The following is a 141843-nucleotide window of genomic DNA, read 5'->3' as shown; positions in this document are numbered from 1 at the left end:
AAATTGGAAAGAACCTCTCCGAAGAGTTTACTACCAAAAGAGGTTTCAGACAAGGAGACGGCCTGTCGTGTGATCTATTCAACATCCGCACCATCTGTGAATGTTGGTACCTATAATTTTGAGGTAGTAAAGGACTTCGTCTACCTCGGCACCGCCATAAACACAACAAATAACATCAGTTGTGAAATACGAAGAAGAATAGTGTTGGCTAACAGATGCTACTTTGGGCTGAGTAAGCAGTTTAGGAATAAAGCCACCTCTCGGCAAACAAAAATAACACTGTACAAAACACTGATACTACCCGTGCTAATGTATGGTTCCGAAGCATGGGTACTTGCTCAAGCAGATAAGGCAGTGCTTTGTGTGTTTGAGAGAAAAATTCTTCGAAAGATCTACGGGCCAATCTGTGTTGACGGCGAATATCGGCGTCGTATGAACATCGAGCTGTATCAACTATACAATGACATCAATATAGTTGAACGAATCGAGATACAACGATTGCGATGGCTAGGCCATGTTATAAGAATGAGTGATGATGAACCCGCTAAAAAGGCGTATAAATACGGGCCGCATGGAGGTTCTCGCAGATCTGGAAGGCCAAAGCTTCGTTGGAGCCAACAAGTGAAACGAGATATCACAAAGCTACATATCCCAGATTGGGAAAATACAGCAGCAAACAGAGAGGATTGGAGATTTTTTCTTAGTTCGGCTTATGGAACAAATGTTCTGTAAAAGGCCAGCTAAGTAAGTAAAGTAAGTAAGTATTTTCAGTACTCGCCGGTAAATCCATATTTCGACGGTTTCCAATTTTCTTTCATCAGATGATTTGAGGGTCCAAACTTATTTTCCATATAGCAGCACCAACCAAAATATAGCATTTTATAAAACGCATTTTTGTTGTTACTTTTATGTCATGATTTTTCAGGGTTTTACTATATTTACGTAAAACTTCTCGCGCCATCCCTATTCGACTTTTTATCTCTTTCGATGTATCCCATTGGTCGTTTATTAAAATCCCAAGATATTTAAATGTTCGCACTCTTTCTATTTCTGTAACTTATACTTTTAAGTTCACCTCGGCATGGGGATTTTTTCTACTAATGAACATGTACATAGTCTTCTTCATGTTGACATTAAAGGCATATTTCTCACTTGCACGTACAGTTTCTCTACTAGTTTCTGTAGACCGGCTATGCTTCCAGTCAGTAACGTGGCATTGGCAGCATAACTTGTATTACTGACTAGTTTCCTATCAATTTTTATTCCGATCGTTTCTCCTTCAAGCGTTTCTTGGAATATTTTCTCTAACTGCGCAATCTAACTCGATGAATTAGGCAAGAAAACCACTGTGGGATAAATAACGAGCCACTGCATGTTCAAATTGGATGAAAGTAGCGTCTGCTATAGTAGATTCTGTGGAGATGCAGAGGAGATAGAAATCACCGACAAGGTTGGCCCAAGGATCCGTAGACCAATCTGCATTGACCGTGTATATCGACGTAAATGAATCACGAGCCGTTTCAGCTTTACATAGACATCAACATAATGTTACGCATCGTGTTACAAGGATTACATTTGTTAGCTCCGTCATGGGAATGGTGCACTCAGTATGGAAGACCAAGGCTCGGGTGACACGGTGAAGTAAGTAAATACAATTGCACTGTAGGATATGAAATGAACTGCAAGGATTGCAGCTGCATATTTGTGGAGATATGCATATGAATGGATTTGTGGTCGAATCCAAAGGAGGTTCATATACCATAAGATTAAACTAGAACAAGATTAATGAAGACACACGGTAAAACATCTGGGGGATACGTCTATAAGTAATAGGGAATAGTTAGCAATTCACTCACTTTCATTTTCGTAACATCATAGAGAAGCAGGATATACATAGTATTTAAAATTCCTAATTTTATAGACATGTACAATTAATTTAAATAACTGGTAATGCGGTATATAGAAACAAAATTAAAACGTTTGTGCTTCAAAAATTTGGGACTGTTTCCTGGCGCCATCGTAAATAAAATTTTCTTCGTTAATATTATATTTTGCGTTTTCGTTAAAAATTCGTAAATTAGAATAACACAAATGTACGACATCAAGAAACAGACCTTTATAAAAGATATACATCCCCTTTAAATAACAAAGTTTTTTTGAAGAAAAAACAAAGGTATACTCACCAATGGTGCAGGATATCATTAATTAAATATATAAGATGCAATTTTTGCTGAAATGTTGAACCATCTGCCAAAGCCCTAAAAATAAATTAACAAACGATATTTTTGTTGTTTTTTGGTCTTGTTCTGTTCGCTCGTCTGTTCGTTCAGAGTTGTAGGCGTTGATTTTGTTTGCTATTAACTAAAGATATTAATTGTCAATGTCAAGAGAGTAAATTCAATTAAATGTAGGCGTTAGTTTTAGTTCGTAAAGTTTACATTATAACTCTGTCAGTTTAGTTCGCCAGTAGTAACAATGAAAAGCAAAAATCCTTCTCCATCGGCATCGAACGAACAAATGTAAAATACGAGCGATTCTTTTGCAAACAAATAGTAATTATCCGAGCAAACATTTATGCACGAATAGTAAATAGTGTAGTTATATATACAATAAAAAATAGTTTCAAATTAAACTTATAAATAACACGCATACTTCTTTAAAAGATATTGTAAAACGACATTGTTTTTAGCGCTGTCGGATGAATGCTGTAATATCCAGTTTTTGCCTAAAATTGCAACATTTAAAAATATTACTTCATTTGCCAACCAACAGAAAAAATATTTATAATACATATTTATAAAATAATGTTTTTTATGAAGAAAACTTCTACTAGAGAGTTTTAAAATAGAACAATATATAGTTGAAATTTGTGTATATTTACCTTGGGAAATGCTGTCCTTGGTACAGGCATCAATTATGGGCTGCAATATGCCATCAAATTCTTTAAGGGATATATTTTGTTCCTCGGCTTGCTTTTCCAATTGTTTGTTTTGGGCCTCTTCTATGGCTTCTTCAATTTGTTTCTTTTGCTGTGTCACCATTGCCTAAATAGGTCCCATTGTGTTTTTGGTTTCAATATTTTTGGTTTTTTTTTCGAAAATTCAGTTTCATATTTGATAGGGGGAATTGCAAATTATATTGCACAGAGACATATTTATTTTGTTTAATGCAAATGCATTTTTAACAGTTTTGTATGTGTTTTTGTAGCGGATATTATGGATTTTTAGTTTTGGGAGTTTTCGAGTTTGGTTTTTTTAATAAAAAATATACAAGTAAAGTAAAATTTTAAATGTAGAAATTTCATAATATTTGTAATGTTATATATTAAAAAATAAAATTAAAAAGAGCTTAAGATCAAACGCTAAAAAAGTTTCCCCCACCGTAATTTTGTAACCCATAGTTTCAAAATGCTTTTTCAGAAAAAAACATCTAACATGAGATTAATCCAATATAATCTCCATAATTCAAAAAATCCTTGATTCAGACAAAAAACAGTAATACGACAGTAAAACGTGTTACATAATAGATACTGCAATGCGGACATCGAATCTGTCTTTCAAAAATCAATGATATTAAAGAGATCCAATCAAGGTGAAAATTTCTAATTACTCCGAGAATTATGCATAATCAATAACTTAAAAGGAATAATTTTATTGAAGTTAATACCCAGCAAAATGTTTTTCGTTACAAAAAAAGTAGTGGAGTACAACTGTTTCTGGACTACACATTTTTGCTTGAAAGTCATACAAGAGCATGGGGTAGCGGGGATGCATCTTGATTACGTCTTTTACACGACTCTTTGAAAGTTAGTAAAGATTATTTTTAAACAATAAAAGCGAATTCTATAGCCCAAAAGAAGAAAAAATTACTATCCCTTATCATGTTTTTTTACAAAGAACATTAATTTTGTATATATAAAAAATTCGACGATATGGATGCAAATCGGATGTTGGCAAACAAATGACGAAGATCAGACTGTAACTGTCATGACTCTCTGTCGACTGCTTCGAGAAAAAGCTACTAGTACTGCTTCATCATGACGTACATCAAATCCAATTTTTGATTGGTATATATAGGATTGTCTGAGCGAGTTTTCGATGACAGTAAAAAGGGAGCGCTAAGACAAAATTATGGTGATTTCATTTCAAAGGTGAAAAATGTCATCTTTTGGTACTTTTATTGCGGTTCTTAGAGTAAAGAATGAACAGGACATTGATGAAAGCGAGTTAAAAGTTCGAAATGCTAAGTCATTTTATTTGACGGAGGGCATGTTATCTCAACAAGTAAAAAAACTGGTAAACAACTACGTATATAGGGGGGTCAATTTGAAACTGGGTCTTATTTAGCGAGTTTTCGATGACAGTAAAAAGGGAGCGCTAAGACAAAATGATGGTGATTTCATTTCAAAGGTGAAAAATGTCATCTTTTGGTACTTTTATTGCGGTTCTTAGAGTAAAGAATGAACAGGACATTGATGAAAGCGAGTTAAAAGTTAGAAATGCTAAGTCATTTTATTTGACGGAGGGCATGTTATCTCAACAAATAAAAAAACTGGTAAACAACTACCCAATTTGAAATTGGGTCTTATTTAGGGAGTCATTTCTTCCGATACATAATGCGCCCACCCGTCATTTCAGTTGGTTGATATGAACTTGCCGACAAAAATACAGATATGGATTAATGCTCATGCTGAAGGTATGGATCGACATAGTTCATTTTGGAAGTGGATCTTATTTTGAGAGTCATTTCTTTTGATAGCCATTTCCGTTGGTCACCGTATAATTTGGAGCTTTTGGACAACTATACCACGAAGCATGGACTTGCTCACGAAAAAATTCGGTTATAATTTACAATGTATCATCGAACAGATCTTAAACTGCACTTAAACAAAAATCTTGAACCTTTGTGAGGGATTTACACAAAGGAGTGGACCGTTATGGTGGCCCACTTTCAAAGATAAACTAAGTTTCGAGATCCAAAGTTATGACCAAATCGATTGCTCCCTTTAAGAGAATCATGTTAGCGAATATTTTCGAACTTTCATGGGGAAGGTACTGGAAGTAATGAAACGATAGGTGCCCGAGTAGAAGCTGTTGGAAGAAAAATCAAAACGGGGTCTTAAATATTTGTGAAGAATGTAACCGAAGGAGTGGACCTATATGGTCCATCTTCGAACTTATAATGACTGAGGATATAAAGTAAGCTACAACGGCTAACTACTATTTAACGCTAAATCCTAATCATAATTCAAATGTTCGACAGTTGGCGAATCTGTCATTCGAGATTCTTTATACTCACCAAGGGTTTTCACGTCAAAAGACATTTTCTACCCCCAGAGAGTTGTATCAATAAATATAGTTTTTAAACCATCTAAGGCTTGTCAAAATTACATAATTAAATACACGATTTGTAAAGCACAATTGACGTGTGCAAATAAACAACAAATGAAAGTGGTTTGCAAAATACGTATGGAACTGAACTGAACTCCCGTTTACATTTCTGCTTATTATTTATTGTTTTCCACTAAAAAAACTGGAACTCCGCAACGCCGTTTCCAAGCCGAGAAAAGAAAAAGGAGGGACCTTGTTGCGAACCAATAAGATGGACTGAATATTTCGCAGTACACCTTTAGGACGAGCGACATACGTAGTAATATGTTGTGCGCGTGGCAAGATGTTGGAACTACCTCCCTTTAGTTTTGCGTTTATTTTCGCATTCGAATAATGCATTTCGGTTAAAACTTCGTGATCATTTGTATCATTTGTCGGAGAGGAGAGGATTAGTCTAACCATTGCTCTTTTTCCTTACCAGTAACGCTATGCAGTTATTTAAGTTACATATGTATATGTATCATGAATGATTTGTAAGTTTTGTGCATGGAAACGCACAATTCTTATGTTTTAGGCTACTACATATGTATGTTGCTAATGGACAATGTAACTTTCTTTTAATAATTTATCCTATATTTAAAGTAAATAAGGCTGGGGAGCCAATATCATGGAATTATTTGAATTATCAGGAATATTACAAAGCTATGTAATACATTTATTAGGCCAAGAAGGCTTCTGTGTTACAAGTGAAGAAATAAATAAATAATATCCATCCTACCTAAAAAAGATCCCCTAACGCTTGGGTATTAAGCGAACGCGGGCCCATAGGTGTTTCAGGTTTGCAGTCAGTGTACCGACATTAATGGGCACGCCTATTACTCGGCATAGTTGTCAAGCCCAAATCATGTGGGCACACATTCTCTTTATGAAGATTAAATTAAACACGATACAACCCATAACACCCGTCTGTCGGACTATGAGATTGACACTACGGTCATCCATCGCAATCAATAAATCAAACGGTTGCTCTAGGGATCACCAGAGGTGGCTTGTCAGAAATTGGGATGCATGTGACATAATTTTCCGGCATAGAATACATAACGACAAAAACGTCATATAACTATCCAAAACCAATAGATTTTCGAAAAAAAAAAAAAAAAAATAAAGTGAAAGTGTGGTTTCAGACGAAGTCCTGTAGTGCGATTCTCTAACACATTTTTTGAGTTACCGACAAAAATCGGTAAAATTAAAACGCATAATTATGAATGAAAAGTTCAAATAAATGTTGACAACACTCTAGCTATCGGTAGAACTTTTCGACTGCTTTTTATTTGTCGCTAACTTACCGAAAAACATCGGTGATTACCGAAATTATAAGCATTATAATTTTACCGACATTTGTCGGTAACTTAAATGAGTTAGAGAATCGCACTACTGGTGTTTAAACTCTGTTGGAAAGGAGGAATTTATTAGTTAGTCTTATCCGGAATGAACACAAAAGGTCTCTAAGATTATGGAAATATATGAAGACATGGATTCCATGCGCATTACGACCGACACGGGGGACTAGGTTAACTGAATAATTGTAGAATATGGAAAAACAGGTACATTTGAACCCAAGGCAGACGGGAAGCCGGAAATGGTGTCATGTTCGCCAGTGTTGATACATCAGAAACCTGAAAACGACATTCCGGAATATGCTTATACAATCCCCCAAGAAGCTCACACCCAAACAGATCAAGTTCAAACATGCAACAATTTCCTTGTTCATTTCTTTCGCATGTGCAAGTCCGAGCGAGGTCACAATTTAGTCATTCGTTTAAAGCTTTTATGACTACTATGAGATTGTTCCCTTCTTACATTTGCACTGTTCCAGAACTGCAAGAATATACTAGTTTTTACTATTTTTTCGATATCATAAACGAAAAATTGTTATCGTAGTAAAAATTCGTAGATTCTTGACATATTTGCTTTGTTCCAGAACCTGCAAGAAGCTACTAATTTTTACTACGATAACATTTTCTCCTTTATGTTATCGAAAGAAATTGTAAAAATTAGTAGATTCTTGCAGTACTGAAACAGGCCAATTATGTTTGAATATCAACAGCTTATTGCCTTATAACCGCAACACTGCTCATTTCTGATACTGGTAATGTTTATTTTTCTATGGAATCAACACAATTTGATGAGTTAGAATTTAAATAAAAACAGGTGATCAGGGAGGAACCGACAAGGTATGGAACGTCAATAACTTCCAACAGAGCGGTGTGGACAAATTACCAGAAAATAGAAAATAAATACATTAAATTAAAAAAAAAAAAATATCTCACAGGCGAATTTTGGAAGATAAAGTTAAAGTGGAGATCTTCGAGAGAAAGCGTTCGTTACCTATCAAATGGACTCCGCTCCCTGGCCCGGGGGTAATCACCGTCCCAAAAACTGCAATGTCTACGCTGAGCCAGTCAAAGCCAAGACAAAAAAGAAAAACGGTGATCTCGGGCTGTCCAGATTCCTTGAGGAAACCAATGATGTTTGCGGCAGCCATCTTGATTCAATCGGTTGGATTCTCAATGTGACTGGTTAGAGGCAAAATAAACTACAAATACGCGTCAATCCCGCGGCAGCGGGTTCTTACGTACCGGATTGACCCGAAACCAAAAGTGTTTCGGCCAGCGGCTGCCAACCCAGCATTATATGCTGCTACAACAACAACAACAAATACGCGTCATTGAGTTCCACATCCAAACCCACCAAGTTTTGCTTGTCCAAAGACTGCCTCAGTACTTTCCGTAACACTCAGATAACAACAAAACCCAGACAGAAAGTCAAAATTAACTTATCAGCCAACCAGATGCTAGCAAACATGCTGCTAAATTCAACTCGGCCAAATAATATGAGAAAAGATCTTCATTCAAAAACACTTTTTGTTTAAAGAGGAGTGTAAGTTTTGCTAGCTTTTGGAGTAAGGGAATGGTTTTCTAGCACAAAATTTGAAAAATAATGCAAGGACTGTAGGTTCAGGAAAAAACTTTAATTACAAATACAATTTTAAATTTCTATAGTTTTATGTCTTAAAGGATTTACCAGTACTTGCAAATTTCAAAAAATTCCCGAAGGGACAGGGGAGATTTCTCTCCTATCAATGAGTGCACGGCGATTCATGTTGGTGTTCACTCAAGTTCGAATACGAATGAACTGATCTTGTTATATTTTTGTGGACGACTTGATAAACCAAATTCAATATAACCATATATATCTCAAGAAGTAACAAGAAAAAACGTCACTTATTTTAAAAAAGTGGGACCTCCATCTCACTCGACATTAGTTATTTCGTTATTGAAAGTCTACCATAATTGCCAACAACTTTTACCAACGCAGATTGATGTCGATATGGCTTCATTCCATCAATATCTTAAAATACTTAACATATTCAAGACGTGTATACTTTTACTTCGTATCAACGACAGTTATTAATTGGCAAACGTCTCATCCCAATATAGCATAGAATTCACAAGAAACAGACGAGATGGAAAAGAAAATATTCAAGCCCAAAAGTTAGAAAATGTGTCTACCCAAAATACATATAAGAAAGCATCATCCCCACCCAATACATTTACTTAAATAAGATTGTACCTATCTCTTCTCAAAGCAAAATATGCAAGATCTTTGTAAATGGATTATATAGGCATATATAAAGAGGATATGTGTAAAACATTTACCGTATGTTGTGCAGTTAAATTTGCTTCCGATTGTCGTATTTGCTCCCGCAGAGTATTCTGTTGCATATTAATCGCTTCTATTTGTGCAGTTATAGTCATGGCCAAGGACTGTTGATTGCCTCCAACATTTCCACCAGTAGATGGTTGTGATTGTTGTCGTTGGTGTTGCTGTGCGGTTTGTTGTTGTTGCTGCTGTTGTTGTGTCGGCATCCCAACGTTCATTTGTCCCGATGATGGCGGTGCACTATTCCAAAGCTGATGACTAGGTGGTGGTTGATTCATTGCGAAATTGTTTCCATCCATCATCTGACCACCATGTAACATATTTGGCGGTGGTGGTGGTCCTTGTGTAAAATGTGACGACTGTTGCTGTTGAGATTGATATTGCTGCATCTGTTGCTGGGAGTGCATCATTGAACCAGGATTTGGGCCCTGACCTTGTTGTTTCAAAACTGAAAATATTACAATAAATGCCGGTTGTGGAAGTAAATAGTTGGTGTGTCTTACAAATTTGCTCGGCCTGAACTCGATACTGATAATAAGCAGCATACTCCCCTCCGTACAAAAACTCGAATTTTGGGTTATTTTGTTGTTTTTGTTTGGTGATCATTTCGAACTCGGGTCCATTTCTAGCAACAAACTCCGCCAATTTGTCTATAATATTGCGAAGACTCGCATCTTAAAAAGAAGAAAGAAAAATTTTGATTTTCAGAGGAAATTGTGCAAATAAGAAGGCTTTTGATTGCTTCAAGTCGCAATATTGTATTCTTATTATAATTACCTCTAGGCGGTGGGGGTTCCATTATTACACTTTTGTAAGTAATTCCCAATTTTTTTCTTATAAAATTTTCCTTTTTTATACAAAATTCTCAGGTTTTACAAAACATGTCACGAATTTTATTGCAGTTGTCAAAAGAAATGTACATTTTCTCTAGAGGACGCCATATTTACGATTTGACGTTTAGGAAAAACGAATAAACACAATGCTGACAGCAGAGTAGTTGCGACGCGAGGCATCAGCCACAAGAACTAAAAAAGTAGTAGTTCGATAAGAGGTCTTTCCAAAGTCTTTTCATTTACTTAAAAAAAGTAAAAGTTTTGAACCAATCCCATTCAATTGTATGTTTTTCGAATTAAAAGAACGCTTTTCGAGTAAAAGATGATAAAATTTAATGATTAATGAAAATAAAGGGTTTTAACATGTTTTTAATTCCTTTTTTGACAGTCGTTGTGCGTTGCTGCTGAAGTTGCCATTACATTTATATCGCAACTGCTGAACCCTACACCGGCGCATTCGCATTGTGAAATGTAAACATGAATATTGTTGACGTTTACACCTATTTCGTCTCGTCTTGACGTACATCTCTCAAGTTGAATTTGATCTGTGATAAAATTTTCGCAAAATATGTTGTGTAGTTTTTAGAAGAACATTAAGAGGAACCACTTATACAATGAGTAACACCAATGTAATACAAATAAGTGAACAGCATTCCAATGGTAGCGGAGGACAACAGCGGAAATCTTCTATAGATGACCCACCGGAAATGCGAATATTATGTTTTGAATTAACCTACTATAATAAAACAACACAATTTCTCCTAAGTTGTGCCGGAGTTTTTGTCCTATATTTGTTGTATGGCTATTTGCAAGAACTCATCTTCACAGAGGAGGAATTCAAGTCTTATGGATGGTTTCTAACACTTATTCAATTTGGCTATTATATATGTTTTGGAGTTGTAGAACGTAATGTCGAAGCAAGGCGGAGTGGAGCTACACAAAGAAAAATACCTATGAGAACTTACGTCATTCTTGCCACTTTAACTCTTGGAACTATGGGTCTCTCAAACTCTAGCCTGGGTTATCTGAATTATCCAACCCAGGTGATATTTAAGTGCTGTAAATTAATACCCGTTATGATTGGTAGCATTTTAATACAAGGAAAACGCTATGGACCACTAGATTTCGCAGCAGCACTGGCTATGTGTGTTGGTTTGGCATGGTTTACTTTGGCCGATTCACAAGTATCACCAAATTTCAATCTTTTTGGTGTAGCAATGATATCGGGAGCATTGCTATGTGATGCAGCTATTGGTAATGTACAGGAGAAGGCAATGAGAGAGTACAAGGCAGCAAGCAGTGAAATTGTATTGTACTCATATGGATTGGGATTTATATATTTGTTTGTTATTATGATGGTAACCGGCAATTTTTTTAGTGACTTTGCTTTCTGCCTGCAAGTGAGTAGAACAAATAACGAATTAGTAATATTCCTTTAATGAGTAATTCACTTTCCACAGCACTCCAAAGAAGCATTCTTCTATGGCTTTTTGTTCAGTCTTTCCGGTTATCTTGGAATACATTTTGTTTTGGCTTTAGTTAAAAGTAGTGGAGCGCCAGTGGCTGCTACGGTGACAACAGCTCGTAAGGCTGTTACGATTGCAATTTCGTTTATATTCTTTAGTAAACCCTTCACAATACAGTGAGTGATTATGCTTTCCTTTATAAATATAAAAATCAAGTTTCGTATTTTTTCTCCTTTTCTTTACAGATATGTTTGGTCTGGCCTAATTGTTGTTCTAGGAATCTATTTAAATGTTTATAGTAAGAAAAACAAGCTAACACTTAACGATATCAAACATAAAATTAAGCACATAACTTTCAACGGACGAACGTCAATATCGCGTAAATATTTAGTAGAAGTTTAATGCAAATTATAATTACAGTATAACTCAATTTTATACCAAATTATATTTTTAGTTTAGAAAAATATTTTTAAGTGTATAAAAAAACTATATAATAAAATAACTGCAGCTTATTTATACAATTATTTTTAACTAATGTCGAATTCCATAACACGTTTGATCATCTCTTGTCTTTCTTTGGCAGAAACGATCTGTCCCACCATGCGATCCAAATAGGTTTGCTGATGCTTTATAATAAATTTATTACATTGCATTATAGTAGCCCCTGTGTAAATAGTATTGAACTTGGCCTGGACGTCACCAACCTAAAATGTTTATGGATTAATTAAAAAGTTTGTTATTATTAAATCAATTGGGAAATTTGCATTGAAGGGTTATTCGAAGTTTCAATCAACCAATTAGAAAATGTTTTTGGCTTTATTTAGTACATGCTAAGCTCTGAACGGGTAGATGTCGTCACCATGAAAAAAATATTTAACATTTATGGAGGATATCCATTTTTCCGGAGATATGGCCCTCTGAAGTTCGGAAGCTTGACTTGTTTATAAGGTCGGGTACTTAGAGAAACTTCTACTAAAGACGATTTTGTTCCCGTACCATAGACTAATGAATTTATAGACGATGGAATGCTCTCACCGAGTATGTTCGAATTGAGCGTGGTAACTAAGAAAATGCCAAAAAATACAAGTTAATAAATACTTTGTTCTGGCAAAAGACTACATAGGGTTAGTTTTTGAACGATAAAAATCGTCTTCGAACTTTTTTGAGTTTTCGGCTTTATGTGACTTGACCGCGGAAAAATTGAGTAATACGTCGTCTATAAATTCATGTATCTATACCCATACCCTACTTTTACACCTATCCGTAAGGGAAAGTCTTAAATTCCCGAAAAATTTACAATTAAAAATATTTTTTCTTAGCGTTTTTCTCCATCTTGTCTATGAGGAGGTCCAGAAATACCAAAATACTGTCTTAAATTTCTCGTATTATTGAAAATCTAAACCATAACTTACAAATCAAATTTCCAAGTAAATCTAGAGGGTTTTAATCTGAACTTTACATGGAAAATTATTGTCATAATGTCGGTAGATACTTACACTAGTGATTAACGGTAATATACTGGTAACAAATCTATAGGAATGATGTGAACACCGCAATATTGCTATTTTCGTCCTCTCATTGCAGTATTTAACACGAAACCCGTGTTCCAGCAGACCCACTCCATATGTACCGTAATACTTTTCAACGTGAGCCAACACACATTTAGCCAATATCTGTTCCTTAATGTAGAGAAGGTTAAGATTAGTGTTCTTGGGAATAATTCGCACGACAATGTATCTGGAATAAGATTTTTCGCATTATTTATAACATTCTAATTAATATACATAGAAATTTATTTACCTGTTTTTTACGCGTACCATTTCTATTATTTCTTTTGGCTGATTTGTTTTTACTATGTGGAAGTGCAAACACACAAAAAAGCGTTCCTCTAGTGTCGAACAGCTGATCAGCTGTTTCAACTTGTTTTACCCTCATTCTAAACAAACTAGTTTTTTTAATTCTGCTTTAATCTGTTATTGACCATTTCGTTTCCTTTCCCTGTACGCAATAACGTAATCCATATTACTCCTACTCCAAAGTATCTTTTTGTAATTTGTTTTGTTTGTTATGTGACAACTGTCAAGATGCAGTCTTCATCACTGGATAAGAAATTACAGGGATTTCAACTTATAGCACAAGAGAAATTACAGGCCATTCTGTGCTCTATACCTGGCAAAAAAGACTTAATAATCGAACCAAATCTTATAAAACCTTTGGAACATATTTGTGCGGCATCATGGTTAAAGTATGACTTCATTTAATTGTCTGCATAAATGTCCATTAAAGCGATCATTTACATCATTTTAGATTGAAAGGTATACAGCGGATTTTTAAACTAGACTCACAAAATGCAATTACACGTTCCTCAGATCAAGTTCAGTTGTATATGATACGCAGTGACCTGGAAACATTCAATCGTATTATTGATCAAATCAAGTTAATCAGAAGCACTGAAGCACACTCATCATTGTCGGATGATACAAGTTTCAAATATTATCATATTATTTGTGTACCATCCTGTTTTGGATATTTTGTTCAGCTTTTGGAACATGAAGGTCTGTATGGAGTGGTGGGTCTTCATAGATTTAGCTGGGATTTTATTCATTTGGATGAAGGACTGCTAAGTATGGAAGTGCCTAATGTGAGTATTGGATATATCTTGCAAAGCTTACTTATTTAGGTGACCTGTGGTAGATCGTTTATTCCATAAGCCGAACTTTAAATTAGCATTCGACTAACCAGCGCATACGTAAACATTATACGTATCTATTCTATTCTATTTTAAATGGTTCTTACTTTATCCGCCGAACTCTGATTTAAATTAGCCGATTCTTTGGAGATGCCATCTTTACCAAAAATTTGCAACAACAAAGTTATTCTTATTGAAATTGTATTTAGCATCTATGTGTGTTTTACGAATTGTATTTAAATGCTGAAGAAAATATAGGATCTTTCACGACTTGATTGCCGATCTTATAAACGTGGACAAGAAAGGTGAATAGAAGAAGATAACTTTTTCTACCGTATGTACCTAGGGGATGGATTCTGATCCACGATATGTTGGATGCGATAGATGATAGTAGAAATTGGAACAGGTTATTTTGATGCACTGCAAGCATCCTTGTCTCCTAATGTAGATACGACATCTGCACATAGCCGCTTGTTGTTGATTACAAAGCCTTCAATAGAGTAAAGCCGAAATAAGGGAGATAACAAGGAGGTTGTTATGGTTCTAACAAATTTGCTGGTGTATCCGTTTATGTTTTCTTAAAAAATTAATATAAAAGCGTTAAGCTTATAGGTTTTGCGTAGTTTAATAGGTTTGTGTGTAATTGTGAGGATGATGTTGATTTGGGAGTAGATTGTATAGATTTGAGATCAAGTCTGTTAAATAATTGAAAATATACCAGTAGTGAAATTCTGTAACTTTTTGTTTGGTTACCGACAAAAATGGTAGAAAAGCCGGACCTAAGTTAAACCAATATGACTCTGTTGCGTCTAGGAAGAATGTAATTTAAACTCTATTTAGATTATATTTATTGATCACTTGTTGGACAGCGTTGGGGTGCAGCCTTTTAAATGTTGCGGCGATTTACGCTCGGACGATGTTCGATGGTTTGACATCTTGGATGTCCGGTCCTAAGCATTTGTAGTACCTCCGGATGAGTCTAGCCGTTACACAATGTAATGAGTGAGATGACCAAGCCAATAGAATGTCCGAAGGAACTGTCTCGTGAGCTGCATGTTATGTTGCCTCGCTGAGACGATCCTCGTTTCCTATTGTATGTAGATTGTACCGCATTGTTTTGTATAGTTTGCAACCGTCGCCATTGCTTGTCACCACCAAACAACGGATCTGCCCAATAGGTGAAATAAGGTCTTCTTGTCAATACCCATAAGGACTTTCACCCCCAGTTTTTGTAAATTTTTTTATTCTTCTCACACGAATTGTCAAATTTTGTAGATCGATTTACTCGCTTTAGCGCAAATGTAGAGCGCTTATTTTTAAATGAGGAATCCTTAATGATATATGGAACGGGTATACGAAAAATTAGATGTGTATGTCATCTGGGGGCTGAGCTATGAATGCCTAAATTATTACGAATATAGACGAACGAACAAAAATAAGTTACAAAAACTGGGGGTCAGTATCTTATTCCTTTTTTAACCTTTGTTTAATTTCGTAATTAATAAATATCATTCTATTCTCTTTTTAGGTATTTTCCTCAGCTTTTATGCGTTCGGACTGTTCTCTAATTCCCACAATAAGTCACAGCTTACGTGTTCTAGAAATTCTTTGTGGACGTCCTGAATTCATTTTGACCTATGGCGTACATTCGGAAAACATATTAAATATGTTGAATAATTTAGGACCAGTACCAAAAAAATCGAACGATACCAACGATTCTGATTTCTCTGCTATGTTAATAATAGATCGTGACAAAGATTTTGCTTCACCTTTATTAACACCTGCCATTTATTCCGGACTTTTACTTGAAGTGTTCAACAATAATGCTGGTATGCTTGAATTGGATCTAAACAAAAATAAAATTTTGCAACAAAAATTATCAATATTTTCGATACAAACCAAAAGGGATAACGAAAAGCCATCCAACAAAGCGGAACAAAAGAATGCTGCTAAACCATCTTCGATACGTTTGAGTGGAATGCATGATGAGATTTATTTGGAAAATCGGTACAAACATTTTGCAGCAGCCAGTAGTCAAATCCGTCAACAGGCCAAATCAATTAGCATGGAATTGCAAAAATTGAACAATATGAAACTGGATGAAATGCACGATTATGTCAATCGTAAATTGCCAAAAATTACTGAAATGAAAACAAAATTAATGCGGCACCTAAATGCCAGCGAAAAGGTGATCGAAATGCTTGGTTGCAATTATCGAAGAGTTCAAACACTAGAAGAGGACATATTAAATAATGTATCACGCAAGAAAATTCTTGGGGACATTGATGAACTTTTGACCACAGATGGTCATAAATATAATACGTTGCGGTTGCTATGTTTGCTTCATATTTGTGCTGGCATTACATCTGATGAACTATCGCAATTCATTCGAAATTTTTGCAATTACTTTGGATTGCAATATTTAGTGGTGTTTCAAAACCTAGCTCAAGTAGGACTGATACCCATGCCCGGAGAAGATCATACGAATGTATTGTCAACACCACTAAATAAAAAAGCGACAAAACTTCTCTCTAATATTCCCCTCAATATTCCTAAATTCCAACAGACACCATTTCAGGCCAATGCCAATCGTTTGAAACTTATGGTATCAACAGCCGGTGCAGAAGAAATGGACAATGTATCAATGGGTTCATCATCTTCAATTTCAACCACGGCATCGTCCACAGGGAACGTGTCTGCTTGTCCAAGTTATGTCTTTAATCGTCTGTATATACCGTTAGTCGCCCAGTTATGTTCATTTCTTTTGAAATCAGCCAATATGGATGATTTCGTTACAAAAATATCGATGATCGAACAAATTCAAATCAATGGCCAATCATTAAAATCTTATGGTCAGGCTGTAAAACAAGGCAATGCAAAAGACTTACAATTGAAAAATCGAAATATTTTTGTATATATGGTGGGTGGCGTTACATACTCTGAGATTGCTGCCTGTAATTTGATATCGAAGTTAACTGAATCTCAGGTGATTATTGCATCAGATTGTATACTATCTGGTAGTGAACTGATAGCTGCAGCATTTAGCTGAGGAGTGTGAAGAATTACAATATAACCAAGGACACAAACAAATGCACATGTTTACATTTCACAAATATTGTACAAAAACGTAAATTTGTATATTTTTGGGAGAAATTTTATTATTTCTAACTGTTGATCATATGTATTTACATTTTGCATACTATAAAAACGCTCGACATTGTGGAAAAATATTTATTAACTTTATAAAATAAAATATTTTTATATTAAAATACAAATACACATGTTTATATATAAAATCGCTCTTATACTCAAAGAGAATCCAAACTCAAAAACTATTTAATATTTTTTTTTATCCATATACTTCTCCAAATGCAATATTAAGTCTGTCTGGTTACTTTCCCAGCAAGAATTGTCCAGCAAGAACTTTCTCAGAGAGTAAGGGGTTTTTATTCTCTTTTGCTAGAAAATTTTAAAAAGTAAACAGACACCTTCCCAGCAAAAACCAGCAAGCAATCAGCTGACTTGCCAAAACAGAACAATTTGTCCGCCAACAAAGGAAGCAAACACGTTGTATTTTATTAAAAATAAAAAAGAAAATGAAACAAAAAAGTATTTTTCCACTTTACAAATTTGTTCTCCATAAAACAATACAATTAGACTATGTTATTTCCACAATAAAATTGTTTTTAATGTTCACAAACATAAATCAACAAAAAACTAAAAACAACTGATTGATTGTTTTCAGGAAGAAGAAGAGCTTGCAAGTGCTTGCTAGAAGAAATTTGTCCAGCAAGAATTTGCAAGCTCTCAGTGAAAGAACTGTCAAAATGTCTCTCTCGAATCGCTCTCTTTTGCTGGTTTTTTGTGTTAACAGACGGCTTCCAGCAACAATTGGTACAAATTGTTACAAATTTTAGGGTAACCAGACACAGCTATTGATAAATTAAAACTCGCCCAGTTATGGCTTGGTTACTGGAATAGTAACTCAATACGACGATTTTATATTTGACTTAAGTGGTGACCCTCACTTGTAAATTTTAGGAAATGGAAAAAAATTGTATTGGCCTATTTTAAAGCATGGGTGACCAAGAAGAGAACAGACAAAAATGTGAATGCACGCACGCTACAAAACAAAAACAAATCAAAACATTATCTCTCTTTCGTACGCTCTTTCTATGCATTCGGGTCGTATGTGTGTAAATTGCCGAAAAACTTCGGCACCGCCGTGCCAAAGAAGAACACATTTGTTTAAAAGTATAAAGGTAAGGTCACATTAGGCAAATATTTGGTACAAATTCGTTTTCCCATATTTGCCCAAACAAATGTGAATTTCATACAAAATTTTATTTGTGTTCACATTACAGGCAAATATTTGACACATTTTGTTTGTTCAAACAGTGACAAATAACGAAATGGGCAAACATGTTTGCCGTGTGTTCACATTTGAAGAGATATTTTCACCCAGAAATTGTTTGAGCAAACTGCCAACAAATATAAAATTATTTGGCCGAGAAAAATAGAGAGAGAAAAAGAGAGAAATAATAAAAATGGCGTTGTGTTTATTGTTTGTTGTGGAGAAGGCAAATCAAAGACCAAAAGGTTGGGAATGAGTGCCTTGTCGGAATGAGTTCATTTGTGTATTGTTGCGAATGTATGTATGTGAATTATGGCACATTGTGCCTTGGAAAATTATTTTTATAAACAGCTTTCAATTTTGTTTATTATGAATTCATATTTGTATTTAAATGTTGTCAACGTAGTATTTCAACCAAAAGGGTGAAGACAGTTTACCATGAAAACGTTTTCTATTAATGAAAATAATATACAGGTTATCAAGATAATGTGTTTAAAAACATTATCTTGATAACCTGTATAGAAAACGAAGTTTTTTTGTATTGACTTATGAAAATTAATTTTTTTTATAAAAAAATCGCACTTTTTGTAAAATTAGTTGGTGAAGTTTGTGAAGATAATATTGGGCGTATAAATAAAAATCCATGTATAACAATAATAGCCAAATGAAAAACAGTGTCAAATTCAATATGCGGCACTTTGTTTGATTCTTCAAAAATTTTCGAAAAAATTGACATTTTACCGCAGCTATTTACAGCTTGCCACGGTAATATTTTTAAAAGAAAGAAGATTTTTTGTACTGATTTATTAAAGTTGACAAATAATCGGGATTAAAACGTCGGTTGTTGTTTTCAAGACAGTATTGGATGTAAAAATAACAAAACTAAATCTGCGTAGCAGTACAATTATAACCACCACCAATAATTACGTCACAATTACTATTGTAATGTATGCCAATACGTCTAATAATTTCTGAGGTTTTGCGTTTTTCTAAAACCCACCATTTTTGATGCGCATCCGGTTTCAGTAGCACCCATCAAAAATATGTCTATATACACCTATTTCAAACAGATTCTTCAGGAACCGCAGATGTGCCTCCACATTCTCTTTTTGGTAAAATCGCGTATAAAGGATTCCATTTATGTAAGAAATGTTAAAGAAAATCGCGGTTTAATACGCCGATTCGTCAAAATACATTTTCGCCGATTTTCGTATTTTCAAGGTATCTATATCCGCGGTTTTAGTCGATGGATTCGATCGCGGAAGGTCTCATTAGATCCGTCGCGTAAAAAAACTAAATTCACGCGGGGTACAAAGGAAATTGAATAACACTTGTAAATTTTAAACTCAAAAAATAGGTTTTTTTGAAAAACCCCGAAATTCCGGCTTCAAAATGTCAGCATCAATTTTAGGTGGATGCAGTGGATATATCGAAAAATGATACACTAGTATCACATTGCCCATGAAGTATTCTTTGAGTCTTTCTTTGAGCATATGTCTATAAAATGTAAGGTTAAGCCAGAAATCAGAAGGGAGCATAAAAAAACTTGTTGGCTTCAACCCATTTTTAGCTATCTTTCTACATTGATGCCAACACAGCTTCCACGTAAATTAATTTTTATGGTCGACCTTATGGATATAGATTTTCAATCATACTATATAGAATATGTTAGCAGTTCGCGGATTCTGAATGGGTGAAACTCGGATTCATCGATTGTAAAACATTTTTGGTTTTTTAAATCCCTCACCTCCCATTTATTTATTTCTTTATTCACTAATTATTGACTTCGTATTATATATTTACAAGAAATTTCGTCATTTTATGGTCATATGCCCCTTTTTAATATGTGACAACAATGTGTTTCAGCAGATGTTTGCTCTTGTTTGCTCTTACAAACAAATTGTAAGACCAAATAAATGTTTGTCAAAAAAGGAGGAAAATATTTGCTGAACGGTGTTCACATTAAGAGCAATTTGGTTAAATTTTTGTTTGCTTCCAAATAGTTTTGTTTTCCCAAAATCAGCTGTTTTCTTGTTTGCCTTTGAAAAATATTTGCTGGTCAAATTGTGGCAAACAAATATTTGTCACTTTTGAGCAAATATTTGCCTAATGTGACCTTACCTTAAGTAGCATAGGATATGTGCCATAACTTTCAAGTCGAACGGAACAAAATTAACTGAGATATGAGTGTTGGAAGGGAAAAATTCATTGTGATTTGTATGTAGCATAGAAACTTAAAACGAGTTTTTCTCGAAATGACATTTTGAAAACGGTGCCAACTCTAGGTCAAAAACTAATGAACCGATTGTCATATAATTTTATGAGTTTATCGATTATTCATCGATCGATTTTATTTAAAAAAAATGTCTGTTTAATGACCAGAAAATGTCAGTTTTTTAAAACAAAAATTGAAATTTTGACTTTTTGGGTCCACCATTTCCGTAAAACCTAATGTTTTTAATAAATCGATCGATGAAGGACTAGATCTTTATGTTCTAAATAAGCATACAAAAATAATGACTATCGGTTCATTTGTTTTCGAGCTAGAGTTGGCACCGCAAAACACTTATAAAAACAGGGGTTGGTAGACGGGCAATTCCCACAAAACTACGTATTATTTTTCAACAAGAAAAATTCAAAAATGGCTTTAATTGGGCTTTACAATTGGGGGTCTCCCCTTAGTCCCAATTTACATTGGGCGAGTTTACTTGCGGCAATTGTCATTTTGTAGGAGAGAGAGGTGAGGCATATGGTAACCCTTTGCCTCTCAGCACCCTCTCTCACCTACAAACTGACAATTGCCGCAAGTAAACTCGCCTAATGTAAATTGGGACTTACTGAAGCAGTGTTACACTCCTTCACATCAGGCTTTATCATCTGACAGCAGATTTTGCAAATAAAACAGCGGTGGTATTTTTGGATGATTTTAAATGTTTTTTTTTTTCATATTTGCACATGGTATTATAAAATACACAAGTATGTTAAAATATGGCAAAAAAATATTCAAAATCATCCATGATTATCAGAATTTTTCTATTTAAATTAAAAAATATATGCATATGTATGCCAAATCGCTGTCTATTGGAACCTAGTATCTTTTTGTAAGTACTTGGAGCTGTTTGGGAGAATACGAATGAACCGTAATGGATATATATATATATATATATATATATATCCCTGAAATTTCTTCATATTCAAGTCAACAAGCAATAACCATTTAAACTTGTAACCATCATATTCAAATCTATCCAAGATGGACATTGTGGACCAAAGGTCATCGAGCCGCACACCCCCAGCCCAGACCTAACCTAATTTTTATTACCAAATATCTGCGGTAAATTATCAACCAAATTGATACTGTTGCTAAGACTAAGCAACAATCTTGCTAACTTATATCTCGCTCAGCTCAAAATTCACCCAGATTTCCTCATTCCTGGCTATGGTCTATGCCGCATTAGAAGCCACCTGACTTATATATTTTCTTTATTCAAATTATTAAAACACCCTCGAACGTTTACATACGAGATCTGATCTTCTCTTGCCAGAGAACGTATAAATTTTGTTTATTAAATTTGAGATTTTGTTGAAATCTAAATGAGAGTCAAAACAACCAGCTTTCAAACACGCGAATTCCAAACAACAACAACATCTACAACAAAAATCAGATACGCATTCATCCAAAACACAAATAGCATTTAAATACCTAGTACTTGACTTTGAACCAATAACTCAAAGTGGGATAAACGCTCAGTGCACAAATCACAAACAAGGGCACATTTACCCAATTAGTAGGGGCAATTAGAAAAAAAAACAGTTGATGAACCTCTCAGCGGCGTAACATTTTACAACATTGATAAGATAATAATAATTCAAGAAGAGCACTCTGAGTTCTAATTTTCTTTTTGGTTCTCACGAATGTAAATTTTTCCACTTTTAATTGCTTCAACCGCAAGTTTAAATTGCATTTGCAAGTAAAGGTGATAAGATTCCACAACGGAAGATCAGTTTACGGAAAAGTAGATTTTCATTAATTATTTTCAAGTATTGAAAATCTATTTGCACACACACCTAATACCACATACGAGAATATGCCAAAAATCTATTTTGTTGGAGTCGATGTGGGTACGTCATCAGCTCGAGCTGCACTGATAACATCCGACGGTAAAGTTATAAAGCAGGCTGTGCGAAATATACGCATTTGGAATCCAGAACATGAACATTTCGAACAATCGTCTGATGATATTTGGAATGCTGTCTGTTATTGTGTAAAGGTAAGTAGTGGTGGTTGTGTGGACAGGTTTCTGTTGATGGTTGTGGTGGTGGTGTTTGTAATAAGCAGCACGTTTACGATTTTAGCAGAGAGTCAGGGAGATAGGGAATTGTTAGATAATTTGTGATCTCCATTTCTCATTGATAACTTTTTTAACTCAATCGTTAGGGATGACGATTAACGAAATTAAAATTTCTAAATGTTTTTAAAAACTCGTTGAAAATAATGCATTATTTTAAAGATATGATTTATTGGTATTTTATTTTGAGTCCAGGGAAATAATCGGTGCAGGAAAATATTAAAGGCCCGTTTTAAATTAAAAAAATTCTACAAAAAATAAGATAATTTTACATTTAGATTTTCGAAATCCACTCGATTTCAAACGTCATTTCCATAGCGTATACGTCAAATAAAATCCAGTGGATTTATAACTCAGGATTTTTTAACGTATACGCTATGAAATTATCTTTCGGATTTATAAATCGAAACGTACTATACGCGTATTTTAAACTCGGAAACCGAACTTCAATTAAAGGAAAGGTTTTCTCGAAAACGTTTTTATATCTCTATCTACTCATTTTTATCTGTAATTTTTAGAATGTTACAAGCGATGTTGCTAGAGAGGAAATAGTATCGATATCATTTGACGCCACATGTTCCCTTGTGATATTGGGAGAAAATGGTGAATCTCTCTCGGCGAGTAAAACACTCAATCCGGAACAAAATGTAATTTTATGGATGGACCATAGGGCACACAAGGAAACTGATCACATCAATGCCACAAAACACGATCTCTTGAAATATGTTGGTGGTCAAGTCTCGGTCGAAATGGAGTTGCCTAAATTACTGTGGCTCAAAAATAATGCTTATATCTCGACATGGTCGAAAATATGGAGAGCATTTGATTTACCTGATTTTCTAACATGGCGTAGTACTGGATGTGATACCAGATCATTATGTTCGGTCGTCTGTAAATGGAATTATGATGCTGAAAATATGCAATGGAATCGCGATTTTTTTCAACAAATCGGTTTGGAAGATTTGCTTAAAAATAATTCCGAAATTATTGGAAGTATTGTAAAAGAACCTGGTACGCCTGTAGGTAATGGCTTAAGTGAAGAAGCTGCAAAAGACCTTAATTTGCTACCAGGAACTGTTGTTGGTACATCGTTAATTGATGCACACGCCGGTGCATTGGGTATGTTTGGTTGTCGTTCCAACGAATACAATTGTGAACTGCAGGGAAAGTTGGCTTTAATTTGTGGTACATCAACCTGCCACATGAGTTTAACACGTGAACCATGTTTGGCTAAAGGTATTTGGGGTCCCTACCTTAGTGCCATTATTCCAGGCTATTATTTGAATGAAGGCGGTCAAAGTGCAGCAGGTTTACTTTTAGATCATGTCATCAAGACCCATCCACAATATATGCACATAAAAATGAAGCTGAGCGAAAATGAGTAAGTATTGAGTTCAGAAACACGGTGATGTTGCAATGTTGTCAGATATGACTTTTTTACAACCTCATATCCCTGTATATTATTTGGATGAGCTTTTATCTAGATAAAAAACGTCATTATAAGGCAATTCGATAAAAGCTCATACACAAAAAGCTTTTAAAGTTCTTATATAAGCTATTTTGAACACTTTTTGAGGTCACTTTAAGCACATATATAATTCAAAACAAGCTTTAAAGCGACACGACATAACCAAAATGGCATAAGCTTTTGTCTTTCACCAATTTTATCGCCATATCATTACATATACATATATCATTTTATATCATATACCTATAACTTTATGCAATATATCATATCAATTGAAAGTGGTTTGGGCGCGGCCTTTTTCAGTATTTAAAAGGAATTAAAGTCTTTTAGTTATTAATAGACAAAAGGTCATTCATTCGTGCAATAGGAAATCATTTTTTTAGAATTCCTTTTTTCATTTCGTAGTATTTCTTCAAAAAAATTAAAGTGGTTTGTATGTGACATTTTGTTAATAATTAAATAGAATGAATGTTATTTTTTGCATTAATAGGCAAAAGTTCATTCATTTTTGAAAAAAACCATCAAAAAGTCATAACCCTAATATACATACATTTGTTAATTTAAGTTTTCAATCATGGTAGAACATGAAAAGGTAGCAGCAATACCCAGCAGACTAAACTGGGCTGTAATGTTACTGTCAAATTCCATACGACATTTTGTATATTTATTTCTATGTTCGATGTATGTTAGGGATATATATTTTTTAAAGAACAAATTTATTCATCAGAAAAAAAACTATTTCCCATAAAGACTCCATCATATCATCGACATGTAACCTCCTCCAGGTCCGAACGACATGCCGCACACTAAAACACCGCTTATAGAGGCGGTACAATATTTGTTAATATGTGTGGTATTTTGTTAAACTTGAAAAGAATAAAGCCCTAATAAACATGTGCTTTTTTGTTTTCAAAAACAAAAGATTGAAACAGCTTCTCTTTTTTCAATGAATTACGAGCGACCCCAAACATTTTTGCAAGAATTCTACTTCCTGCGTGATATTATGCATTTAGTGGAATGATATGGAAACATTCAAATTGAAAATCTAACGAGTTTTCATTCATGTTTTTTAAAATATTCAATCAAATGTGAAAAATTATTAGATTTTTAAATTCCAATAATTTATAGACATTTCCTTATTTTGTTTATATTTGACACTAATGTCATGTTCACACGAGCGTTTCAATTACGTTGTTCGCCTGTCGAACGACGTACACGAATTAACCCTTTTCCACGACACCATTCGTAATTAACAGAAACATAAACATTTCCTTCATTTTTGTTTCCTTGTTTTCACGAAAATTTGAACCGAAAACTCATAAAATATACATTAAATGAATAGGAAAAGCAATAGACTTTCCTTCAAATGTATCTTCTATATTTAACTACACACATTTCATTCATTTTTTCATAAATTCTGAATAATTTTGTATTTTCAATATATTTTTATAGGTTTCTATTTTCAAAATTAAAGAGAGAGAGAGACATGTCAAAACAATATTTGTGTATACAGACTTTCAGTTATTTCTTTCCTTTTTGTTTCTGATTTTTTACGCGATTTTGAACTAATGGACAAGAAATGTGTGTAGAATTAAGAAGGAAACACAACCATCTTCCTTCTGCATCTATATAAAATGTTTAGTACATTAATTTTCATTCATCTTTTTCCTTTTTTCTAAAAATTTTTGTGTTTTCAACAAATTTTTCAATTTTGAATTTAGACATGTCATAATTAATTTTTTCGATAAATTCTCTCATTTGATAGGGATGGGACATACTTATTCGTCGTTCAGAGAGTATTTCTAATCGAACAACGTAGAAAAATCGTCGTTCGTTCATAGAATTTTGTGTGGGGAAATAAGTAATTTATTCGTAGTTATGGGTCGAACAACGAATAGAGAACGAACGACGTACCGTGGAAACGGGCTATAACGTTCCAAACAAAAACAAATTCCTATGTGGTTGTTGTTGAGTTGTATTTGTTGTAGTACTTACTTTACCTGGTTTGTTCTACCATGGTTTTCAATGTACATTATTCAATATACAGTTGAATCGAGACGTAAAGGGGTAATAGTACGTTTATATATAACCGGATTTAACAAATCCACTGGGTTTTAAATGTCAATTCCATTACATATACGTCAAACAAATCCTCATAAAGAAGGTTAACCCTGCAAAAGGCTATAATATAAGCATGGCCTATGTACATAAGCTGCCTTGCCTGCTTACCTTGCTTGCTTCTGATAAAAGAATAAAAAAGAAAAGGGCAACCCAGTTCGAAATTTGCTCGGCCTTCTTTATTCTTTTATTTTTATTATGTCAGAAATGAAGCAGGAAAGCAAGGCAATCAGGCAAGGCAGCTTATGTACGCATGTCTTAAGTTTCGGAAATATAGTACAAATTTTATGTATTGAACTCAAAAAGCATCTCACGTGATAAGAAAAATATTCTGCAACTAATTGTTTTGTTTCTTCAAAATACTGACTTTGACTCATGATGAAATTATAAGGTGGCGTAAAACGGCCAGCTGATTGGTTTCAATCTGTCAAATATTTTGTTATTGTGAATAAATTGTATGAAAACGTAAACAAACATTTTGACATATTGAAGAATTTTCGGCCAAAATAGAGTTGTTGTTGTGCTACTTACGTGACCTGTTAAATAGATCTTGCTTTGACTGCAATTCATATACTAAAGCGGGATACACACGATCAGTTTTGACTATCGATTTTTCGGAAATATCGATAAATGTCAAACCGTCCAGCAACCACAAAATATTTTGTGGTTGCCTGATGACTGACAAAAATTAATGGCCACACTGGCAAGCAACCGATTATTTGACAAAACTAATGCTTGGTTTACATTTACGAAATCCACTCGATTTCAAATGTCAATTCCATTGCTCAAACGTCAAATGAAATCCAATCGATTTTAGATGAGTTTTCATTTGACGTATACGCAAAGGAATTGACAGTTGAAATCGATTGGATTTCGTAAATGTAAACAAAGTATAACGGTCAAAACTGATGAATGAATAGACAGAGAATTTGTAATGTGCTTGTTTGTTGTAGGGGTCGCCCTTACACTCAATATGCTCTGTGTTCACTCAATTGCATTTTGTTTTAAGGGGAAATTGCAAGATTTTGTTGATTTTTTTATTTGAGGAAGTAGATCCGGCCAATATTACCCACATATTGTCTTTTACCATCATATGCTTGGTTTACATTTACGAAATCCACTCGATTTCAACTGTCACTTCCTTTGCGTATACGTCAAATGAAGGGGTCGATTATGGATAGCAACCCAACTGCAGTTGCGTTGCCCACAGCAAATTTAGTAATATAATTTTCTATTTCTGCATTAAAATTTATACTTTTTTACAATTAAATTAAAAGCTGAAGGTTCAAAACACTGATATCGATCGAATTTGACAACAATTTACGTATTTTTACTTATTTTAATTATATGATTTTCGCTTCTGGCAAACCCAACTACAGTTGAGTTGCTATCCACAATCGACCCCGAAAACTCGTCCGAAATCCATTGGATTTAATTTGACGTTTAAGCAAGGGAATTGATATTTGAAATTGAGTGGATTTCGTAAATGTAAACCAAGCACTAATAGTTTAAAAAAGGCATAGTTATTGCCATTTTAAAAATTGAGTACCTCGTCAACTCACTCAATGAGAGAATTTGACTGAGAGGACTATACCAGCCAAGATCACCCATATACGTTAACGTGACTTCAACAACAACATTTGTTCTCCTTATTCTCATCTGTCGTGGTTTGGCAAAGGAAAGACTCGCTCAGAGAATAATACCCTAGACAGACGGCAGAGTTAATTTGCATTAAAAATTCCTTAATTTGAATTAACTTTTTACCCTGACAGACGATAGTTTCTGCATTTATGAAACAGCTGTTTGTGTTGTTTGTTTGTACCCAGCAGACGATTTCATAAAGTTTTACAAAAGTTCGCCAAAATATGCGTAACAAATATACATTCTACCATTGACTTTTTCACCACGATAATGCAAAAATAAATTTAATTTATTCGCGATATTTTTAAGTCTTTTTAATATTAAAAAATGTCGCAAAACTCTAAAGGAACATTTGAAGAAGATATTATTTTCGATAGAATTGGTATGGTGGGTAATAAAATGCTTGTGAAAATAAAAATTTTAAAAATAGATTTGATAGAAGGCGTGAAAAACGATTAGCTGCTATTCTATTCGAGAAAGACCACTACTTATTTGAAAGAAACGCGAAAATTTCTGATTTGTTTTCCATATTTATTTTCTTAAACATGGAAATTTGACAAAAGACAATTGATTTTCAATGCAAATTGTGTCTCTGAGCTCTCTCTCCTACACATGATACAATAAGAAGGTAGCATTATCAGCCCAGCTGAAGCCCAGCTGATGGTAACATAATGTGTCAATTGCATTGAATTTATGTCAAATTTTGACATCTGATGTTACCAAAAACGACAGTTGCTGCTACCTTCTTATTGTATCATGCTCCTACATGAATATGGGCTCTCTTTTACAGCATTGCCATATTGAAATACCTAAATTCAGTTTAAGGGGTTCTCCTCTGGCAACGCAACTACAGTTGAGTTGCTATCCACAATCGACCTCTAAATTTCCTTCGATTTTGTGCATTAAGAATGTGGATAATGCACGAAATAATTTGAATTAAGGCAGTTAATGCAAATTAACGCTGCCGTCTGTCTAGGGTATAATGCTCAAAATATTTTGAGCACCACCGGTCTATACATTAATTAGTCTATAAAAAGCGTTAATTGCGATGTTTTGAAACAGGTTATTCATATTCAAAAATTTTGACATGTTATTTTTTTGAATGTCTACTAAAAAATTCGTACCCAATGTTTTTCTATTTTTTTGTTCGTTCGTCTATATTCCTAATAATTTGGGCATCCATAGCTTAGCCACTAGATGACATACAGATCTAGTTCTTCGTAGACACGTTCTATATATAGTTAAGAATTCCTCATACAAAAATCAGCGTTCCACATTTGCGCAATTTGACAATGCGCATTTGACAATTCGTTTGAGAACATACATAAATTTTTTTACAAAATTTTCAAAATCAACTTTTTGCATTTTCAGAATCAACTTTTTGCATCAAAAACTTGTCAAATTACCTATAGTGCACCTTTTCCTACATATATTCCGCATTCTTTATTTTCTGCATTGCTCTCCCTACTGTACCATAGATTTCCGGGAGGAGGTGGCTTCTGATGCATGTTGTATTTGCAGCTTTTACAAATCCATATTCCGACCAAAACTATGTCGTGTTTATTACATTAGAATTCCAAACTGTCGTCGTAAAAATAACCCTAGAAAGTAAAAAAGAAGTTCCCATCATCTAATTGTTTTTCACCATTATTTTTTAGACACATCTACACATACCTCAACCGCAGATTGAAACAGATTGCCAAGGAACGAGGATTAGATGATGCATGTTATCTAACAAAAGATTTACATGTTTGGCCAGATTTTCATGGAAATCGTTCTCCAATAGCCGATCCAAATTTAAGCGGAATGGTTAGTTTTATCTATGAAGTTAAGTTTCAGATCTTTTACACAATATTTTTTAACAATTGTATAGATTTCAGGACTTAACATGAATGTGGATGAGGATGCTTTGGCAATTTTATATCTGGCTTTTGTTCAAGCTTTAGCTGTAAGTAAATGCATACATATTAATTTATGAAGAAGTAACATTAAATGGAATTAACAGGCATGTCACAGAAACCAATTCCGATCGAAAGTGGAATTGATTCCGTATTTAGCTTCTTCAAAAACCGAAAAACGAAATTTTTTTTCGGAATGAAACCACTTTTGGTTTCTCAAGTGGAATTGTATTTTTTGGAAACATGTCACTTTAAAACACTGCAAAAACACTTAAAAATAATGAAGATATTGTTTTATTAACAAAATCACATTTAATTTCATATTTTTTCTATCATTTTATTTAAAAAATTCACACATTTCCATTATTTCTCAATCAACGAAATCAATTGTTAACAAAGTATTGCCACATAATTTTTTCGTTGTAAATTTGTAAAAACTAGACAATCTGGCACTACGAATGATAAAATAAAACATAAGAAAAAGACGCAAACAAAGTACTTTTCAATGTTAAGTTGATTTTTTGCGCCTGAATTACAGAAGCAATAGAAAAAAAAAATCTTTTCGCACAAAAAAGCTTTCTTTAAACACAAATTTTTCACAATTCCCACTTCTACACTGTTTTCTAATCATATGTTTTTGTTTCGTTTCTGTTGATTCCTCTAATGTCGCCATATTTATACAAATAATAAGATTTTTGGGATTCACCAAATCGATCGAAATCTGAAGAAGCTAAAACAAAACCAATCGAAATGAAATTACGGAATTGAAACCATTCCGATCGGAATCTGTGACATGCCTGTAAATTATTTTTTAAACTCGCTAGTCAGACGCAGAAACATGAGAAATTTTTGAGTTTATTAGCTCCCATTCAAGCTTCGAAGTTTCTCATGAAATGTTTTTGTTCTGGATTATAGAATGTTTTTTTAATCCGGAAATCGGATTACTTATATATAACAGTGAAATAATTTGTATTACAATTCCTTACTATTCTACTAGTATGGTACCCGACATATTATCGACAACCTACTCAAACACAAACGTGTTCCCTTCCACACTCTATTGTTTTGCGGTGGATTAGCTAAGAATACTTTGTACGTTCAAAATCATGCTGATATTTGTCAACTCCCAGCTCTTATACCCGATGAACAGGAAATGGTATTGGTCGGATCGGCAATGTTGGGTGCTTGTGCTGCAAAAGTCTATGATAGCTTAGAAGATGCATCTGGCGCTATGGGTGGAAATGGTAAAATGTTAATTCCGCAATTCGCCACAAAGGACTATCACGAACGTAAATACCAAGTATTTTTGGAAATGTTAAATGACCAACGTAAATACAAGGATCTAATGATGTGATAATGATTGAGGAGGACAATTCGAATAGAATTTTTTGTTGCATTTATTCGATTTTATTCTAAAAGAAACACACATATTTTATAGTCTATAATGTTTGTTCGTAGATAGATTTTGCTAAATTTTGTGTTGAATTATAATTTTCTATATACAATTAAATATTTTTTAAATAAATTGAGAATAATTATTATAATATTTTTGGGCGTTTTTATTCTTTTTAATAAAACTATTGTTTTTTACGATATGAATGCAGCTGCCCTTGTATTAATTTTTCCACGGCATACAGGACATGTCATTTTGATCTTCTCAGAACAGTCTTCACAAATGCAGACATGTCCGCAGGGAAGAATAATAACCTAAAAAGATATATGAAAAGTAGAATATAAGTATCTAAAATATGAATGTACATTTCCTTTTAAATTTTAGATGGGGAATATGTTAAATTTTTATTTTGTTGCCACTATTTGTACATATGTATACGTATTTATTCGAAATCGTTTCATATATTAAAGGTTAGGATCCACTTAGACTTAATCCTAGTGTCGGATTGGTCTGAAACGGTCATGTTTTATGATTTTAAACTGAACTTTGGTTATGACCGCCGGGAACGTTGTAAATAGGGCAACAGGATCTATGCATGGCAAACAATTCAGATTGGTCCAACATTCATAGTTAAGCTAGGATTGTTCATTTTTTACAAACCTGGGTTTCAGTTTCAGCTTATGAAATCAAAGCTGTATCTGACAAATCAAACCCAAAGAAGATTTTTTTAATTCGCATATGTTCTTTCCTAAAATGCTCAGTAGAAGTAGTTTGCACACGCACGATTGCTTTAAAATGTTGCACTGTGTAATTCAACCTACCGAACACAACAGTATTCCAAGAAAATATCTCAAAATGCGAGTAGACAGTCTTTGAGTATAGCATCAAATAACACGCAAAGGATTTCTCTATGGCTATGTGTTATAAAAAACTTATTAATACTAACCTCTTTTGGATTTATATTGCATACAACACACAACTGATCTTGCGTCAAATGGGCAGGTCTGGATTTTGCCCGACGTTCTTTTCTTTCCTTTTCCAGTGTTTCTCGAATGCGCCTTTCGTCACGTTCTTGTTTCTTTTTCAGGTAAATCTTACGACCAACAACACCCACAAGAACAGCTCCAATAGTACCGCATACTAAAATTTTGAAAAGCATAGAATTTTTGGCTTCTTCAAATTTTTTGATCAATGTCGATTTCGTAGCAGTAGTAAGGAATAGTGGACCTAACGGGGATGGCTGCAAGCGTAATGTTTTACCATCCGCTTCCAGTTCACCAATAGCTGTTATAAAACTACCATCTCGAAGAACTTCTTCAGTTGTTTGCAGTCCCTTCTGACGTACACCCGAAAAGAATCCAAATATATGATCAAAAAATGACAAGGATGATGGCTCATAATTATCATATACAACATCCATGTCTAGGACAGCAGCTGAGAGCGCATCGACAACTTCGACGCCAGCATCATTGTTGCGCAATTCAAAGGGCATTTCATTTGAGGCAACATGTATGAGCTTTCGTTGTTCGGACCAAAAACCGGCAAAACCACGAGCCACACGATGTTCACTGTAAAAGAATGTAAACATCTCAGCTGAATCTTTTAATTGTTTTATTTATGCTACCCACTTTAGCTTTATGACCTGTAAAACTCCTGTTACAGAAGGAGACATTACACTTCGCATGGGAACACCAATCGGAGTGACAATACCCCTAACCACGGCATATGGTACCTTGCTATCTTTCTGCTTGGCAACAAACTCCTTTAAGTCTTTATCAATTGTTAATTGGGGTGCACCCTATAGAGAAATACAATTAAAAAGGCTTCTAGTGGGAAATGTATATCCGGCTACTCACCTTTAATAGCTGAACATTTTTCTTATAACTGATGTACTCCTTAACACACAAACCTAAGATGAGCAGATCAACTCCCAATGCAACTCCTTCGTGGATAAATTCCATTTTTATTATTTATTATTAAATAATTAATATTCTCCTAAGATCTCCCAAATCCAACAACTCCTTATCAGCTGGATTTTGTTTACATTTCATTTGACACTTTGACCGGTGTTGCCATTTTAAACGTGTGTGTTTCCTACATGGTACAATACAGGTACAACCATGCTACAATAATACAGGTACAACGGCAAAAACAGCTGATTATCACATTAGTTGTCAAAATGCATTATTGTGAATAAAATTACATACAAAAGGTAAACAACCAATTCACAATAATGCGTTATTTTGACGTTTGGTGTGGTAAATGACCCGATTATTGTTATCGATGTAACACCTTCTTATTCCACCATGGATACAGCGGCAAAAACAGCTGATTATCACATTAGTTATCAAAATTCATTATTGTGAATAAAATTACATACAAAAGGTAAACAAACAATTCACAATAATGCGTTATTTTGACGTTTGGTGTGGTAAATGGCCCGATTATTGTTATCGATGTAACACCTTCTTATTCCACCATGGGTACAGCGGCAAAAACAGCTGATTATCACATTAGTTATAAAAATGCATTATTGTGAATACAATTACATACAAAAGGTAAACAAGCAATTCACAATAATGCGTTTTTTTGACGTTTGGTGTGATAAATGACCCGATTATTGTTATCGATGTAACACCTTCTTATTCCTAATCAAATTCAAAATATGACAACTATAGTACGTCGATGGTCAGACTAGTGCTTGGTTTACATTTACGAAATCCACTCGATTTTAACTGTCAAATCCATAGGCTAAACATCAAATGAAATGCAGATGAGATTTCATTTGACGTTTGAGCTATGGAATTGACAGTTGAAATCGAGTGGATTTCGTAAATGTAAACTTAGCATAGCAAGGTTTCTTGAAACCAATTTCGTTAGACCGTGTTTAGACATTCAAACTGGAAAGAAAATTTTTCTTCTCAATTTCTTTTAAAATTTCCTTGTTGTTTAGGCACGGAAATCATGTTTGTGTCAATTTTATAATTTTTCTTATTATTCTTCACACTCATTTTCTCTATGCGCCGTTCAAAAACAAAGCCAATACAATTGTAATGAAAAGTAAAAATGGACGTGTGTGATAAACAATTAATTATTAAAGGAACCCTTGAATTGCATTTTAATTTTGATATTTCCACTTATTTCGAATTGTTTTTGCTTAAAAAAATAGTTTTTCATCCAAATGGTTTTTTTCAATTGTCTTCGCTGTTGTTTTTTCTCAACAGAGAAAATAAAATGAAAGAAAATACAAAAACAAATCTGCAGCCAACTTCAGGTTGTATACGAAGAAGAACGAAACAAAACAGAATTTGCCAGTACAGAGGTGTGTGTACCCCCTCTTATTCCTCTCTACTCCCTCGCCCATAAACTCAATTTTCTTTCCCATCAACTTTCCCTGTATAAACAGGGACTTAAAGTTTCTTTTCAAGTTTCGTTAGTGTCCACACACGTTAACGTGAAATTTAAGATTTTTGCGTGTCCAATAAAAACAAAACAAACATAAATAAACTAAAAAACAACACAAAATAATAAAAATTAATAATTAAATTAATATTAGTTGTGTCTTTTTACTTTTTCAGTAATAATTATTCAGTAACTTCTTTTCAGAGAGTAAGAGAGATTTTACTCTTTGATACGAAAATAGAGAAAAAAGTAAAAAGACAGCATTTAGTAAACTTTAGCAAGATAACAGTTGATAACCAAAACAAAAACATTGGCGCCAATGCATCAAAGAAAAACTAACTCCAAAGCAAAAAAGTTCTTCAATTTTAAGCAAAATAAATAAAAGATTATTAATATATTAATAAAATAATCAATAAATATAGCTGAATCGTGATGTTTATAGTATTTTTCCACAAAAATAAGATAAACATTGAGCTGCTGGCCATTAGCAAATGATTAAAAAACAGCTGATCGAACTTGCTAAATGTTGCTGGGAAAAAATTCTTTCAGCAACTTTTAGCAATTTCTCAGCAAGCAACTGTCAAAATTGTTCTCTCACTTTGCTCTCTTTTACTGAACTTTTGTGTAAAAAGACAGCATTTAGTAACATTTCGTAATAATTATTACAAATTATCACGTAAAAAGACACACCTATTAATAGTTAAAGCTTTGTTCCTTTACTTTTTTAATGGTAAGGGTGGTAAAAGAGAAAAGTGTCAAAATTGCTCAAAATTGCTCTCTCATGATTATTTTTACCAGAAAATTAAAGGAACGGAAAAAAATTGCAGATCTTTCGTCTTTTATTTTAAAGTTTTTAATTTAGATTTGTCAGCGTTCGACTTTTTCTTCTGTTTTTTGTCCATTTTCTTTTTCATTGTGAAATAATCGTCAAACAAAAGTCGAAAAATCAGTTCTGCCATTTTTTACCTGGAGAAATTTTGCTGGTAGCCTGTGGTAGAAGAGAAAGCGATTTTAGCTCTCTCTCCACTCTCACTCTATTAAAAATTGCTTCCAGTTTTGCCACTTTTCGGGGTTAAGGAACGCTTTACAGGTTAAAAATGGTAACCTCAGGTAAGTAAAGGAACACAGCTTAAATTGTCACTACTTCATTAATTAAATGTTTTTATTAAATCCTTGTATGCTTGTTTTGTTGTTAACGTTTGCTGGAGAAAATAAGAATGAAAGAAAATGGAAGAAAAAAACTTGCAACGAATAACAAGAAGAGGCAACACAACAAACACAGAAAACCATGTACATGGGTTTCACTACTTCATACCCCTCGCCTATAAACCGCCATGTTGAATTCGTGCTAGTGCATGGTGGAATAATAAGGTGTAACGCTAAAAACAGCTGATCTTCATACCAGTTGTCAAAATGCGTTGTTGTGAATAAAATCACATACAAAATGTAAACAAGCAATTCACAGTAATGCATTATTGTGAGAAAATTTGACATTTGACATGATTTGATGTAACACCTTCTTATTCCACCATGTGCTAGTCTGACCATCGACTACGTTTACCCATCGTTTACACATCCCAGTGACAGTTCGAAAAATTCAATACATATACAATTTTTACTACCCCAATTATATTTTTTGAATTGTCGACTCCATTGGCACTAGATTTTTCATGCCAGTAAAATTTTGAACTGACTGCCAATGATACCTCGAAAATGAAAAAATTGTTGCCGAGACTATTTTTTTAATCCATGTACATTTTTGTTTCTTTTAAGAATGCAAAGATTTAATGCATATTTTCAACAAGGTTATGAAATTCAAAGAATACATCTCGGTAGCTGCAATATATTAGTGGTAAAGAAAGAGATAATTTGGATGTTTTTCATGAAAAAAGTAGGTTGACAAATAATTTCCCCTCTAGGATTATACAATACTGAAAAGACGGCAATACCAGATTCATAATGTTTATAAAATTTTTCAGGAACAAGTTGAGTTGACGCACTATGCTCAATTTTTTTTTTAAATTGTATTTTTTAAGTTGCCGGAATTTTGGAACTTCAAAGGCCCATATCTCGGGAAGTATGGACTTCCACAACAAATGTTATATATATTTGTGATCAGGGTGACGAGATCTACCTGTGATAAAAATTTCACTTCGATCCGAGCATAGTTGGCCAGCTCATTTTATGCCATTTTTCATTTTACATTTTCATAAAAAAGGAATATAACTCTATTTTGGCCACGACGCACGGTGGTCGAAAGCACTGATCTAGCGGCGCGAAATTCATAACTTGCAAACGAATTGAGATACGTCACTGAAATTTTGCACAAACTCAGCTTGTACCTGTGGGTAAAAATGGGCCAAATATGAACAATATCGGCTAATGTTTTGGTATAGCCCCCATATAACGGTACCTTCCGATTTTCGGTATTTTGAGGATTTAAGCCACAATTTCGTAGCAAATTAGCTGTAATTTGGTACTTAGGGTTCCTAGTGGTCACAAAATATTTCCACCAAAAATTATGAACATAGGCCCCCATGTAACCGTACCTCCCAATTTAAGGTATTTTTAATATCATGATCACCTTTTTAATTCAACTTGGCTGCAATTTTGCATTCCGTGTTCTCACTGCGTATAAAATCTTCTTGCAAAACTTTTTCAATACTGATTTATGTTTCGATGCAGCCCCTTTTATGGTACTCCCAATTCGGTGAATTTTTACTTGTTATCCCATATTTAATAACATATTTAGCTATAATTTGGTATTATAGTGTTTCCGGGGGTAGAACTCCTCCTTGCAATCATTTCTCAAGATAGGTCCATATTTTGATTTAGCTCCCATACAAATGCACAGCTAAATTTGTATGAATTTCATGCCAAATCCCTTATTTTAAAAGTGCAGTCATCAAAAGATTTGCAAATATTTGCAGCCCGAATGAGGTTATTCAGTATCCAGAGAGTCCAATTTCATTGCTCAAAAAATAATCGAACCTAAGTTCGGCCAAGCTTACAAGATGCACTCTATGGAACAAGCGCGTACAACCCATAAAAACACTAAAAAATTGAATTTTTTGAAAATTAATTGCTATATAACTAAGTTCCTCCAGACCCCAAACTAATTTTTATAATTTAAATCACACCCTCTGCTATTAATTAAAAATATATCTTGTCCATTTTCATTACGAATTTATTTAACATTTAAACAAATATGAAGTTAATTTTTTTGCAACAATTTTTTAAAATCTGATGCAACAAAAACTCTTGTATTTGATAGTGAATTACTGAGTGAATATTTACAACAACAAAAATGAAAAAAACAAAATCTTTATCGGCAAAGTGTCTGTAATCGATACAACGGAAAATATTTCGCAATTTTATCGTTCGATTTTTTGACTTTCGCGCCGCTATATCAGTGGTTTCGACCAGGGTGCGACGCTGGCGTTTTACGTAGAGCTGGCAAACCATCGATATTCCCAACATTAGATATTTTCGATATAATGTTTTAAAATATCGATTGCTATCGATATTATCGTTAAGTTGTCATCGCCATTAATTTGGAGATGAAAATGGCGGAAATGTCAAGGATTTTCTTGAAATTATTCAAAAGTAGTTCGAAGAAATGTAAAGGAGAATAGACAAATGCTTTTATTTTATAAAAAAATGTAAAAAAATACATTTTATTTTACCGAAAAATGTGTACGTGTGACTACGGACTTACTTTCTTACACACACGTAACCGAAAAGCGGCGAAATTTCTATTTATTTCAATGGATTTCAGGTTAGGGATTTTTATTCCGATAATATCGATAGGCAAAACTATCTATCGATATTGAATTTTTAAATAACAATCGATATTATCGATAGTGCCATCGATTTTTTGCCAGCTCTAGTTTTACGCCACCTAATAATTTCATCATGTTGGAATCCCTTTGTAAGAAAGTATTTTTGTGGTAATTTCCCCAACAACATAAACAAAAATTTTGAACCAACATATTAAGCGGGGTACCAACGTTCAGTTTTGACTGTCGATTTTTCGGAAATATCAATAACTGTCAAACTGTCCAGCAACATCAAAATATTAAGTCTGTCTGGTTACTTTCCCAGCAAGAATTGTCCAGCAAGAACTTTCTCAGAGAGTAAGGGGTTTTCATTCTCTTTTGCTAGAAAATTGTAAAAAGTAAACAGACACCTTCCCAGCAAAAACCATCAAGCAATCAGCTGGCTTGCCAAAACAGAACAATTTGTCCGCCAATAAAGGAAGCTAACACGTTGTATTTTATTAAAAATAAAAAAGAAAATGAAACAAAAAAGTATTTTTCCACTTTACAAATTTGTTCTCCATAAAACAATATAATTAGACTACGTTATTTCCACAAACATAAATCAACAAAAAACTAAAAACAGGTGATTGACTGTTTTCAGGAAGAAGAAGAATTGCTAGTGCTAGCTAGAAGAAATTTGTCCAGCAAGAATTTGCAAACTCTCAGTGAAAGAACTGTCAAAATGTCTCTCTCGAATCGCTCTCTTTTGCTTTTTCGGCTTTTGCCATCGCCGAGACTAGAAAAGTGTTTTTTTGATTCTATTTTTCTTCTTTCAACTACAGATTAGGGATCACCAGTCCGTTTTTTTGTTTGTAGGAATTTAATGAAATTGAAACAACGTGGAATTGAAATTCGATGCGCATTCCATCACATCTAAAAACAATTCACTCGTTTTGGGCAAATCGTTTTCATTACAAATCGATTCGAAATTCATCACATACCTGATAGTTTTTATTATAAAATACCACTTTGCATGGTACAAATACACAGGTAGCCGCATCGGCAATTGTTGGCAACATAAGATGTCAAAATTTGACATCAATTCAATGCAATTGACACATTATGTTACCATCAGCTGGCATGATAATGCTACCTGTATTATTGTACCATGCCACTTTGAAATGAAAAATGGGTTCACTAGTCTGTTTTTTTTTCTTATGGGAATGAAATGAAATTGACACAAAGTGGAATTGAAATTCGATGCGGTTTCCATCACACCTAAATTTAATTCAATCGTTGTGGGCAAATCGTTTTCATCCCAAATCGATTCGAAATTCATCACATACCTGTATGATATAAACATGCTCTTAAGTGGACTTCTTTTATTGGATTTGGAAATATAAAACCGCTTTTACATCTAACATGTTTTATAAAACATGCGTTATTTAAGTTGTCAATTCCATGAAATATCTGTCAAATAAATGACGTAAATTCCCAAAACAACTGTTTTAAATGCAAGTATAAAATGCACTGGATTTACTTCATCAAGTATTATGTAAACGTAGTATAATACCTGTTTCTATTCCCCTTTTTCCTCCTTCTAAACAAAAGAATGTAGAGAATGTCAAATCCAACGTGTGTGTCGATGGGCTGTATGATATCTCCAACATATCAAGTCTTCCAAACCCAAACAAGTTGCAAATAAAAGTGAAATATGGCAGAGGCTGAAAGTAATTCAACAGCTCCAACCAAATACCCAAAACTAGGAGGCTACGAGTTCTATCATAAAATACTTAAGTCGCCAAAGTTTGTGGTTGCTCCCATGGTTGATCAAAGTGAGTTGGCGTGGAGGATGATGTGTCGGAAGTACAAGGCAGATCTTTGTTATTCGCCCATGTTCCACAGTAATTTGTTTGCCAATGACGTAAAGTACCGTAAAGACGCCTTGCAAACATGTCCAGAAGATCGACCACTTATAATACAGTTCTGTGGCAATGATCCATCAACTCTCCTAGAAGCTGCTACTTTGGCCCAGGATTATTGTGATGCTGTCGACATTAATTTGGGTTGTCCACAAGCCATAGCCAAACGTGGTCATTATGGAGCTTTTCTACAAGAAGAATGGGATTTGTTGGAGGAGATTGTAAGAACACTTCATGAAAACCTGAAAGTTCCAGTCACATGTAAAATTCGTATATTCGAAGACAGGCAGAAAACAATACGCTATGCTCAAATGTTGGAGAAAGCTGGTTGCCAGCTACTTACCGTCCATGGCCGAACAAGAGAACAAAAGGGACCTCTAACCGGAATAGCTGATTGGTCTTATATTCGTGAGGTTAGAGAAAACATTAAGATTCCAATGTTTGCTAACGGCAATATCCTGGGTGTTGAGGACATTTACAGGTGTATTGAAGAAACTGGGGTAGATGGTGTTATGACGGCAGAAGGTAATCTTCACAATCCGGCCTTATTTATAGGCACACAAGCCAAATCATGGGAAATGGCTAGCGAGTATTTGGACTATGCAGAGAAATACCCATGCCCCATTTCTTTCATACGTGGACACTGTTTCAAAATATTTCATCATTTAATGAATCTACGACCTAATAGCGAATTGCGTGAGGAGCTTGCCATAGCAAATAGTTTAGACAAATTTCGTGAGGTTGTCAAAAAGATACAAACCAAATACGAACCCTATCATGATGGATTGCAGTTCTATGAAGAGGAGGAAGTGGATCCAAGTGTGGTACAAGAAGAACTAGCCTATAATTTAGCACTGCCGCCTTGGTTATGTCAGCCATACATAAGAGTTGCACCTGAAATGCACAAACAAATATTAGCAGAGAAAGCAAGACGGGCGGAAGATCCCAATCGAGAAAAACGACAGTATTTCGACAACGAAGGTCAAGAGATATCGAGGAAACGAATGAAAAAACTTAGACGTCGGATGCGTCGCCCCAATAAACCAGAAGGCCGCCACGAACGTAATTTGGAAAATTGTAGCGATTGTACCAATCCCATGGGTTCGAAATGTGTATTTCAACTTTGTCGTATTTGTTGTAGAGAAAAATGCTATAGTGAAGATTTGGATTGTCGTGGTCATGGAATTTTAATAAAATCACGTAGAGCCAAAGCGAAACTTTTTGAAGAATCAAGAAATGATTCTGGCGTAGCTGAAGAAGCAGGAGACGACGACGAATCGGATAAAAGTATGAGAGATGACAGTAGTGGTGAAAACAAAGCAGACAAAATAAGCGAGGGCAATAAGTCAAGTCAAACATTGAACAGATGATCTATGCCCAAAGATAATTGGATAACTAAGAGATGAGTACAGCTAGCAAAATACATAGATTTTTAATGTATGCTTAAGGACTGATGCATAACGTGTCTACAAGAAAACAGAAACTGAAATAAAACAAAAATATGACAATCTGGGAATAGTAAGAAATTTTCTGTAAAAGGCACTGGTAAAGTTTGTATTTGGATTATAATAAGTTTAAAGACATTCCTATGGTGTTTTCACAACCTGGGTTCCAATCTCATTCTATGTTATTATTTCCCCCAAAATAAGTGATTTGTAAATAGCATCTGCCTTAAAAGAAATATTTTCGAAATCCTTTATTAAATTTGTTAACGTGCACTTATGTGATGTGATGTGAACTAGAATCAAATTTTCGATTGTATTATTTTGGAGTGTTGCCGATCGTGTTTTTGCAAGAATTCAATGATTAGTTGTGCCACCGGTTTGGGGTTATTGAGATGAAGGTGATGCGTTCCATAGGGATAAATATAACTTTCAAAGTTTTTGTTATTATTCGCCATATAGTCATCCAATTCAAAAGCTACCGAGCCCGGATTCTTTGATTTTCCTCCTTTAATTACCAAATATGGTATATTTGCTGTACAAATACGTTCAGCCATATTCAAAGTCATTTCCAAATTAGGATTTAAATTCAGTAAATACTTAACACGCCCATCACGTGAGAAAAAATATTTGTCTGGATATAAATGGGACTTTGTTACGTTGCGTTCCAATATATATTTGCAATTTTCCAATTCTACAGAATTGTGAGTGCCCTCAAAAAGCATTGTCTCACATTGCTGGAATGTATAGCTTGGTGGTTCGGAGTTGGGTAAAGCGTTCAATAGGCGATCATTGTCCCTTAGAGCTTTTTCAATCGCAGTGGCATAATTTGATGGTACTATTTTCGCAGGCCTATATGAAGTTTTAATGAGATCCAAACTAATTATCATATCAACACGGTCGGGAAAAAACGAAGCGAAATGAAATACTGTTGAACCGCCCATTGAATGACCCAATAAACTGACTTTTTCCCATTTATAAACTTGCATTAAACGCAAAATTACTCGCACAAATTCCAAATTGTGATACAAGATTCCAGCAGGTAGGTGACTAGAGAGACCATGACCAGGTAAGTCGATGCAAAGTAAACTGCGGTAGGGTGATACTAATGGCGCCAACTTTGCAAATGTTCCACAATTATCTAGCCAGCCATGCAATGCCAAGATTGGCCTTTCACTTTGATCACCATACCAACGACCCGATATATGACCCCATGGAACTTGTATACGAACTTCACTGAACTATGAATTAAGGAAAAAATAAAATGTAAAAAAAAATTATTTTTGTATTTAATGGTAAGGAATTATTTGATAAGCTTGATTATTAGCTCTGTTCCTTTAAGTGCAAAAATCTTCACGGAACACTTTACTTGATATAAGCATACAATTGGTACTAATTTTGACTCTTTTACCATTTTTTTGAAGTAAAGGAACAGACCAATTATTGTGAATTCGAATAACAATGCAAGTTTATAGATTTTACCGTAGTCGTAGTTGTGATATCAGGTATCAAATCCATTTTCCGTTTTAACCACTTTGTCTCCTGAATAAAGGTGTTAAAATAAAAACAAATATTTTAAAATATTTGTATGCGTCTCAAATTCTCAAATGATATGCAAATCTTATCTTTTCGATTGCACGGACTGTTGCGATTAAAGAGAAAATTAGTTTAGATTTAATAAGGTTGAACGTTATATGTCCTACATATACAATTTGCTTTTATAGTGCGTTTGCATATAACCGAATTTGTTTTTCAAATGCCAATTTTATTGCGTATACGTCAAAATAAATACTCATAAATAAGGTTAACCCAACAAAAAACTCTAATGCAAACGGCGTAGTAATCTGTTTTAACTTAGGTATCAACCAGTTTGATAGAGTGCCGGTTTGGCCGATTTCGATTATGTCGTTGACTAAAAATTCACGATCTTAGTTGAACCTAATGCAGTTGACAAATGATATTGTGCTGATATTGCTTATGATATCAGGTTAACACGTACTCTCATATCTAAATGCTGTTCTCTATCCACATCTTGCACAATCCCCACCTGCCCTATCAAGAGACAATGTAAGGTATATAATTATCCATATATCAAAATTATATTGCATAGCTGTTTCCAATTCACTGAATATTGCTTAACATGGTTAACTCTTTTGTTATCATAACAATTTTCATAGTCAATTTTTACTATGTAATTTTCTATCTTTTGTATCAGTTTTTTAGAAGCTGCACCTCTGGAGGAGATAAGCAAAGTGGATGGAAAACCAGCACAGACACAGGGAAATTATACATAGAACATTTGCTTTCGATGATAAATGAAACGAAATTTACTCATATATTTGTACAATTTTAGGGAAATATTTACATTTGTCTGTAATCAACTTGTCAATTTATTAAATATATCTATATATATAAAAGAGCAGTGAGGTGAGGTATTCACTGACTGACTGACTGATTCATCAGCGCCCAGACGAAACCGCTGAAGCTAGAAAGCTGAAATTTTGAGTGTAGGTTGCTGTTGGTGTGTAGGGGTGAGATAAGGCTGGGTTTTTGGAAATTCGACCTAGAAGTGTACGAAAAGTACTAAAAGGTACTAAATATGGTACCCTTTGTATTAGGCAAACGGTAAGAGCTAGAATTCTGAAATTTGGAATGAGGGTAACTGATGGAGAGCTAGAAAGATGTACCAACGGGTTTTTGGAAATTCGAACTATAAGTGTACAAAAAGTACTAAAGGGTACTAAATTTAGTACAATTGCGATTTGGGTGAACAGATAGAGCTGGAATCCTGAAATTTAGAATGGGAGTCACTAATAGAGAGTAACAAAGAAAGGTTTTTGGAAATTCGACCTATTAGTGTACGAAAAGTACTAAATGGTACTAAATTTAGTACAATTTGGATTTGGGTGAACGGATAGAGCTGGAATCCTGAAATTTGGAATGAGGGTCACTGATGAAGAGTAAAGATTAAAGGTTTTTGGAAATTCGCACTATAAGGGTACGAAAAGTAGTAGGTGGTACTAAATTTAGTACAATTTGGACTTCGGTAAACGGATAGAGATGGAATCCTGAAATTCAAATGAGAGGCACTGATGAAGAGTAACGATGAAAGGTTTTTGGATATCCGAACTATAGAGGTACGAAAAGTACTAAATGGTACTAAATTTAGTACAATTTGGATTTGGGTGAACGGATAGAGCTGGAATCCTGAAATTTGGAATGGGAGTCACTGATGGAGAGTAACAAAGAAAGGTTTTAGAAAATTCGAACTATAAGCGCACAGAAAGTACCAAATGGTACTAAATTTAGTACAATTTGGATTTGGGTGAACGGATAGAGATGGAATCCTGAAATTTGAAGTGAGAGTCACTGATGAAAAGTAACAATGAAAGGTTTTTGGAAATTCGAACTATAAGGGTACGAAAAGTACTAAATTTAGTAAAATTTGGATTTCGGAGAACAGATAGATCCGTGATCCTAAAATTTGGAATGAGGATCACTGATGAAGAGTAACAAAGAAAGGTTTTAGAAAATTCGAACTATAAGGGTACGAAAAGTACGAAATGGTACTAAATTTAGTACAATTTGGATTTGAATTAACGAATAAAGCTGAAATTTGTAGAATTGAGATATGGAGGTAACTTTGGATAATTATACTAATGTGCACGAAGCAGTACTTAATGGCACTAAATTCGATACAATTTGTATTTGTGTGAACAGATTACTCTTGGAGTGTAGGATTGCGGTTACTTTGGAAATTCGTACTTATGGAAAAGTGCTAAATGAAACTACATTGGCTATAATTTGGATTTAGGTGAATGGAAAGAACTGAGGTATGAAAGTAGTTTTTGGAAAGTCGTGTAGGAAAAGTGGTAAATGGTACAAAATTTGGTACCTTTTAGTATTTGCTATATGGTACAGAATTTTGTACAATTTGTGATTTTGTAAAGGGGTAGAACTGGAATTTTTAAATTTGAAATTCGGTATTGGATTTGAAATTTGGTATTAGATTAGCAATTGTTGTTTAGAGTGGAGGTAGGGAGGAGGTTTTGAAAATTCGTACTTATTTATACAGAAAGTATTAAATAGTACTATGATTGGTTTCAGGGGAACATATAAAGCTGGAAAAGTGAATTGCGGTTGGGATATATGTTAAATATAAGGAAGTAAGTTTTGAAACGTTTAATTATGTGTACGAAGAGTTTGGCAACATGTCGGTACCAAAACCATTTTGGTATTGTGTAAACAGTTAAAGTGTGAAATACCTACTCTAGGGCAACGAAAAGTACTAAATTTTACTAAATTTGGTGTTGGGTGTAAGAACAAAGCTTGGATTATATAATTTGTACAAAAAATAAGAAATGGAAAAATATTTGTTATCAAGATCGCTCTGAAATTTAAGATAAATTTCTGAGTTTGAAAAATTGTACTGAATATTGTTCCATTGATCTTATGTTAACGCGTAGGCGTTTCTAAATAATGTACTAGAATTATGCAGTATCTTTTCAAAAAATATTTTTTGTTTTTTGTATGACAATTTGGAAACGTGGTCCAATGCGACAATTTTGTTGACTACAAGGTTTTCACCTGATAATAAAAAGGCCTAAATTGAAATGCATCAAACAATTTACCGTTATATAAAATTTTTTAAATATTTTTTTTTCTAACCTTTCATGCCACAAGTACTGAATTTCGGTTGGAAAATGTGCATAAAATCTTCAAAATACTCTAAGTCTTCAAAATATCTCTTCTAATAAAAGTGGATTGAAGTAGACATTTTTTAAGCTTTTATATACTCTGAGTATTCAAGGTCCAAATGTAAAGAAATTGGACAGTATAGATTTTATTTTTTAAAACACACTAAGTCGAGGGGTACCATTATATGGGGATATATGTATGCCGAAAATTTGACGAACCTATTCGGGTTATTGGCGAAATTGCTGAAGGGGTGAGATAAAGTTTAGTGTTTGGAACTTCGTATTGGGAAGGAATGCTGTGTTAGTGAAGGAGTAAAACCAGAAGTCAAGTCTGAAATTTGCAATATGAGTCGCTGTTGGTGTATATCTGTGATATGAGGTCGTAGTTTTGGAAATTCGAAATAAAAAATATGGTAGCTGTGTATGGGTGCGATACGGCAGATAAGTTTTTTTTTGGAATTAAATCAATTAAATGATGGTATTAAAAATGTGTTTTAGAACAACGTCAGTCAATCGTCAGTGTTCACCACTTCCATATTAAATATTCGGGTATGTGATGAAAACCGAATCGACTCGATTTGCAGAATCGAAATGGTATATAATCGGAGTGCCGTTGATGATATATATATTTTTGCTTCGCAAACGCCCCTTATTTGTATAATATTTTTAAAATCCATTTTTAATGTCATTAAAATATTCACCAAAATTGGAGATATACGATTTCGATTTATGGCAAAACGAGTCGAATCGTTTTCCATCACATACCTGATTGTTCATATATATTTTATGCCCCTTCCGCATACGAAGTAGCGGGCATTTGCTAGTTTTGTATAAAACGTTGACTTTTTATTATTCTTATAGTACGTTTAAATATAACCGGATTTAACAAACCCACTAGATTTCAAATGTCAATTTCATTGCTTATATTTCAAATAAATCCACATAAAGAAGGTTAACCCTGCAAAAGGTTATAATATAAACATGGCCTTATATTGTTTATATATCGTCAAAGGGTTACGTTGAGGGTTACGTCTTTGGGCATTTCAGGTAACGATATACATATGTATGTATGTACGTACTTATTTACCATATATAAAAACTTACTAAATAAACAACAGCATTTTAGAACAATTTGTAGTTGACTATAATCACCAAAAATATGTAACACCATAAAAAATATAGAAATAATACATAATACAAATATACAGTTATGATTCAATAGAGAAATTCACATTTTCGATTGAATTACTTTGGCTGCTTCAGTGTCATATTTCTGCAAAAATCCAATAATTATTTGAGCCACGGGCTTAGCATTATTCAAATGAAGATGATGTGTACCCTTAGGATACATATAACTTTCAAATTTATTATTATTGGCCAATAAATAATCATCTATCTCTGTAGCTTTGGCACTGGCATTTGTTGACTCTCCTCCTTTGATTACTAAATATGGTATATTTTTCTTGCAAATTCGTTTGGCCATTTCTATAGCCATACCAGTGTTAGGATTGAATTCCATCAAATATTTAACACGACCGTCTCTTGAAAAATAATACTTATCTGGATATAATTCAGATTTTGTTATGTTTCGTTCTAAAATGTATTTGCAATTTTCCAAATCTACAGATTGTTGTGAGCCCTCGTAGAGAAGTGTTTCCAATTGTTTGAATGTATAGCTAGGCGGTTCCTTAGAATTGGCAGAATTTAATAGTCGGCCATTATCTTTTAGCGCCTTATCCATTACATGTTTCAATAATGTTGACATAACTTCTTCCGGCCAATATACATTTTTTATTACATCCAAACTTATGACCATATCGACGCGATCCGGATAAAAAGCAGCGAAATGAAAACACACTGAACCGCCCATAGAATGACCCATTAAGCTGACTTTTTTCCATTTGTATATTTCCATTAATCGCAATATTACTCGAACATATTCAACATTGTGGTACAGAATTCCTGCTGGTAAATGACTGGAATGTCCATGTCCTGGCAAATCAATACATAGCAGGCTACGATATGGCGCTATTAATGGTGCCAATTTAGCAAAAGTTCCGCAGTTATCTTGCCATCCATGCAAGGCTAAAATTGGTCTTTCGTTTTGGTCTCCATACCAACGACCCGACATATGACCCCATGGAACTTGTATACGAACTTCACTATACTATAATTTTAGAAAATAAAAAAAAAACAACAGTAACAAAATTAACGCTTTCAAAGATAAGAAAACAATTGATAAGAATAGATTACGACAGATTGCTTGTTTATAATATGTCGATTAGTTTAAAGCAAGTTAAACAGGAGTTTTCAGAAGATCACTTCATATTTTAGTTAGAAAACGACCAGATGTTCGAATCTCCTGAGGTTATTGTCTTATTGCCAAGGTCTGACAATAAAAACTATTCCATCTTCGACCTTTGTAACTGTTTATGCGTTTTTCCAGCGAAACTTACTGTGATCGACACATCCGGTACTTTGGTCATCTTCCGCTATGAATACTTCGATCGCTGTTCAACTAATAAACATATTTTGTAAACAATATTAAAAGTGCTGCCAAATAGTTGGTCGAAAAATATAAACAATCAAAAACGACATTTACACTGTTTCCATTCAGATGGTTTCACATTTTTTCGATATGGTGAGTGTAAATGCATCAAGGGCCGCAGATATAAGAAATTGTTCCCTTACAAAAAATATAAAACATTTTTAATCAAAAAATTAAGAAAATGTTAAGCCGAAAACACATTAAACGTTTATAAGAAGAATAAAGAATTTATATAGAAGAATAAAAGACAAAGTACTGCCAAGTTTGAATTTTTCTTCCTAGTGCGAGTCTGTAACCAGTATTGGGATTCTGTAACTCATTTTTGCTGTTACCGACAAAAATCGGCAAAATTAAATCGCAAAATTATGACTAAAAACATAAAGAGTTAACGATGAATAAAAAGTAGAGGCTATCGACTACTTTTTATTTAATTTTACCGATTTTTGTCGGTAACAGCAAAAATGAGTTACAGAATCCCACTACAGTAGCCTCAGTCATGACAGGGAAGAACCATTGTGTAGCTCAGCTTTTAAATTTTACATTGAACTTTGTGATCAGATTTTGAAGCAGTTTGATTTTGAAAATAAATTTAAGTGCCTAGCTTCAATAAATCCAAGTTTTATAATAAATTTTTCGACATTATAAAGGAATACGAATGCTTTATAAACATAAACGAAACGCAAGACCTGGACTCAGAATTACGCGAACTTTCACGTTTAAATTTCCAAAATTTGTTTTAAGATAAAAAAATAGAGTTGCTGGAGTTTTGGAAAACAGTGTGTAAATTAAGATGTGCAAATTCTGAACCATTATTTCCTATTTTGTCCAAATTTATTAAACATATTTTAGGTTAGGTAAGGTTAAAGGACGCGTAACCGTCGACGTAATCGACGGTCACTCCACTCAGAGACCTTTTGGTCCATTGTGTTCATCCTGGGGGGGGTGTTGTTAGTAGAGTTTTTAGCAAAGTAAATTTAAATAAAAACAAGTGTCGAAATCGATTAGTTAGGGACTCGATGGAAGGAATTCTCTTTACTAAAGACTACTTAAAATTAAATAATTCTAACTATTATGATGTTGTCATTAAAAATGATTTGTTACAAAACTTTAATTCAAATATTTATTAAAGAAATTGAATTTAATTGTAGACCAACATTTCAAAATTCTAATACAAAAACAATCACGTTATTAATTAACCTCTTAAGACAATATTTGCATAAGTTTTGTTTAGCTTGGCTGAATTGAAAATATATCGAACTCATATTAAATATAGCAATAATTTGAACTGAAATAAACGTTATTTGATTTGCCGATTTTCAATATTATTTTGCCGAGCTGACGATTTTGACACACGAAAATTTCCGATTTTCGAACAAACTTATCTGGCATCACTGCCGAGATGGCACGCTGGATATCTGCCCAGCATGCGGCACCGGTCCGCATACTATGCAGCACCCTTTTAACTGCTCAGCCAGCCAGACTAACCTAACTCCACTCTCACTTTGGACTAATCCTATTCAGGTGGCGTCCTTTCTGAGCTTGGAGGTGGAGACAAAGCCGAATCAATGAAATGAAGGCATACACATACATATATATCGTCACCATAAATGCCCGAAGACGCAACTCATAAAACCAAAACTTTACAGGAGAAGCAAAAAACGTTATAAAATTAAAAACTGTTTTATGGAATATTAATCTTATGAAAGCGAGTATATGGGATATTATCGATCATATACGAAGGGGAATTAGTAGTGAAACCAAAACCGCTTGAGTGCTTATTTTTGAGATCCTCCATTACAACAAAATCTCATTTTCCGAAATGCCATTTCTTGAATAACATCATTGTTTTTGAACGTAGAAGCTTGAAATTTTGCCAGAGCATGTATTTTAGGTTTATGTATCAGATTACGTGAAAAAACGAATTTCCGTTTTTATGTCGGTTACGTCTTCGGGCATTTACGGTGACGATATGTACATGTAGAAGCTGCTTATACAACAACATTACGCAGTAACTGCCAAATTTGTGCAGTGTCACCACCAAAAATACATAAAAGATAATTAGAAATGGCGGATTCGTGGTATGTATTTCATAAATGCAGTAAAACATGTCTATTTTTTTACAATGTCAGTGTTGACACACATATTGACTTTGTCTTCACATTAGATTGTCATCAATCGCAATAATCACAATGCAACTGTTGCATTTATGAAGTCAGCCTGTGTAATTTTTAACCTTTTTACACTGTTTGGAAATATTTTATTTCTTAAATAAAATGTCAATGTATGAAGTATTTTTTATAAAACTTTGTTTATTTGAGTACAAAAATAAATAAATATACAGTTATAATTAAAAAAGAAATTTACATTTTCGATTTAATTGCTTTAGATGCTTCAGTGTCATATTTCTGCAAAAATGCAATAATTATTTGAGCCACGGGCTTAGCATTATTCAAATGAACATGATGTGTACCCTTGGGATACATATAACTTTCAAATTTATTATTATTGGCCAACAAGTATTCATCCACTTCAGTAGCTCTGGCACTAGCATTTGTTGACTCTCCACCTTTGACTACTAAATATGGTATATTTTTCTTGCAAATTCGTTTGGCCATTTCTAGAACCATACCAGTGTTGGGATTGATTGATTCAATCAAATATTTAACACGACCGTCTCTTGTAAAATAATACTTATCTGGATATAATTGTGATTTTGTTATGTTCCGTTCCAGAATGTATTTGCAATTATCCAAATCTACAGATTGTTGTGAGCCCTCGTAGAGAAGTGTTTCCAATTGTTTGAATGTATAGCTAGGTGGTTCCTTAGAATTGTCTGAATTTAATAATCGTTCATTATCCTTTAGTGCAGTTTCCGTTACATGTTGCAATAATGTTGGTACAACTTGTTCCGGCCAATAGACATTTTTAATTATATCCAAACTTATAACCATATCGACGCGATCCGGATAAAAAGCAGCGAAATGAAAACACACTGAACCGCCCATAGAATGACCCATTAAGCTGACTTTTTTCCATTTGTATATTTCCATTAATCGCAATATTACTCGAACATATTCAACATTGTGATACAGAATTCCTGCTGGTAAATGACTGGAATGTCCATGTCCCGGCAAATCAATACATAGCAAGCTACGATATGGTGCTATTAATGGCGCTAATTTAGCAAAAGTTCCGCAGTTATCTTGCCATCCATGCAAGGCTAAAATTGGTCTTTCGTTTTGGTCTCCATACCAACGACCCGACATATGACCCCATGGAACTTGTATACGAACTTCATTGTACTATAAATAAAAGCATCAGTAACTAACTAAATTATTGGTTGCAAAGATAAGAAAACAATTGATAAGTATAGATTGCTTGCGATAAATTGCTTGTTTGTTATTTGTGGATCACATTAAAGCAAGTTAAAAAGGAGATCAATCATATTTTAATTAGAATTAAGTAAATGGTCAGGTTTTAGAATCTCTTGAGTTTATTGCCTTATACACCGTTGACAAGGCCTGAAAATAAAAAACTATTCCAACTTCGACCTTTGTAACTGCTTATGCGTTTTTCCACCGAAACTTACTGTGATCGACACATCCGGTACGTTGGCCATCTTCCGCTATGAATACTTTGATCGCTGTTCAACTAAGAAACATATTTTGTAAACAATATTAGAAGTGCTGCCAAGTAGCTGGCCGAAAAATATGGGCTGACTTCATAAATGCAATATTAGGTCTGTCTGGTTACCCTAAAATTTGTAACAATTTGTACCAATTGTTGCTGGAAGTCGTCCGTTAACACAAAAGTCCAGACAAATTTCTTCTAGCAAGCACTTGCAACTCTTCTTCTTCCTGAAAACAATCAATCATCTGTTTTTAATTAATCGGTGGTTTATGTTTGTGAAAATTAAAAACAATTTCATTGTGGAAATAGCAAGCGTTTTTTGGAGAGCAAAGTTGCAAAATGGAAATATTTCATTTTGGGTCATTTTTTTTTTTTATTTTTAATAAAATACAAAATTTTTGCTTGCTTTGTTTCCTTTAATGGCGGCCTAATTGTTCTGTTTTGGAAAATCAGCTGATTGCTTACAGGTTTTTGCAGGGCAGGTGTCGGTTTACTTTTTACACTTTACTTGCAAAAGAGAATAAAAACTCCTTACTCTCCAAGAAAGTTCTTGCTGGACAATTTTTGGTGGGAAAGTAACCAGACAGACCAATTGACATTGCAAATATTGACAACATTTGCTCTGTTCCTTTATGTTATCGAAAAAAATAGTAAAAATTAGTAGATTCTTGCAGTTCTGGAAGAGACCAATTAAAAAAGACAAAGTAAGCATGTGTCGCAACACTGAAAGTGTCAAAAAGAGACATGTCATCTTACTGCATTTATGAACGAACACATTGTTTTTTTTTTTTAATTCGGTTTTTATTGAAAATAAATTTATTATTTTTTTACATATCACAAATAAGCCATTTCTGAATGTTTTTTTTTTTTTTGGTTTTCTTCCCAAATGTCAGTTTGCATAAGAAAACTAAAGAAATGTCTATTGTAGTGCAGTAAATGGCAAATTTGGCAATTACTGCGCAATGTGACGCGTCTTGTTGCATTTATGAAGTCGCGCGATATCTATAAAAAGACGTACTACATTTATGAAGTCTCGACGATGTCACGAGACGAATCACGTTGCATTTATTTCCATGCAAATGAATTCACATTTGTTGATATGGTGTATGTAAATGCATCCAGGAACGCAGGCTGAGTCTGTTCCCTTACAAAAAATATTAAACATTTTTAAGCAAAAAATTAAGAAAATGTTAAGCAGAGGACACATCCAACGTTTGAGTAATGTTTTGCGTCATTTCTGGTAGAAGAATAAAAGACAAAGTGCTGTCAAGTTTGATTTTTTCTTTATTCTTTTACTTTTGAATAAAGTTTTGGTTCATTTATGGTATAGAATCAAAGGCAAAGTACATCCAAGTTTGTCTTTATTTTTTTAGCAGAAACGACGCAAAACTTTACTCGAACGTTGGATTGAGTAAAGCCGAAAACACATTCAACATTTCAGTAAAGTTGGGCGTCAGTCCTGATAAAAGAATAAAGAAAAATTCGACATATATTGCCCTAGCTTTTTTATTCTTTTATCAAAAATGGCGCACAACTTCAGTGAAACGTTGGATGTGTTTTTGGCTTAAAGTTTTACTTTGGGCGCTGTGGAAAAACCAACAACAAGAAGATGCCGACACTAAAGTCCAGCGTTGATCGACATATGTACATTCCAAATGAATTTTAATTTTTCGGCGTCATACAAAAAAGGTTTAAAAATGAGACAAAATTTGTTGGTATTGTTTTTGGGCTGAGTAACGGTTTGTGTTGTTTTGGTCGTTTTTAAACTGGAAATATATGGGATTATTATTAGACATCGAATTTTTGCATATTTTTGAAAATTATAACGCAAATAATTCGTTTATGAAACAATAGAAGTAGGAGCTTTGTACGCATTATTGATTATTTTTAATATGACATCGAATTTCTATCATTGAAACGATATAATTCTATATAATAAAGTAGTTACAATTGGTTAAAATTTCAAAAATATGCAAAATCCGATGTCTAATTATTATGAATGTAAATTCCCCGTGAGATTTCTCACTCTCTCCCTTAAGTTGTAACGGCGGGAAGCCAATACTCAAGGGCAATTTTTGTTCAAAATAACCCCCATAATATTTCATAAATCAAATGTCAATTTATGAAGTATTTTTTTTAACTTTGTTTATTTGTGTACAAAAATAAATAAATTTACAGTTATAATTTAAAAAAAATAAATTTACATTTTAGATTGAATTACTTTAGATGTCTGAGTGTCATATTTCTGTAAAAATCCAATTATTATTTGAGCCACGGGCTTAGCATTATTTAAATGAAGATGATGTGTACCCTTAGGGTACACATAACTTTCAAATTTATTATTATTGGTTAATAGGTATTCATCTAACTCCGTAGCTTTAGCACTGACATTTGTCGACTCTCCTCCTTTGATGTGTAAATATGGTACATTTTTCTTGCAAATTCGTTTGGCCATTTCTATAGCCATATCAGGGTTGGGATTGAATTCCATCAAATATTTAATTCGGCCGTCTCGTGAAAAATAATACCTATCTGGATATAATTCAGATTTTGTTATGTTTCGTTCTAGAATGTATTTGCAATTTTCTAAATCTACAGACTGTTGTGTGGCCTCGTAGAGAAGTGTTTCCAATTGCTTGAATGTATAGGTAGGTGGTTCCTTAGAATGGGAAGAATTTAATATTCGCTCATTAGCCTTTAGTGCATTTTCCATTACGTGTTGAAATACTGATGGCATAATATCTACCGGCCAATATACATTTCTAATTATATCCAAACTTATGATCATATCGACGCGATCCGGATAAAAAGCAGCAAAATGGAAACATACTGAACCGCCCATAGAATGACCCATTAAGCTGACTTTTTTCCATTTGTAGATTTCCATTAAACGTAATATTACTCGAACGTCTTCAAAATTGTGGTAGAGAACTCCTGCTGGTAAATGACTGGAACGGCCATGTCCTGGCAAATCAATACATAGCAGGCTACGATATGGCGCTATTAATGGTGCCAATTTAGCAAAAGTTCCGCAGTTATCTTGCCATCCATGCAAGGCTAAAATTGGTCTTTCGTTTTGGTCTCCATACCAACGACCCGATATATGACCCCATGGAACTTGTATACGAACTTCACTATACTATAATTTTTGAAATTAAAAATAACAAAACAACAACAATAACAAAATTATTGCTTCCAAAGATAAGAGAACAATTGATAGGAATAGATTACGATAGATTACTTGTTTATTTTTTATGGATTATATTAAGGCAAGATAAATTAGATGTTTTCAGAAATTTTACTCATACATATTTTAATTATAATTAAGTAAACAGTCAGATGCTAAGATCTGTGGAGGTTATTGCCTTATGCACTGTTGTCTAGTCCTGACAATAAAAACTATTCCAACTTCGACCTTTGTAACTGATTAAGATTTTCCATAGAAACTTACTGTGATCGACACATCCGGTACATTCGACATCTTCCGCGCTATGAATACTTCGATCGCTGTTCAACTAATAAACATACAATTTTGTAAACAACATTAAAAGTGCTGCCAAATAGCTGACTGAAAATATAAGCAACCAAACAACACATTAGGTCTGTCTAGTTACCCAAATGTTTGTAACAATTTGTACAAATTGTTGAAAAAAGTTGTCTGTTAACACACTTTTGCTCTGGTTCCAGAACCTGCAAGAAGCCAATACTTTTTACTACGATAATATTTTTTCCTTTATATTATCGAAAAAAATAGTAAAAATTAGTAGATTCTTGCAGTACTGGAACAGACCATTTGTTTACAGTTCTTCACTGAGAACTAGCAAGCTTTTGCTGGATGAATTTCTTCTAGCATGAATTTGTAAGTAACCAGACACATATTTACACTGTTTCCATTGAGGTGAATAATGCCGGGTCACTACTAGAGTTGGGTAATCTAGTTCCTGTATTAGTTCCAAAACTTATGAGTAACGCCATCAAATCTTACGTATTATATTATGTATACAAAATTTGTTCATACAAATGATGTGGGCCATTGGATCATCGTAGTGAACTGATAGTTCCATATAGTTCATTTAGCACTGAGTTGTTTTTGCATTTGCTTCTCTCTCTCACGTCATGGTAGAACAAATATAAGGTAAAGTAAATACTACAACGAATACAACTCAACAACAACCACATTGAAATTTGTTTTTGTTTGTAAACCTTAGTGTCAACGTACATGTAAACAAAACATGGAAATTTCTATAAATTATTGGAATTTAAAAAACTAATAATTTTTCACATTTGATTGAATATTTTGAAAAACATGAATCAAAACTCGTTAGATTTTCAATTTGAATGTTTCCATATTATTCCACTAAATGCATAATTTCTCGGGTTTATTAGGGCTTTATTCTTTTCAAGTTTAACAAAATACCACACATATTAACAAATATTGTACCGCCTCTATAAGCGGCGTTTTAGTGTGCGGCATGTCGTTCGGACCTGGAGGAGGTTACATGTCAATGATATGAAGCCGTCTTTATGGGAAATAGTTTTTTTCTGATGAATAAATTTGTACATCAAAAATATATATCCCTAATATAATATAACGTCGTCGTTTATAACGTCATATCGCTTATAACGTCGAAATCCAAAAGTCCCGAATTTCTGCCCTTTATATTCCACACAAATAAATATCGCTTATAACGTCGTCGCTTATAACGTCATATCGGTTGTAACGTCGTTTTTTTGTGAAATATTTGAATTTTGCTATCGGTTATAACGTCGAACCATACGAAAAAGAAAAATTTCTCTCAATAGTTTGTTGTACTCGTATGTATATTGTGACAGCCACCCCAACTGGCTGTGAACCTTTTGCACACTGAGATTTTTTCTACCTTTGAGCTTTTGGATGACAAAAAGACATGCCAGTATAGCATTTTGTTTCTTTAATTTGGTTTATTTGGTAATTCATGTCCAATAATTTCCATTGTGTTGCTTTTACCGGCACATGAAATGTAAATAAATAAAAGCACGTCATCTGTTCAAATAGCAGTGTTGTCATACGAAACTCTTCTATCCATGTTGGATATATAAATGGCAATGCCTTACACCGCACTTACATCCAATTCGATTATCTGTCTGATGATAGTACATCGTACGACAAAAATTTTAAATAAACAAATATTTTATAAAAATAAATAAATTCTATATATGACAAATCAAAAACTACGTGGCAATCATTAAATGACTACCAAATTCTTGCTGGACAAAATATTACAAAAAAATCTTGGCTATTTAATTACATTTGTGTTTGTATAATAGTGCCACCTAGACTGTATCTTATGAACTACATTCACTAAATTTGGGTTCCACCATAGTTGTAAGAAAAATTCAACCCTGAAACAACTTCAACTCCATGTGGATTTTGCCCAATGTCACCTTGAAGTTTATATAAAGGAATTATCCAATTCATTGATAAAAAGTTTTAAAGTGGTGAGGTGTCACAAAAAAATGTCACCATAAAATTCGAAAAGTTTGTAACGAGAAATTACAACAGTTGAAGTGCGTTATTAAAATTAATATGTATAAATGTGTTTATTTCATTAAATAAATTTATTTGTTTTATCAAATTTATAGTAATTAACTCACACATACATAAATTTTTGCAACAAAATGTTTGCCTAAAATCTTTGCTCGGGTAAGAATACTACTATAAGAATACAATAATATATTTGTTTTATGACGAACAAAACAAATATTTATATCGTTCATGTAGGATATTGTGGAAAAAGAGTCCTTGAAATTCCATCAAAAAGGATTAACCCTCAAGTCAGGTTTCATTTACCTTAGATGTATGAGACTACAAGACATGCGAATATGCGACACATAGAGGGAGACACAATATCTCGAGTTAACTTAACCTCACCATACACAAAGCCACCAAATTACAGCACATGGTATGGCAACTTGATGAAAACAGAAAATATAGCAGTGAGTACATGAACCGAACCCTATAAGCTAGAAATTTATCTGAATTAAGCAGTCACAATATATATGAAACATAGATCAACCTATAAGAAAAGCAGAAGGATAACGTAAAAATGAAATAGTCTTAAGTAGTCTAAACGCCATTTTTATAACGATGTTGCATTTACACATGGTTATAACATTACAATTTAAAAGTCATTGCTTAACCTAAAAATACGTATATAAGTAATTCTAAAGTATAATTTAAGGCGCTTTCTTTTATCTAAGCCTAAAATGGATATAAGAGTGTACCGAAAAAAAAAATTAAAAAATTGATAAAAATTCAATATAAGATATAAAAATGTGCAAATGCTTATATATGTGTAAAAATACACATGTATGACCATTTCATAACCTAAAAAAAATGAAAATGTCATAAACCCAAAAAAATTGATTATCAAACAAATAAAAAAATAGATCTAATTAAATAAAATAAGCATAATAATAGATAAAAATACTATACAAAATATAAATTAAATGTACCTAAAAAAAAACATGCATGTATAAAAATTGTTAAAACCTACTTTTACCTATTAATAATTAAATAATTGTCATTTAATTGTAAACAGACTTTGATTACAAATATAATAAAAATTCAAAATATAAACATATTTTTATAAAAAAATTTTGCATGTTCTAAGATATGCATTGATTATTGATATCGTGGGCTGAATCGTTGCCAGATAGCTTGGTAAGCTTATATGGGGTATTTCCATAAAAATCTCCATGGCAAGGAAATACCAAAGGATGACTGAAATATGTCATAAGGGGAGGGTAGCCACCGAGGTAACAAAATCTGACCTCGTTATGAAATCTATACAATATTATTTTTAATTGAATGGCAAAAAGGCTATTTTCTTAGTGTACATCCGTCTACATGTCTGTTTTGATGATTCTTATAGTTTTCGAATTTTTAAATTTCCGTTAAAATGAGAGTATATGGTACACTATTTTAAATGGACAGTTCAGCGGAAAAAAAAGAACCTCCCCATTCCGGCGAGCTAAGCCGCAGCCTAACCACCTCAGTACCATTTCCGCCCCCACTGACTGTCACAATATTTTTTCAAACTCTAACAACAAAATACCAAACATATGCGTAAAATGTTCGAAAATGGGTTTGGACAACTAAATTACGACTCACAAGGAGGTGCTCTCAAGTCAATTAAGGTTTGAATTTTTGCCACCCAATGTCACATTTGTTTTCAACCCATGGACCAATGTGTATTAAAATCACATTGCCGGAATCGGAAAATATCCACTATCCTGACAAGAATAGAAAAGGATCAAAGTACGAAATTAAACGTGTTGGATGCCATGTTATTGTTAGAAGAAGAGTGGAAAAATGTAATGTCGTCTGCCATTGCTTATTGTTTTCATCTTGCGCGATTGTCAATGGTCCTTTAAACGATTCTGAAGACATTTATCTTCAATCTCATTTCTCCCAGCACGTAGAAGATATTGATGAATAAGTTGCCATTGATGGCAATGTTTTCAATGACGACATAATAATGAAAGATAAAGACAATTCTAACGAAGAAATTGAGGATACTACTGAACCAGAATTTCAATTACCGTCAGTGTCAGAGGCGTGTGTAGCTGTAGAAACACTTCAAAAATGTATTTACTCAGAAGATGTTATACGTAAAGAATGTGTTTTAAAAGACCCTTACAAAACTGAGACCTGAGTTAGATTTAAAGCTTATGTTGGAATTCAGAAGCCCAAACTAAAATAACAGACTATTTTAAAGATAACCATGTCCCATATTTACGTATTATATCTGCTGAAAAATGTATTTAATATAGTAATTTTTTTATTATTTTGTTTTTAAGTCATTCATATGTATGTACAGCTGTGTTCAAAATAATAGGAGTGCTCATTCACACCAAGGGAATGGTCGAATAAACATGGTTAAACCTACCCATTTTGGTTTATTTTGAATTTATTTAACATTGCTGACATCCCAACAGTTAGTTCATAATCAGAAATGTGGTAATCTGATTTAAATTATTTACTGTTTACACCAACATTATAAATCGCCTTCAAATTTGTTGTTCAAAAAAATAGGAGTACGGAAGAAAAAGGACAATAAAAATATTTTTAGTTGAGTTTAAGATCAAAATTGCCTATATTTTAGTTGACAGTAGTAAATCCAATAGATTTTATGAGAGTTGATGGCTGTTTAAAAACAAAAGTTCTTTTGGAGGTAGCCTAAAAACAGGTGATTGCCCTTGCAGCGATTTTTTCCATAAATTGAGCACTTATTAGGTAACTCAATCGATTTTGTAGACAGAACTTTAGTGAATAGAGTTTTTTGATGCTCTGGCTGTTATCTCGAACAATATATAATGATCGGTATCCCGGAAATTCGTGTATTTTGATCCTTGAGCCAAGTTGAAGCCGGTTTCCATTAACTTTTTACGTAAGGATCGATTAAAAATGCGTATCTATAAGGCATTAATTTCTCGATTAAGTGATGTTTTGAGGTCCTTAGCATCTTAATTGCACGTAGAATTGATTATATGGTTCATTTTTGAATAATTGGATGATTAGCACATATGAGACAGTTTTCAAAACGCTTTGTTGAGAAGGAAACTTTAAAGACAAACTTTTGAAGTTGGCCTAAGATTATTTTTATTAGGTTTTGCATCGTATAATAAACAGTTTTCTAATGAAACTAACCTAAATAAAGTATTTTTGAGTGAAAAGCGTAAGTTTATATTGAAAAATATATTACGGCATATACCAACCATAGTGCAATCCCAGCCTGCCTATCACTAAATGGTTCAAAGTAAATTTCAACCGTTCACGTTTTAAACATTTTTTGAATGGAAGCGAAATTGATTGCATACACAAGGTTAGCACCCTAAGGACTTCCAAATATTATTTGGTTGGGGAATAAATTCCTTAAAGATACGCTTTTTTTGGCCGATCCTTACCTTAAGGGCTAATGTAAACTGTCTTAAAATTGGATCAAGGATCAAAATACCCAAATTTATGGGATACCAATCATTATATATTGTTAGAGATAACATCCATAGCATCAAATAAATCTAATCGTTAAAGCTTTTGTCTACAAAATCCATTGAGTTGCCCAATAAGTGCTCAATTTATGAAAAAAATTCTGCAAGGACAATCGCCTGTTTTTTGGCTACCTCCAAAGGACTTTTGTTTTCAAACAACAATCAAATCTCATAAAATCTATTGGATTTACTACTGTTGACTAAAATATTGACAATTTTGATCCTAAACTCAACTAAAACTATTTTTATCGTCCTTTTTCTTCCACACTCCTATTTTTTTGAACAAAAACTTTAAACACGATTTATAATGTTGGTGTAAACAGTAAATGATTTAAAGCAGATTGTCAGATTTCTGCTGATGAATAAACTGTTGGGATGTCAACAATGTTAAACAAATTTAAAATAAACCAAAATGGGTAAGTTTAACCTTATTTTTTGACATATTTATTTTTTTGTATGGGCGCTCCTATTATTTTGAACGCAACTGTATGTATGTACTCGTATATAGATGAAAAAGTAATAAAACAACGTATTTATACCCAAAAGTCACTATAGATAATAAAATTTCACCTCTTTTATAAGTATCGTTTATAACGACTATCGCTTATAGCGTCCGATTTTGGTCGGTCCCTTGACCGACGTTATAAGCGATTTCGACTGTACATAAAATGTCGTATGGAATTTGACACTAACACTACAAACCAGTTCAGTCAGCTGGGTATTGCTGCTACCTTTTCTTGTTCTACCATGCTCTCACGCACAGTGTACGTGTACATAAACAACCCTGTAGGAAGTGTGGGGTCATGTGTTGACATGTCGCCACTTTGTCTACTAATATGGTGACAAAGTCAACACTTTGTCACCAGGTTGTCAACTATTGATACCTTTACCTTAATAAGAAGAAGCATTGTGTATATTGACAGATGATAGCCCAACGAAGCATCCTTTTTTAATTTTCTTAATTGTTTGGCGTAAAATAATTTTTGTGGTTGGTGAAAAAAGTGTTTTTGTAAAAATCAATAAAATATCGTGAAAACTTAAAGCATATAATTTCAATAACAAGTATGAGCAAAAGAAAATATAAAAGACATGTGAAAAATAAACAATTCTATAGCAAAGTACGAATTCTGAGGCGACTAACAACATTTGTGGTGAAATTTCGACAATTAGACATTATGTGGAACCTTTAGAGAAGATTGTGGAGCCTGATGTATATATTGTCCCGTCTCGCTGGAAATGCTGAATGCAACTAAACATAATAATGAATTACAATGTTGGATAATTATTTGGCAAAAATCGATTGTGAGATTTTTCCAATGTTATACAGCTGTAATAGGCAAGCAAATTTAAGGACATATTTTTTATTTATGTTTATTTATACATGTTTATTATTTTCAATTCCTAGGTGTTATATCAACATTCAGCGAATCGCCTGATAAAACGTTAAGTGCAACAGAAAAAGAACTATTTTAAGAAGACAAGTCATTGGTGCGACTTGGCCAAGAAAATAAAACGAAAACGTTTTTTATTATTTATATGTTAAAATGTTTAAGCAGCCTGAAAACATTGTCTTTATTTACTAATTTTTACTTATGTGGAATCTTTGGCTTAGCCATTTAAAAAGATAAAAATACTGTAATACGCAATTTGTACATTTTTACCATTTTCAATATTATTTGTTTTATTCTTTAATGAAATATAGTATTTAAACAAATGTGTAGCTTCATCTTCTTATTACTGTTTTATCTATGAAAAGTTCCAAATAAGCTAAAAAATTTTGTATTGAAAATCTGGTACTATTGACGCACTACCTCCAATGTCTATACTGACTTACTACCTCCAATGTCTATACTGACTTACTACCTCCAATGTCTATACTGACTCACTACCTCCAATGTCAAATGTCTATAGGAAATTACATTAGTTGTCTACAGTTTGTCAGTAGTACTGTTGACAATGTCAGTAGTAAGTCAGTATAGATTCACTATTGACATTTCCTACAGGGAAACGATGGACATCATGTGGTTGTTGTTTTTTTAACCCATGCATACACACATGCTTTAGTATTGATGGAAATATTATATTATGGGCGACGCTGCTCTAGTTACTACAACCACATGAAAAAAATAAGGGGATAAATGCATACGACCCATTGAAAAAAGGACTAAGTGATGCCAAGTTTGTTCTTGAAGTTTTTATGTTGTTGTTATACCGCGGCACACAACGGACCTTAAGCTAATAACACATCCTGGAATCAAATCCAAATTATCCTGTCCCAGAGTCCGTACAAACCTCTAAAAAATAAATTAAACATATCTACAGAATCTTGAGAATCTTGAGAATGCGTAGAAAAATATGAAACCATATTTATAGATATTATAGCAACAACAAAAGAGAAAAACTTATTGTTGCAAATATATATGTAGGTACATATCTTTTGGTTTGATTCGAAAAACTAGAAAAAAATATTTGGGAGTTTTCTAACTATTTCGCTAAAATCCCATACAATAACTAATTTGAACTGCTAAAACTTCTTCAAGAGTAATATTGAAATTTATTTATTTATTAATCAACTTTACAATAATTCAAGCCATCAGGCCAATTAAAATGAATTACATAATATTACATATTTGTATGTTATCACTACTCAGTGTGCATATGAAATAATCCTATTTAGTTATTTAAATTGAATCCTTACACGTAAAACAAAGCCTTATGGCCAATAAATGTAATACATTATACAAAGCGCAGATATGTCACTACTCCGAAATATGGCATTAAAACATGCCTATTAATATTAAATATAGAAAGCAAAATTGAGATCACTAGCTACTAATTAATTATATAAATTCACATAAATTCATTTTTATAAATATTTACTATAAAAAGAAAATTACGTTCCTGCCACAAGGCAATAGCGCACAGAATGTATTGTACTCTACTAGACAAACATAGGTTGTCTCACAAAGTGTCTAACAAGACGTTTTGAGAACGAAGTCGGGGTAATGCTAAAGTCTTTCAAATCATTCGGGAAGGAGTTGTACAGCCGAGCAACACGTACCATAAACGAAATATCCATGAGATGGTGAACTGTGGGAATCTCAAGTTGAAGGCGGCGAATTGAAGAGCAAAAAACGAAATTATTTACCAGAAATAGAGGGCACTGATGCTTAATGGTTTTAAAAAAACTAAGCATAAGACGAGTGTCCACAAATGCATGGAAGGAACAACCAAAGAAGTCCATCACGTAAGGTGTGATATGAACACTACGATTCAATTTATATACAAAACGAATAACCTTGTTTACTGCCAACTGAATCAAGCGAAGATTACCCAAAGTTGACCCAGAATACACTTCAAGGCAGTAAAGAAAAATAGGTAAAACCAAGGCATGAGCCAGGCGTTTCCTAATGAAAAGCGGCAAAGCTAAATCAGTAGCATAGAGACTCCGAAGAGAGGAATTAAGTTGGGACACAACCATATTTATATGACAACAAAAACTAAGTTTGTCATCAAGCAACACTCCCAGACACAACAACTCGGAAACAAAATCAATGTCCGTATTATTGTATCTAACAGATACTCCAATGTTCGTGAAAGTCGCAAAAAATATAGCTTTTGTCTTCGCAATGTCTCCATTGCATTATCAATCTTGGACTGAAGAACAGAAATGAAACGACTATCACCTTTGAAAAGTAGCTGTACGTCATCCGCAAAGGCGAAAGGTTGACACCAAAAACTTAATTCAGGGAAAAGATCATTAAGAAAAATAATAAAGAGAAGTGGCCCTAAAACGGAACCTTGCGGCACACCACTTCTAACAGGAAGAATAGAGCTCAATGCACCCCCAACACATACAAGTTGCTTTCTGTCAGCAAGATAAGAAGACATTAAGCAGCAAGCACTTCGGGAGAATCCATACAATGAATGTAATTTATGTATCAACTTCGCATGATGCACCCTATCAAATGCCTTCTCCAAGTCAAGGGACACCAAGACACTAAGTTTTGTATTGCCAAAACTGACTTTCACCGAATCCGTCAGACCTAACAAAAGCGAGGCAGTGCTTCTGTTCTTCCTGAATCCACACTGGGCATCATCAAGCATATTATTTCTCTCTAGATAAGTTGTAATTTGATATTTTAAGACATGTTCCACAATCTTGGAGCAAATGGGCAAGATAGAAATTGGACGAAACTCTTGAACAGAACCAATAACATTTTTCTTTTTCACAGGGACTATTTTAGCCAACTTCCAGGCAACAGGAAATACCGACGTTGTTAAAATAGTATTCACCAAGGTAAGAAAATGACGAGAAACCAAAGGAAAAACAATTTTTAAATACTTAAGAGTATAGCCATCCAAACCAGCTGCATTTGACTTTATAGAAGAGAAAGCCCTCTCTAGATCCGAAACATCCACACAATGAAAAGAAAAACCATCTTCACCAACTTCCTGAAAATTATCGAAAGAAAAATATGAATCAAGTTGATTACTCGCAAACCTTGCATTCAACTCATCCACGCTACCACTATACGTGTAGGATTTATCAGTGGAAATTCCATTGGATTTAAGCAAACTCCACAATTCCTTGGTACTGCGTTGACCCTCAAACAGTGATGAATGGGCATTTATCTTAGCTTTTTGTACAACAGATTTAGCCTTATTTCTAGCTTTACAAAAACTCCTCCAATCAATACTGCTTTTAGTACTAAGATATTGTCTGAAAGCTAAATCCCTTATAGAATTGTGATACGAAATCTCAGGAGACGAATACCAAGCATTGCGCGTGTTCAAGAACAATCTCCTCTTCCTAACGGGAAACAACTGAAGAACTCGATTGAGACATCCATCAAGGCATTCCCATTGAACATCAACACTATTCGAGGAGTACATAGCAGAAAAATCGAAGGAGGATACAGCGTCAAATAATGTCTCTAGACTCACTGCATCATAGTCAATATATTCAAAATACTGATCAACCAAAGAAACAGAAATGTTCAGGGACATAAAGATAAATGCATGATCAGAAATGCCCGGACAAAAAAAATTGACCAGAAAACACCACAGAGTCCTCATTGCTAAGTGCAAAAAAGTCCAACAAGGACGTAGAGTCATGCGCAACACTGAAGTGGGTGGGAAGCATATTATGCCTAACTGATATACATAACCTTCTGCATGAGTCTCTTACTTTGACTGATGACTCCAAAGAAAAAAGGTCATTGTTAAAATCACCCATTAACAAAACTTCATTATATCTCACTAGCAAATCACCAGCATCCTGCTCAAAAGCCTCAAAATTCCCATTGGGAAGATAAACGACACCCACAAGAACTCCACGAACAGACTCTCTGCATTGCCGTACTGACTACTTTTAAAAACAGTTTTATATTTTATTGATCTGGAGATATAAAACGCCACACCGCCACCTCTCTGTTCAGGCCGATCATTGCGGCAACATGTATATCCCGAAATTGAAACCCTACTAGATGGAACTGAAGGTTTACAATCATTCAAAAAATGTGGAAATTAAAAAGCCTTTTATTCGCGAATTCGTTAAAATTAGTTAATGCACATCCGTTTTTGGATACAGCGAATCACTCTCTTTGAATATTTATGCACATTTCGATTTTTCACTCAGCGGCCAAAGTGTGCCGTCAGGTGCCCGGACATAACACCCCACGGACATAACTCCCAAAATTATTTTGGGCGTTATGTCCGCTGCGCTTTGTGGACATAACTCCCAAAATTCGTTGTCCGTAAAGCAAAGCGGATATAACACCCAAAAAAAATCGCGGTCATAACTCCCAACGAATTTTTTTCTTAATTTATAAATTATTTCTTTGCTTAATTTTGAAATTTATAGTTATAATTTTTTTAAATTTTTGAGTAGAAGTTAGAATGTGAGCCGCCGAATTATACATTTGAGAAGGCCTAAGTGCCAACCAATGCTGAAGTATCCACAAAATCCTCCTGATTTCGTAAAATTATTTAAAAACGAAATTATGCTCGAAATGATGTAAGTAGCAGTTAGGAGAAGTTTTAAATCGTAAAAATATTTGTTAAGAAAATCTCGCGATTTTTTTCAAAAATATTTTCGCCTGCGGAGCATTTCGTTTTTCAGAAAGTATTTCAATATTTTTAAAAACACTTTTTATCTTCTTAAATTGTGAAAATATTTTTGTAAAAAATAGCGCGAAATGTTTTTAAATATTTTCGCCTGCGGCGCTTTCGTTTTTCAGAATTTATTTGAATATTTTTAAAAACTTTTTATTTTCTTAAATTGTGAAAATATTTTTGTAAAAAATCGCGAATATTTTTACAAAATCTTTTTATCTTCTTAAATTGTGAAAATATTTTTGTAAAAAATAGCGCGAAATGTTTTTAAATATTTTCGCCTGCGGCGCTTTTCTTTTTTCAGAAAGTATTTGAATATTTTTACAAAAACTTTTTATTTTCTTAAATTCTGAAAATATTTTTGTAAAAAATCATTTTTCAGAAAGTATTTGAATATTTTCACAACACTTTTTATCTTCCTAAATTGTGAAAATATTTTTGTAAAAAATCGCGCGATTTTTTTCAAAAAATATTTTCGCATGAGCCAAAAAACTTTTTACCTTCTTAAATTGTGAAAACATTTTCGTAAAAAATCGCGCGATATTTTTTAAAAATATCTTGACTGCGCACCTTTTCGTTTTTTAGAAAGTATTTGAATATTTTTACAAAAACTTTTTATTTTCTTAAATTGTGAAAATATTTTGGTAGTTATATCACGGCACCGTTCCGTCAGTTGCATAACACAATGCAAAAAACCTTAAAGTGGGTAAAAGTTTCGCAATGTGTCAGATGGCAAATCTTGAGACCCTAGAATGCTTAAAAGTTGTTCTTGTGCACAAGTATAATTTATGGAATTAGCAGAAAAATGTATACATTTTATAATTTTGGCGAATGACTGGATGTCTAAGATATATTTTAGAGAGAAAAAAAAAGATGTTTGGGGGTCAAATGCCGTTATTTAAGGTCAGACTTCTTGTGTACATCATTAAAGCTGAACCTTGCTTAATTTTTTGCTTTTTTAGGTATTGTACTTTATAAAAAGCTCAAAATTAGGGTCAGATGGCAAATCTTGAGACCCTAGAAAGCTTTGGTGTTGTTCTTGCGCAAAATATTCCTTCTTGGACGTCGATAAATGCACGTTTTTCCTCAGATTTCTCAGGAAGTTAATAGATTTCGGGAATTATTGGCGCAAATTACATACAAAAGGCCTTGAATTGGCTTGTAATATGGTCTGATACAATCCTTGGGCATCAATGGACTCAGAAATGTACAATTATATAGTGACGGTAATGATCATAATACGGAAACGACGTTGTTCACAGTGCAAATTTCATGCTTTTTTGGTAGAGCTTATATTGTGATGTTTTGGGAGCAGGTTTTTAACAGAATATTTCACATGTCTAATTCACTTGGTGTCCAAGGATTATATTAGAACATGTTACAAGGTCTTCTGTATGTTGTCTGCGGCGAGAATTTCGCGGAATCTATTAACTTCCTTAGAAATCTGAGGAAAAACGTGCATTTATCGACGTCCAGGAAGGAATATTTTGCGCAAGAACAACTCCAAAGCTTTCTAGGGTCTCAAGATTTGCCATCTGACACTAATTTTGGGCTTTTTATAAAGTACAATACCTAAAAACGCAAAAAATTAAGCAAGGTTCAGCTTTAATGATGTACACAAGAAGTCTGACCTTAAACAACGGCATTTGACCCCCAAACATCTTTTTTGTTTCTCTAAAATATATCTTAGACATCCAGTCATTCGCCAAAATTATAAAATGTATAAATTTTTCTGCTAATTCCATAAATTATACGGTAATACACATATTTCATTGGGGTGTATGTAAACTTTTGTCCCCATAATTTTTTGGTTTTTGTAAAATTTACCGTTATTTGTATTATGGAATATACTTTTGTTGTTTCAAATATTGTTTATTAGTGAGAAGAAATAAAACTGCAAACTTGGTATTTCATAAAAATCATAACTTAACCTAAAACCCGAGATTTATGAGGTGTATGTAGTAAACTTTTGTCCCTGACTGTATCTAAACCAAGCTTAAACAGTCTAAACCAAGCTTAAACAGATTTCGCCCAAACAAACGAGACTTTTGGATATACTGATATATTGACGAGACCTTGGAGCCTCGAGCTTGGACGAGACTTTTGGATATACTGATATATTAAAGAGACCTTAGAGCCTCGAGCCTTGGACTTTTGGACATACATATATGTAGGTATGTACATAGTTTCTTTTTCAAAAATTCGAAATGCCTATAACATTGATTTTCCACTGTATGTACAGTGGTGTGAAAAATAATAAGGTCAGTGACATTCACAACTTTTAGTCGCTCCTAAAATGTGTAAAATGGAAGAATTTGCGATGGAAATTTTGTTTTCGAAAATGTACATGTATTGCAATAAGAAATCCCGTTACGATTTTGGTTTCTTTCTGTTTAGTTTTTATACAAAACAAATATTTTTCGTAAAATCCGTGATTTCTGCTGTGAAAAATAATAAGGACAGTTTTTCGTTTTAGTAAAAATAAATTGACATTATTTTTTTGTGATTCTTTCCTGTAAGTAAAAGTTTAAAATGAATTAATTTCTATTCATTAAATGTTAAATCTACCGGTATTTTTTAGTTTTTCTTTGCAAATATGGGTAAAAATACGCATTGTTATCACGCTATTCCAGAAATCATTAAATGTTTACATAAAGAAGGAAATTCATACAGAAAAAGCTTAGAATCTTTAAAAACAATGGTGGAGGATGCAGCTAAGTGAACCTCGAAGATAAAAGTCGTAGCAGAAATCCAAAAATTGCACCTGTAATAATAAATGCGTTATTCGATAACACTGTGAACCGAAATTTTGGGGGTGGAAAATTCCTATTGGAGATGAAAGCCCTTGGTGAGTATATACAGAACCCCGAAGGACAGATTCATCGAACTTTCGCGATATGGCGTGATGAATATTTGGCTGGAGACCCTAAAAGCCATCTGGAATCAGCGTTATATCTTTGTTCGCTGTTGTTTAAGCTTATATTTAAGATGACATGTCTTCAGTCAAATCAAATGAGGATTTTTTTCGTAGAACATTTCGACCTTCTAACATGCTTCCTTCAATGTCCTTTTCGTCCTTTATTTCAAGAACCGCAATAAAAGTGGCACAAGATGACATTTTTCAGCTTCGGAATATTCTACAAAAATGTCGCTCGGAAGATTTTAGGTACGGTTCCCAAAGACATAAAATCGATAAAATCATGTTTAAGCGGTCGTTTTTCACTTTTACCCGAATCTTGCTCAGACAGCCCTATATCTATTTATTTCAATACATTATTGTTAACCTATTGATGATCTAGAATTATCGGAGTCATTAAAACAGTTGTATATTGTTTTGCTAAGCACGTTAATTTCATTATTTTTTGGAATAAATATCCGGATATCCGAATTATGGAACCGGTTATTCTGATATTAAAACCGAATTTTTATCCGGTTTTTATGAACCGAATAACCGTATATGTATATCATTAGAAAGCTATTAAAATTGTCCAACAGATATGACTAATATGCATTAGACGTTTTAAGCGGTTATGGTGCTGGAACAAAAAAACCGTATTTTTGAACCGTTTCTTAACGTTTGTGAGGATACATTTCTGTGCGTGAAAAAAATTATGATCATGACCTGGGGGGTGGAAAATTCTTTTTGGAGATTAAAGCCCTTGGTGTGGACATACAGAACCCTGAAGGACAGATCCGCCGTGAGTCGAACCTTTGTGTTATGGCGGGTTGAATTCTGGGATGCTGACCCATTATTGCAAGCGTAAAAAGTTACGTAACTGAATTTCAAGTGGGTTTAGGGTGCTACTGGGACAGTATGTGCTAAGTCAAATCGTTTTAAGACGATTTCTGTAGAACATTTATTGTCTTACTCTTATCCTGCTCTTTTTGTTGAAGAAGGTATAAAAAATAATGAAATTAACGTGCTTAGCTAAACAATATACAACTGTTTTATTGACTCCGATAATTCTAGATCATCAATAGGTTAACAATAATGTATTGAAATAAATAGATATAGGGCTGTCTGAGCAAGATTCGGGTAAAAGTGAAAAACGACCGCTTAAACATGATTTTATCGATTTTATGTCTTTGGGAACCGTACCTAAAATCTTCCGAGCGACATTTTTGTAGAATATTCCGAAGCTGAAAAATGTCATCTTGTGCCACTTTTATTGCGGTTCTTGAAATAAAGGACGAAAAGGACATTGAAGGAAGCATGTTAGAAGGTCGAAATGTTCTACGAAAAAAATCCTCATTTGATTTGACTGAAGACATGTCATCTTAAATATAAGCTTAAACAACAGCGAACAAAGATATAACGCTGATTCCTGATGGCTTTTAGGGTCTCCAGCCAAATATTCATCACGCCATATCGCGAAAGTTCGACGAATCTGTCCTTCGGGGTTCTGTATAAACTCACCAAGGGCTTTCATCTCCAATAGGAATTTTCCACCCCCCAGACTTTGAGCTCCATTTTGTTGCACAGTGTAATTAAAAAAGATCCTTTTACCACATCTTTACAAATTAAAAACTACTTAAATATTAGTTTTGACGCGTCAACAACTCCTAAAACCCTCTGTTGTGGCCACATTAGAGCTCACAGTGTCGGAAAAGTATAATTTTAATCGAAAAGTTATACACTTCCCACGTAGTGGTGTGGGTATAAAAATATTCAGCAAATAATACAGGTTGCTGGAAATCACATCGCTTGGTCTAAGAAAAATTGCGTACCGTTCTTTAGTCTGATGAAACCTAATATATTTTTTTGTTCCGATAGAGGAGTTTATCAGGGTTGAAGACCTAAAAAATCAATAATATAACCCAAAATATACTCTGAAGGCGGCTAAATATGGCAGAGGTAACAGCATGGTGTGGGGCTCATTTTCTTACTATGTTGTGGGGTCTCTATACAGTATTCAAAGTGTTTTTGAAATCACCAGATTACATTGAAATTTTGAAAAATATAATTCTTCTGTATGCTGAAGCGGGTGTGCCTCTCAAATGAGTCTTCAGCAAGGTTAATGACCCAAAAATGACGGCAACATGAAAAAAGGTGTTCCAGGATAATTAAGTTAAGTTGTTAGAATGGCCCGTACAATCCCTTGATTTGAACCCGATTGAAAAATGTTGTGGAATGATTGCTAAGTCTGGAGTTTCCCCCATTGGCTTAGCTTCATCACTTTCCTCTTTGCAGAGAAAAATGTTTACAAAACGCACTGACAGCTTGCAAAATTTACTGATCGCTACCAATATCATGATTTCATCCCGGCGAAGGGAATTATCAATTGGCTTTTCAGTTTTTGAAATGATGATTTTTTAGTGAAAACCTGAACTCTTTAAGCATCGAGTATTCTCATGTTAATGAGAATGATGCTCACTTTTCGGCTTTCCCAAAAAAACACCAGAACAAAATATTTGCAAGCTGACAGCACGATTCAACTAAGAAATCATCGATTTCTGTTAAGTTGAAATAACATCAACACAGTTACCTGTGAGTATGTCGGTGGAATTTTATTTACAAAATTCCGTTTTGCGCGTGCCTTCGCTGTTTTTTGTTTGTTTTGTTTTAGTTGAAGATTCAATCATATGATTGCTAAGTCTGGAGTTTCCCCCATTGGCTTAGCTTCATCACTTTCCTCTTTGCAGAGAAAAATGTTTACAAAACGCACTGACAGCTTGCAAAATTTACTGATCGCTACCAATATCATGATTTCATCCCGGCGAAGGGAATTATCAATTGGCTTTTCAGTTTTTGAAATGATGATTTTTTAGTGAAAACCTGAACTCTTTAAGCATCGAGTATTCTCATGTTAATGAGAATGATGCTCACTTTTCGGCTTTCCCAAAAAAACACCAGAACAAAATATTTGCAAGCTGACAGCACGATTCAACTAAGAAATCATCGATTTCTGTTAAGTTGAAATAACATCAACACAGTTACCTGTGAGTATGTCGGTGGAATTTTATTTACAAAATTCCGTTTTGCGCGTGCCTTCGCTGTTTTTTGTTTGTTTTGTTTTAGTTGAAGATTCAATCATATGATTGCTAAGTCTGGAGTTTCCCCCATTGGCTTAGCTTCATCACTTTCCTCTTTGCAGAGAAAAATGTTTACAAAACGCACTGACAGCTTGCAAAATTTACTGATCGCTACCAATATCATGATTTCATCCCGGCGAAGGGAATTATCAATTGGCTTTTCAGTTTTTGAAATGATGATTTTTTAGTGAAAACCTGAACTCTTTAAGCATCGAGTATTCTCATGTTAATGAGAATGATGCTCACTTTTCGGCTTTCCCAAAAAAAACACCAGAACAAAATATTTGCAAGCTGACAGCACGATTCAACTAAGAAATCATCGATTTCTGTTAAGTTGAAATAACATCAACACAGTTACCTGTGAGTATGTCGGTGGAATTTTATTTACAAAATTCCGTTTTGCGCGTGCCTTCGCTGTTTTTTGTTTGTTTTGTTTTAGTTGAAGATTCAATCATATGATTGCTAAGTCTGGAGTTTCCCCCATTGGCTTAGCTTCATCACTTTCCTCTTTGCAGAGAAAAATGTTTACAAAACGCACTGTTGTGGAATGAAGTTAAAAAATCAAGCAGGGGAAAGTGTCCATCAAATTATGGCGACCTTTGGCAACTGATACAGGTTGCGTAGGACGCGATACCAGTAGAGAAGTACCAAAATTTGGTCGACTCGATGCCCAGACGATGCGCTTCCGTTTTAGAAAACAAAGGATCGTCTACAAAGTATTAATTAGCTGATGGCCATTGTAGCCAATGCTATTTCCTTTCTTATTAACATTGTATTTACTACAGTGTTATTATTATAATAAAAAAAAAAGTATTAAGGACACTGAAACACTTTATCTACCATTATTTAGTAAAAACCTGCATTAATTTCCTTCAAGTTTGATCCTTATTAAAAGATGTCATGAAGTGTCCTTATTATTTTTCACACACCAAACTACGACAATTCGCATAAAATATAAAAGATAAATAAAATATGGTTACGAGCAATAAAAATATTTTTTTAATACTTTTCTTAACATTTTAAGAAAACAATAAATTTTATAAACAAATGTAATTTTCACTTTTTTAGTCAGTTTTCAATGTAATCTTGGTTATGGATTGAAGTGTCCTTATTATTTTTCACACCACTGTATATGGTATAAATAACAAAACCTGAAACATGCAAAAATACATTTAAAATTTCTCTTAAATACAGTTTTGAACAACCAAATTTACTGCAGTGGCGTTCAAAACATAATTAATAATTTATTAAATAAATTAATTTAAAAAAATACACACTTAAATGTCCATTTGCTGGATTATGAAAAAATTAAGAGTATTAAGCAGCACCGCTAGTGGTGTTGCAAAAACTTGGCTTGGATAACTCTCTTATCACGCTGTAGCGTTTCTTATGAAAAAGAGGAGAACGCCAATAACCCATCAACAACATAATGAGAAAAGAATTGAGACAAATATTCCACTCACAGCAATATTTATGAGTTCTTTTTCATGGATGTTTCTTTTCAGAATACCGTTAAAAGCGGTTATAACAAACTGCCTATTTACCTGCCTGTTCTTATTTACTGACAGCATTTAGATTGATTTGTTTCCAAATAAAATATTTCATTTTAGTTTAAAGCTTCGTTTTGTCATGAAATGTGCAATATGTCTGTTATTGTGATTGTCCCCGTATTGTTCAAGTAGTGATTTTAACTTAAAAAACCTTTTGTACTGTTTTATTATATTGATCTATAATAAAATTTGTTCAAGTCATTGGAAAAAAGTTAATGATCACAAACGACGACAATAATGTCTCTTGTGTTTGTGTCCGTCATTTTGTGATTGTTGAAAAGTATCAAAATTATTATATAAGGAAACAACAACATGTAAATGACATCGGTATGATGTGATTTTGAGATGAAAAAATGCTATGGTTTTTCAAATAGAATGCATGCGAGAGATCAAGTACAGGAACAAAGTAAAACATTTCTAGAATTGCGTGCAGCTCAGGAAGTTCAACAGGACTTGGCTGTAACAAGTACCATTAAAACGGAAATAGTTTGGGATGTGTAAGTCTTTTTTGTTTGCTTTTTTATACAATTTATAAATTATTATAAACATTGCTTTATTGTAGACTGGGTCCAGATCAAGGAGATGTTTTGTGCAAAAAATTGGAGTACATGTTTCCGGATGACAGAACGGTCTATGCATCCAAACAAGATATACGGAGAGCGCGAAGACACAATGTTAATGTCAAAGAAATCCGAGCGAAATTGTTTCAAAATATTTGGCAACAAAGTAAGTTTGTACATACTTTTGTTTTATTTTAATGAATAATATGGGTATTTGATTTTTTTTTAATTATTTCACTTGCCGTCATCAGTTTTTAATAATATGAAATATTAGAAAATAGCACGACAAAGTGAATACTGTTTAAACCAAAGTGAGGTTACGGTTGAATAATTGTAAAAAAAACAATTGAGTTTTTTTGGCTTAAGCCAAATAGATTCATTCGTGGACCATTTTGTCAACTTGGTTACAATGTTCGTACTTATCGCGAGGTCTTTCGTAATATTTAAGTACTCTTGTTTTATTTTATTTTTTTTTTTTTTTTTTGTTTTGAATGTCGATTTTACTCGTAATCGTACTTGTCAACACAGATAATAAGCACGCCTGAAATAGGTCTAAGTACAATGCTTTACGGGAGTATGAACATTGAATAATATTTTTAGAGGCCCAGTAGTGGGATTCTCTAACGCATTATTTCGGTTACCGACTAAAATCGGTAAAATTAAAATTCAAAATTATGAATGCAATGTGAAAATAAAAATTGGAGACACTGTTGCTATCGGTAGTACTTAGCGACAACTTTATTTTGGTTGCTAACTTACGGACAAAATCCTTTAATTAACCAAATTACAATTATTTTAATTTTACCGATTTTTGTCAGTAACCAAAAAATGCGTTAGAGAATCCCACTACTGAACCAAATTTGTTCCTAAATACATATGTATTTATTTTTAATATTTCCTTTCCTTTTTTAGGAAAATATACAAATGGCGTTTTACTACACTCTATTATATACGTAATAGTGACACCAGATGATGCTGATGTCCATAATGCAAAATTTTCCCATAATTATACCATACATCCTATATTTCGTACGAGACGATGTCTAAGTAAGTAACAGATATATAGTCTGCATCATAGTAGTCTTCATAATATACATATCCGTTATGATTGTATTTTTTTTAGATTCGAACAGCAGTTCGGGCTGCTGTATGATATTTATAGACGAACAGTCTCGTATATATCAAAATTGGAATGATTTTGTGGAAAATAATGAATTACCAGTTGGAGTTATGGTTGCACCATTAAATGGCTGTTATAGCATGGACCATAACAATGTGGTAAGTTCAAAAGGTATTTATGCTTAGTATATGCATTATTTGATTGTCTAGTTCTGTAGTGCGATTCTCTAACACAATTTTGGTGTTACCGACAAAAATCGTTAAAACTAAAATGCTTTTAATTTCTGTAATTAACGATATTATTCGGTAAGTTAACGACCAATAAAAAGTAGTCGTAAAGTTCCACCGATAGCAACAGCGTTGTCGCTAACTCAAAAAATGAGTTTGAGAATCCCACTACTGTTGTTGTATATATATTTAATATAGTACATCAGGGCTATAACTTAGGCTGACATCCGTATCCTCAGATGCTTTGCAAATGACTGCAAATGTCTAAAGTGTTGTGTTTCATAACGCCATAGTACTTAACAAATGCTATGCTATGTATTTCAAAACAACGCAATTGCGCATTTTTAACGCAGATAAAAAGCAAACATGTTTCATTTTTATTTCTAATGCATTTAGTTGCAATTTCGAGGAACAATGAACGAGTATGCAACTGAAATAATATGACGAAGTTTAAAAACTACAAAACATCTGATGATACCGAAGTCAGCCTTACTTGGATTTTTGGCAAATATAAAAAACACCACGACATATATTTTTTAATTTTATTACTAAGACAGAAAATTGTTCTTAATGACCTGCTTCGATTTCAAATGAGTTAGAAATGCTACCAAACTTCTGTCTTTAATTTAAATAGAAACATTGTGGTGTTTTTTTGGGATAGCGTTTGCAATTTTGTTTTTTTTTTTTTTCAAAATAGTCTGGCTTAATCCCATTGTTGTTGTTTTATTATTTTAAAACAACTAGTTTATTCGTGGAAAAGAATTGGCACAGTTCGCCAAGGGGTAAGGCTGGGAATACTATAGTTTCGATTCTCGCCACAGAATCTTATCATTTCCCTTGTTTTTTGTTTGTGGATATTCTCCACCGAAGTTATTTTTCAATAACTTCTTCAACAAAAAACTTGTTATACCCAAACATCAATCGTCAGCTCGAAGTATAAAGGTTAGCAAAGAAAAAAGTTCAATGAGAAGTTTTTCCTTGGCAACCTCACACAACTCCGACGAAAGTGTCTACGAAAAGAATTCATTGAACTTTTTTCTTTGCTTACCTTTATACTTCGAGCTGACGATTGATGTTTGGGTATAACAAGTTTTTTGTTGAAGAAGTTATTGAAAAATAACTTCGGTGGAGAATATCCACAAACAAAAAACAAGGGAACTGATGAGATTCTGTGGCGAGAATCGAAACTATAGTATTCCCTGCCTTACCCCTTGGCGAACAATGCCAAATCTTTTCCACTAATAAACTAGTTGTTTTAAAATAATAAAACAACAACAATGGGATTAAGCCAGACTATTTTGAAAAAAAAAAACAAAATGTAATTTAAATATTTAATTCATTTTTGTTTTCAATCAAACAAAAAATCTCTCGCGTTCGGTGCCAGAATCATCGAATCAACCAAAAAACGTTTTTTGTTACACTTAGTAACGGTGTGATATTATTTTTTGTTTGTTTATAGCCTTAATTTACATTAGGGTAATGACATTTTGACGTTTTTCTTAAAAATTATTTCCTGTTGCACGAATGAACGACTATTAACGACTAAAATAACGTTTATTCCATGTAAATATTGAATCACCTCATACTACGATTTTTTCTAATCCAAAAAATGCATCACCCTAATGTACATACTACAACATTTTTTCAATAACTATCTCCTCAAACAATTTAGGTACAATTAGAGTGCAGTTTAACACCGGCGTGTCAAAGAAAAAGTTTGGCAAAAATGGATGCAATTTTCTCGGCGGTATCTGCCGTTGGCCAGGCAACAACTTTGGTTCACCCCATATTTTCCCTTATGACCATCGGAGCTAAGACGTATGAGACATTGCGCGATTATCAGAAGATGTCCGATAAAGTTAATCATGGCACAGCAACAAAGATGTCGGCGAATTTAAATTTAAGTGGAAATGTCATTTGTTTAACTTCGTCAGTTGCGACCTTTGGTGCTTACATGATGGTTCAGAATGGCGGGGCACTTTCGTTTGTAAGTATCCTAAAAAACAAGTTGTATTTCGAATCAATATTTATAACCTACTATTAAAACTATTTCCCACGAACGTTCGCGACAAGGACAAGAGGAGACTTCTCTTATAAAACTAGTAAGTCGGATTTGTGAATAGAGATATCAGCCTGAGAAGCAAGCCCACATCTTTTAGTCCTAACTTCCATAAAATGTATTGATTTTAAATCAAGGTGTTTCTGTCCATTTCATGAATCCTGTAGACATAGCCCGAGGACGGATATTCATGAGTTATTTACTATTATATTTCGTTATGTGGCAGATATTCGGCTAGAAGTTGAGATTTGAATCTATGGGCTGGGCTCATCGAATGTCGGCTATCCGGAAATCCTGTTTGCCCAAAAATTATTTATTTTTGGAGTTTTCAGAAATTTGTAAAATGTGAAGTAGCCGAAAAAATCATGAATGAGATTTCCCCGTGAGTTTTGTTTTTCCACCGTTGCAACTTAAGGGAGAAAGTGAAAAAATTCACTGGGAATTGCCGTTTATGATAACCCTTATACAAATTTTGTGGGAATTATGTGGACCTTTGTCTTGAAAACTTTATGAATAAATATGGACCTTTGCCTCAAATCTTCAAAAGGTAATATTACTCGTATATGGGGGCTACATCAGGAATGAAAGCACGACCACCTCCCCTTTTTCCCTACGTACGTGCCTGGGTTACACCAAAATAGCGTCTATATCTACAACTTTAGGTGCAGATGTTTCCTACTTATAGAGGACCACGATGCCAATTTCAAAACATCGTCTAGGGGTACCTATCGGATCGACCTGAAATTTTTAACATACATAGGTAATTCTTGGGACTCTGATCAAAACGATATATATGTAGTTTTCTCGAGGAAAGTCCATACTTCCCGAGATAAGGATCTTTTGGAAATATATTACTTCAATACCATTACCTTGTGGACATCTCTCGGATCGGACTGAGATTTTTACCATAGATAGTCACAACCACAGTTTATACAGTTCATGACACAATTACCAAGGTAGTGGTATCACACCAGCTGTTCGAATATGAAGTGTCAAATCCCTTTATATAAAAAAATATTTCTGTTGTAATTTCCCCAACAACATAAAGAAAAATTTTAAATAACATATTACCTGTTCAATTTGCCTTGATACAATTTATTATATAAAAATGACAAAAATATTGTTTCTTAAATATATTATTGTAAATCTTTTCCCTATGGACAGGTGCAAAAGATAAGCTTCCCCCATGAAAATTATATATCGTTATGTTCAGCGTCCCCAGTAACTTTTTAGCCCGATCCGGGAGTTGCCCCTAAACCAAAATTCAATTAAACTCTTTATTGATCTGCTCCAGAACCTGCAAGAATCTATTGTTTCATTTTGATAAATAAGTGTATAATTGACCATTTCAGACAACAAACATGTCAATACAGGCGATTAATAGTGCAGCAACTTTAATAAATTGCACAAAATTTATTTCAACAGCCTATGATATATTCACGGTATGAAGACAATGGAATACTTTCGATATCATTTCCTTTCATTTTTCGTGTAATTTTTAGCGATATTTCAGAGATGAAGATGATCTTACGTTTAGCGATCTAATGACATTCGGTTCTTCGTTATTGCTATTAACCAATTCCATAAACAATATGGTTATAATATCACAATTGGGAAACATTGGTGGAAATTCACTTCGGTGTTTATTGCAAACTAAAATAAAGTGAGTATTTCAGCATTTAAAACGGTAGCCTATATTTTAGTGTTACATTCAAGATTATATTGATTTCATCCTTTAATATATACACATCTGTATTAATTAATTATATTCCTTTTCATTTATTGTTTCTTTGTAGAGCTGGTCTTTCATTAGTTGCAGAAGAAGCCATACGTTTCACAATACAAAATGGTGATAAATCAGATCTTTTACGCCTGGTCAATGATATACCCTACAGTGACATTTTCCGTACAATGCATACCGTTTGTAAAAATCTTACATCGACTGGATTTTTAACAACAATTTCGGCTATTGGTACAATGGTCCTTGATATGGCACCTGGTCTCACTGTCGAAATAACAAATAAAGAAATTACCCAGCTCAATTTTATTGAGTTGATGAAATTTTATGGTTCGAAGTTTGTTAAACATATTGCTAACTCGAATAATCTTATTGATGTTCTCAATGGAATGGCCATATATTTGTCAGAGGCGGTTATACAATTGATATTCAAACAAACACGTCTATTTGTCGATACCTATGTCGACGCAATTGATGAACAGCAGAACACATTTTTAACAACTGAAATGATTCTATATAAAATGTTTTCGTTTGCGGTGAAAAATTACTCGGATTTGAGCTTTGAGTTTTTGGATAATAAGAGGGATGAACTAATACAGGGTGTCGCACAATATTTCCAGTCATTAAACCCGAAGCCGCCCATATCCTCCGCATCGGAGAGTGAGAGCGGTTTTAAACGCAGTTGTGATGTTTGTGGTGGTTATTATTATTTAGTCCAAATATAATTAAATAGAGGAGGAAGATGTTAGTGTTATTGTCAATGATTTCTTTTCTTTTTTCTTCAGTGTTATTCTTATTCTCTTTCTTAACATAGTTATTAGTATTAATTTTAGTTATTTAAGTACTCTTACTCTGGTTATCGATGCTTTGTAATTTTGATTTGCTAACGAATGTGGCACATCTCGATCGAGCAAATCAAAAACCTAATAATTTAAATTCTATATTGTGATAATTTTTTCTTAGTTTGTAATGTATAGAAATAAAAACTGTAATAAATATGATGACAGTAATAACATCTTTTATTTGTTTATAAACTTTATCTTATATTTAATATAAGATAAATTGGAAGAATAGCATTAGCGCAGCATAGGCCATCAGCTATGCAAAATTAGTTACAGAGAATTTCTTGGAATAATGATTATAGTATTCAATTGTTATTATGCAATATGATATAAACTTAAAAACTGCCTTGATATTTCAGCCTTAGAAGTTTTTAGCATATCCAATCCTTTATTTTGTAGTATTTGGTTTTCTTAATTTACACGGTGCTCTTGAATCAAATTTAAATGGAAGGTGCTTACACCTGGGAAGTTTTTGCGGATTCTGAAACTACAATGTTCATAGATGAGACAAGTCAAAAAACAAAAAAAAAATCGCCGGAGCGCTTTTTAAATAAATCGCGATTCAAGTTGACATTTTTAGGGGTTGTTTAGCTTTTTGCGATTTTGTTTGGAAACCGCAAGTCCTATCAAAATGGGAATAAATAAAATGTTGTAGCTATCAAAATTCTATACAAGATTGACCTTAATGATATTTTCGTAGGTTTTAGAACTTTTGAGATATAGAAGTTGAAGTTGGGACAATTCAAATTCAATTTAATTCTGTACCGTCTCCTTATAAAACAATGTCATGACTGCAATTTCCCAACTTAAACTTATATATCTAAAAAATGGTAAAACCTAGGAAAAATTACATAAGCCAGTCTTGTAGAGAATTTTCGCAGCTATAAGATTTTCTCAGGTCCCATGTCGATAAGACTTGCCGTGTACATGCAAAATCGCGAAACCCTAACAAAAAACCAAAAAATGTAAACTGAGCTTCTTTATCTCAAAAATGGTACAGCCTGAGAACAAATCATAAACGTCAATCCTGTAGAGAATTTTCATAGCTACAACATTTTCTTTAGCTCCATTTAAATTGGACTTGCGGTTTCCAAGCAAAATCGTGAAAACCTAAAAAACACCTAAAAATGTGAATTTTGACCGCGATTTATTTAAAAATCCAAACAGCGATTTTTTCTTGTTTTTGGATTTTTCTCATATATGAACATTGCTGTTTCAGAATTCACAAAAACTTCCCCTCTGTAAGCGGTTTTCATTAAAAGTTAGTTAAGGCGCACCCTTCATGGCATTGTTTTATAAGGTGGTAAAAAAAATGGTAAAACCTACGAAAATACCGTAAAGGTCAATCTTGTAGAGAATTTTCATAACAACAACATTTTCTTCAGTCTCATCTTGATAGGACTTGCGGTTTCTAAGCAAAATCGTGAAAAACTAAAAAACCCCTAAAAATGTCAACTTGAATCGCGATTTATTTAAAAAGCGCTCCGGCGTTTTTTTTTTTTTGTTTTTTGATTTTTCTCATCTATGAGCATTGTAGTTTCAGAATCCGCAAAAACTTCCCAGGTGTAAGCACCTTCCATTTAAATTTGATTCAAGTTCACCGTGTTTAGAGACAGACGGGCATTCAGATACTATGTGACGGACGGTGCACACATTAGGTCTGTCTGGTTACTTTCCAAGCAAGAATTGTCCAGCAAGAACTTTCTCAGTGAGTAAGTTTTTATTCTCTTTTGCAAGAAAATTGTAAAAAGTAAACAGACACATACCCAGCAAGCAATCAGCTGACTTACCAAAACAGAACAAATTGTCCACCAATAAAGTAACCAAAGGAAGCAAAAATGTTGTATTTTATTTAAAATAAAAAAAGAAAATGACCCAAAAAAGGAATTTTTCCACTTTGCAACTTTGTTCTCCGAAAAAAATAATACAATTGGGCTTGCAAACATAAGTCACCGAATAATTAAAACAGCTGATTGATTGTTTTCAGGAAGAAGAAGAGTTGCAAGTGTTTGCTAGAAGAAATTTGTCCAGCAAGAATTTGCAAACTCTCAGTAAAAAAAACTGTCAAAATGTCTCTCTCAAATCGTTCTCTTTTGCTGGACTTTTGTGTTAACAGACGACTTCCAGCAACAATTGGTACAAATTGTTACAAGTTTTAGGGTAACCAGACAGACCTATTATTACACATTATTTACATTCATCATCTAAATACCTATTCAGTAGGTGTGAGTTGATACTGTATGACCCATTCGCAGTCTTGAGAAAATTTAATTTTCCTTTTTTTTCGAACGTTCCCACGCCTCACTTTCTCATCCCTGCCGACCGAGGATGCGACCTCCCCTTTCGTGATCCGTATCATGGTGGCGTATACGAAGGAAATTCGAAAACCAGATACAGAATCTACTTCATCAAATTACTAGTTATTTAAAGATAAAATTATATTAGATTTTATAACTTCCAAACTCATGCCGAAGTCCACATTATAGTACATGGAATTAAAATCAGTACACATTTTGCTAAGTGGTTCACCCTTCGAAAAATTGGTTCGGTGAAAATCGATATTTAAGAATTGATAATATCTACTACATCTAAAAGGAACATTTATTCTAATAGACGATATTAAGAAATCAGACGGCACACTACCATTCAATACTTTTAAAACAAACATAGTATTCAACATAATACGTATACTTTTTAATGTAGGCAATCGAATTAACTTTAGCCTGCTAGAGTATGAAGGCATTTCAAAATTACTACTACAATGTAAACCCCTCAATGCAAAAAGTAGAAATTGCTTTTGCACTGATTCGATTTTATCGGAATAGATTGCATATTGCGGATCCCATACGACAGAACCATATTCTAATGTAGGTCTAACAAGGGATGTGAATAATTGCTTTGTTATATATGGGTCAGAAAACTCTTTGGCCCATCTTTTTATAAATCCTAAGACTCCATAGGCTTTATTTACCATAGAAATTACATGATTATTAAAGTTTAATTTTGGATCCATCAAAAGGTCAAGATCAACAAATGATTCTACAGATGATAAAACAAAGTTATTAATATTGAATTGACTTATCAAAGAAGATGATCTCGAAAAACACATATGTTTACATTTATTCAAATTTAAATCCATACAATCAATTTAACACCATTGAAAAAGGTTATTTAAATCAGTTTGAAGTAAATCAGCTTGCTTCACAGAATTATGAGTAATGAACAACTTCACATCATCAGCGTACATTAGCAATTTGGAGTGCATTATTGAACTTGCCAAATCCTTTATAAACAAAAGAAAGAGCACCGGTCCAAGGTGACTTCCCTGTGAAACACCCGAAGGAACAATAATCGACTTTGATAAACATCCATCAAACAGAACAACTTGAGATCTATTTTGTAAATATGATGCTATCCACTTGAGTAAATTTGTATTGAAGCCTATATAATCTAATTTATATAGCAAAAGCTTATGGTTGACTCTGTCAAAAGCTTTGCTAAAATCTGTATAGATTGCATCAGTCTGATAACATTAAACAAATCCTTTTATTACAATCGATGTAAATTGAACAAGATTTGTTATTGTTGAGAGACCACTGCGGAAACCATGCTGATATGACTTAGCAAGGGTTGAATTTTGATAGAAATTAAATTTGGTCTATCTTAGATAACTTGTAAGTGTCTCTCTAATTTGACAAACTGTACTTGAATAGGTTGTAGCAAAGAAGTTTTTAAAACCTTCAGCGATATCAGTGTCATTTACAAACTCCTGATCGTTGAATTTCAGAATAGTAGGTTTAGAGGAAACTTTTCTTTTCAAGTTAACAAATTCATAGAAGGATTTTGGATTTGATTTAAAATTATCCTTAATCTTGTTGAGGTAAAGATTATACAACCTATTGGACTCTAAAGTATATTTGGATCGAGCAAGGGAATAACTGGCATAGTCTATAGAAGAGCCAGAAAAAGCTTATTTTTTGGAATTTTTTATTGACGAAAGTTCGGATGTTTTTCATGAATATTTACCGGAGTTTTTCATTCTAACAGGTGGGACACACTCTGAGACAAATTTATTAAAGATATAAAATTTGATTATTACAAATTCAAGGTTTGCATGACTCTTACATAGGCATACTGATGTCCAGTCTATAGAAGAAATAAGGGAGTTAAGCTTTCTAAAATCAGTTTTTTTTTTTTTTTTTAAATCAGGAACGGATTTATTTACTTGAAAATGAGTTTCTACAATGGAATTATTAATCATGGATATACACAATGCTAATCAGGAGCTTTAGCAGTGAGAAGCACAGCGCTGGCCGAGCAAATTGATAGCTCCATATTTTGCACGGTGAACGAAGACGCTCTTACCGATAAGAGGATATTGTCACAACTTACCAGACATCACCATTGTGGTAACCGTTCTGATAAATGACGTGTCCTGGCAACCAGTTATTTCCCTTGGCTTAGATTATCTTCCGATCATCATTTCCGTAAACAGGCCACCCGACTTCATAACCTCTGATCGCCAAACTTTTCTAAAACATGGAAAAACTGATTGGCATTCTGAGAGCCATCCATTACCTCAAATTCTCGGGTATCTGAGAGAATTTTACCAAATTTCCCAGCAAACGTGACGTTTGCTAGCTCCGTGAGCGTGATGAGCTTTTTCGTACGAAATCTGAAGATCCCACAGTTAGGGAACTTATAGTACGTTTATGTATAACCTGATTTAGCAAACCCAATGGGTTTCAAATGTCAATTCCATTGCTTACATATCAAATAAATCCCCATAAAGAAGGTTAACCCTGAAAAAGCCTATAATACAGGCTAGTAGGAAAAGATAGTAACTTGTGGGCAACGGTTAAATTACTCTCGAATCCGTTAAAGAATGATGATAGAATGACTTTCAATGGGGTGACAGTGACAGAACCGAATAGATGTCTACATAGCTGACTTAATGCAGTTCTACCATCTGAGAGGAATAGGAAAACCACTGCCACACCGTTCACAACCTAGACGATTGAAATGAGCCTCCCTCTGAACATATTGGTCTATGTTGTCCTGATTCCGACCACTAACTACCCCAAGATATTGGGTGTAACGTTCGAGAGCCTGTCTAAGGCCTTCGTGCAAGCCACAACTCTTTAAGACAAGATCAGTAGTGAAATTATGTAACTCATTTTTTGAGTTACCGATAAAAATCGGTAACATTAAAATGGTTATATTTTGGTAATTTACTGAAATTTTTCGGTAAGAACCAAAATAAAGTTGTCGCTAAGTCCTACCGATATCAATAGTGATGTCAACTTATATTGATACTTTTCATTCATAATTGCTCTGTTCCAGAACCTGCAATAAGCTACTATTTTTTACTACGATAACATTTTTTCCTTTATATTATCGGACACAAGAGTAAAAAATAGTAGATTCTTGCAGTTCTGGAACAGACCAAATTTTACGATATAATTATACCAACTTTTATCGGTAACTCAAAAAATGTGTTACAGAATTCCACAATAGAAGATTTCTGAAGTTATTGGGGTACTGACAAAGAAACCTTTTTGAATACTTATAAAGCAATAAGGAGAAATATTCATGATCTGGATGCAGGCAACAAAACAAGGACGCCAATTCCCTAGGTAAACACGAGTGGTTTTAGTCCAGTTAAGATCCTCAATTCGTGTTGGGTCTGAATTGATGCCCCGATAACCAACACACAGTTGTACATTGATGTATTTAATTGAAGCTAAACTCACTCACCTGTCTCCTGAATCTTTATGGAAGCGTCCAGTCGAGTCTGGATTCAGAGAATAAAATACTCTATCGACCATGATTGTGTTGCTACAACGGCAATAGTTTAATTCTAATTAGGTTTATAGGCTAATAACACGACTTTTTACATATTTACTATGACTGAGACATTACCTTGCTGAACGAGGCAAACGAACGAAATCAAATTGACCGTTTTTTCACTGCCTTCTTGGATTTGCGAGCCGAACAAATTTAAAATCGTTCCGCTGAATTCGAGTATGTAGAGCATGGTACAATAATACAGGTAGCATTATCATGCCAGCTGATGGTAACATAATGTGTCAATTGCATTGAATTGATGTCAAATTTTGACATCTTATGTTGCCAACAATTGCCGATGCGGCTACCTGTGTATTTGTACCATGATGTAGAGTAGCGTTAAAAGTACTCTTGGTTCACACATGCGCAACAGTTGCCACAATTTTACAGTTCCTTTTTGACCGTTTTTCTTGTGTTTCACAGAATGGTTGTATTTTTCGATGTTTTTGTAACAAACGCACTTTGTAAACAAAAAATTACCATTCATGTACCAAAGCAAATGTAGTAAAAAATTTAATGTTTTTTGTGAAATAAAGAGGTTGAAAATTATGTGTGTGGAATTTTTAGAATAGATTAATTCGAATGAAAATCATACATACAGGTAAAAATTGCGAAAAATTGGCTGTGTGGACTTTTTCGTACGCTTTCTTAGTCCTGATCCACACTAGCGTGAATTTCATTAAAAAATTTCATGAAATTAGGTGTTCTTAAATCGAATTCCCCACTACAGCAACTTTATGATTTTACTCCACTATGGACGTCGATCTAGAGACGCATAATTTCATATTAAAATATCAATGAAATTACTGTAGTGTGGCCCGGGACTTATCATGTTTGCTGCTTTTCTTTCCACCCCTGCAGAATTTGAAAATGAAGGTCAAAACGGAATTGTAAAATTGCAGCAACTGTTGCGTATGTGGTAGAGTATATACTACAACAAATACAACTCAACAACAACCACATAGAAATTTGTTATTGTTTGTAATGTTAGTGTCATCGGTACATGTAAACAAAACAAAGAAATGTCTATAAATTATTGGAATTTAAAAAATTGATAATTTTTCACATTTGATTGAATATGTTGGAAAACATGAATGAAAATTCGTTACATTAGGTCTGTACGATAACCCAAAAGTTTGTACAAGTTTGCACAAAATTTTACAAAATGCTGCTCGATAACAAACTTGTAAAGCAAAAGAGAGCGAATTTGGAGACAATTGTGAGAGAATTTTGGAGAGTTGTGGAGAATTTTGTTTACAAGTTTTTGCAAGGAAAATTTATCTTGCAAGAATTTGCAAGTTTGATCAGCTGATTTAAATTCGAATGCTTTATGGCGGACTTCGTGGCAAAAACATAAACAAACGATATTTTTTTACATATTTGTGCATACCAACTGTCACTTTTTACAAATCTAAATTTTGTACATATGGTGTGAACCATACAGAAATTTCAATGCATCAAAGTGTTATGTGCATACCATGGTACAAATACACAGGTAGCCGCATCGGCAATATTTGGTAACATAAGGTGTCAAAATTTGACATCAATTCAATACAGTTGACACATTATGTTACCATCAGCTGGCATGATAATGCTACCTGTATTATTGTACCATGTATCACATGGAACAAAGTGACAAAAAAATTTCCCATTAGTCCCAATTTACATTGGGCGAGTTTACTTGCGGCAATTGTCATTTTGTAGGAGAGAGAGGTGAGGCATACGGTAACCCTTTGCCTCTCAGCACCCTCTCTCACCTACAAACTGACAATTGCCGCAAGTAAACTCGCCTAATGTAAATTGGGACTAAGTTCTCAAAAAATGTGAAAACACCTATACCGTTCTTATACTTGTCATAGTGAAGATGTGTGAGTGCGAAATGATTACGAATGTAAATGAAAAGGGTAAGTAAATAATCAGTTTTTTTTAAACGTTGTAATGGAAAACATGTGGGACAAAAAGTTAGTTAACTGTATCACACACACCACACACATTTTTCAGTTTTCAGCCTCTTTATTTCATAAAAACACACACTTTTATTATTTTATTATTGGTACATGAATAGTACATTTTTGTTCACAAAGTACGTTTGTTACAAAAATGCTGAAAAATGCAACCCTTCTGTTAAAAATAAGAAAAACGGTCAAAACGGAATTGTATAATTGCAGCAACTGTTGCGCATGTGTGAACCATGAGTATGTAGAGTAGCGTTAAAGGTACTCATGGTTCACACATGCGCAACAGTTGCTGCAATTTTACAGTTCCTTTTTTTTACCGTTTTTCTTGTGTTTCACAGAATGGTTGCATTTTTCGATATTTTTGTAACAAACGCACTTTGTAAACAAAAATTTACTATTCATGTACCAAAGCAAATAAGTCGAACTAGAGACGCATAATTTCATGCAATTTTTTCAATGAAATCACTCTAGTGTGGACCGGGACTAAGATAACAGAAATACCCAGCTGACTGAATTGGGCTGTAACGTTAGTGTCAAATTCCATACGACATTTAATATATTTATTTCTACAGTACTCAATGTTGTTGCCATCCCGCTTGCATGTCATAGATCTTATTTCGTAGTGGCCAGTTATAACCCCCACAAAGGTTCTGATTTCTGATTTGCACAGTGAGAGGAGGGACGCAGTTCTACGCCCTGAGATTACCGGCCAGATTGACTTAGATACCTTACATCCAGGCACGTCTTGCCAAACTTTAACGGTTTTCTCTGCGTAAAGCTTATTGAGCTTGTCGGAGAAAAAGCAGAGAGGTGGCTTGACACAATCCTCCACCGTGAGGTCCGAGGATTTGGAGCCTCTTCTTGCCAATTCATCAACTATCTCGTTTCCCTCAACATTGCAATGCCCTGGAACCCAGCAAAACCTAACAACTATGTTAAATGTTTTAAGAGAGACCTGCATCTTTGAACTGTCCTGGACTTAATACTGTATGACCCTAACGCTTTTAGAGCAGCATGACTGTACACGTAAACAGTGACTGCTGTATCTATAAGGTCCGTCATTCCCACTATTAACTCCAAGGCTTTCCAAACCGCAAAAACTTCTGCCTGAAAAACACTACAATTGTCATTAACTAATTTTTGAGTTACCGACAATTGTCGGTAAAATTCAAATGCTTATAATTTCGGTAATTACCGATGTTTTTCGGTAAGATGTTTTTCGTCGACGAATAAAAAGCAGTCGTAAAGTTCTACCGATAGCATGAGTGTTGTCAACTTTTGTTTGAACTTTTCATTCATAATTTTGCGTTTTAATTTTACCGATTTTTGTCGGTAACTCAAAAAATGAGATAGAGAATCGCACTACAGATCCCGTGCCTTCTTCCATCTTCGACCCATCGGTGAAGATTGACAGACTATCGGGAAGTGGTCTGCCTTGTTCCCATTCACTCCTGTCGGGGATTATTACTTCGGCTGTGTCGAAGTCCAGGCTTGGTGAGATGTAGTCAGTCTCATCTCCCCTGTCCCTGATAATTTGATATGTGGGAAGCAAGCAACGTTTGATTATGTTTCTACTTCATGGTTCACACATGCGCAACAGTTGCTGCAATTTTACAATTCCGTTTTGACCTTCATTTTCAAATTCTGCAGGGGTGGAAAGTAAAGCAGAAAACATGATATGAGAGCGCACCAAAAAGTCCACACAGCCAATTTTTCGCAAGTTTTACATGTATGTATGATTTTCATTCGAATTAATCTATTCTAAAAATTCCACACAAAACTCTTTATTTCACAAAAACACATTAAATTTTTTACTACATTTGCTTTGGTTCATGAATAGTAAATTTTTGTTTACAAAGTGCGTTTGTTACAAAAATATCGAAAAATGCAACCATTCTGTGAAACACAAGAAAAACGGCCAAAAAGGAACTGTAACATTGCAGCAACTGTTGCGCATGTGTAAACCATGGGTAACTTTAACGCTACTCTACATTAGAGTTGTATAGTTCATGAACGAACTAGTTCAATTGAACGATTCATTGAAAAGAGCGTATGAACTAGATCAGACGATATAGTTCATTATAGTTCACTGAACTATAATCAGTCGGCGACCGTACGATCAACGAACGATTCACAATCTAGTTCAACATGTCGTTCACATATGCATAAAGTTACGCCGTCGGCAGTGTTATGTGATGCCTTCGTAATGTGATGAGTTTGTTTACGTTTTGGATCAAGGTACAATAAAAAGCTGTTCGAAAGTGAAGATTTCTTCAAAAACACAACAAATTCCATAATAATTTAATATTGAATGTGCATTGTTCTGGATAGAAAAAATAAAAAGAAACACACACGCACAAAGCTTTTTCGCATTGACAGTTTCTACACACACACAACATAAGATATTTGCCAGCCACCTAAATGAAGGACGTGTTTTCTTAAATTAATACCAACTTATACTATGTTTACATTTACGAAATCCACTCGGTTTCATCTGTCAATTCCTTTGTGTATACGTCAAATGAAAACTCATCTGAAATCGATTGGATTTCATTTGACGTTTGAGCAATGGAATTGACAGTTGAAATCGAGAGGATTTCGTAAATGTAAACATAGTATAAATCTTTCTTTATGAATGGAATAAAACACGTAAATGTAATATTTTTGTTCTGTAGGCCTATTCTGTACCTTTTATCGATTGAAAAGTGTTTAAAATTTCTTTTGTTTTTGTTACAACTACAAAACAAACAAATGAAATTGTTGTAAAATAAACAATGAGTAAAGTTGTTAAAAAGTTACTGAATAGGGGGCTGGTGTAGTTATATTAAATTATATTGTTTCTTTCTATTTGATGTATGTATTAGAACGGTTACACTACAGCTTTTTGCCGGGTTAACCCACTTCATGAGGATTTATTGCTTAATCTGGTCAAATCTGACCAGATTTGCCATACAAAAATTAAATCCTCTCACGACTGGGTTTATTTTAAATCCGGCACAAATCCACCAAAAATACAGTGTTGTATTCGGTATTTGTGCAAAAAAATCCAATGCTAAGTTTACATTAAAAAGGTTAAACGTCAAATGAAATCCAGATGAGATTTCATTTGACGTTTGAGCTATGGAATTGACAGTTGAAATCGAGTGGATTTCGTAAATGTAAACCAAGCACAACTCTACTCAAAAAGTACCTTTTGGTTGCTATACAAGGATACATTTTTGCATCATGGTATCAAACGTACTTTTTGTTAAAATAGTGTCTAATGAAAAAAAAAAAAATAAATAATTTTATGATATCCAAATAACTTTAGATTTATTAACTCCATAAAATCTCATGCGACCAATCGTAAACGTGTAAAACACGACAAACTCTGTTGCAAAAACAGTTGCAACTTTTGGTACTTTTTGAGTAGAATTGGATTTTTTTGCACAAATACCGAATACAACACTGTATTTTTGGTGGATTTGTGCCGGATTTAAAATAAACCCAGCCATGAGAGGATTAAATTTTTGTATGGCAAATCTGGTCAGATTTGAGCAGATTAAGCAAATAAATCCTCATGAAGTGGGTTAACCCGGCAAAAAGCTGTAGTTTAACCGCGCTATTAGCGACAACTTTATTTTGGTTCTTACCGAAAAATTTCATAATTACCAAAATATAACCATTTTAATGTTACCGATTTTTATCGGCAACTCAAAAAATGAGTTACATAATTTCACTACCTACTGATCTTGTCTTAAAGAGTTGTGGCTTGCACGAACGCCTTAGACAGGCTCTCGAACGTTACACCCAATATCTTGGGGTAGTTAGTGGTCGGAATCAGGACAACATAGACCAATATGTTAGGTTAGGGGATGTGCAGCCACTAAATTGTGACTGCGTCACTCGGAGACCTTCCGGTCCATTGTGATCATCCAGTAGAAAAAAGCTGCAGGAAAAGAGGAGATGGAAAAAGAGAGGATAGGGGGAAAAAATAAAAAGAGAAAGTTGTTAGCAAAGTGAAAGAACGAATAGATTACAAGAATGTTTAAGAGTGGAGTAATAGTTTTAGAGTAGGAGAAAAGATTTATTTTTAATGGTAGGCAGAATAGTTGAATTAATTTACGCGTCCAGGTTGCGCTGTCCCAGCCACTTTTGATGATGTTGTAGATCACAGCAGGTTCCACAGTTGAGTAGAAAGTTAGACACGGTGGAAAGTGAGCACCTACTAACCTATGCCGTCTACGAGCCATTGCTGGACAACGACACAGGATGTGCTCGATCGTCTCTAATCCTCACAGAGTCTGCAGTAGTCAGTAACATCCTCATCCCATTTGTTGGTATGGGCCCTGTGGGCCTATTCTGTAACTTTTTAACGACAGTCGATATTGTTATTTTTTCGAGAAACTCATTTTAACAACATAATTAACAACCTTTGTATTCTGTAAATAAATTTTAACAACATTTGTTAAAAATTTTGTTATGAAAACAACACTAAAATAGTAGTTGTTAAAAAATCGACAAAAATGTTCAATATTGGATTTGCCTTTGGATTGTGTGTATGTTTTGTTTATGAATACATTCAAAATTGAAAGCTTTTGAAAGTTTATAGACAATTTGTCTACATTTTTACAGAATAGCACAATCGTTACTGCAAACAATTTTTAGTGTCGACAACGTTGTCGATCCGACGATTGTTAAAAAGTTACAGAATAGGCCTACTGATGTAGCTGTGTCCAGTAATGACTCCCGTCGTTACTCTAACTTCAGCTTTACTCAGGTTCAGCAGAGAGTTCGTTCTTTTGACTGACAGAGACGGCCATATGGATCTTGCCACAATGCACCTAGGTTCATTATGCCACAATTCACTGGCTCTTTCGTCAGAGAACGTTTTAATATTTTGAAAGAAATGACAAATGGGTGGTTTGATAGAGTCAGCGATAGCTAGGTCTGTGGACTGCGATCCTCGCCTAGCTAATTCGTCTGCTCTTTCATTACCCAGATAATCGCGGTGTCCTGGTACCCAGCATAGCAGGAAGCCGTTAGTTAGCGTTCCCAAGGCTGATCTACTCTTAAGGACGACATTGGACTTGATGTTGCAGGATTTGACGGCTTTAAGAGCCGCTTGGCTATCCACAAAGATAGTCACCGATTCAAAGATTTCTGCATCCAAACTTTTTATCAATTCCGCTGCCTTCCAAATCGTGAAGATGACCAATATGTTCAGAGGGAGGCTCATTTCAATCGTCTAGGTTGTGAACGTTGTGGCAGTGGATTTAGCGACTGATATTTTCCTATTCCTCTCAGATGGTAGAACTGCATTAAGTCAGCTATGTAGACGTCTATTCGGTTCTGTCACTGTCACACCATTGAAAGTCATTCTACCATCATTCTTTAACGGATTCGAGAGTAATTTAACCGTTGCCCACAAGTTACTATCTTTTCCTACTAACCTGTATTATGCTTAGTTTACATTTGGCGTCGTTTCGTGATTTCGAAGGCGTTTCGTGATTTCGCGCGGAATCACACAAAATTTATCATGATTTCGCATACAATAATAAAATCATCTCATTTCGTGATTTCAGCAAAATCAACATCGAAATCACAGTACACATGATATACAACCCTGTATTTGCATAAAAAAGTACCAAAAGTTGCAACACTTTTTACGTACCACAATAAATAAGGTAGATGGTCAATTGCTGCAACAAAAAATTTTAGTATCAAAATTTGTAAACAATGTGAAAAAATATTAAATTACTTTGTTACAATGCTATTTTTCATTGTGCTCCCGTACTTTTTTAATGGTAATGTTAGAAAAAAGAGCAAATTGTCAAAAATTGCTTCCCCATACAAATTTCTTAAAAAATACGGAAACAGAAAAATGACGGAAATTGCAAAAACTCCAGCATAAATGTCAAAATCAACGTATCAACTATCATATTAGATACCAATGAACATGCTTGCTGCTAGTTTCTACTAGGCCAAAAGTGTATGGCAGAAAACAGGAGAAGAGGGTGTTATTCTGCGCGATTTTTGTTTGAAGAGAAGTGCAAGTATTACTAGATTTCGGAATACGGGAACGCATTTTTAGCACTAAACGGGAAAACTACTGCAAGTACTAATATTGTGCAGGATCTGAGCACAACTTTTATCTATCAAAATTTATTATAACGATGTCTCAACGATAAAATCATTTTTTTATTTTTTCATTTGTTAGTACTATACACAAATAATACGATATATAGATAATTTTACTATAATTTTCCAAAGAAAGTTGTAAAATTCTATATTGTCGTATATTTTTGATGATTAATTCAATTTGCAAAAACTTGATTTCAGGATTTCGTGAAATCCAGTGGATTTTGGAGCGCAAGTGTAATACCCCGTTTATATATAACCGGATTTAACAAACCGACTGGGTTTTAAATGTCAATTCCATTGCTTATATTTCAAACAAATCCTTATAAAGAAGGTTAACCCTGCAAAAAGCTCTAATATAAACAGCATATAAACTTGGCATTATAGCCTTTTTCAGGGTTAACCTTCTTTATGGGGATTTATTTGATATGTAAGCAATGGAATTGACATTTGAAACCCATTGGGTTTGTTAAATCAGGTTATACATAAACGTACTATAAGTTCCCTAACTGTTGGATCTTCAGGTTTCGTACTCGTCACGCACAGGGAGCTAGCAACCGTCACGTTTGCTGGGAAATTTGGTAAAATTCTCTCAGATACCCGAGAATCTGAGGTAATGGATGGCTCTCTGAATGCCAATCAGTTTTCCCATGTTTTAGAAAAGTTTGGCGGTCAGATGTTATGAAGTCGGGTGGCCTGTTTACGGAAATGATGATTGGAAGATAGTCTAAGCCAAGATAAATAACTGGTTGCCAGAACACGTCATTTATCAGAACGGTTACCACAATGGTGATGTCTGGTAAGTTGTGACAATATCCTCTTATCGGTAAGAGCGTCTTCGTTCACCGTGCAAAATGTGGAGCTATCAATTTGCTCGGCCAGCGCTGTGCCTCTCACTGCTAAAGCTCCTGATGAGCATTGAGAGAGAACCCTTAGATCAACAAGTCTATCAAGCAGATTAAAATAGTAGCCCAGTGAAAATAGACACTGAAATTGCAAACATTCGCACAAAGCTGAATTTTGATGGAGAGCCAATGTTTGTCATTAGAAGCAACGTCCTAAAAGTCTCCATCGATCCCTTGTGTGCAAAAAAAGTTATTCGGAGTCAAAGGTCAAATTTTAAGGGTATTTTATGTTTTCGGATGGGCGGTTCGCCGGTTATTCGACCCGAAAGGCCAGATTTAAAAACCTACTGAACCGATTGCTGCTAAATGGATATCGTTTGAAAGCATATGGAAATACCAAACACATAGTGTGGTTATTGTCACGGTTCGCCTCATAATGTACTTACGCGGCTAATTTTTAATTTGGCCCTTAGATCCCGATATCTCGAAAATTGTAAGTATTTTTGAAAAATCATAACAACCATTCTTGTAGATAATTGTTAAATCTACAAATTTTACTTTAGTCGGCTTCTGCTAAGTCTTACCGTTTGAATTTGAATTAAACCTTTTGTGATGCAAAAATAAATTGAACAAAAAATTATCTGTAAAAATTTATAGTAAACATATACATACATATGTATTTATTTATTTTTAATTAACTTTAATTTCTATAAGCAATATCGGCTTAGTATTGCCTTTGCATGATCAAATGAGTGTGAAGAAGAATCAGAAAATTGACACAAAAATTATTGCGTGTCTAAACTGCAAGGAAATTTTAAAAGAAATTGATAAGAAAATTTGCCATTCCACTTTGAACTTATAAACACAGACATATAAACGAAAAGAACTAAATGAAAGATGTAAACGGATGAGCTGGATATACGTTCGTTCATTTCACTGAATAGTTCCTTTGAACTGGTTCACAACTCTACTAGTCTCCTAGTTGTTTTGTTTCCATAATGAACCGGCTAGTGGCTCATATATTATTATTAATAGTAGTATTTATTATTACTGCAAATACAGCCAAAACAAATGGCAATTTCTATACTGTAGCAAAATGTCCGGGACTTGATGTTACACGAATTCGACACCATACCCAGCAAAATGAAGTGTCATTGATTTTCTACTATACTAGCTGGAGTGCTGATAGTTTGTTGGCCCTAAAAGAATACAATGATGTGGCAAAGTTTTACAGCGATAAGATATTCTTTTCTTCTGTTGACTGTTGGCACCTAGCATGTAATTGTTCCAGAGCTCTAGGGCCAGGAATAGGTTCCAGTCCAAATAAATGGCCAACATTAATGGCCTATTACGGAAGAAGAGGTCAACTGCAAATACAATATCATGGAGTGTGGTCGTTTGGAGGAATGCAACAATTTATCGATAATCTATTGCAGCCCTTGAGAAGATTTTCCACAAAAGAAGCGCTGATGGAAACACACGAAGCTTCTGATGCACTTATAATGGGAGTATTCGAAACCCCGGAGTCTAAAGAATATAAACAATATCTAATGGCATCCGTAAAGTGGCTAGAAAGTGATCCACTTAGAACCTATGTGTTTGGAGTGAATTTTGTAACAAATGCTAGTTCGACTGAAGGACTTTTGAAATACGATAAAATTCCTGATCTTTTATTTATGGGATCCAAGAATACGAAGAAATTCAGCAATGTTGCTATGGATTATTCATGGAATGCTAGTCATATTTGGCAATGGCTGCACAAGGAACTAAAAGAAGACCTTGTTAATCTACACGGCTATTCAACACCGATAACAATTGCCCAAAAATTACAAGAAAACTCCGTTTTGGCTGTATTTATAAATGACGCTTACAAATTCAACAACTATATGCAGCAGTACATACATCCAAACAGCATGGATAAATCTTTCAAATGTTTGAAAGTAACAAAAATTAAGGAAATCAAAAAGGATGGTATTCAGCAGGGATGTGAAAAACTATTGCAAATTTCTACAGATGCCAAGAATTGTTATTCTAACATTCCCAAGGTAATATCTGAAAATTTTGCCAACTATTATGATATTAATAAGTGTTTGACGAATCTAATAAAGAAGTTGGCATATCCATATAGAAATGGAAACGAAGACATTGTTAAATTAAACATTGAAGATTTGTTAGAATTTTATCACTCTACAAAATGTTTAATTTCTGATTCCAAATCCACGAACTCTCTACAAATCATCATCTCCAAATATTTACAGAATTTAATTGAAACTGATAAAATGGTTTATGGCAGTAACCGTACTCTATCAGTAGTTTTATTAGATACCGATAATTATAAAGATTATTTGCAAAATTTATATATTGAACCCAACAAATTTAGCATGGCTACCGTATTTATTGTTGATACTAAACTAGAGGGAATTTTCCCTTTGGTAAATGATTTTAATATGGAAAATCTTAAAGAATTTCTGCGCCAATATTTCAAATATAATTTATTGCCACTTTCTAGAAGTGAAAATATACATTCAGTTCAGATTTCAAGATCACTAGATAATGCCAACACATTCGAAGTGAAATCATTGAATCGTTTAATGCTGCAAAATAACCTACAGTATGCTCATAATCAGAGCCTTGTACTACTCATACACACGCCGGAATGTGCTCTCTGTGGCAGTTTACAACACACATTTATACAGGTGTCGGGAGCACTGCAACATATGTCTCCGGAATTGAAATTTGCCCGAATTAACGCCCATTTGAATGATTTACCATGGCAATTTAATATGGCCTCATTGCCTGTTCTCTTGGTTTTCCCCAAACATCGTTACGGTGATTCACAACAATTTCCATCACATTTGAAGCCAGACTTTAAAAATGTTTTTGGTTTTATCTTAAAACAACTACCTGCTGAAGATCAAGTAAGGATTGTAGTAACATTTTGTAAGAGCCCAGTCTTGAATGGCCTCAATACGCAATCATGTTGGCGTTTTGCTAAAAACCTACTGACACAACACATTGGCCAGCATTTGCATTATTGGGAGTTGTTCGAAAACGAACGAAATGTAATATTTGAAAATTTACGTGCCTTTAAAGATATGAGTTTAGATGTACAACGTAATTTAAAATTATAGTTGACTAGAGTGTAATTATGTATGTATGTGTGTAGAAAATGGTCTCGTAATTATAATGTAATAAATAATTTTAGCTATTTTAAAAAAAGGCAACAAGAAATGTTGGTATTTATTTTCATTTAGTTTAAGAATTTTGTACAAGGACTACATTTTGTGTATTCAACATTATTGTTCATTATCGGTGCCCCATGGTAGAATCATTAATAATTGAACCACCTCGGCTTCCTTTCGATTTAGGAAAAGTGGATGGTTGAATGTGATTGGGAAAGTTGTGTGTGAATGTTAGTATTGGTGTGTTGTGACTTGGGAATGCCGATACTTGCATTGGTCGGCACCTCTGATCAAAAGGGCGCAGTTCTGTGGGTTGAGCAACAGAACAGGTTCGAATCTGCACTGTGGGCAACAGTAATCAACCCTTGATATGCGTTGATTATGGGAGACCAGCCAATTCCTAATTGCGTCAGGATTCTTTTAGTGTATATCATCATTGATCTCTCAGATTCTGTGACCGCTGGAGAATGTTGTTGAAGTATACCACGGTTTGCGGGATTGGCAGTGTCAAATGTTTTCGACAAGTCCAGGCTTACTTTGATTTAGGATATTTAAGGACTAAGACAATGAACTAGGAAATAGATTGGCTGGCTGTGGGCATAAAGAATCAGGACACAGGTGAGTGATGTTGGCTGGGCAGCTAAACAAATTTAGCGTCTCGCGCAGTTTCAATTCACATTCAGAGCATGTGTTGTGTATCATGGCATCATGAATTGAGGCGGCTGCATGATCCGAATCTTAACTCTGCTGGGGGTGGGATTGGTGTATAAGGAAGGCAACTCCACCTCATGCGTATCTTGTTCGAACCTTTCGTTGTAACAATCGCAACGTTGCTACCTACAGGTGAGCTTTGCTTCGCGGCGATCATGGTGTTCCTCCGACTCATAAAGTCTACGATTTCGTTGAGTTTGTTGCGGAGACCGTTGCAGTTTAATTGCAGGAACAGTGCATTTTCGGGCGCTGAATAACAACAAATGGTGTATGTTGTTGATGGGGATACTGCGGAAGTGTCTCGTATTCCGATGGCGAAGTTGGAGGCACGCTGGGAAACTTTGCACTGCAAGTTGTAACATAACTCCTATCGCAAACCTATGCTTCTACGAAGGTTTCCATGATGTTACAACAACAACATAACTCCATTAGGTCTATATCATGAATGTTTCCCTGCCATGCCAGGATGGGCAAGACTGCCTGTACGGAATTGGGAACAGCCTTATTCTGTGTATCCTGGGGTGTTTAACAAAAATTCTGAAGGATACATCTCTTGCATCCAAAGCATATTTATAGAAGGTAGTAGTGACAATAAGCTGTATTTTTACTTTTTTTGGTAAATTTGGTTTTGAAAATGTAATAGGGTCCACTCAAGAAATTTGAAACTTCGAAATTTGATACCATAAATTACTTATTTTCATCCAAAACGTGTAATAAAAAGGAGCTACGGCAATGCTGAATGCTTTATATTTACATTTTTTGTTCTATTTTAGAGGGGTTTCAAAATGTATTTATGTTTTTCCAGAGAAAATTTTAAGAATGACCCTATTATTCAATATTTTCTTTGACATTTTGATTTCAATAACAACAATGTTGTTTTTGTAAAATTGTTAGTTGTTGTAATTAATGCATCTACCTTCTATAAATATGCCTTGCTTGCATCTAAGTTATGCTAAAATCTTCTCATAGCAACTGACTTTGTTTTGCTGCAAAACTCCTGTCATTTGTTGTAGTTAGTAGCACGAATTAAAATCCTTTCACAATTATGTTGTGGATTATTCCAGTCGTACATGTTTACATAATAATCATATTAATGACTATCATAATTATAACCAACGTTTTACTAAAGTATACAATATTTATTGAATAATATGTAAATTTATGCAAAGATGTTTCCATATGCGTGCGTTGGAATTAAAAGTATTATTATCGGTAATCTATGATACATTTGAGTCTTATCGGAATTATTGTCCGACCATTTCAATTTTGTATATTTGCGTTTTCTTTCAATAGCTGATACTGCTTTCTGGCTTCCTTTAAAGCTTCAAGTAATTCCGTAAAAGTATCACGCAAGCCATCATAATCCAAAATACCTATACAGCTTATTGATGCTTTTTTATACGTGATATATGCCAATTGTCTTCTTCGGAATACAAATACTATGGGAACTTGTTGATCCTGACATTGTTTTTTCAGAGCAGAAATTGTTTCATCCAGTCCAACTAAATAAATACGTCATAAGTAGACACAAAAAAAGATAATTTTCAATTAACATACCTTCTCCTTCACAACGTTCACAATCTGTGGCTACAATCACCAACTTTACTTTATTTATGCAAAGAAAATTGCGAACTTCTCTAAAGCCGAAAACAAAACGGCGATGGGCTTTAGCCTTAATTTGATTTTGGGCATATGCTCTTCTTTGAAAACGATTTAGCTCCCGCAGCAAATGCTCTGTATGTTTTTCCAAACATGATGTAGTACAATTTTCACAGTAACTGAAAGCAAAGGTTATTGGCAAGAGAAAAAACAAAAACTCAGTATTTGGGAAGACCTACTCTCGAAAGCGATTCGAGTGTATCCGACCTTTAACTTCAATCAATTCGGTATGCTCATTATTTTGTTGTGGGATTAATGTAAGAGAATCTATTTGCTGTACGATTTCTGCCTCAGTTTGATTTGTTAATTCTTCCTTCAACTTTTCCTGATTTCTCTTCATAAGGCGATATCTCAAAATGGATTTTTTCAAGCGGTTCACTTTCTTCTTGCGACCATCCTCTCGTTGTTTTCCCTTCTTTTTGATATTGTTTCTATAGCGAACATCGACTACCTTCCTTGAGCTGTTGTTCTTGGAGGACTTTTTATCAATCTTCCGTGGTTTCACAAACTCCAACAAATTGAAACCATTACTGCCAGTCATACGCTTATATTTTGCATTCCGTATTTTTGTAATCCGATTACTGGCAGAACTGGTGGATTGGTGTATGCTTTCAAATGTTTCATGATCAATTAGCTTAAATTTCTCAGACATTATTAAGCCAACCTCTTGTATACCACGAACAACAAATTTCCAAATATTGTTTAGAATAAAAACAAAACAAAGATTACAAAACAGCTGACTGATTATTGGGAACACAAATATTAAAATGGGAAAGTGGAGAGACTATAGAGAAATGAAGAACCGTTACCCGGTAGTCACACGATTAAAGATTTAATTTCAGTTTTGTTCCAAAAAAAAAAAAATACTTCAAATTGAATAAACCCACTGGGCTTCAAAGGTCTATTCCATTGCATATACATACAAATTAATATATGAGGGGTTTGCTCTTGTTTCTTTACTTGCAAGAGTCTTTAAGTTTTACCCGAAAGGAGTTCTCTTACTTCATACTTCTGCTGCTTTTCCTCTTTTATCTTTTTTCAAAGTAAAGGAACAGACCATTTATTTGACGTATACATTTACGAAATCGAGTGAGACGTTTAAGCAATGGAATTGGCAGTTGAAATTAAGTGGATTTCGTAAATGTAAAACTAGCATTTTCAAAAGAGTAAAATTAGTAGTTTCTTGCAGTTCTGGAAAAGAAAATTTGAAAATAATTGCTCTGTTCCAGAACTTCATGAATTTTAAATTTTAATTTAATTATTCACATAAATGAGAACTTAATTTTTACTATTTTTTCGATGTCATAAAGGAAAAAATTTTATCGTAGTAAAAAATAGTAGCTTCTTGCAGGTTCTGGTTCAGAAGAAAAAATTGTTATCATAGTAGATTGTATATTCTTGAAGGTTCTGGAACAGTAAAATGTCAATTACGAAAAATATAAAAGGAATTGCCTGAAAACTGGCAGTGGAAGCAATTTTTCCCCATTTGCATTCTGCTAACCTCACTCTTCTACAAACAAAGACTTGCCGCAAGTAAACTTATGTCCAATTTACATTAGCAACTTTTTCGTCATTTAGAGCTGTTTCGTCATTTATTTGCTAAAACAGGCAACATTTTGCGTCATTTACCATACAAAAATAAATGACGATAGCTAAGTCATTTATTCTAAACAACGCACGAAAACACCGTACTTTTATACGCAACCCTGCTTTTTCGTCATAAACTACCAAAAAATTCAACTGTTTTATGATGTCTTTGTTTGTTTGTGTGTGTTGTAGAAAAACAAAAATACTCAAACGATGACAAAAGTGAAAATAAATGGTTAAAAAACTTGCAAAAATTATGTTTTTTTGTTTTTGGAATTAATTTAAGTTATTTGATACACATTTGTGTTGTGAAATTCCTATTTTTCTGAATAAATATATTGTGTGCGTGTGTTTGTGTTATTGTATAAGTGTGTATGTGCAATTGTGTGCGTAAGCAAATGACGCAAAAAACAGATGTAAATACACTTCATTTGATTCTAGGATTTCGTAAAACGAAATCATTTAATATGAATATGTAAATTGGACTTTACCGTATTTAACTTGGAACTAAATATCTTACAAAAATAACCGGTACTATCGATAGCATTAAATCAAAGCAGCTATCGATAGTGTCATTGATTGTTTGCCACCACTAATTGCCTACACTTCGTCACCCAATCCAAAGAAAAAGTACCACCTTCATTGTTTTAAGTTATATTTTAAGAAAAAATAACCTAGTGACCATGTCCAAAAGACAAAAACCAAAATTAGTAGAGAATATACTCCAGTTCGATGAGAAATTGACAAAGAAATTTGTGGGATTTCTGCTTAGTCAAACAACCCTAAAATCGCTGAAAACACATTGTAAAGCTTTGGAGATCTCCTGTAATGGAATTGTCTGGCTGGCATCGTGGATTGGTCTTATCTGGCTGCTTAGCGACAAGGATCTTTATGAATCTCAGCTGAATTTACTAGTGGGACTCATTCTCGACATAGTCATAATTGCAGTAATGAAAGCCGCCTTCAGACGTAGGCGTCCAACGGCCTGTAATGACATGATGCAGCTGGGACCTGATAAATTCAGCTTCCCATCTGGTCATGCATCAAGAGCAGTTTTTGTTGCGACGTTTTTCATACTTTTAAGTCCTATATCTGTGATTTGGTGGATGCCACTTTTAGCTTGGTGCAGTGCTGTCTGTTTATCGCGTATCGTAGCTCAACGTCATTATATTCTGGATGTTGTGGCCGGCATGTTTGTTGGTTTGCTGGAGGCCGGTATTATGTGCATCCTTTGGATAGGAAAAGATAATGCACAAAACATTATTGCATCAATGTCCAATGATAATTTACCAGGCGGAGAAGATGAATAACCTTAATGGTGCATAGATCACAGAGATCCTTTGTTAACTTATATATTATCTATTTGACTGTAAATACTGTGTACACATCAAATTTTTATATTTTGAACAACAATAATGAAAAAAATATATACAAACAGCGAAAAATAAAAATATGTATTATAGCCTTGTGAAATCAGGGGCTTTATTTAACAATTTTTTTAAATATCGACATACATATGTATGTACGTTGTGGTTTGTTGCGTCATGCCGTTCATGTTATAGATCAATCCAACACGTATTTATAATCTTAAAATACCATAGTTAAATGTTTTTTAGCCGGCTCTACCATTGAAGTGATTATTTCAAGTTTCTTCAGAGTAGCTTCTAAGAAGAATTTCATCTCTTTACAATCTGAAAGAAAAATACATATATTAAGCATTATTGTTGGATTGTTTTGTGGCCATTTCTAGCAGTTTTCAAAAGTTTTTGACTTTTTGAACAGGACTTAAAGACATCTTATTACTTTCAACTTAAAAAAATAATACATTTTTAACTTTCAATAGTATATAATGTTACTAGCAAAATACCTGCTACTTCCTGTGCGGAAAAGGAATAATATGTACAAATAAAAAATATTTAATGTGAAAATGGTGACACTGATGTACTAATACCTATTTTATATATTTATTTCCATTCATGTAATAAAAGACCTATAAGACCATATTAAATATGGAACAAGACGGGTTTACACGCGCACTCCCAATAGGTAGGTCTCGTTGCCCTGATCACAAAAATATATATATCGTCTAGATGTAGTCCATACTTCCCGAGATATAGGTCATTAAAGTTCCAAATTTTCTTTTAAATTATAATTTTCTTTTGCAATAGCCGGCCTTCGGCCGGGGATTTAAGACTTTCTCCTATGGACAGAGGCAAATCTAGGGAACGGGAACAAAAATTTATTTTAAATTATAAATGTTTCTGTAATTAGACGGCCTTCGGCCGGGGATTTAAGACTTTCTGCTATGGACAGGTACAAGTCTCGGGAACGGGCACAAAATTTTCTTTTAAATTAATTTTTTTTCTAAATAGCCGGCCTTCGGCCGGGGACTTAAGACTTTCACCTATGGACAAGTGCAAATCTAGGGAATGGAAACAAAACTTTATTTTATATTATTAATTTTTCTCTAATTAGTAGAGTTGTGCCAAAGGAACTATATGGAACTATCTCGTTCACTTCGCAGTTCCAATGGCCCACATTTTTTCTTTGAACAAACTGCGTATACTTAACAACACATGTTACATTTCATGATGTTACTCATACGTTTTGGAACTAGTACAAGGAACTAGGAACTAGATTACCCAACTCTACTAATTAGCCGACCTTCGGCTACTACTTTTGGAACTTTAAAGGCCTATATCTTGGGAAGTATGGACTACATTCATTTTCATTCATTTCATTTATTTCACATGTAATTTGAGGCGATGGGGCCATAAATAAAAATCTAGACAATATATATATATTTTTGTGATCAGGGCAACGAGACCTACCTGTGGTAAAAATTTCAAAAAAATCGGGCGTGCGCGTGTAAGCCCGTCTTAAGCCAAAAAAATACTACATACGAATGTAATTGTATAGCAACAGGCAAAAAAACGTATTCGTCACTTCCATACCGTATTCCTGACAAAATTGCACTATCGTTTCGTTCGCCTAGGCCATATTTTACCGCAGTATATCCTACTTCTTGGTTTCCGACCTTGGCGTTAAAGTCGCCTTGTATTATTATTTCGTGTTGTTGTGACAGTGTTTATTATTATGTTTGTATGTTCGTTATTCTGTTCAATCTGGCTCTGGGTTTAAGCAATGGAATTGACATTTGAAATCGAGTGGATTTCGTAAATGTAAACCAAGCATTATTTAACAATTGCGCAATACCGTTATAAAATGCTTCGACTTCATTCATATTTGCATCTCCTGTGGGAAGTGCTTAGACGCATGAATTGCCGAACTCCAAGTTGCACGTACGATAAAGACCAGAAAAACATCCTATCTGGGTCATGTAATGAGAAATGAAAAATATAAGCTTCTCCAAACCATTATTCAATCTAATATCGAAGGAAAAAGACCCAGAGGAAGGAAAGAAACAACATGGATAAATAACATTAAAGAATGGACGGGTCTGCAAGAAGAACGAAGTCTTCTGAATGCCGCCAGAAACCGAAGCCTTTTGATAATTGAATAAAAAATGTCATTTAATTGTATAATAATATAAACAATTAGTTAAGTTGAATGTGGTAACACAAAATTGTAATTGTATGATCGCTAACGTCCGAATACGGATTGGCAAATAAAGAAGAAGAAGAAGTGGGAACATAGACTTTTACGATATTAATATTTAGCGGTTTTTCCACTTATACACAGGTCGCTACATGATTTTTGACAATAATACATACTCGTATTTCATGAATGATATACCGTCATCTTTTCTGGTCTGAATTCACCGCATTCCTTCCACCATTTTTTATAGACACCTAAGATATCAATTTCGAGTCGGTTCATCTCGCTTATTGTGTTATGGTGTTTTCTACTTTCGTAAAGACTTCTCTCATTTCGAGTTCCATTCACAAGTTTTTGCTTAGTTTTAGTTCCGCGGATTCCTTGCACCCTCTTTTTCCTTTTTTTGGTTCGCCCGCATTTCCATTACAGATTTCAGAATTCAATCTTTTTCCGTTTGCTTAATACAAAGGCTACCATATTTGGTACCTTTCAGTACCATTCTAGTTCGAATTTCCAAAACCCCAGCCTTGTCTCCCTATACACCAACAACAACCCGCACTCAAAATGTCATGTTTCTAGCTTCAGCCGTTTCAGGAAGATGGTGTGTCAGTTACTCACTCATCATTAAGCTCTTTTATATCTTAATATATGGGTGAATATTGCGAAAAGACTGGTTTCTGTGTCCCGAGGCATTTAGGGTTAAAAATATTGAAAAAAATTGAATTTTTAGAAACTGAATAAGTAGAACAAAATATCCTTTAACGAGGTCCGAAAATCAAAATAAAATACTTTTCATATTATATGCAAACATATTATGTGTAAAACGTCATAACCGTGCCGTGTCCCCAATCGTTTTGTGTTCAAAAAACACTGATATTCATTAATTTATCAAAATATAGAAGATATATAGAAGAATGAACCAAGTCAATTTTGATTTCATAAATATAATTTTATTTTTTAAATTATGTTTTTGAGACATTTTAGTCGTGTCCCAATTTTTTAGTCATTCCCGTGCGCCAATGTGTTTATTAAAAAAAATGCTTTAACCCGGTTTTTTGTTTATATGCAATGTGTCAAAGTAACGATAATTCCCGTTAGTTTTAACGATAATCGACAGAAGTGAAAAATGTAGTCAGTTGTGTTAGAGCTGTTGAAGTGTTTAGTGTTTTTTGTGCATGTTCCACAAATTTCGTCATACCCGTGGTGAGCATAATTTCCGTTATTTATGTTATAATTTCCAAATTAATGGTATGTGTATGTTAATCTTTTTAGTCTGTATTAAATTATTTTAAATTTTATAAAAAAAATAAGATTTGCCACATAAATCCAAGAATAATCGCGTTTCCATGCCGTGTGTACCGTGCGTATTTTCTAACTACAGTAATGGCAAAAATAAAAAAAATGGCCCATCGCTAATTAATGCATAAAATTGTCTTATAAAACAGTATAAGTATAAACCGAAAAATATTTATTTTAACCCATTTTCGCACTTTGCCGTTTGCCCATAAACAAGTCTTTTCGCAATATGTATTCACCCATATACAGTGATTGTCACTGAAAATTATGCAACATAAAATAAAAAATGTAATCGTTGATAACTTCGAAACGAATTGAGATTTTATACAATTCAACATACAATTTTGTAGGCTGTCTTTAAGATGGCCTAGAAAAATATTTTATTTACAATACCGTTAAACTAAAATTTTACCGGAAAACAAAAAATGGTCATTTTTAAATTGAGCATTAAAAACGATGCACCACAATAATCGACTAATTATTTCTAAATTGTTGCCTTTTTATGCAATGAAAAGGGTGTTCAAATTTTTGTTTTTATAAAAGCAAACATGGTCGTGATCATCATTGTTAACAATATTTCTAAAACTATTTTCAAAGAAATGTGCAAAAACTTTTGTTCAATACCCTATGTTTTCCTTTACCAGGGCAATGCCGTTAAAGACTAGTCTAATATGAGGCATGCCTGACTGATACAGGACTTTCCATACATATATCATTAAATGATTTGTACTTACTCTAGACATAACCGTTAATGATTTTTCATAGTCAGTCTTTTTTTTGGAAAATAACATTAAAAACTAGAAAATTCTTTCCAAATTGCCTACAAAGGGACACTAAGTACGATCATGCCAAAATTACGTCAGGAACATCATTATTTCTGTCGGAATCAATGTCATAACTACTGAAAACGATAGGAAACCAATTATTCCATATTCTGATCACTAAAATGGCATAAATAGCCAATAATTGGAAATTATTAATCGATTATTGTGGTGCATCATTTTTAATGCTCAATTTAAAAATGCCTTTTTTTTGTTTTTCGATAAAATTTACATCTTTGTGTTTATTTCAGCTTGAGTGCATATTTTGTTGTATTCAAGAATTTGAATGAAAACAAAAATGTTTTACAGTGGATATGAAATTGATTAGTTGCGGGCGGAGGGTAGGTAGGGATTACCCTACAATTTGAGTCGAACTAGAGAAATTCATATCCACCACTGTTTTTATGTCGACTTTGCTTTGCAAAGAATGCGAACATAGGAATGTTGCTTCAATAAGCGAGGGTAAAAAAACGCCAACAACGATAAAATTTAAGTATAACGGTAGTGTAAATGAAATATTTTTGTATGTGTTCTTCAAGACAACTTGTCAGCCAGCGAAATTATATTTTGAATTGCTAAAAAATCTCAACTCGTTTCGAAGTTATCAACGATTACATTTTTTATTTCATGTTACATCTTGTAGGAGAATTGAGCAGTTGAGCCCGAGCAAAATGAAACACAGAAAGTTTTTCAGATTGGATGGGGCAAGTTTATTGATTTTTTCTAAATTATAATTTAATATAACACTGTGCAGCAGAATTGTTGGCTCTTGTAATGTTGAACACGTTATGACGAATATGCAGAAAAACAAAACATAGTTTATTTCTGAACCAAAGCCGATTAAATGTCAAAAAGGACAATGAAAACGGGACAAAATCGATTAGTTGTCAAAGAGAACAGTGCCTGAAATCTTCTGAGCAACATTTTTGTAGAATATTTGGATGCTGAAAAATCTCATGAAAGGTATTGAGTTAGAAGAATGAAATGTTCTACAAAAAGATTCGCCAATCGATTTTACTGAGGACATGTCACCTCAAAATGAAGCTACAACAACGCCAAACAGAGATATGGAGCTATTTTACCAAATATTATAGGGAAAAAATCAAAAACTTCATCGCGCGAAATCTCAGAAACTTGACCTATGGCGAAAATTTCCTTTTGGGTTCTTAGTATACCCATCAAGGGCTTTCATATTCAAAAGAAATTTTTAATACTCTTCGTACTCTTAAAGCTTAAATCTTCAAAAAAATGACTGTCACTGAAAATGATGCAACCTGAAATAAAAATGTAAACGTTGATAACTTGGAAACGAGTTGAGATTTTTTAACAATTCAAGAAATAATTTTGTAGGCTGAAAAGTTGTCTTTAAGATGTCATACAAAAATATTCCGTTTACAGTACCGTTATACTAAAATTTTACCGGAAAACAACAAAATGGGCATTTTTAAATTGAGCATTGAAAAGGATGCATCACCATACATAGATTAATAATTTCCAAATTTGTCGCTTTTTTATGCCATTTTAGTAATCAGAATGGTGCAATAATTGGTTCCCTGACGTTTTCAGTTGTTTTGTCATTGATTTCGATAGAAAAAAGGATGTTACTGACGTAATTTTGGGATGATTTTAATTAATGTCCCTTTGTAGGCAATTTGACTAGAAATTTCTAGTTTTGGAAGTTATTTTCGCAAAAATGACTATGAAAAATCATTAAGGGTTATATTCAGAGTACGTACAAACAATATAACGATATATGGAAAGTCCTGTATTAGCCAGGCTTGACCTATATTATACTAGTCTTTAACGGTAAAATCAGGGAATAGAACAAAATTGTTTGCACTTTTTTTTGAAAATACTTTTCAGAAACATTTGAAATAAAATATCGATTTTACGCCAGATATGCTTATTTTCATCCGAGCTATGAATTTTATAGCACACAATGCCCGCAAAAAGAATTGGAGAGATCCTACAAAACTCGTCGAAGGGAGTAGTATTGTTTGGCTTGAATGACAACAATGGGTGCAGAAATTTTTGTTTTTGTAAAAACAAACATGATCACGACGTTAGGTCTGTTTGATAACAAACGGTTTCAATGCAACACTGTACATACATATTTCTATTATCATACTATTCTATTACAACATTGTATTTACTACTAAAATACACATCTATGTATGTCTAGACGACTTTTGCGCTTCTCAAACCGAGTACATAAAAATTTTAAAAATTAATAAAATCACTTTGAGATCAACCTTTGAGAAACCAACTAGTCAACCAGCTTTTAATAAGTTTCGGACATTGTACTAGTTGAGAAACCAAGTGGAAGATACCAACCAAAGTACAAAGTTAAATAAAACATCATTTAAACAGCAATACTCTTCGTTTTAATGGACATTGGGTATAACCTTAGACGAAGAACTGCTTCATTGGCGACCAACGTGGGGCACAACACAAGAACTGCTTCATATTTGTATTTATTCCACACAAAAATTAAACTTAATATTTTCTCATACTTTATTAACCAAACAAATGTAAGTGTACATTACCAACACGTTTTTTTCGTGCGCAACCATTTCTTTTAGAATAACTCGGCGTACTTCATTTATATAATATACATATTTTGAAGTAATAATGAATATCAGTGTTTTTTGAGTACAAAACGACTGGGTACACGCCACGGTAATGAGTATTTGCACATTGTGACCAATTTGTTTTCATATAAATATGTAGAATATTTTATTTTGATTTTCGAGTTTCGTCTAAGGACATTTTGTTTTATTTATTCCGTTTCTAAGAATTTAAATATTTTCAATATGTACATATCGCTCATTTACTCAAAGAGTGACACATCTCAAAAAACCTAGTTTCGAGAAAAAACGCATTTTAAGTTGGCGATTAAAATTTGATCTTCCAACTTAAACGGATTATTATAAAAAAAATAAAATAACGGTTTGGACCATAGTTTGCAAACAGCTAGCCAGATATCAGTGCTAAATTTCTGTGCAAGATCAAGCAGGATTTGAAGTGTTTTAGTGCTTCATAAACTCAAAAAACTTTTTTGTTGAATTATGCCAAACCCGTGGTAAATGAGCTGTAACTCGATGAGTTTTACAGATATCCGCATGAAAATTTGACACAAGATAAAGTAAATGTCACAGAAAAAATTGAAATTGCTAACTCAGAAAACGCATTTTTTGAGTTATGCCACTCTTTGAGTAAATGAGCGATATGTATATGATACAATAGCTCTGTTCCAGAACTAACAAGTTTTTACAATTTTTGCCACTTTTACACATTTTGCGTTCCCGTACACAAAATGTATATGAAAATCTTTTTTGTTAATTTTCTCGTTTAGAGTTAAGCTTGATGATCTGAAATTATTTGCAAGTGAAAAAGGAAGGCCAAGTACGACTTTTACCACTTTATAAAGTACGGGAACAGGCCAAATGATACAATGTTTAATATCAATGTGCCCTCGATGTTTTCTACCCAGTGAGAATTAGAAGAACCAAATAACAGTCATTCCAGTGTAAAATCAAATATTAATGTGTAATTAAACTAAAAAATCTTTTTTATTCAATTCACATTTTTCTTATATACAATTCGCAATATATCTATCGCAATTGAGATAATGGAATATCAAAATAATTCTTACCAATATGTAAACCGCATATTTGTATTGATTTAATTCGAGTGGGAAATTTTTCGTTATTTATCAAATTGTGCAATAATCGATGCATAGCATTTTTGTTAAAGATGTCAAAGCAGACTGTTAATACGAGCAGAGGATTTTTTGAGAGTAAGCCAAGCCATAGGTTTAATGAAACCTCAAACAAGTTTACTGTAATAACTAAATTTGACAGCTTCGTTGTTGTGTACTCCGTAGAACTACTCTGCCACATTGGTGGTGACGATGAATGTTCCAGTCTATCAGAAGAGTTTTTTAGCAACAAAGTTCTTAAACTTTGATGCTGCAGAAGTTTGGGCAAATAGCGAGGTAATGTGCATTTAGAAATTGTTAGGGTATGAAGTTTTCTGAGGCGGAGAAAGTCGTGAAGACTGATGGCATTTTCGCTTAATGTTAGGATTTCTAAATTTGGCATTAAGAGTGATAAATTGGGTATATTTCCATAACAGTTGTGCCACTGCAGAACTTTCAAGTTGGGAAAACTTTCTTTGAAAGCATCTACAAATTGGTCGCCATCCAAATCCAGTTCTAAATGTTGCAGAGTAGACGAAAATATATTTTCATTGATACTTCCTGAGTATATTGTTCGAATAGTAATAAATTTGTGCAATTTCATTTTATTGAAAATGTTCTCCATATTTCTGGTGGTTAAACCTCTGCAGTCCTTCAGCTGCAGTACCCTTAAGCTTTCTAGGATTAAAAAATCATCAATAAAGTAGCCAGTTAATGATAAACTGCGAAGTTGGGGGCACATTGTAGAGATGAGTTCAAAAAAGTTTCTGTTTAAAACCGTAATTGGTGATAGGGGCCAATCGGCAATGCTGAGTTCATTTAGATTTTGAAATAAATTTGAGAATGCATTGAAAAAGTCGTCGTTATTTACAAAACACCCAATATCTAAATTTCTTAACGATCCCGTTGATATGGAATCTAATCTTTGATCACACTCCTCCAGATAATTGGCATTTTGGAGATTATCTCTTCTAAAATCATGACATTGATATCCGTTGTTATCGGAATAAATGGCCACATTCAAATGCAATTCTTCAGTCTGTATATTTCGAATGATAGCCTGTATGTGACGGTAGTTATACAAATGCATATCGGCACTATATAATACCGAACTTATCAGGGTAAAGGATTTAAGATTTGCCATTTTTGCAATTATCGCAACATTTACATCATGTCCTATGATCAGAGTTTGTAGTTTGGTATTTACACAATTATCTAGGGATAATAGCTCTAAATGGGGGCAATTTTCAGATACGATTCTCATGTCATAATTAGACAAAATAATTCCAGCCAAACTGAGTGATGTCAGGGCCTTCAAATGCAGCAATTCATTGTGACAGTCCAGATAAACTGAGTCTGGGTTTAAACCAAATTTGCACCACAACTCAAAATGTTGAATATTGTTACTGCCGTTCAATGTTAACAACTCCTCCACTTCATTTGGCCCCAAAATCTGCCAACTTTCAGTCACATACTGGTGCGATAACGTTGATATCAGGTTGCATTTGGATTTTTTAACAATTCGAACACGACTATAGATTTGTTTCCACAGAAAGTGAATGATAATATCTTTAAATTGTTTGCAAACACGCGACAAATTCAGTTGATCTTCATATGCCAAAAATCCAAAAATATGCTTTGCGATGTCAATGTTTTCCATTAGACATTCCAGAGTTAAATGTCGCGCGAGCATTACAATGCTTTCGTTTTAAATGTCTAAGCTTTCCGGACAACACTGAATGCTGGTTTGGCTGGTTATCGGTATCAATGAAACCAAACGAAATGTAATCAAGTGAATCATGAAGGTCAATCAACAACAAAATATTAGCATACAAACTGGCTTGTATGGCAAACAGAAGCCGTCGTCATAACAAGTTTATACGTTTAACCAAAATACAAAACCGGGTTGTAATGTTGCTGGCGATTGTCTCTTGTTTGCAAATGTGATAAGAGAATAAGACGCCGGAAGTCACAAAGCTACTCATTTTCAACAGCTGCTGATTGTTGTTGCGAGTCACTTTACTCGGTCCATTGTGCTCATCCTGAAAATAGGTAGGAGAAGGGGAGGAGAAGGACAGGAAAGATGTAGAAGGAGATTAGATATAACTAGACAGCAGAATCTTATGCAAATGTATATATGGTTAGGATGGTCGTATAGAAGATCTGATTAGACAGAATCTCGTTTTATCACAAAATAAAACGAACTAGGCCCAGAAATTTTTGCATATTTTGTATATCTTGCATATTTTGACATATTTGCATAAAATGAACATATGCAAAACCATATTCAAGGATTTGTGGCCTAAGTATCCCACCGAAATGTCTGAAATTTGGTATAAAGCCTTTGTTGGGGGTATAGAACTTTTCACCTGAGATTTGTGGATACAGGTCCACATCTTTATATAGCCCCCATAGAACGGTACCTCCCGATTTTCGGTATTTTGAAGGTTGTGGCCTTAATATCCCACAGAAATGTCTGAAATTTGGTATTAAGTCTTCGTTGGTGGTATAAAACTTTACATCTAAATTTTGTAGGTATAGGTCCACGTCTTCATATAGCCGCCATAGAACAGTACCTCTCGATTTCCGGTAATTTGAAGGTTGTGCCTCAATATCCCACCGAAATAGCTGAAATTTGGTATTAAGCATTCGTTGGGGGTATAAAACTTTCCACTTCAAATTTGTCGGTGTAGATCCACGTCTTCATATAGCCCCCACAGAACGGTACATCCCGATTTCCGGTATTTCAATGGTTGTGCCCTTAATATCCCTCCAAAATGGCTGAAATTTATTATTAAGTCTTACTTGGGGGTGTACAACAATACATCTGAAATATAGCCCCCATACAACGGTACCTCCCGATTTCCGGTATTTTGATGGTTGTGTTCTCAATATCCCTCCGAAATGGCTGAAATTTGGTATTAAGTCTTCGCTGGGGTTATAAAACTTTCCACTTGAAATTTTTCGGTGTAGTTCCACGTCTTCATATAGCCCCCACAGAACGATACATGCCGATTTCCGGTATTTTGATGGTTGTGGCCTCAATATACCACCGAAATCACTGAAATTTGGTATTAAGTCTTTACTGGGGGTATAAAACTTTCCACTTGAAATTTGTCGGTATAGGTCCACGTCTTTATATAGCCCCCATAGAATCCGGTACCTCCGGATTTCTGGTATTTTAAAGGTTGTGCCCTCAATATCCCTCCGAAATGGCTGAAATTGGATATTAAGTCTTCGTTGAATTTATAAAACTTTCCACCTGAAATTTATCGGTATAGGTCCACGTCTTCGTATAGCCCCCATAGAATGGTACCTACCGATTTCCGGTATTTTGTAGGCTGTGGCTGTGGTTATACATTTCTCTATTTTATTGGCTTGTCTGAAGAGAATTTTAAACAGAAAAATTGTACTCACAAAGATTTTTGTACCTATTATTGAAATATTTTTTGCATAAAAAAATATGTAAAATGCATAAATTTTGCATATCGTCACCATAAATGCCCGAAGACGTAACCCACAAATCAAAGCTTTACAGGAGAAGCAAAAAACGTTATAAAATGAAAAACTGTTTTATGAAATATAATTCTTATGAGGGCGAACATTCGGGATATTATCAATCCTACACGAATGGGAGTAATAAATGAAACCAAAACAGCGGAAACGCTTGGTTTTGGGATCCGTCATTACAACAAAATCTGCAATATTATCCCATTTTCCGAAATTCAATTTCTTGAATAGGATCGTTGTTTTTGAACGTAGAAAACGGATTTCGATTTGCGTGTGGGTTTCGTCTTCGGGCATTTTTGGTGACGATATGCAAATATTATTTTTTGCATATGCAAAATTATAGATTTTGCATATGTCATATGTTTCGACTACAATTTAATCAGAAGCCAAAAATATGCGCAGTCCCAAAATTTGACATTAATCGGACCAAAAATAAGGGTTACATAAAATTCCGATGTCTAGATATAACAGAGAAGTAGAGATGACCCGCGCCAAAGCCACATAAGGCTCCTGCAATAAGTTAACAGGCATGCGGTGTCGTGCACGCCAAACAGCATGTGTCTTTTGACGAAAAAGTCTAAACAAACCACACGTATTCTCTCTTTATTTTCTTCTGCCGTAGTTGAACAATTTTTTTGTTGCAACAGGGTTTATTATTTTATGTATTGTGTTCGTTCTTCTGCTCAATTCTGGGTCTATATTCAGTTCCAGGAAAGTGGCTGGTTCGCTGGGATGTAGCCACAGATCCAGTGGAGTTAGATGAGTAGGTTTGGCAGGCCAGTTGAATAGGTGCAGTATGTCGTGCGGGCCCATACCGCATGCTGGGCAGATGTTTTGCACCGTGCCATCGATCTTTGCCCTATAAGAATTTAAGCGACTGCAATATCCCGAGCGTAGTTGAGCTACTCTGGTTTGTCGTAGCAGCTGACGCTCCTTAGCTACGATATATGGGGGATGCACTCCGAGGACTTTATTCACACTATATTTGCTTATGGCCTTTGCAACTGCGTCCGTGTGAATGTTATTTAAACCCGCTTGATATTGGAGCTCTTCATCTAGAGCGTGGATATCCTTCCCGATGTGCGTGTGGGTGTGTCGGGTCTACCCATCAGATGGTGATTGTAATAGCTCTCACGGTAACACCCGAGCAAGTACTGCAACGAAAGCATCTCATTGCGTTGCTGTACTGTAAGAATCTTTGCCTCCTCATGTAGATGGTCCACTGAAGACATGAGGAGACACCCTGTTGCTGTTCTCAGGGCGGCATTCTGACTGGTTTGAGTCTTTACCCAATTCGTATCACATAATCTCGGCCTATCGTATTATATGTGGTCAACAAGGTCTCTTTGTCTGCACCCCAAGTGCTGCCGGGTAGGGACTTGAGGACCTTGTTCCTACTAGAATTTTGGGGCAGTTTGTGGTCGGAATTCTTCTACCATGGACCTCGACATTCAACTCTCTTCCAAACTGCGCAGTCCATGTGGTGAACAGAATGGCCGTAGATGTAATGGTGGAAACCTGCATATTCCTCGCTTGGAAAAAGGTAGTAAGATCGGTTAAACAGGAATTTAGTCTCTCACAGATGTCGGCAAGAGGTAACTGACGCCAGGATCGTGGAATCATCCGCATGCGTTACGATGTCGATGCCGTGTGAAGGAAGCGGATACAGTAGAGGTTAAACAGTTCCCACCTTGGTGAACTCCCTGTTTCACTCTACGTGGTTTGGACTTCTTGCTCCAGAATTCCAAGTACGACTGGCGACCATACATAAAATTAATTGACGATCCAACGTTTCAAGCTTGGCCGGAGAGTTGTCCTCTTAAAGTCCTCAAACACCGTGGGGTGTCTGACAGTATCAAAGGCTTTGTTATGTCAAGCGCCACCATCACTGTTCTATCACACGGCGGTCTCTGGTTGAGTCCTTGACATATACATATGTGTGCAAATGGTGTGCAGCGCTGTTGTCGTGCTGTGCTGCTTACGGAATCTACGCTGGTGATCGGCAACTAGATTGCTATTTCTGACGCAGACGAGGACTAAGGGCTCAAGGGTCTTTGCTACAGGCGACAAGATCGATATCGGCCTGTACGATTCACTTTAATGGACATCCTTGCCCGGCTTCAGAAGCTGGACTTTAGTGAGATATTCCACACACGGATCATCCAGCAGTTTCAGCACTACCATGGAGATTTCATCAGGGCCCAACCCTTTGTATGACTTAGCTTTCCTGATGGAATTCGCAACATCATCCATTGTTAATTGTGGAGGTTCATCTTCGGCAGGAAGAGATCTAATGCGATGTACAACTCTTCTCTTTGCACTGTTACTCCCGGGGTGTTTGACAAACTGTCGCCTGAAATAACTTGCGAACCTCTTCGAATCAGTCAGCAGAAGGGTTGGGCAGTACTCTGAAGCGGTGATAAGCGAACTCTTTGAAACACGGTCAATTAGCTTTCCCATGATTGACGAAAGTGCGGCGTTCAGAGGTGATGAAATTGGGCGGTCTGCTGATGGAGACAATTATGAGGAGATGGTCTGATCCAAGAGAAATGACGGGTTTCCAGGTGACGCCATTTTTCAGACCAAGTGACACGATGGTTATGTCTGGCGAACTATGGCACTCTCCTCTAATTCTGGTAGGAGCGTCCTCATTGACCGTGCAAAACGTATCTGATCAGCCAGCGCTATACTCCTCCGGTCTGGTCGAGTTTTACTAGCGAGAAGGATTCGAGCGAGTATTTCAAAGTTCCGTGAAGAGCTTACCGAGTTTACTGAGGAAGAAGCATAACGGATGTGGATTTCTGCCCGGCACCCACCTACAGGGTCGGTCACAGAATTAGCACACCTCTTTGGGCCAAAATGATTTCAGCCAGCTAATAGTTTTGTTAGGTCAAATTGAAATATTTTCGTAAACAAAATCCTTTTCTATAAAGTACTTAACAGATTTTAGGTCTCATCATATAAGTGGATTTCTCCGTGCACCGCCATGTGGTCCGATAAAAATGCGTATAAATATTTTTATTGGTTTCATTATCGCTTATTCTTATCATATGATCTATCCAACGCAATCGTTGTATAACGTGGTTTATACGACATACAATTCTGGTAAAAGTGGATCAATCAATCTTCAATTTTGACGTAAGTTTGGAAGAACAATTACGATGTGCAACGACTGGATCAATTGAGGACTAATTATACTAGACATGTCCCTAAACTGAACATTTGCGAAAAATGTTGACATTTTGTGTGGGAGGTACCCGAAGGAGTGTACCGATAATGTCCATACTAGAACACCCAGCCAAGAAAAGGTAAAGTCAGCAATAAACCGGCTAAAGAATAATAAGGCAGGACGAGGAGCCAATGGCTTTCCAGTCGAGCTGTTCAAAACCGCTGATAAGGTGTGTGCATCAGCTGGTTAGCACCATCTGGTAAGTTGAACGCGCACCCGACGATTGGAACCTGAGTATCCTGTGTCTCGTCCATAAGAAAGGAGATAAGACTTTATGCTCCAACTATAGGGGCATAAGTCTTCTGCCGATCGCCTACAAGATAGTGTCAGGGATATTGTGCGAACGACTAAAGCCTTTGGTCAATAAAATAATTGGACCATACCAATGCGGCTTTAGATCTGGTAAGTCCACCATTGACCAGATATTTACCCTGCGGCAAATGCTGGAGAAGACTCAAGAGAAGCAGATCGACACCAACCACCTTTTTGTCCATTATAAGGCAGCCTTCGACAACCCCCTACGCCCAAAAGGTATTGCAAGCCATGTCTGAATTTGGTATCCCCGCAAAGCTTTGTAACATGACATTAACTGGTACTACGTCCTCAGTTAAAATCGGAAAGAACCTCTCCGAACAATTCAGTACCAAAAGAGGTATCAGACAAGGAGACAGCCTTTGGTGTGACCTGCACAACATCCTGCTGGAAAAGGTTAAACGAGATGCAAATGTCAAAAGAAATGGCACAATACTCATGGGACGATCAGTAAAGGAAGTAACTGATACCTTTAAGAAGGTCGAAGGAGAATGAGCAAACGTGTGTCTGGCAGAAAACGGGGAAAAGACAAAGTTCATGGTGTCGACGCGCAATGCGTCCATAGAGCTAGTGGATGTTGGTTCCTATAATTTTGAGGTAGTAAAAGACTTCGTCTACCTGGGCACCACCATAAACACAACAAATAACATCAGTTGTGAAATAAAGAGAAGAATTGTATTGCCCAACAGATGCTACTGTGGCTTAAGTAAGCAGTTTAAAAACAAGGCCACTTCTCGCCAAACAAAAACAACGCTTTCGAAACACTGATACTATCTGTGTTAATGTATACGGGCCAATCTGCGGTGAATATCGACGTCGTTGAACCACGAGCTGTATCTGCTATACAATGACATCAGTACAGATAAACGCATCGATATGCAACGATTGCATTGGCTAGGCCATATCATAAGAATGAGCGATGATGAACCCGCTAAAAAGGCGTTTAGCGCCGAGAATTTGTTTGCGAGAAAACTTTAAATTATTTATGAAAATTATGTTTCTGAGACTTTTTAAGTATTTTTTAAAAAATTACCTTTTTTTGTAAAACGTATAGTTTTCCTGCAATCGGGCCTTCTTTCGAAAGTGCCAAAAATTTTGGAGGGTAATATAGTTTTATCCCTACATGCCAATCCCTTGGTTTGTGATTGACAAAACACTCTTACTATATTCCTAACAAATCCCTGACTTTATATGATTCTAACATTTATGATTAAATTTTTATTGCATATTTAAAAATTTCATCAAAATTAGAAAATTACAAAAAAGTATGCATAGGTCAAATGAAGCTTTATAAGCGTGAAATTGCAGATAACATACAATAATATAACAAAATGTAAAAAACCCCACAAAAACATTCGAAAAACCAGTAAGGAAAGGATCAAAGTTGGGCGGGGCCGACTATATGATACCATACACTACTGTGAATAGGTAAAATATATATGGGAGCTAAATCCAAATGTGAACAGATTACGATATAAATTGGCACATATATTTCTAGACCAAACACTATCACACATTCCAAATTTCATCAAAATTAGACATACATAGCGTCTTTGGTGCATCAAATACCTTAAATCGGACGAAAATATATATGGGAGCTATATCCAAATCCGAACCGATTTCGATAAAATTTAGCACACTTATTTCTAGACCAAATTCCCTCACACATTCCATATTTCATTGAGATCGGACATATATAACGTGTTTCGTGCACCAAATACCAAAAATCGGCCAAAAATATATATGGGAGCTGTATCCAAATCTGAACCGATTTTGATATTATTTGGCACACTTATTTCTAGATCAAATTCCGTCACACATTCCAAATTTCATTGAAATCGGACATAATAACGTCTTTCGTGCACCAAATACCAAAAATCGGCCGAAAATTTATATGGGAGCTATATCCAAATCTGAACCGATTTTTATATTACTTGGCACATTTATATATAGACCTAATTCCGTAACACATTCCAAATTTCATCAAAATTGGACAGATACAGCGTGTTTGGTGCATCAAATACTTCAAATCGGCCGAACATATATACATATGGGAGCTATATCCAAATCTGAACCGATTTCGATATAATTTGGCACATTTATCTATAGACCTAATTCCATCACACATTCCAAATTTCATCAAAATTGGACAGATAAAGCGTGTTTTGTGCATCAAATACCTCAAATCGGCCAAGAATATATATGGGAGCTATATCCAAATCTGAAACGATTTTCACCAAAAGCAATAGCGTTCTTCATTAGACTAAAAAAATAATATTCCCAATTTTCAGCCAAATCGAACAATATATGCGACCTGTACGTTGCGAACGGACGGACGGACGGACATGCATAAATCACATAATACCCTTACCACAGGGTGGTGTAGGGTATAATAAACAGAGTTTTACGCAAATTTTTGCAACCGTTTTTGTGGCGTTTAAACGACCAGTGACTTTATCTGGGTTAAATACGAGTCACATAGCGGTACACGCAGAACTGGCAGGACAAGGTTTCGATGGAATGGAAAAAGAGATGGAAAAACGCGGTATTCCAAAAAGCGAAGCAACAAACAGAGAGAATTGGAGATCTTTCCTTATTATGGCTTATGTGCCAAATGTTATGTAATAGGCCAGCTAAGTAAGTTACTTACTTACCTAGTGGATTTTAAGTTCGAAAACTACAATGAGTGATCCTTTATAGTTGGTGAATAATACATTTATTTCGTACAATGTACGTCAAATAAATCGAGATAATGTACTTAATCGTCGTATAGTCTAAAAGACGTTATATGCTCTGCCAAAGTCTACTATTTTTGAAAATTTTTAAATGTTTTACTTTATAAATTTATGAGAAAATTAAAAAATAGAACAGAACATTAATGTTGACAACTGACACATAATCATAGTATTTAATTAATCAAGTGAATTTTCGAATTAAATTGTCAATTCCATTGCTTATATGTCAAATAAATCCACAAAATATAGGTTTAAACCGGCAAAAAGCTCTAATGCAAACATTCTACTCGTATTAGCCATCTAGTTGAGCGTAGGACTATTGGTCGTCATTATTGCCGCTGCCATGGTTGTCATTGTTGTAGTATAGTTCTCATTTTCGGATGAATTATTAGCTCTCTCTGCTATCTGAGAGGGATCATTGGTATTTTGACTGTTGCCAGCATCCTTTGCCTGTTGAGCAGCCAAGTTGAATTGTATCAATATTATCAAATAACTGGTAATACCACCGGCAACCTGAATAAAGAATAAGAAAGAAAATGGTATGACATCATTTTATTGTATCACAAGAATAGTTATACATTAATATGGAATGAAAATAGGAGATAATTTATAAATGTGAGATATTAATTAAATTTTACTAAGCAATTCCACTTTTTCCACATAAATTTTTTAATGATTATAAATTTCTCTAAGTTATTAACATAACGTCGGTGTCATGCTTAAGTGTTCCATACACCATTTTCCCGTTTTGAGATAATCGCATTTTGCGTCACAACTGCGTGGAGCGGACGAAATAAAATGTTTATATGCTTGACTTGAATTATTGATAATATAATATAGAATTTTTTAAAAATAGAATTTTTATTGATTTTTTCCATATCCACACTTATGACAAAAATGTAAAATATAATTACAACAACTAACAAATTTACAAAAACAACATTGTTGTTATTGAAAATTAATTGTCAAAGAAAATATTGAATAATAGAGTCGTTCCAAAATTTTTTTTAGGTAAAACATAAATACATTTTGAAAATCTTCTAAAATAGAACAAATTAGAAAAAAAAGGTAAATATAAAGCATTCAGAACTGTCGTAGGTCATTTTTATTAAACGTTTATGATGAAAAGCAGTATTTTATGGCAGCAAATTTCGATGTTTCAAATTTCATGAGTAGACCCTATTACATTTTGAAAACTAAATTTACAAAAAAGTAAGAATACATCTAATTGTTGGTCTGTTCCAGAACCTGCAAGAAACTACTATTTGTTACTACGATAACATTTTTTCCTATATGTTATCGAAAAAATAGTAAAAATTAGTAGATTCTTGCAGTACTGGAACAGAGCATATGTCTTCGTATATCACATGGAACAAAGTGACAAACAAATTTTCCCATTACTTGCCACAATAAATTCAAACCTTCTAAATCGAAAAATAAATTTCTGATTTTTAAATTCGTTTTTAAACTTGTAAGTTATTAAAATATTAATTTCATACCAGAAGAAAAGCTAAACTTTCTCTTCGAAGCGTGGATATCTCGGAAACTAGAGCAGATAGAAAAAGCCGTCCAACAATTCAGAAAGAGCATACCGGAAATCGGAATACTAGAAACCACCTGAATCTGAAAAAGTAAAAAATGGCGTATGGAACACATAAGCATGACACCGAAGATAAGGTGTCATGAAAAAAACTATTCGATGTAGCTCAAAAAAGTAGGAGAGATATAACTTAAAAAAGGCAATATTTCGCATGCGCAAACACATTGGTATGTGTCGATGCAAACACATATATGTTTGGATCCAAACATATTATGTTTGGCTCCAAACAAATATATCTTTGCAACATTTTGTAACATATCTCAATTTTATTTGTTTAGGTACCTGCAAATTTTTTATGTTAGAACATATTTTTATGGGTGGAGAGAGGATTTTTGTCAAAGAGCGTAACAACAGGTTAAGCGAGAGTCCTGTAAAATAAAGAGCTGTGTGTATGGTGCAATAGAAGACGCAGAAGCGACGACGGGATGGTGAAAACGTTTGTTTTTGCTTTGGTGGTGTGTATGCATATCGCATATCGCGGCCAAACACATGTGTTCCGTTCTTTGTTGTTGTTGCAATTTATTCATCCACACGCGAAGATGAAAAGAAAAAGATGGTATGATTTTTTATTTTTGCGAGAAAGGCATTTTCTCTTCAGTTTCCTTAAGGCAGTCGTTGAATAAAGACGGTAAAGTCAGTGAATAATTTAGTGTTTGTGTTTTCTTAAAGAAATTGTGCTTTTTAGTAAATTAAATGCCCAATACATTTTATAATTGAATCATAAAGGTGAATGGAAATATTTTTTTTGGACAAGGAAGAAATCGCATTTAATTATGGTAATAACATTAATATATTTTTCATATTCATACATGCATATATTTGAAATATGGATGTACCTATTTATTACATTATATAATCATTTGATTTCAGATGTCAATTTCCTGTTGACGTCAACCTCATTCACTGTCCACCTGTGACTTTATGTCCTTTGTTCACGCAAACGAGGAAGAAATACCTACAGCACCTTAAACGGGAATTATATTCTCGAATCCTTGCTTGTTTATGATGGAATCAATCAAAAGGGTTGGCAACGGAGGAGCCAATGGTATGGCCAACGGTGCACCGTGGGAAAAATGCAGATCCAGCGTGCAGAAAATAAAATTCGACATTTAATTGTATGTTTATCCATAATTATGATAAGAATAGCTTTAGATTGATTGACAAGTTTACTTCATTTATTGATATATTTGGTCAATTTGTATTTTGTATATATATTTTTGGTGCAACTCCCGTAGGATGGAACCTCCGAATTTGGTAATTTTAAAGATTTTGATATAGCCACCATAGGACAGTACCACCCGGTTTTGATAACCCTGCTAGTACGTCGGGGTCATTTGATGACCCAAATCGCTTTTATCATCACCGTGTTCCTTACTTGTGGAATATAACTAAAAGTTTTTAATACTCAGTTCATGAATTTTTGGAATATACTGATTTCGATTAGTTTTATCAACATTGCATGCTTAGAAGTCTTTTTACGGCATGTGTCTACACATAAAATGTTACGGTAATTTTATGACCCCGTATATAATGCAATATATCCACACGAAAAGTTGTTTTTCACGTTCCACATGACAAAGACACAAACAAAAAAGAGAAGATCGGCACTTACAATTACAGTCAGACCTCGATTATCCGTGATGGTCGGGACCGGAGGCATTACGGATAATCGATTTTCCCGGATAATGGAGACAATGCTTTTATGCAGTTTTTGAACATATTTTTAATTAAAAATGACATAACATTGTACAATAATATGAAAATCTGCAATTTCTATTAAATTTGTTACGGCAATCCACCAAATTTTTGAAGGATAAATAAATATCATCATCATTATATTTATCTGAATTGACTTTGTCCCATGGCTTTTGCGATACAATAAATACTCAAACTGTGTAATACGGGAGAATTTCCAGTTTTCGTTTGTTTAACGTTTGTTTGCTTAATCAGATTAATTGGAAAGCGAGTTTTTACTCCCTGGTAATGAAGTTTATAACGAAAAATAGAAGAAATGGAAAAAATTCCAACATTTATTTTCTATCACGGATAATGGAGATTCCCGGATAATCGAGGTTCAATGTATAACTGTTGCATTCAATGATAACGAACCCAAATCCGTTTATACACGGAGGAAAAAAACGCCTCTCTAACATATGTCCCAAACATATTTTGCAGCAAACATATATTTGTTTGCAATCAGTCCCAAACATAACATATGTCCTGCAAGCAAATGTATGTTTGAGTGCAAACAAATTATATGTTTGGGTGCAAACAAATACAAACCCAAAAGCCAAACAAAAAAACACATGCACCAGTGGCCGCTTTCTGAGAGCAAGGGAGCGTAAATTTCAATGTGAAACACATTGAAATGTATGCTCACTTGCTCTCACTCAGTCACTGGCTATCTCAAATATATACGCACATTTATAAATGGTGGTGGTTTATTGAAAGGCATAGAAAAAAATCAAAAGCAACAACAGACACATAGGTACATAAAAAATTCCAAAGAAATACACAACAGACTTTAGTAAGAGATAAAACTGAATGAAATAATTTGAAAAAGTCGCACTTTTAAAAAGAAAAAATTATATAGAAACATCGTTGAACGCTTCTCCTTAGTTGTGAAATAAAACACATTTTCCTCAAAGTTGCAATCATTATTGAGTCATGATCAGCGGGAAATCGACATCTGGAATCAAATGATTATAAAATGTAATAAATAGGTACATCCATATTTCAAATATACATACATATGTATGTATATGAAAAATGTATTGATGTAATTACCAATATTAAATGCGATTTGTTCCTTGTCCAATAAAATATTTCCATTCACTTTTTGATTCAATTATAACATTTCCAAATATAAAATGTATTGGGCATTTAATTTACTAAAAAGCACCATTTCTTTAAGAAAGCACAAAACACTGATTTATTCACTCACTTTACCGTCTTTACTCAACGATCGTATTTAGAAAACTAAAGAAAAATAACAACATAATTATTACCATTTTTTCTTTTCCTCTTGCTACGTTGGTTAACAACAACAAAGCACGAAACACGCGCGTTTTACCGCATACATACACACAGCTCTTTATTATAAAACAGAATTCCGCAGCCGCGAGAGCCCTGTTGTTACTTTCTTTGGCAAAAATCCTCTCTCCACCCATAAAAAATATGTTCTAACATAAAAAATATGTTGGTACCCAAACAAATAAATTTGAGATATGTTACAAATTATATTTGTTTGGACACAAACAAATTATGTTTGGATCCAAACATATATTTGTTTGCAATCAGTCCCAAACAAATATTTGTTTGGATCCAAACATATTTCTAACATTTATTTTTCTGCGTGTATCTGTGCCAAAATTCATAGCTACACAACACTGAGCTTATAGAAAACCTTCTGGCCCAGGCAACACGCAGTGTCGCCAGACATCATTTGACATTTTTCCTGGAAAGTCTGACAGTTTTTAGCCTAAGCGTACTTAGGACAGTTTGACATGCGACCTGTGTTGGGTTGTTTTCAGTTGCTTGATTGAGACACCTCCAAACATGGCTTTTGATGCTTTTACAGCATCTTCCGCCCACGAAAATCGTTGACCTCGCCTTTTTCTTGATGTGCTTCAATCAAATGAAGTCATTGGATCCCCAGTCAGGGCTGTACGGCGCATGACCCATTAATTCCACGTTTTGTCCGGTCAAACAGGCGCTGGTTTGAATCGATGTGTGAGAGCTCACATTGTCATGATGCATCTGAATAGGTTTGAAATTTTTTCTTTGTATATGTTGAGGCCTCTTCAGCTATGTTTGGTTTACGGGTCCATACTATATAGTTTTTGATAGTCCTATACTATGCCAACATTCACAAGAAACATCATAACGATGTTGTCATATTTTCGGAACATATCCCTGATTTAATAAAAAATGTACCATGAAGGTACTCAATTTTTTTGGCTCATCAAATAATATTGAAAAAAGGTACTACCTATTCAAATTTTGAAAATTTTTTTGCTTTAATTTAGTAAAATGGAATATTTCGTAAATCCAACAAAAAGTTTGACCCACTTTATTATGTACGTGAGTTCAAATCTCACCTGGAAAAGTTACCAAGAAATTTTATATAAAATCAAGTTATATTCCAACAAAAAGTTTTTATAACCCTGCTTTAAATGATTTTTTGATTTCGTAAGACCCCTACTGAGCTTCTAAAATTATCTGAGAGCAAATACCAAGTGTTAGCCATAATATTAGGGCCAATAAAGGACAAGGTCATTGGACATATTTGGTATTTTGGCTTAAGTTTCATTATTCAATTAACCTTGCAGTATAAATTTGAGTATTATCATGCTCATAACACCACCACAGTTGACCACATGCATCACAGATGCTCGAAAATCGGCCTGGAAGAATGCCTCTTCTACGGTAAATAACGTAGAAAGCTGTAATTCAGATTTAAGATAAATGGGTATGTTATCCCGCGCTTTTATACTGCTGTAGTATATGATGGGAGTCGATAGAAAACATTTCAATTAGAATGTTTTTGAATTTTGGTATTGATACGTCAAGTAGTTTTGTCTATATGAGGGTTCAAATCTGATAATTTTTTGGAATGTGAATTTTTCTCCATATTTTCCCAAAATTAACATTATTTATTATCTTCAAATAGTTGAATATTAGTAACGGTCATAAAACTGATTTTTTTAAGTTGCTTTGGATATACTAAACTTGGCTTCACATTAGTTTGAAAGTAAATAGTGACCATATGGTATTCACAGTTACCCAGGCCGTCCTTAGTTCATCAATTTTGTGAAGCAAATTTTAAAATTAGTGGAGTGGGGAAAAAGTTGTATAAAAGTGTATATAGATATTATTTGAAGATTGAGCTGTGAAAAGTGAGCACTTCAAATTTATGTATAAAGGTGTCAGCTGCAGAGGCATGCAGGCCAACATGGTATTTATCTTCTTCAGTGACCACCTCATTAAGGGGTTACCCCCTTTTTAACAAAGCGTTTTGCGGTGTCGACTAAAGCTCGAAAACGAATGGACCGATCATTATATATTTTTGTGGGCTTATTAGGTGATTAAAAATCTTGTTTTTAAAAGATGGAATTTTAAAATAACTTAAAAAATTGTGAACAGTCAAAGTCGAAAATTCGATTTTTACAAAAAATGGACCGTTTTTGAACCATTAGTCGGTCTAGAAACTTTTTTAAGGAAAATGCTCTAAAAGAATAAATTTTTATGTATTCAATAAGACCACAAAAATATATGAAGACTAAACACAACATTTCAGTCTTTTCGGATGGATAATCTGGCTAAAACTACAAAATACCGAAAATTGGGCGGTATTGTTCTATGGGGGCTCTATCAAAACGTAGACCTATGCTAATCATTTTTATCAGAAAAGTTTTTCTGTCCACAGAGAACCATCAATGCAAAAATTCAACCAGTTTGGCCGAGAAACTTATGTAAAATCTTCAAAATACCGAAAATCGGGAGGTACCGTTATATGGAGGCTATTCCAAAACGTGGACCGACCTCCCAATTTTTTGCTTTATACACTGTCAGCCATCAATAAGTACTTATATCAAAATCCATCCATCTTCGCCAACTCCTTCTATTTTTGACCACCGTTTATATGAACTCGCGACATAGTGGGACGTACGAAACCATAATGACGATGGACTGGTTTACTTCTATGCCAGAAACCGTCTATTCATAAATACACATGAGAATCCCCCTATGGTTACATGCGAAATCAAATCTACCATATTCTAATTAGCAATTTTATCCTGGCGTCGCTGATGGATATAAAAAATACGCGCTACGGATATTGATAGTGACCACATGCTGCTACTTGCTACTCTACGTTTAAACCTGGCCGAAATCTTCTGCAACTGCAAACCCAAGAAGTCGCGCATAGATGTACGTTAGAACTAACAGAAAGGCTAAAAGGAAACAACACAAACACATGGCATAATGAGCAACAACCTGCTAAGAAGCAGCATCCATCGTCATTGGAAGTGCAAAACAAACTCCAAATCCATGGATTACTAATGAGACCGAAAATTAAACGCCGCAGGAGCCTACCTAATATACTCCTTAGAGCAAAAACAAACGAAGCCAAAACACTAGCCACAGCTAACTACCGTGCTGCTGCAACTACAGAAAATCCCTCAGAGAATGCGACGCTGCCAGGTACGGTACGCTATGCTCGAATCAATTTTACGGAAGGAAGGGTTTTTGCCATTATTGAACAGTCTGCAGAATTAAACTTACCTTTGTACCTTTTATTCGCGGATTTCGAACGTGTATTTGATACCGTTTACAGAGGTGTCATGTGGAACGCCCTTATACATAAAGGCATCCCTCTTAAAATCGCATCCTTAATCAGGGGAGTTTATAGAGATGCCGAAATATTTCTCCGTTTTAACGGCAAAGAAATCTTAGCTTTCTCAACCCGCTGTCCCTTATCCCCCACTCTGTTTCTTATCATTCTAGATTCAGTTTTTGAAGCAAAAAATAGCGAGGCACCCTACGGCATTCGTTGGAATGTAAACGACTTACTTGGCGACATCGATTACGCAGATGACATTAGCTTATCGCATCTTCGACATCAAACCCAAACTTAAATCGCTAAAGCGAAAAGCCTGCAAAGTCTGTCTGCTTCAAAATTTTACTTTCGCAATATTTTGTTTAAACTTAGTTAAAGTTCGAAGACGGTCCATATCGGACCACTCTCTCTCCCCCACAAAAGTTCAAAATTTTCCGTAAAATTCATGCGCACGATAACTCTCGAACGAACTTACCGATTTGGTCCATACATTGCACCAGACATAGATCAAGTTCGAATATGGAATATATGGGTTCACTGCTTCGTGTACTCCCCACACAAAATTTTGGAAAAGTGCAGTTTAAAACATCCTCTCGAGTCGTTTCGATTTTTCTTGTAACGTCTTGTTATCGCCCCTATTACGACGGTAAAAGTTTTGGCATAAGTTGAGTTTAGGGCCCGGTCCCGGATCTTGATGATATATATACCACAGATAGCCCTTGGGTTCCTGAATATAACGATATAAATTTTGTCTTGCACAATTCCATACTTCCCGAGATATGAGCCTCTGAAATTCTGAAAATTCCCTTGTTAAAGTAAGAAAAAAATTTAAAAAATTAAAAAAATGTTGTTCCCCTGCCCTAGATTGGCTCCTGTCCATAGGAGAAAGTCTTAAACCGACGGCCGAAGGCCGGCCAATTGGAAAAAACCATACAATTAAAAAAAACAAATCGGGACCGTGGGGCTTTACATGGGTATGAGAAATGTCCTTGGTGATTGTGGAACTTTGAAGGCCCATAACTCTGGAAGTATGGACTTGTGCAAGACAATATTTATATCGTTAGATTCAGGAACCCAAGGGCTATCTGTGGTATATATATCATCAGGATCCGGGACCGGGCCCTAAACTCGTCTTGTTCCAAAGTTTTTTCAAGGGCAAGTCCATACTTTCTGAGAAAATTGCCCGAAATGTGTAAAAAACCCTAGCGGCCCAGTTTACAGCGATATTATGGTTTTCGTTGGCAAGTACATGTTTCCTGATATAATGGTCCAAAAACTCTAATTTATATGGTGCCCAGGTAAGCGCGATATCTATTTGAAAATCCACTAAATACATAAGTTTTTTTGGGAAAAAACGTTTCAACTCACACGCAACTCTTTTAATTCACCACTAAATGTGAATTGAAATCCAGATAATATTAGGCCCTTCTTAGGTTCCTTCATTGTGATCTTCATTTATTCCCTAATGGAACCTAAGAAGGGCCTAATATTTTCTGGAATTTAATTCACCACTAAATGCTTAAAAAATTAAAAAGATTTTGACGCTCACTGTATATTTTTACTAGTTAAATTATAAGTGAAAATATTTTCCAAACTGTCCCTTACCCCATACAAAGTTTCCATATCCAATGAAAAGAATCCACACGCTGTAAAATCTACCGAATGATTTAGAAGCTTCAATGACAAATGATTGATCTGAAAACAAAATTGAAAAGGGTGATTCAAATCGTAATATAAAAATAGTATCCGCCAATCTTTGTCTAAGGATGACCTACAATTTCATATAGGTTGTTGTCGTCAGCAACCACACCACATTTGTGTAAACAAATTCCCGTATGTTTCGATTCCAATGACGTTCTCCAACTTAGATAGATTATATAGACACATTTTCCAGCGGTGTAAAGTAAAAATGTAGCCGTGATTAGAGCGTTTTTGGCTGAAAGGAACAGGGACGGTATGGGCTGGAAAAAAACAAGAAAAAACAAAAACATTTAAATACATTACTTGTATTATTATTGGCAATGTCTGAATATATGTAGCTCATTCCCAACTACTTACCTGTTCCTGCGTAGCACAATAAAGAAAATAAAGCTGAGCAGTAAATATTAAAAATCCATAGGCCATCAATACCAGAATCGAATAACTCCACAACTCATTTAACTTTTTGCCAATTTCACATATCTCATCATGAAGCTGACAGAAATCGTTAAGTTTCTCCTCAACCCTACTCACATTGCACAATTCACTTTCGTAATGAATGTTAATTGCCGATTTTGAGGATTTCTTTTTATTCGATTGATATTGATTGAAATTATTCATTGAAGTGGCAATGGCATTTACAGGTTTCACACGATTTTTACTAAATTTAGAAATAACGCCACTGCCACCCAATTCAGTGTGCAAATAATTCAATTTTATCACATCATCTTCCTGATCAATATCGGAAAATATTTCATTAATAATGTTTTTGTTTTGCTCCAAATTTTTACTTCCACTCCGGCTCCTGTGTGCCATCATGGCTTTATATCGTTCATGATCTTGAACAATGTCATTCAGAGCTTGATTGATAAGAGCAAAACGTTGCTGCAATGCGTACAGAGTCGTTGCAAACCATATTTTATCCAGCGAATTGTATAACGTTGGCAGACATGAAAATATCCACAACAGAGAACTGGCTTTGGTGTGATCCAGCAACACAATATAGGCCGCAATCATAATTGCAATTTCGCACACAAAAGTTAATGCGATCATGATACGTATTCGCATCTCCAAAACGGAGTTGTTAACCACACAACCCACTCTAAAGAGTCGTTCGTCCACTTTACGAATGCGTTCATAGATCTCTCCCAAATGCTTTTGATTACGTATTGCACTTAGTTGATCCGTAATCATCATTACCAGGCCAATGTAGGTTAAAAATATTCCAATAACAAATGTAAGAGTACCTGGGAATAAAATAGGTAAAAGGAAAATTTCATGTGAACAGATAGAAAAGGATTATCTAAACTATAAAATAAGTAAAAGGAACATTTCACGTGAACAGATAGAAAAGGATTATCTAAACTTTAGATGTTCATGTGAAAATAATTTCATTATTCATTATTTCATCCCCAAGAGTCAAGTGAAAACTTCTCTCATACACAATGAATGATATGGGCCTTTGTAAATTTTGGGCCGAACTTTTGTAAATTTTGACTAAAGAACCCGTAGAAATACGTAAAAGTTCTACCCTTATCCGGGGCGCTATACCAAAACGAGGACCTATGCCGTCAGATTTTTTCAGCTATTCCGGTTGAATAATATGGCTAAAACTTTCAAAGTAACAAAAATCGGGAGTACGGTTCTAAGAAGGTTTAATAAAACGTTCACCTGTACTGAGAATTTTCCGAAGGAAAGTTTTGTAATTCCAAATTTCAGTCACTTCGGTTGAACAATGTGGCTAAAACATGTAAAATACCGAAAATCGGACAGTACCCCTCCATGGAGGCTTTATGAAGACGTGGGCCTTTACCTACAAAGTTCTGCTGGAAAGTTCTAAATACCAAATTTCAGCCATTTCGGTGGGATATTGAGGGCACAACCTCCAAAATAAGAAAATCAGGAGGTACGCTTCTATGGGGGTTATATATAGAAGTGGACTTATACTGATAGTTCTCTTCTGGAAAATTGTGTACCTCTATGGAAAACTAAATAACAAATTTCAACCATTTCGGTGGGACATTTGGCCACTACCTTGAAAATACCGAAAATCGGGAGGTACCGTTCTATGGGGGCTATATTAAGAAGTGGACATATACAAATTTAAAATGGAAGGTTCTATACCCCAACGAGGACTAAATACCAAATGTCAGCTATTTCGGTGGAATATTCACCCCATAACCTTCAAAATATCAAAACAAATTTTAAAGCTCTATCTTAAAAATTGCGAGTCAGACGGACACGGTTAAATCGACTAAGAATTTTATGCTATATATATGTACTTTATAGGGTCTCCGACGAACATTTCGATGTGTTACAAACAGAATGACAAATTTAATTATACCCTCCGTATTAAGGTGGAGGGTATAACAAGTAAAAAGAATCCATTCGGATTTGCCAACGACTCAAAACCTTCAGCCCATGGTTCTCCCTTCTAGGGGCTAAATCCGATGTTTATTCATTCAAGGACTAGTATGTATATTATAGTTCCATGCATTGACATAGTAGGATGATAGGTTTGGGGATGCATATAGCAAGGCCAACGATAAGGATGATTGGCCGCTACACGCAGATAAGAGGTATTGTAAGAGTAATCATATTCTAAGGACAAAATACTATATTTTATTCTTAGAACATATATATAGTCCTTTTAATACCGACTGGAACATAGGGCCGAATTCTTAGAACATGATGACTCTTAAAATATCTCTTCTCTGGGTCTATGGATTATCGGGAAAGACGATGTGGATTGATGATCGGCAATGACGATGTTGATTGATGTTTACGGACAGACGATGTTCGTTAATGACGAGCTGTGTTGTTGATCGGGTTTTAAGCTTTCCAGGAACGACGACGCTGATTGGTTGTACGATTTAACGATGATCGGAAACGTGTTGACTGATGATTATTGGGTTGACGACGATATGATGGAGTTCGGGAACTCGGCTAATGATGATTTTGAACCCAGCTGGTAATAATCGGGAACGACGCTATGATGAAGTTCGGGAACGACGATGTGCAATGTGTTAATAGGACAGCCACAATGGGTAGTCCTTTCAAAAATTTGCCAACGCAATACCTCCCCCAGGATGTGGATATCAAGCCCCGAACAGTAGCAAGCTGATTTTAACGGCGAAAAACTGAAATATTAAAGGCTGATATGAAGTAATTGGTGACCTGATTTAACGCCCAAAGACATCAGGAAATAATTTTTTTGCATTATGTCCGCCCAATCCCCGGAAATAAGGCCGGCCCAAAAAGTGGACATAACACCAAAATTATTTTGTGCGTTATGCCCACCTACAGTGCGGTAGTATTTTATGTTTTTATACCTTCCAATATCAATATCCCACCGAAATGGGTAAAATTTGGTATTTAGTCTTCGTTGGGGTATAAAACTTTCCACCTGAAATTTGTCGATATAGATTTGAAGTCTTAGTCTCAATATTGGTTGTAATTTGGTACTTTGTGTCTCCATTCCTACCAAAGTTGGGTTATATAGGTCCACGTTTTGGTATAGCCCCCATATAAGGCCCCATGTAAAGTACGCGTCATTTTAATATATTTTGAATGTATTAGACCCATTTGACCAAAGAATCGGTTGTAACTTTATATTTTGTGTTTCCAGAAGCTAAGAAATATTTCTATCATAAAATGTTTATATAGGTCCACGTGTTGATATAGCCCCCATAATACGATATCTCCCGATTTTCGATATTTTGAAGGTTTTAGTCTCATTATCACACCGAGATGTCTGAAATTTGGTATTAAGTCTTCTTAAGGCGTATAAAACTTTCCCCCAGAAATTTGTAGGTATAGGTCCACGCCATCATATAGCCCCCATAGAACGGTACCTTCCGAATTTCGGTATTTTGAAGGTTGTGGCCACATTAATCCGCCGAAATGGCTGAAATTTGTGGTGGAGGGTATAAAAAGTTCGGTCCGACCGAATTTAACGCTTTTCTTACTTGTTATGCGTTACATTTTCCAAATTTCTTTAGAATATGAAAATATAAGTGAAAAATGAACAGAATTTGCGTTTGTTGCACCAAATACCTAATAATTTGGCACACTTATTTTTAAATTGAATTTTCCAAATGTTAAAAAATTTCATTAAAATTGTGCATAATTTACACAAACTTATGGGATACCAATCATTATAAATTGTTCGAGGTAACAGCCAGAGTATTAAAGAACGCTAATCAATAAAGGTTTTGTTTATAAGATTCACTGAATTTCCCAAAAAGTCATGGTAGAAAATATAAGGTAAAAGCAATACCCAGCTGACTGAACTGGGCTGTAACGTTAGTGTCAAATTTCGCACGATATTTTATATATTCATTTCTAGATGTGTGTTCGTTTACCCAAAATTTGTACAAATTGTTACTGGATGTTGTTCGTTTACTCTACAGTACAATGCGAAAGACATTTGCCGATTACAAGAAGTTACTGAACTTGTACAAATTGTTGAGTAAGGGCGAAACCTATAGCTCTGCGTGTTGCGTGTGCGTTCAAAAATACAAAAACAAAATACATGTATTTCAAATTGAAAACAACAACAAATACATGTATTTTGTTTTTGTATTTTTCATGGCACAATTACCCAGGTAGTGGCATCTTAAAATTTTGAATATGTTATGTCAAAACTTTCTTTATGTTGTTGGGGAAATTACAACAAAAATAATTTTTTTATAAAGGGACTTGACTTTTCATATTCGTTCAGCTGGTGTGATACCACTACCTGGTAGTTCTGCCATGGTATTTTTGAACGCACACGCAGAGCTATTGGTTTCGCCCTAAACGAACACAAATATAGAAATGTATATTAGGGATATATATTTTTTGAGGAAAAATATATCATACAGAAAAAACTATTTCCCGTAAAGACTTGTTCATATCAATAATATGCAACCTCTTCCAAGTCCGAACAACGTGCAGCACACTGTAACACCGCTTTTAGAAGCGGTATAATATTTGTTAATATGTGTGGTATTTTGTTAAATTTGGAAAAAATTAACGCCCTAATAAACATGTGCTTCTTTGATTTCAAAAACAAAGGTATGAAACAGCTTCATCTTTTTCAATGAATTTTTAGCGACCCCAAACATTTTTGCAAGAAATAAGGCCTGCGTACATAAGCTGCTCTGCCTGATTGCCTTGCTTTCCTGCTTCATTTTTGACATAATAAAAATAAAAGAATAAAGAAGGCCGAGGAAAATTCGAAATGGGTTGCCCTTTTCTTTTTTATTCATTTATCAGAAGTAAGCAAGGTAAGCAGGCAAGGCAGCTTATGTACGCAGGCCTTTATACTTTCTGTGAAAACTTATCCATTTAGTGGAATGATACGGAAATATTCAAATTGAAAATGTAACGAATTTTCATTCATGTTTTCCAAAATATTCAAACAAATGTGAAAAATTATTAGTTTTTTTTAAATTCCAATAATTTATAGACATTTCCTTATTTTGTTTACATGTACCGGTGACAATAACATTACAAACAAAAACAAATTTCTATGCGGTTGTTGTTGAGTTGTATTTTTTGTAGTATTTACTTTACCTTATTAGTTCTACCATGGCCTTAGTGTAATATTGTAATTAAGAGACTAAGGGACATTATTACATGTGTTCTTTTACTATATGATGGATTTGAAAATGCAAAATAAACTAATATGGAAGCATTAAAAATAACATTTTCACATTGAAAGTTAATGACAAGAAGCTCCTCCTTGAAGTTCAATCATCACTTTTAACATTAAGTTAACCGGAACGCAATAAATCTGTGCGGTAAATCGAAACTATAACAAAAGAAGACTTATAATAATGGAATGAGTTTTGGCAGCCATGCAGATTTTTTTCCATGTCAATCTGCATGGCTTCCATGACAAACGCTTGTTAGCGCAGCCTTTGGAAGTAATGAGTTTGGCTTTGAACGCTAACTTGTCGTGATGACACTTTCATATGTTTTCGAGGACGTCTGTTCAATCACAAATTTGTGTATGATTAGTTTTTTAGCCACAACAACGAACTTGTACTTTTTTATCAATTGGACAATAAATGTGACCTGTAGACCGATTTTGTCAAACTTCGCCTTTGGCCCCCATATGAACTACTATGGAAATAAAGATCGGTCAGGGGGCACGGGTAATCCTTAATCGATCATCATAAATTTTTGTAGAAATCGTATTAAGCCACAACAATGAACTGGTAAAGTATTTCATCGACTGGACCACCCAGCAAAATGTTCGATGCCAAAGATGACATTCAATCATGGGTGCAAGTGATCTAGCATGTCATCTTTTTAGCATCTTCATCGATGAATTTTATATGAGCGTGGACCCCAAAAGATGACGTTCTTTTCTGGATCCTAAGCATGTCATTTTAACCAATGCGTTGACATGTCATTTCCACCAATGCTTTGGCATGTCATTTCCACCAATGATTTGACATGTCATTTTCACCAATGCTTTGACACGTCATTTTCACCCATGCTTTGGCATGTCATTTTAACCAATGCTTTGGCATGTCATTTTCACCAACCCCTTGGCATGAAATTTTCATATTGTTTGGAAAATGGAAATGCTGTATTGAAATATGGTTTTCATGAAAAACAAAACTCTTTATTAATTCAAACGAATTCATGAAATAACTACAATTAATTTATCAGTTTAGTTTTTCAAAAGTTTACATCCAAAATTGCAATGTAATCACCACTGCTGCAACGCAAAAGATTACTTCCTCCGTTCTCCGCAACTGATATTCTTTCATCTTACAAAAGGTTTTTTCAATTATCTTCCCATCACCAGTTCAGATTTCGACATGGACTCCAAATGCACTCCTTTAAATATTTTTATTTCGTAAATTATACCCCGTTTATATATAAACGGATTTAACAAACCGACTGGGTTTTAAATGTCAATTCCATTGCTTATATTTCAAACAAATCCTTATAAAGAAGGTTAACCCTGCAAAAAGCTCTAATATAAACAGCATATTACTTTTATTTTATAATTTTGTTATTTTTTAACAACATTTTGGTAATTTATACTCTTTTGTTTAGTGACGGCAATATGTAGGGATCTACAACCCGGCTTGCTTTAGGGATCTCTAAGAACAAAATGTAACGAACGGGGAGGAGAGACTTTTTATGGAAAATACCATTTATGCTTAATTAATTTATTTTTAATTGTTTCTTTCCAAAAGTAGTTTCTTCTTTATTTTCAGATTCTTGTTCCTTTTCGTTTCGGACTTTTTTTTCAAAATCCAAGAAGCGAGATTTGATTGATTTCATTCTATGTCAGATTTAGAACAGACAAGGGAACTTTTAAAATAGCAATGTGTGCAGTCCGATTCTATTTTTAGCTCGATGGTTGGGACTTCATATAATACCAATTGTTTAGAAGTTTTAGTTGTTTGATATGCAGGAAATGTAAGACAACATCACGACGACAGTTCTAACAGCTTTGGTCTCTTCCAGAAACTGCAAGAATCTACTTATTTTTACTACGATAACAATTTTTCCTTTATGTTATCGGAAAAAATAGTAAAAATTAGTAGATTTTTGCAGTACTGGAACATACCAAAATGAAAATAAACAGGTGTGTAAATAAAAACACAAACATCATCTCTATTGGATCGATGGAATGGGTACAAATGCTGATGAAAAGGTCGGATCTTTCACGACTTCCTTTGCATTGGTTCAAATCCTAATGAAAAGATCGGATCTTCCACGACTTCCTTTGAACCAATGCAAAAGATGACATGAAATCACGTCATCGCAAAGAACTCCTTCCGTCAAATTTTGCTGGGCATATATGCCACCTTTAGAGTATTTTCGTGAAAATTCACGCTCAGGTGGCACGGGTAAACGTTAACAGATCGCCATAAAAAATTATATATAACATTTTTGAATGAAATGGAAAAATGTAGGGGGTAGGTGTTTTTTTTTCATTATTTGGGCCGCCCTAAAGCGGTATTTGCATTAGGACATATTGTCGGGTTAACCTTCTTTATGAGGATTTATTTGACGTTTGCGATATGGAATTGACATTTTAAATCCAGTGAATTTATTAAATCCTGCTAAATGCAAACGAACTGTTATATACATACATACGCCAAATAAATCCTCATATAGAAGGTTAACTACACAAAGAGCTCTAATGTGAACATGATTTTAGCACGACCTGGACGGCCATGACCACTTAAATACGATTATTTAATGTTTTAGGCAGCATATTTTTCTCGAAAATGGTAAAATTTTGTCCGGTTTATTCGCACAAGATATTCCTTACGAGTACGCACTTTTGACGTCTGTATGTACGAGTAATTTATCGCCATTTTCGGTCAAATTGAAATGATAGTATTTTTTAATAATTTTACTTTTTTGCAAACTTTACATGTAATTTTGCCTGTACTTGCTAATTATGCCATATTTTCATTATACATACTCTGCGACGCCTTCAGTGTGCTATCCTCTTCCGAAAAGGAAAATATTAAAATGTTATATAACACAATAATCACGAGCATAACGAAAAGAACAAACAATGCACCAATATTGGATTTTTTCAAATCGTGATAACGTTGAAATGATTTCAAATTTTGCGGATAAATTCCCAATATTTTGCAGAGTAAAAATAACTCGGAAAAATGCAAAAGAATTGTTTGAACCGTTTGTTGCTGGGACATGTTTTCTTCGAGAACTATATACGGACTAACTGTAAGTTTCCAATATATAATTGACCTTACGGTTAAACAATATACACAATACATATTGTATAGTTGTGAGTGTATTCAAATGAAAATTGATGCAATGAACAAATTTCACTTGCACTTTATTTAATTAAAAATTGTCAAGTAGTAACTGCCGTACTCTATCCTTCAATGAATGTATGTACAGTATGCAAAGTTCATATTCGTACACCCCTAAAAAATGAATAAAATCGTTATTAATTCCATATTTTATGTGCAAATATAAAATGATTGATAGGAATTACCATAACGAAAACAGATTTAAGAATAACAAAACAAATTTTTAATAGATTCCGTCATTTAGGTATAGGTGGCGCCTTTGTGGTTGGCAAAGTTCGTATTCGTACACCTCTAAGCACTATATATTTGGAGTTTTTAAGGATTTTCAAAGCAAAATACCACAAATTGTTGTTCTTTTCTTCGTTTGGAATGCCTCTGCTATAGA

The 141843-nt window shown here is 34.3% G+C and overlaps 16 protein-coding genes and 3 long non-coding RNA genes across 27 annotated transcripts in view; 10 read left to right on the top strand and 9 right to left on the bottom strand.

Annotated features, from left to right (window-relative positions):
* scaf6 (SR-related CTD associated factor 6) overlaps positions 1-9999 on the bottom strand; it is a 17651-nt gene extending 7652 nt beyond the window's left edge. Inside the window, exons 1-6 of the mRNA XM_073985920.1 lie at positions 9831-9999; positions 9557-9727; positions 9050-9501; positions 2882-3044; positions 2653-2725; positions 2184-2258 (exon numbers count right to left, since the gene is read on the bottom strand). Of these exons, the coding sequence (XP_073842021.1) occupies positions 2184-2258; positions 2653-2725; positions 2882-3044; positions 9050-9501; positions 9557-9727; positions 9831-9852 (956 nt within the window). The 5' untranslated portion in view covers positions 9853-9999. The remainder of the gene's footprint in view (positions 1-2183; positions 2259-2652; positions 2726-2881; positions 3045-9049; positions 9502-9556; positions 9728-9830) is intronic.
* Positions 10000-10336: 337 nt separating this feature from the next.
* Papst2 (adenosine 3'-phospho 5'-phosphosulfate transporter 2) lies at positions 10337-11864 on the top strand. Its single transcript, XM_073985924.1, has 3 exons — positions 10337-11286; positions 11347-11528; positions 11598-11864. The coding sequence occupies exons 1-3, from the start codon at positions 10501-10503 to the stop codon at positions 11752-11754; spliced, it is 1125 nt and encodes a 374-aa protein (XP_073842025.1). The 5' UTR covers positions 10337-10500; the 3' UTR covers positions 11755-11864.
* Positions 11706-13304, bottom strand: Pop5 (POP5 ribonuclease P/MRP subunit). The gene is made up of 3 exons (XM_073985926.1): positions 13153-13304; positions 12849-13089; positions 11706-12056 (listed from the first exon to the last, which is right to left on the bottom strand). The coding sequence occupies exons 1-3, from the start codon at positions 13170-13172 to the stop codon at positions 11880-11882; spliced, it is 438 nt and encodes a 145-aa protein (XP_073842027.1). The 5' UTR covers positions 13173-13304; the 3' UTR covers positions 11706-11879.
* A 132-nt stretch (positions 13305-13436) lies between these two features.
* Positions 13437-17316, top strand: Vps33B (vacuolar protein sorting 33B). Of its 2 annotated transcripts, XM_073985921.1 has the most exons (3): positions 13437-13597; positions 13660-13993; positions 15570-17316. In XM_073985921.1, exons 1-3 carry the CDS (start codon positions 13437-13439, stop codon positions 17088-17090), a joined length of 2016 nt encoding a protein of 671 aa, XP_073842022.1. In that variant the 3' UTR covers positions 17091-17316. The 2 variants fall into 2 exon arrangements, with proteins under 2 accessions (XP_073842022.1, XP_073842023.1); XM_073985922.1 differs by lacking the exons at positions 13437-13597; positions 13660-13993 and adding an exon at positions 15380-15496.
* Positions 17317-21971: 4655 nt separating this feature from the next.
* LOC141403467 (FGGY carbohydrate kinase domain-containing protein) lies at positions 21972-31415 on the top strand. Its single transcript, XM_073985923.1, has 5 exons — positions 21972-22666; positions 23263-24125; positions 29630-29780; positions 29845-29919; positions 30867-31415. The coding sequence occupies exons 1-5, from the start codon at positions 22484-22486 to the stop codon at positions 31221-31223; spliced, it is 1629 nt and encodes a 542-aa protein (XP_073842024.1). The 5' UTR covers positions 21972-22483; the 3' UTR covers positions 31224-31415.
* On the bottom strand, positions 31249-33313 carry Mul1 (Mitochondrial E3 ubiquitin protein ligase 1). The gene is made up of 4 exons (XM_073985925.1): positions 33119-33313; positions 32891-33060; positions 32209-32830; positions 31249-31576 (listed from the first exon to the last, which is right to left on the bottom strand). The coding sequence occupies exons 1-4, from the start codon at positions 33221-33223 to the stop codon at positions 31457-31459; spliced, it is 1017 nt and encodes a 338-aa protein (XP_073842026.1). The 5' UTR covers positions 33224-33313; the 3' UTR covers positions 31249-31456.
* Positions 33314-40139: 6826 nt separating this feature from the next.
* Dus1 (Dihydrouridine synthase 1) lies at positions 40140-41863 on the top strand. Its single transcript, XM_073984046.1, has one exon. The coding sequence runs from the start codon at positions 40140-40142 to the stop codon at positions 41715-41717; it is 1578 nt and encodes a 525-aa protein (XP_073840147.1). The 3' UTR covers positions 41718-41863.
* A 151-nt stretch (positions 41864-42014) lies between these two features.
* LOC141402542 (probable serine hydrolase) lies at positions 42015-44060 on the bottom strand. 3 transcript variants are annotated; one of them, XM_073984049.1, is made up of 3 exons: positions 43599-44060; positions 43272-43431; positions 42015-43030 (listed from the first exon to the last, which is right to left on the bottom strand). In XM_073984049.1, exons 2-3 carry the CDS (start codon positions 43305-43307, stop codon positions 42092-42094), a joined length of 975 nt encoding a protein of 324 aa, XP_073840150.1. In that variant the 5' UTR covers positions 43308-43431; positions 43599-44060; the 3' UTR covers positions 42015-42091. The 3 variants fall into 3 exon arrangements, with proteins under 3 accessions (XP_073840150.1, XP_073840149.1, XP_073840151.1); XM_073984048.1 differs by having other exon boundaries at positions 43604-44060; XM_073984050.1 differs by having other exon boundaries at positions 43656-44060.
* A 3546-nt stretch (positions 44061-47606) lies between these two features.
* LOC141402543 (probable serine hydrolase) lies at positions 47607-52718 on the bottom strand. 3 transcript variants are annotated; one of them, XM_073984053.1, is made up of 3 exons: positions 52624-52718; positions 52277-52336; positions 47607-48260 (listed from the first exon to the last, which is right to left on the bottom strand). In XM_073984053.1, exons 1-3 carry the CDS (start codon positions 52651-52653, stop codon positions 47715-47717), a joined length of 636 nt encoding a protein of 211 aa, XP_073840154.1. In that variant the 5' UTR covers positions 52654-52718; the 3' UTR covers positions 47607-47714. The 3 variants fall into 3 exon arrangements, with proteins under 3 accessions (XP_073840154.1, XP_073840155.1, XP_073840153.1); XM_073984054.1 differs by lacking the exons at positions 52277-52336; positions 52624-52718 and adding exons at positions 48594-48653; positions 48943-49026; XM_073984052.1 differs by lacking the exons at positions 52277-52336; positions 52624-52718 and adding an exon at positions 48943-49048 and having other exon boundaries at positions 47607-48653.
* Positions 52719-54830: 2112 nt separating this feature from the next.
* On the bottom strand, positions 54831-87928 carry LOC141402545 (probable serine hydrolase). 3 transcript variants are annotated; one of them, XR_012412652.1, is made up of 3 exons: positions 87866-87928; positions 87701-87781; positions 55666-55803 (listed from the first exon to the last, which is right to left on the bottom strand). XR_012412652.1 is itself a non-coding variant. In XM_073984055.1 (2 exons), exons 1-2 carry the CDS (start codon positions 56143-56145, stop codon positions 54865-54867), a joined length of 969 nt encoding a protein of 322 aa, XP_073840156.1. In that variant the 5' UTR covers positions 56146-56458; the 3' UTR covers positions 54831-54864. The 3 variants fall into 3 exon arrangements, 1 of the variants encoding a protein (XP_073840156.1); XR_012412653.1 differs by having other exon boundaries at positions 87701-87803; positions 87866-87926; XM_073984055.1 differs by lacking the exons at positions 87701-87781; positions 87866-87928 and adding an exon at positions 56116-56458 and having other exon boundaries at positions 54831-55803.
* LOC141402500 (uncharacterized) lies at positions 57638-59164 on the top strand. Its single transcript, XR_012412643.1, has 3 exons — positions 57638-58211; positions 58287-58347; positions 58426-59164. It is a non-coding gene; the product is annotated as an uncharacterized lncRNA (long non-coding RNA).
* LOC141402546 (uncharacterized) lies at positions 62494-63411 on the top strand. Its single transcript, XR_012412654.1, has 2 exons — positions 62494-63033; positions 63103-63411. It is a non-coding gene; the product is annotated as an uncharacterized lncRNA (long non-coding RNA).
* On the top strand, positions 75398-82114 carry LOC141402539 (uncharacterized). Its single transcript, XM_073984045.1, has 8 exons — positions 75398-75894; positions 75960-76123; positions 76870-77004; positions 77081-77235; positions 78977-79291; positions 80716-80805; positions 80866-81026; positions 81160-82114. Exons 1-8 carry the CDS (start codon positions 75743-75745, stop codon positions 81824-81826), a joined length of 1839 nt encoding a protein of 612 aa, XP_073840146.1. The 5' UTR covers positions 75398-75742; the 3' UTR covers positions 81827-82114.
* Positions 87929-97640: 9712 nt separating the features above from the next.
* On the top strand, positions 97641-99944 carry LOC141401215 (thioredoxin domain-containing protein 11). The gene has a single exon (XM_073981226.1). The coding sequence runs from the start codon at positions 97712-97714 to the stop codon at positions 99842-99844; it is 2133 nt and encodes a 710-aa protein (XP_073837327.1). The 5' UTR covers positions 97641-97711; the 3' UTR covers positions 99845-99944.
* A 1780-nt stretch (positions 99945-101724) lies between these two features.
* Positions 101725-103116, bottom strand: Sbp2 (SECIS-binding protein 2). Its single transcript, XM_073981227.1, has 3 exons — positions 102445-103116; positions 102164-102384; positions 101725-102108 (listed from the first exon to the last, which is right to left on the bottom strand). Exons 1-3 carry the CDS (start codon positions 102915-102917, stop codon positions 101867-101869), a joined length of 936 nt encoding a protein of 311 aa, XP_073837328.1. The 5' UTR covers positions 102918-103116; the 3' UTR covers positions 101725-101866.
* Positions 103117-104434: 1318 nt separating this feature from the next.
* Positions 104435-105342, top strand: LOC141402203 (polyisoprenoid diphosphate/phosphate phosphohydrolase PLPP6). The gene has a single exon (XM_073983041.1). The coding sequence runs from the start codon at positions 104536-104538 to the stop codon at positions 105160-105162; it is 627 nt and encodes a 208-aa protein (XP_073839142.1). The 5' UTR covers positions 104435-104535; the 3' UTR covers positions 105163-105342.
* LOC141402201 (uncharacterized) lies at positions 105306-114965 on the bottom strand. Of its 2 annotated transcripts, XM_073983040.1 has the most exons (3): positions 114703-114947; positions 113183-113454; positions 105306-105543 (listed from the first exon to the last, which is right to left on the bottom strand). In XM_073983040.1, the coding sequence occupies exons 1-3, from the start codon at positions 114918-114920 to the stop codon at positions 105440-105442; spliced, it is 594 nt and encodes a 197-aa protein (XP_073839141.1). In that variant the 5' UTR covers positions 114921-114947; the 3' UTR covers positions 105306-105439. The 2 variants fall into 2 exon arrangements, with proteins under 2 accessions (XP_073839141.1, XP_073839140.1); XM_073983039.1 differs by having other exon boundaries at positions 113183-114965.
* An 8238-nt stretch (positions 114966-123203) lies between these two features.
* Gr66a (Gustatory receptor 66a) lies at positions 123204-141356 on the bottom strand. Its single transcript, XM_073980909.1, has 5 exons — positions 141098-141356; positions 133012-133898; positions 132729-132914; positions 132559-132648; positions 123204-123526 (listed from the first exon to the last, which is right to left on the bottom strand). The coding sequence occupies exons 1-5, from the start codon at positions 141333-141335 to the stop codon at positions 123314-123316; spliced, it is 1614 nt and encodes a 537-aa protein (XP_073837010.1). The 5' UTR covers positions 141336-141356; the 3' UTR covers positions 123204-123313.
* LOC141401905 (uncharacterized) lies at positions 124427-125189 on the top strand. The gene is made up of 3 exons (XR_012412472.1): positions 124427-124484; positions 124543-124780; positions 124892-125189. It is a non-coding gene; the product is annotated as an uncharacterized lncRNA (long non-coding RNA).
* Positions 141357-141843: the final 487 nt, after the last annotated feature.

The sequence above is a fragment of the Musca autumnalis genome, unplaced genomic scaffold (genome assembly GCF_047663935.1).
Source record: "Musca autumnalis isolate F117 unplaced genomic scaffold, ASM4766393v1 scaffold_4, whole genome shotgun sequence".
In the NCBI taxonomy this organism is placed as follows: domain Eukaryota; kingdom Metazoa; phylum Arthropoda; class Insecta; order Diptera; family Muscidae; genus Musca; species Musca autumnalis.
Note: the sequence above shows the minus strand (reverse complement) of the source record. Positions and strands in the feature narration are given on the sequence as shown.

What these genes read in the sequence shown, in the direction of transcription:
- LOC141401215 (XM_073981226.1), top strand. Translation starts at nt 97,712, where the DNA reads ATGAACCGGCTAGTGGCTCATATATTATTATTAATAGTAGTATTTATT.
- LOC141402201 (XM_073983039.1), bottom strand. Translation starts at nt 114,920, where the DNA reads ATGCTCGCGCGACATTTAACTCTGGAATGTCTAATGGAAAACATTGAC. An exon ending in AATATGCGGTTTACATATTG is followed by an intron (nt 105,544 to 113,182) that starts GTAAGAATTATT and finishes TTTTTCTTTCAG; the next exon opens with ATTGTAAAGAGATGAAATTC.
- Sbp2 (XM_073981227.1), bottom strand. Translation starts at nt 102,917, where the DNA reads ATGTCTGAGAAATTTAAGCTAATTGATCATGAAACATTTGAAAGCATA. An exon ending in CACTCGAATCGCTTTCGAGA is followed by an intron (nt 102,385 to 102,444) that starts GTAGGTCTTCCC and finishes CTTTGCTTTCAG; the next exon opens with TTACTGTGAAAATTGTACTA. An exon ending in TGAACGTTGTGAAGGAGAAG is followed by an intron (nt 102,109 to 102,163) that starts GTATGTTAATTG and finishes GTATTTATTTAG; the next exon opens with TTGGACTGGATGAAACAATT.
- Pop5 (XM_073985926.1), bottom strand. Translation starts at nt 13,172, where the DNA reads ATGGTACGCGTAAAAAACAG. An exon ending in ATGGTACGCGTAAAAAACAG is followed by an intron (nt 13,090 to 13,152) that starts GTAAATAAATTT and finishes ATCTTATTCCAG; the next exon opens with ATACATTGTCGTGCGAATTA. An exon ending in TATTACCGTTAATCACTAGT is followed by an intron (nt 12,057 to 12,848) that starts GTAAGTATCTAC and finishes TAAACATTTTAG; the next exon opens with GTTGGTGACGTCCAGGCCAA.
- LOC141403467 (XM_073985923.1), top strand. Translation starts at nt 22,484, where the DNA reads ATGCCAAAAATCTATTTTGTTGGAGTCGATGTGGGTACGTCATCAGCT. An exon ending in CTGTCTGTTATTGTGTAAAG is followed by an intron (nt 22,667 to 23,262) that starts GTAAGTAGTGGT and finishes TGTAATTTTTAG; the next exon opens with AATGTTACAAGCGATGTTGC. An exon ending in ATGAAGCTGAGCGAAAATGA is followed by an intron (nt 24,126 to 29,629) that starts GTAAGTATTGAG and finishes ATTATTTTTTAG; the next exon opens with ACACATCTACACATACCTCA.
- Vps33B (XM_073985921.1), top strand. Translation starts at nt 13,437, where the DNA reads ATGCAGTCTTCATCACTGGATAAGAAATTACAGGGATTTCAACTTATA. An exon ending in TGTGCGGCATCATGGTTAAA is followed by an intron (nt 13,598 to 13,659) that starts GTATGACTTCAT and finishes ACATCATTTTAG; the next exon opens with ATTGAAAGGTATACAGCGGA. An exon ending in TAAGTATGGAAGTGCCTAAT is followed by an intron (nt 13,994 to 15,569) that starts GTGAGTATTGGA and finishes TTCTCTTTTTAG; the next exon opens with GTATTTTCCTCAGCTTTTAT.
- LOC141402545 (XM_073984055.1), bottom strand. Translation starts at nt 56,145, where the DNA reads ATGTCGAATGTACCGGATGTGTCGATCACA. An exon ending in TACCGGATGTGTCGATCACA is followed by an intron (nt 55,804 to 56,115) that starts GTAAGTTTCTAT and finishes CAAAAATTATAG; the next exon opens with TATAGTGAAGTTCGTATACA.
- Gr66a (XM_073980909.1), bottom strand. Translation starts at nt 141,335, where the DNA reads ATGTCCCAGCAACAAACGGTTCAAACAATTCTTTTGCATTTTTCCGAG. An exon ending in CACACTGAAGGCGTCGCAGA is followed by an intron (nt 133,899 to 141,097) that starts GTATGTATAATG and finishes TTTTATTCCCAG; the next exon opens with GTACTCTTACATTTGTTATT. An exon ending in ATATGGAAACTTTGTATGGG is followed by an intron (nt 123,527 to 132,558) that starts GTAAGGGACAGT and finishes TTCTTTATTCAG; the next exon opens with GTTGCCGGTGGTATTACCAG.
- LOC141402203 (XM_073983041.1), top strand. Translation starts at nt 104,536, where the DNA reads ATGTCCAAAAGACAAAAACCAAAATTAGTAGAGAATATACTCCAGTTC.
- LOC141402542 (XM_073984049.1), bottom strand. Translation starts at nt 43,307, where the DNA reads ATGGATTTGATACCTGATATCACAACTACGACTACG. An exon ending in ATATCACAACTACGACTACG is followed by an intron (nt 43,031 to 43,271) that starts GTAAAATCTATA and finishes CTTAATTCATAG; the next exon opens with TTCAGTGAAGTTCGTATACA.
- Papst2 (XM_073985924.1), top strand. Translation starts at nt 10,501, where the DNA reads ATGAGTAACACCAATGTAATACAAATAAGTGAACAGCATTCCAATGGT. An exon ending in ACTTTGCTTTCTGCCTGCAA is followed by an intron (nt 11,287 to 11,346) that starts GTGAGTAGAACA and finishes CACTTTCCACAG; the next exon opens with CACTCCAAAGAAGCATTCTT. An exon ending in AGTAAACCCTTCACAATACA is followed by an intron (nt 11,529 to 11,597) that starts GTGAGTGATTAT and finishes TTTTCTTTACAG; the next exon opens with ATATGTTTGGTCTGGCCTAA.
- LOC141402539 (XM_073984045.1), top strand. Translation starts at nt 75,743, where the DNA reads ATGAAAAAATGCTATGGTTTTTCAAATAGAATGCATGCGAGAGATCAA. An exon ending in TCGTACGAGACGATGTCTAA is followed by an intron (nt 77,005 to 77,080) that starts GTAAGTAACAGA and finishes TATTTTTTTTAG; the next exon opens with ATTCGAACAGCAGTTCGGGC. An exon ending in CAGCCTATGATATATTCACG is followed by an intron (nt 80,806 to 80,865) that starts GTATGAAGACAA and finishes TGTAATTTTTAG; the next exon opens with CGATATTTCAGAGATGAAGA.
- Mul1 (XM_073985925.1), bottom strand. Translation starts at nt 33,223, where the DNA reads ATGGAATTTATCCACGAAGGAGTTGCATTGGGAGTTGATCTGCTCATC. An exon ending in AAAATGTTCAGCTATTAAAG is followed by an intron (nt 33,061 to 33,118) that starts GTGAGTAGCCGG and finishes ATTTCTCTATAG; the next exon opens with GGTGCACCCCAATTAACAAT. An exon ending in GCAATATAAATCCAAAAGAG is followed by an intron (nt 31,577 to 32,208) that starts GTTAGTATTAAT and finishes ATATCTTTTTAG; the next exon opens with GTTATTATTCTTCCCTGCGG.
- LOC141402543 (XM_073984052.1), bottom strand. Translation starts at nt 48,972, where the DNA reads ATGACCAAAGTACCGGATGTGTCGATCACA. An exon ending in TACCGGATGTGTCGATCACA is followed by an intron (nt 48,654 to 48,942) that starts GTAAGTTTCGCT and finishes CTAAAATTATAG; the next exon opens with TATAGTGAAGTTCGTATACA.
- Dus1 (XM_073984046.1), top strand. Translation starts at nt 40,140, where the DNA reads ATGGCAGAGGCTGAAAGTAATTCAACAGCTCCAACCAAATACCCAAAA.